Genomic DNA, 125,324 nt, shown 5'->3' on the forward strand with positions numbered 1-125,324 from the left:
TAGGGTCGGGTCGGGCCCCTGCTCCTCTCTCAGCAGCCTTGAGAGAGGGTCGGGTGATGGTGTACCGGGCAGCGTCCTGCCAATCACACCTTCCTTGGCCCCTTCTGTGTTCAGGGCGGCTCCTTAGATAGTGAGAGGCTGGGCTCGGCTGGAGGGGCAGCCCCCCAGCCCTCCGGAAACCGAGGCCTTTGCTCTCCTTCCGCAGAGAAGAGCCTCCTCCTGCCATCCCATCGCAGGCTTCCCAGGAGGCCTAAAGTCGTGTGGATTTCAGAACAGGACGCCCCTGGGTGCTGTGTGTTGCCTTCTTTACTGCCCTGTTCAGGAGAGGCACGGAGGGGTTATGTCTCGTGGGTGCAAGTCACGCCTGACCCCTGACATGTGTCCGTCCTGAAGACTTAGGAGATACTGCTGCCCTGCTCTCAGGGGCCCAGGACTGAGCTCCCTGAGCACATCGTGGGGGATGGGTGCACAGTGACAGCCTTGATAGACGTCTAGGGGCTTTAGTAGTAGAGTCTGGGGCCCGTGAGGACCTGCAGCACAGCCGTCACACCCTCAGCTCTCCCTCTCACAAAGTCCTACACCCTCCCTTCCCCTTGATCTCTCCCGAGGTGGAGCTGGGGGGTAGCTAGGGCATTTAGGTCTCAAATTGTGGAATGAAGGGTAGGGGACAAAGTCCATACTGTCAGCCGGGAGACCCAGCCCTTGGTCTCCAATCTCCCAAAAATGTGCTGTGTGACTCTGGGCCAGTCCTATCCCTCTCTGGGCCTCTGCTTCTCCCTCTGTCCAGCAGTAGGGGTGGCTGCCAGGCCTGCCCTCTTCTGGGGTTCTCTGGAGGGTGGAGGGGATGGCCCACTCACTGGCTCCACACATATTGGATAGTGTCGCGCAGCGGCAGGCTCTGGGTCTCGGGCAGCAGCAGTGCGGCCAGGCTGCTCGGCACTGGCACCGCCCCGTACACCAGCAGGGGTAGGGAGGCACCGTGTACACCCAGCAGCCGCAGCAGAGGCCCCAGGATGGCTCCCCCTCGGGCTGCCGTCTGGCCCAGGCCCACTGCGGTCATCCTGCCCGCACAGATGCACCTGTGAGGGGCCGCACTGCCTACCTGTGGCTTTGCCCTCTCACTCTGGCCCGGCCCTGCTCAGCCCAGAGAGGCGCCGTGGGTCAGGCTGGGTCGGGATGCACCTGGCCAGCCCTGAGACCACGTGAAAGAGAGATTCAAGGGGGAAGGGCCAGCCTCGCCTCACCTCGATGGTCAGTGCGTCCCGCACTGCCCTCTCCCGTTGACGGCAGCCGCCCTCTGTAGCTCCCGCAGGCCCCTCTCCAGCCTGCCCGTAAGGAGGAGCCACCGTGCTGAGCCTGCCGGCCACCTGGGGTGGGGCAGAGGGAGGGAAGTGGGAGGTGGACACTGCCTGTGGTCCCCAGGGTCTGGCCTGCATGAGCCTCACTGCCCCCCGTCCCCTTCTGCCCCGAGGAGCGGCCTCACTGGCAGCCGAGGCTCAGGGTGGCTGAGGTCGGGGGAGGCAGCACAGGGCTCCGGGGCTGCGGAAGCCGCGCCCTCGGCACCCTCCTTCCCCTGCAGGTCACCCTTTCTCCCTCCTCCCTCCTCCCTCTCTTGGGCTGGGGTTGGGGGCCCCTGTTCTTGCTTCCTGCCTCCTTCCCAACCCCCTGGCCCTTCCCCAGCCTCGCCCGGGACCCAGGGCTGGTGGGCCTGCGTGCAGTAAGGACGCCCTCAATGGCTCCAGGACCGCAGTCCTGCAAGCCCACCAGGGTCCCCCACTGTCCAGCCCTCCCCTATGTCACACGGCCCTTCTGTTTATCCCCATGGCCACACCTTCCTGCCTGAGCTGGCCCCTCCCCAGGTGCCCCTCCCTGCAAACAGGTCCACACCCACCAGGGGAGGGGCTCAGGCCTGCAGCAGGGTCCTTGGTCCTGACATCACCAGCCCCGTCCACCTGCACCCATCAGTCACCAATGCCCCTCACCTCCAGCACCCCTTGCAGGTGACCGGCCCACTGCCCTTGCCTCACTTTTGGCCCTTTCGCCCATGCCCGGTGACAGTCGCCGCCTCTTGAGTGTCAGGCAGCCTCAGGCATCCCGGTGCCCCCTCCCCGTGGCAGGGCCCAGGCTCAGGGTGGGCCTAACACTAACCTGTCTCCCACCCCCTCAACATCAAGCCCAGATCCCCTGCGCCATCCAGGCCTCGGAGCCCCCTACGTGCCCACCACCGCGCACAGGCTCCTGCCTCCAGACTCAGGTCCCCCAGCCAGACACGTTGCCCCCCTGCACCCCGCCCCCAGCAGCAGCCAGGGCGGGCCGCCTGCTCCACAGCCATGGGTCCCTGAGATCCTTGGGGGTTTGCAGAGCAGGGGAGAGAGGGGGACTCAAGCGCACATTAGAGGTAGAGTTGGCAAGACCCTGTGACCTGCGGGACTTGGAGTGCGGCAACCGTGAGGGAGAGGGAGGTGTCAGGTGTCAGGTACTCCAGTACCTGTGGGTGGGGGCCCGCCGTCAACGCTGGGGAGGCCCTGGGAGGAGCAGGGGCAAGGAGATGCTACGTTTGTGATGCCGAGACACTGGTAATGGGGACATCACGCGGGTGGCTGGAGGCCGGGGAGCGGCAGGACAGGGGAGGGGGTTGGGGGCCTGCAGTGTGTGGAGGGAGAGCAGTGGGCACAGGTGAGATCCCCGGAGAGAGAGCGTCGGTGCCCTTTTGGGCAGGGGCCGAGGGAGGGGAGCAGAGCGAGGGCGGCAGGGTCATTGGAGTGGGTTTGTGTGTGCAGACGCTTCTCAAGAAGAGAAATTGGGTTGGGAGAGAGGCAGAGGAGCTGGCGGGAGCTGAGGGGCCAGGGGGGCCCATCCTCAGATGGGTCCACATCCCCCACTGGTGCGTCAGACCCCAAGCGTGGCTTGTGATGCTGTGATGCAGGGGACTTCCTGCGGGCTCCACGTGGGCAGTGACCCTGTCCGTGCTGCTCATCGCTGTCACCCCTGCACCAGCCAGACCCCCCCATGGTGGTTCTCAGTGCAATTTGTTGACGTGATGAAGTAGTGGAGTAATGAATACATGTGGGCACGTAGCACCTGTGTGCGCCTGTCTGCCAAGGAAAGTGGGGCTCAGCCCCGCGAGTCAGCCTCAGCATCAGAGAGCCGGGAGGGGTGCCCTGGACTCTGCATCACTGACATTTGCCCTTCACCCTCTTGTTATGGGGGTCAGTCTGCCATCCCAGAAGGCCACCTGTCAGGTACGAGTGCCCCGTCTCAGAGCCGCTGCGTGAGATGTGATTGCCTCCTGCGCTGGCAAGTGACTGCAAATTAGTTGCTAAAGGCTCCATATTAAGAACTTTTCTGCTCCAGGCTGTTGGGCTGGGAGAGATTTGTGGAGCCAGCCTTCCTCGTAGTGCGGGTGCAGGTGCCCTGTCCTCCACTGGGCCTCTGCTGTGCTCCTTTCTGCGGTGGCTGCAATGGCCAAGCGACTACCAGGTGCTGGGCCTGTATATATGTGATGAGCGAGGCTCAGCCCTACCCTGAAGGGCCATCCATCCATCCACCCACCTATTCATCCATCCATCCATCCACCCATCCACCCATCCATCCACCCAACCATGCACTCATCTATCTGTCTGCCTGTCTATCTATATATCTATCTCTCCATCCATCCAACAAATATTTACTGTGCACCTGCTGTGTGCCAGGAGCTTGGTCGGGGCCATGCCGGATTCATTTCAGGTCAGTGCAGACATTACCTAGCCTCCCATGTGTCAGCCCTGTGTGGAGGAAACCAGGGCCCCCTCTGACAATTGGGTTGTGGTCCTTGTCCTCTAGCAATAATGTCAGTACGTAAGGCTGACTGTGGCTGTGTTTTGGGAGTGTGTGTGTGTGTGCGCGCGCGCGCGCGCTGGATCTTTGCATCCCATCCCCCATCTGGCCTAGTGCTGCCATGCCTGGCACGAAGGAGGGGCTCAGAAAACGTGCCTGGAGGCACACTTGCCAAGGCAGGCAATGACCGGAGAGGGGAAAGGGCCGACAGGTGATGGGAAAGAAGGCGGAGGGAGTGGAGACACGTGGGAGGAGCAGGGGAAGAAGCCCTGGGTTGAGTGGGTGAGCTGTGGCTGTACCAGGCTCCCGTGGCTCCCCTCCGGCCTCCTGCACCCCGGCCCTCTGCGCCCCGGGGGGAGGGTGGGCAGTTATCTCCTCCGAGGAGGGGGAAGGGTAGCACCCACCAGGGGTACACGAAGCAGAGGAAGAAGGGGGCGGAGCCCGCCAGCCGCAGCCGCGCCCAGTCGCGCACGCCGTAGGCCACTGCGGCCATCAGGACCTGGCCCAAGCTGAAGCCCAGGGCTTTCAAAGTCATTGCCGAGGCACGGGCTTGCGCCGATGTCCACTCCGTCACTGCAAGGAGACAAGTGGGTCAGCCTGGGAGGCTGCACGAGCAGCCCCTGCACGGCCCGGGTCGGGGGACCTACGGAGAGTGCCGGGGTTCATCATGACGCCCGCCACGGCGAAGGCCACCAGGAAGCGGAAGAGGCGGTACACGGTGAAGGTGTGGAGGAAAGCGGCTGCCGTGCCGCACATGGCCGTCGGAAAGTAGCTCCAGGTCAGCACCAGCCCGAGTCCGAACGTGCGGCACACGCACGGGGAGGGCGGCCGGGTCCGCGGTGTGCCCACCCTACGCTCGCCCGCTGAGCATAGCAGTGCTAAAGTGCCTCTCAGGGCCAGACCCACATTCTGCGTCCGTGGAGGGAGGGCTCGTGGGCAGCGCCCCCGCGGCCCAGGCAGGAGTGAAGGCACTGGGCAGGGGGTGAGCTCCCTGTCAGCAGGGGCAGCCAAGCAGCAGCGGAAGGCAGGCACGTTGCTGAGCAGGTTTTAGCAGTGAACGTTTGATGAGGGCAATGACCTTTCACGGCCGCAGAGGAGGGTCAGTGAAACAGAGGCCCGGAAAGGGGCTGAGCTTTGCTCAGCGGCACAGCTGGAGGGTGTCAGAGCGAGACCCGGGAGCAGGTATTTCCACTGCAAGCGGAGTTTTCTCCCCAGGCCAGCTGCAAGAGGCCAGTTCAGGGCCCGTCAGGGCCAGGAGTCTGGGAGCACAGGGACAGTGAGGGGAAAGGGGGCCTCACTTGTTAGAGGCTTGGCGGCACACAGCAGCTCCCACCAGGATCCCGTCCAGGTAGATGGACTGGGCCGTGGGCTTCCAGGCCTCGGAGTCACACATCAGGTCCCCCTGGTGGGAGAGGAAGAGGATCTGAGCTCAGGAGGCTGGATAGCTCAGGTGGGAGGGGCGGAGGGCGCAGAGGAGCCAGATGGGAAGGCCCAGGGCACTGGGGCCGGGCGGCCGGCCTGGTGACCTCTGGGGCTGTCACCCCTTGCCTAAGCCCCTCCATGGCTCCCTACTGCCCACAGGTCCAGGATCAAGCCCTCTCTGGCCTCACCTGCCTCCTTTGCTTTGGCCCCTTGGCAGCAGCCACGCAACGCTGGCGCCTCCCCCCGCTTTCCCGAGGCCGCGTCCCTCCCGTTCCACAGAGAGGCCCCTTCTGACTGCTGGGATGGGCCGCCTCTCCCGCTCTCCCTCATTTGCTGGATCCTGCCTCTGGGAACCCAGCGACTCTCCCCTGAGTCCCCTGAGACTCCTGGGTGGAGAGAGCTGCCCGAGTTGCAGCAGTAGGGCCGCCTGGGTATCAGACCTGCTCTAGTACCACCTGCTCTTCCACAGCCTGGGGACAGTGTCCGTCTGCAGGCTCATTCCTGCCACCAACCCCTGTAGGGCAATGTGGCCGAGGAGGAGCCAGAAGCCACCTGTGAGTGTGGAGGCCAGGGGTGGCGGGTCCCTCCTGGGACTGGGCCATTTTTGAGTCCAGCCAACTGTAATCTGTGACTTTGGCCTCTAAGGTGCTAGGACCTGGGGAGGGTCTTGGGGGAGGTGCTGCGGTCATAGACCCAGCCATCCACGTGTGGCTCCGTGGCAGCCTCGCTCCAGTTGGTGGCTGCAGGAGTTGCCAGGAGCTGCCACTGTGGTTGGCGGAAGCAGAGACACTGGTGGGGCTCGTGGTTGGGACCCGGTGGGATGGAGACGGCCAGGAGGGCCTCAGGGTCCAGGGCCCTGGGGACACTGGCCTGGGTAGTGCTGTTGTCCAGGAGGGGCGCCGAGCCACGGTGGCTGGGCATGGTGGCCGAGGAATTCTCCAGCATATTCTGAGTGGTGAGCCACATGGTGGGGACCACAAGGGCCACCATCTGGAGAACCTGGAACCTGCCCAGGCTGCCCACTCAGTCTGGGAGTTCGGAAAAGGCCATGGAGCCTGCCCAGGGGGCCAGTGGAGGTGCCCACTTCACAGAGGCCGGCCCAGGGCAGAGGGGCTGACGTGAGGGGCCTGCCTCCCCCGTGGCATCTCCTGCTCCGCCAGCCAGGCCACCTGGGGCATGGCGGTGGCGCCCGCTTCGCAGACCTGGCCCGCGGGTATCCGAGCGCCTGCTCAGCCGCCGTCACTCAGGGTGGCTCCGACGGGGACCTGAGCCTGTGAGGTGTGACCCTGAAGCCACCGGCATCTCCCCAGAGACGCAGCTGCCCCTGGATCTCTGGGAGAAGCTGAATTGGGGAAGTGGGGAAAGAGGAGGCTGAAGTCACCCAGGCTGGAGTTACTGTGTCCAGGTGACACTGTGGAAGAGGGGTTAGTAATCATTTCCTTGGTCAGTTTAACCCGGCTCTGAGGGAGGTGCAAATTCAAAGGCACGGCAGCTCCTGCCCCATGTGGGCTGGGAGGCCTTGGCTCTGCCCTGGTTGCCGTGAGGCTGCCGCCGCCCCCAGCATCCCTGCTGCCCCTTGGCCTGGCTCTGCCGGTGCTGAAGGCTGACCCAGGAGAAGCATTGCCCGGGGTCCTCTTAATCTGGGGGCTGGTACGACATCGTGCGCCGTGAGGACTTCTGTGTGTGTAGGCTGAGTCACTGGCAGACATCCAAGCACCACGCGTCCCAGCCAGTGTGACCCAGCCCTCCCCCCACGTCCCCTCGCTTGTACGTGTCCACTGTCATTGATGCTGCCCCACTTTGCGGTCACCCCCTCCTGAGTCCTTCATGGGGCTTTTAGTGTCACCAGACACCCCATGGGTTCCTCAAGTTCAGTGTTTCCCCAAGGTCTCTGCCCCCTCCCCAAATCTACTCCCAAATTCCGTGTCTTGTTTCATGCTTCCTGTTACTCACTTCCCAACCCCTCCAGTGGCCAAGCCCTACTAACTTCTCCTCCCCCACCTCTGTCTCCACAGCTGTCCCTTCCCTGGTCTTCCTGCCTCTGTTTCTGTCCCTGCAACCCATCTCCCACACTGCAAAACCCTCCTGTCAAATCCTGCTTAAAAGCCAGGGGGCACCCCCTCAGCAGCAGCTAGCCAATGTATCCCATGGCCAGGGCGGGGGTGGGGAAGCAATGCATGCTGGGGGGGAGGTCAAGAAAGATTGGACCTGAGCCAAGAGACACCCCCCCCCCCGTGGTTGCAATAGTTAATTCTCCAGGCTAAAGGGCCAGAGGCCACAAAAGGGCAAAAAATGTGTGTGCATGTATACATGAGTGCATGGATGTGTGTACACACGTGGTGCATGAATGTGTGTGCATGTGTGTGTGCATGAGTGTATAGATGTATGTGCACATATATGTACATGAGTGTGTTCAAGTGTGTGTGTGACGTGTGGCAGGTAGAGAGTGGGCAATGGAGCAGTGATGGTGACCCAGCCATTTATTCTCATGTGCTTTGGAGCATGAGGCCCACCTATTTTAAGAATATCTCCCCTCCCACTACTTCCTTTTGTCTTGCCCACTCTTCCCTTGGCCCATTCATGTAGCTCACAGGTACAACCTCCTCGCCTCCCTGGCCTCTGTACCCCAACTCACCCACTGCTTCCCACATGCACCCTGTGCTGACTCAGTGGGCTCCTGCCCTTACTCAGACAGTGCCCCTAGCCTAGAATGCTATCTCCAGGCTCACCCTTGGGCCACATCCTCCATGTACTACAAGAGCCTCCTCCTCCAGGGAGCTCTCCTTGATTATTCCTGCCTCCCCGTGGAGCTCAGAGTGGGCAGTGGAGCCCCCCTCTTCACACTGTCCTGCACCATTCTGTTATTGTCCAGCTGGCCTCAATTCCATCCAGTTCATGTTAGGCAGCGACCCTTCTTAAGAGCATCTTTGGAACCCAGGTTTGGACAGCAAACAAAGGTTCCATGAAGATGTGCTTCAGCTATTTTTAAAAACAACTTCTTTTTTTCTCCTGATAATAAAATTAATGTATGCCCCTTCCAAAAAATTCAAAACATATTGAAAGGTAAAAAGAAAACAAAGATCTCTCCTAAACTCACCAACCAGTGATCACCACTGGTAACAATTTGGTGTGAATACTTCCAGACTCTATTTTAGTCATTGTGTGTTCTGCTTCATAAGCCTGGAATGCAAACTAAGCTTAACATCTCCTTTTGTAAAGTCCAAATGAAAAGCCTCTGCCTTTTACCTAGTGATTCTAGCCTATTCACATTTATTGTGGTTATGGTCATGTTTGGCCTTTTGATGCTTTTTCTTCTTTACCATATTTTCCCTTTAAGTCTTTTCCTTTTTCCTATTTTCTGTGGAATCCATTGCTTTTTCTTGTTCTATTTTTCTTCTGTTGTGGTTTGGCAGTGACATATTTTATTTCTGTTAGCCTTATATTTGAACACACAAACTAGGAGCTCTTTTATACCATCTCCTCTCTTCAAACCTCCCACCTCCTCTTCCGTCCTCTCAATAAATGTCTTTTCTCCTTATTTCACTAAGAAAATAGAAGCCATCAGAAACCAACAATCTGAGTCTCTCACCGAAGCCAACAGGCCTCGGTGCCCCAACATTCTGCCTTCCATCCTGCCACCGTAAATGCCCTACACGTCCCCTCTCATTGTGGCCAGCTCCTCCCTGTGTGCCCTGCAGCCCACCTCTCCACCTTTTCAAGACTCCCCTTCCTCCCTGGCACCTGATTTTCCCTCCCTACGGGACAATTCCCATCAATGTACAAACATGCTGCTTTTTCCTCCAGTCCTCAAAAAAGCTCCCCTCACTTTCAACCTTGCATCTCTCTTCAGCTGCCACCCTCTTTTTCTGCTTCTGTTTACTGTACCATTCCATAAAAGGCTTGTCGACACCCATCTCCAATCTCTCTTCCCATTCTTTTTTGGATTCATCTTCATCAAGTTTTTGCCCTGTCACCCCATGGTCACCAATGATGTCCCTACAGCGAGTTCAGTGCCACTTTCTATTTTCATCTTACTTGAGCCATCACAGCCTCTGAGACTTCTCTTTTCATAAGACCCTTCTTCCCTGGGCCCCAGGGCTCGCCCGCCTCTCCTCCCCCTCCCCCGCTTCTCAATCCCTTTGACTGATTCCTCCTCTTCTCCCCACACTCTTACCCTTGAGGTCACGGGGCTCAGTACTTGGTCCTCTTCTCAGTCTCTCTCCTCTATCTTTGGGACAGTTCACCTCTTCAAGGACCTCTTGTTGGAATGCTAGACTTTAATCCAACCCCCTAAACGTAGGGGCCTGTTGAAATACAGAAGGCCCCAGATGGAGCTGCTCCTGCTGGGGGTGCCATGGCAACAAAGGAAAACTTTGATAACATGCATGCCCCTGTAAGTTCTCCGCTTGACCAGAAATGCAGTATATGCAGTCAGCCGGTCCCCAGACGACAAGCCAACCCTGGGCTTTATACTTATGCCTTGTTGCTCCTCATTCCATTCACTATGTGGTCCCAGCCAATCTGATATTTTCTACTTTTCGCATCCTGTTCTTTATTCCTTATTTTGTAAAGCTTCCTGCCTTCCCCCTCCCTCATTTTGCAGTTCTCTGAATGGAGATGGTCCACGTCATGAAGTGTTGTGGGGTTTTTTTTGAAATTTTTATCTAATTCACCATTTAAAAAAAATTTTATTGGAGTATAGTTGATTTATAGTTAATTTTATAGTTTATTGTTGTGTTAGTTTCAAGTGTACAGCATAGTGATTCAGTTATACAGATACATATACTCATTCTTTTTCAGATTCCTTTTCCCATATAGGTTATTACAGAATATAGAGTAGAGTTCCCTGTGCTATACAATAGGTCCTTGCTGGTTATCTATTTTATATGTAGTAGTATGTGTATGTTAATCCCAAGCTCCTAATTTATCTCTACCCCTGCCCACCACGTTTCCCCTTCGGTCACCACAAGTTTGTTTTCGAAATCTGTGAGTCTTTTCTGTTTTGTAAATAAGTTCATTTGTATAATTAAAAAAAATTAGATGCCACGTATGAGTGATATCATATATTTTCTTTCTCTGTCTGACTTACTTCACTTAGTATGATAATCTCTAGGTCTATCCGTGAAGTGTTAAATAAACTTTGTATCACCTCAGTTATCTTTAATCACTTTCTAATAGGCCTAACAGACGTCCGACAATTACCGAGGCCAAAGCTGAGCTCCCTGTAAACATGCTTCTCTGTGCCTTTCCTGTCTCAGCGGTCGGGGACTCCATCTTTCCAGCTGCTCAGGAAAAAACCCTGGAGCCATCCCTGTCATACTTCATATGCCATTTGCCAGGATGTCCTGTTGGCTTGACCTTAAAGCCATGCCTGGGCCATGCCCACTTCTCCCCTCCCCATCTGCTACCCCCGTGGCCCAAGCTGCTGCCGTGTTTCCCTGGATCATTGCAAGGGCCTCTTCACTGGTCTCCCTTCCTCCACCTTTGAGCCTCTGCCATCTATTCTCCACACGCACGCAGATAGAGGGATTCTGTCTTACTTCGTTAACAAAAAAAATTTATCAGTGTCAACCGAAGAAAGAAATGGAAAATTTTATTTGAGCCAAACTGAGGATTATAACCTGGGAGACAGTCTCTGAGAGAGCTCTAAGGACTGTTCTGAAGAGTTTAAGGGGGAGGCCAGTATAGACGTGATGTTGGCAAAGCGGGAACCTGCAATTGAGCACACATCTCAGGAGACGGTTGCCGTTAGTCACGAGGAACAGACATCTTAGTTAATGCTTTTCTAAATGTGAGAAGGTGCAAGAATCCGAGTTCATAAAAAATTTCTCCTGAAAATAGCTCATTAGCCAAAGGCCCGTTCTGCACGTTTTCCCAGAGCATAAAGTGTTTCATCTTGATCTTTGCCCTGCATTTTTTTTAGGGTTACTGTAGGTCAGAGACTGCAGTGGCAAACGACTGGATTCTTGTAGAACTGGATGGTAGGCAACGTTCTTTATTTCACAATCCCTTCCCTTTGGGACTTAATTTCGACCAAGGCTTAGGAGGCGCTCTGTGACCAATTTGTCCCATGGCGCTAGGAATGCTCATTCCCAGGTCAGGCGAGGATTTCATTGACAGGCCACTCAGTGTGCTATTCCTGGACTAGGCCCTGTTAACAGTAGCCAAGAGCCTCTGGGCTGCCTGTCTCATTAGTCTTTTATGGTCCAGGAAATTGTGCCCTCTTGTCACTTCTTCCCATACCTAGAGTTACACTGTTACAGTCATTGATCTTACAGAACTCGATGCTTGGTCTATTGTTTCAAGTCACCTAATCATCACTAATTCTATCAGAGGCTCAGTCATACATTGGGTAATGCAAGAGACAGTAATCTTATAAATAGACGGAATACAAGTAATATAGCCAGTAACCTTAATATGGTTGTAAGTATTTAAGCTAAGAACTTCCATTAGGTGTGGCCCAGTGTCTCCCCAGGCCATCTGACCAGTCTGTTCTGGGCTATACAGGGTGAGTGGTGGGTCATCTTGACTCCTTACAGGATTGAGAAAAGAATGTTTTCTTCTAAGGAGTTACAGAGCTGGTGCCAGAAGGAGAAAACTGGATCTTTATGGTTGAGCAGGTACCTCTGCCATTGGGGAGGTCTGGTTCACACAGAACGTGGGGGCACTATGCACACCATGGGGAGGGAGGAGGCCAGAGGGCAGAGAAAAAGTTTTATGTTAAAATTTTTCTTGTCTTGCCTTAAGATGTGAATTTTTATTTCGTCAACTTCCATCAGACTGTGTCACTGCTGTGCAGGAAACCCAGCAGTGCCTCCTCATCTCACACAGAGTGAAAGTCAAAGTCCCCTCACTGTCAGCCTCTGCTATCTCTGTAAGCTCCTCTCCTGTCCTTCCTGCATCCACGCCAGCCCCACTGGCCTCCTCCTGTTGCTCCATGTCTCTGCCTCAGGGCCTTTGCACTTGCTGTTCCTTCTTCCAGGAACCCTTTTCTCCCAGAGAGGCACACAGCTCACTTCATCCAAGTCTTTGTGAAGAAGTCTCATTCTCAGCAAGGCCCTCCCTGACCCCCCTATTTATTTATTTAAAAATTTTATTGGAGTATAGTTGATTTACAACGTTGTGTTAGTTTCTACTGTATAGCAAAGTGAATCAGTTATACATATACATATATCCACTCTTTTTTAGATTCTTTTCCTATATAGGTCATTACAGAGTATTGAATAGAATTCCCTGTGCTATACAGTGGGTCCTTACATTTATCTATTTTAGATATAGTAGTGTGTATATGTCAACCCCAATGTCCCACTTTATCCCTCACCCCCTTTCCCCCTTGGTAACCATAGGTTTGTTTTCTACATCTGTGACTCTATTTCTGTTTTGTAAATAAGTTCATTTCTGACCCCCTATTTAAATGTTAACTGCCCCCAACCTCACACTCCCCAGCCTCCTTTCCTGCTTCTCTTCTCCCCATTGCCCTTCCCGCCATCCAGCACATTTCATCTTTTACTCATGGATTCCCTTGTTGTCTGGCTTCCCACTGCTAGAATGTAAGCTCCTTGGAAGTGGGGGCCTGGTCAGTTTTGCTCACTGCTGTATCCCCTTCACCCGGAGCAAAGCCTGGCACTTAGGAGGCACTCAGCAAGTGTGGACTGAATGAATGAGCAAATACTTAAAGTGCACACTACAAACACAAACACATTCCAGAATTCATCAGAATCAACCTCCTCCTGGTGGGAGGTGTTCCACGCCAGCATCCAGCTCACTGAGCTGCTCTTTACTTGAACTCATTCTGCTCTTCAGTCCTTCAGTTGAGACTCTGATTTTCAAACTGTGGGAATTTTAATTTCAGAATTTATACTTTTCATTTCCAAATTACTATTTGGTCCTTCCTACAACTGCCTGTTCTTGTTTCCTAACTTCCACTTCTTGTTTCATGGGTGGCATCATTTCCTTGATCTCTTAGAGGATATCAAGGGTGCTTTTCTCTTACTGTTGTGGACATTCATTCTTCACTGAGCATTGATTACGCACCAGCCACTGCTCTTGGCACTGGGGATGCAGCAGAGAACAAACAAGCTAAGTACCTGCCCTTGTGCTCCGTGGAGGCCATGCCGCTGGGGGAGGGGAAGCAAACCAAAAAATAGATGAATATAATCCAATGATGAGTAGTGGTCATGCCATGGAGAGGAACAAGGTGGCATAAGGGGTAAGAGTGAGGGGGTTCCTTTAGACACGGCAGTCAGGGAAGACCTCTCTGTGGAGGTGACATTGGAAGAGACACAAATAGGTAAGGGGACAAGGCACACAGATGCCTGGGGATAGAACATCCCTGGAAGAGAGAAGAGCAAATACAAAGGCCCTGGGGTGGGTGTGTGCCTGGTGTGCTCAAGGCTTGGTAAGGAGGCCGGGGACGGAATGGAGTGAGAGTAGGATGAGGTGAGCAGTTATGGGGCCAGAGCATATAGATCCTTCTAGGGTCTTGAGGAGGGGAGCGATGTGGTCTGACATGTTTTAAAAAGATCCCTCTGGCTGCTGTGTGGAGAATGCACTGAAAAAGGAGCAGGGTAGGAGGGGGTCCTCAGGGCTGGTGTCCCCGTGAGCAAAGATGAGGGTCAGCTCTAGGACATTAGGGCAGGTGGGAGAAATGCTTAGACTCGGGGTATATTGTTTTATTTTGGGTTGGGTGTGGGTGCAGAGAGGGGAGGGAAGGTTGACCCTGTGGTCGGGCTGGTAAATGGGGGGCCATCTACTGAGATGGAGAACACTGGGGTGAAGCGAGTTTGAGGGGGTAGCGAACTGTCTGGCTTTGGATGCGATAAGACTGACCTGTCTAGGAATTGCCTGGTGGTCCAGTGCTTAGGACTTTGTGCTTCCACTGCAGGCGGCACGGGTTCGATCCCTAGTGGGGGAACTAAGATCCCGCAAGCCGCGTGGTGCGGCCAAAAAAACCGAAAAACCAAAAAGCAAAATAAACAAAACCTGACCTGTCTCTTGGAGGTCGCTATGCAGTGAGAGTTGGTATGTGGGGATAACGAGGGCTGAAAGGCATTTCAAGTCCAGGACTGGCTGAGCTCACCTAGGGAGTGACCTTTCACAGCAGGAAGATGAGGTCTGAGGCTGAGCCCTTGGTCTCCAGTGTTTAGAGGCCTGGAAGACAAGGTTCCAGTGAAAGAGAGTCTGGATCATGACCGTGGGGGTGAGCGGCGGGTGGAGGGAAGGTCAAGGAGCAGAGAGGTCAGGCAGTTGGGACGAAGGGACCAGGGGTGGTGCTGTTGCAGGAATGTGTGGCATCCCCGCTCCGGAGCCAGCCCTGGTAAATACTGGGGGTTGTGACCAGTAAGATCACGTACTTTCCGAAAATGGGCACAGGCAAGCTGTTCAACAACATGTTTCCTTTTGTCTTTTTTTATGTGTTTTTTTGGACCTGGGGATGCGCCATGGACCTTTCTGGCCAGATGGTGCAGCAGGCTTTTTGTGATTCCTCCCAGCCCCAATGTCCTGCGGTGACAGCAGCTGCCCTTGGTCCCAGGCCAGGCAGGAGAAAGGCCAGTAGGAGTGCTCACTGTCAGTGACTCAGCAAAGTCCCCGGTGGCCAGGAAGGCTGGTTGCATCCAGGCAGGCGGCTGGAGGAGGTGGCAGCCGCAGCCAGCTGAGTTTGCTTGTGCCTCCGGGACCCCCAGCACTTGGGACAGAGTATAAAGCAGCACCTGAACTCCACTGTCCTCCCTTCCCTCAAGTGCTCTGAGACCAGATGGCAATTCTGGGAGGACAGCCTCAGTCGGTCCCTCTGAAGGTGTCTGCAGGCTCCGGCTCGTCACCCTTACTCAAAGCCTCCGATGACTTCCGAGCGCTTCAGAGACAAGGCCAAGCCAGCCAGAGCCCCCCTCCCCAGCCCATCTTCAGAGCCTTCACTTTGGCGCCTCCTTCACATGGCCTGAAGTGCCCTGCACCCGTCTTCCCTTGTGAGCCATTTCTTCTATCTGAGGGCCGTTGCCACCATCCCTCCACGCTTCGTCCTCCCTGTCCCTGCCCACCTCCACCGCAGCCCCCTGCCCACGGGAGGATCCTCCAGCTCTTCCCTCTGTCGGGTAATGGGCTGCACGCTTCCCAAGGGCCCGGACTGAGTCATTGTGCCCCTCACGGTGCTCACAGCAGGACGCAGCATGAGGACCAGGGCCCAAGCAGGACGCAGGGAGGCTGTGCGGTCTTCATGGTCTTGGTTTGAATTTGGGCTCTCAGGACCTTTTTGTTTCCCTCATCTGTAAATAGAGCATCATAACCCCCACTTTGCAAGGTTGTTTTCAGGACAAGAAGCCATGGTTCTTTGGGGGTCCTCACCGTCTCCCGCTGCCAGAGTGTCCAAGTAATTAGAGCCCCCAACACATGTGATGCCTGGAATTCTAACTCCTTCTCCAGAACCTCTGAAGATCTGGTCTCCTGGGTGTTACTTTTTCCAAACGATGACGATGATGATGATGATATCTAACGGTCTCATTAATGCTCCCCCCACCAAGCTTTATTGAAATGTAATTGACAAGTAACATTGTGTAAGTTTCAGGTGTACAATGTGTTGATTCGATACTTTTATACATTGCAAAATGAGGACCACCATATATTAGCTGCTATCTCCATCCCGTCACATAGTTACCATTCCTTTTTGTGGTGAGAACGTGTAAGATCTACTCTCCTAGTAACATTCAAGCATATGATACGGTATTTTTTTTTTTTTGTGGTACGCAGGCCTCTCACTGCTGTGGCCTCTCCCATTGCGGAGCACAGGCTCCGGACGCGCAGGCTCAGCGGCCATGGCTCACGGGCCCAGCTGCTCCGCGGCATGTGGGATCTTCCCAGACTGGGGCACGAACCCGCGTCCCCTGCATCGGCAGGCGGACTCTCAACCACTGCGCCACCAGGGAAGCCCTATGATACGGTATTATTAGCTATAATCACCATGCTGTATATTAGATCCCCAAACTTGTTAATCTTATAACTGGAAGTTTGTACCCTTTAACCAACATCTTCCATTTCCCCTATGCCCCCAGCCCCTGGTAACCGCCATTCTACTCTGTTTCTCTAAGTTTTCCTTTTTTAGATTCCACATATAAGTGATATATTGAGTCTTGATATGTGTTGGGCATAATTCTAAGTCCTCTTCCTGTAATAACTCATTTAATCCTTCTGACAACGCTTTTAATTAGATATATGATTCTTATACCCATTTTTAGAGATGTGAAAACTGAAGCTCGTAGAGCTAAGTCTGGGCCGTACGGCTACTCTGTGGCAGAATCAGGACTCCAATCCAGGTCTGTCCAGCTCCAGTGTTTATGTTTTTAACTCCTGAGATTGGCTGAAGGCTTTTGGGTAGCAAAGGAGGCCACCAGGTAGCATCCTTGCCTCAGCATCCTTGCCCCTCTCCCTGGGCTCCTGCTCCGTCAGATCAGCAGCTCCTTCCCTCACATCCTCTCTTCCTTGAGCCCAAGGGCCCCCTTCCCCTAGCTCAGAACCTCCTTAGAGGGAGCCCCAAATCAATCCCTCTCATAGCCCTTCCGGGGCCGGGGAAGAGATCCATTTACTTCCTGATGCTGCCAGCTTCACCTCTTCTCCTTCTGGACCAGACTCTAGCTTTACCTTTCTGTAGCCAAAAGGCCCAATAAAAGGTTTTACCAGACAGAAAAGTAGCCTTCCCTCCAAGCTAACTTCCAGAGTCACCCGCTTCCACCTCTGGGGCACCGCGTGTGGCACCTGCCTGGTATCCAGTGGGCACTCATCAAGAGAACCCCTGCTTCCTGCCCCAGGCATCTCTCCCGAGCAGTCGCAGGCACTGGCTGCGTTGAAATGCATTTTCCTCTGGCTTCGAGGCTGCTGACCCCCGGGAGCAGGCGAGGCCGGGCCACCTGTGCGCACCCACCGCCCACGCGGAGGCCGCACAGTGGTGGAGTGGCTGCGGGCCACTGGCTCAGCAGCATCTCGGGCAGGCGGCCAAAGCTTGGGGGTAAGTATAGCATGGTTTTAATTGGCCCCCGTGTGCGGGCTGCCACAGCCCTGGTCACAGCCCCCCGTTTGTTTCGGCCTCCCAGGAGCCACCCCTCCTCCTCCCTCCCCTCCCCTTCCCCTCCCCCTTCCCCTCCTCCTCCCCGGGGTTCCTCTGGCCCATGGAACAGATCAGCTCTAAGTAGGTCAAGGAGAGCTTTGGGCAGCCGTGGCTCCGGCTCCTTCCCTTTCACGTGCCTGGCAGCTCCTGCAAGCTTAGCCTGCCTTCACCAAAGGGACTTCACTCTCCTTGCTGCGTCAAAAAGATATTTCACGTTAAAAGTCAATGGGGAGATGTTAACCAGCCAGTCGGAATAAGGCTCGTCAGAATGCGAGCCGCTCAAACAGGATGAACTTTGCCCCGCTCTGCGCAGGGTCTTGACCACAGCTGGCAGCGACCAGCTGGCACATTTTAACAAGGCTGGATGTAAACGGCTGGCCCCCCCAGCCCTTGCACGATTTCCCTGGAACCTGTGCCACGGGGCCCCTGTGCCAGGGGTCCGGACCGCCCCTGCTGGTCCCCCTGGTTCTCGGCCTTTAGGATTTCAGCATCTTTACTGAGTAAGTCATACGCTGGTTTAGCTGCATTCTTAGGAAGGCCTGGTCACTGTCTCTTTGATTTTGTGAGTTGCAGCCTTTTTTTTTTTTTTTTAAGGTTGGGGACCACTGTTTTATAAATTTATTTATTTTATTTTGTTTATTTTTGTTGTGTTGGGTCTTTGTTGCTGCGCGCGGGCTTTCTCTAGTTGCGGCGAGCGGGGGTTACTCTTCCTTGTAGTGCGCAGGCTTCTCATTGCGGTGGCTTCTCTTGTTGCGGAGCACAGGCTCTAGGTGCGAGGACTTCAGTAGTTGTGGCACATGGGCTTAGTTGCTCCGCGGCACATGGGATCTTCTTGGATGAGGGCTCGAACCTGTGTCCCCTGCATTGGCAGGCGGATTCTTAACCACTGCGCCACCAGGGAAGCCCTGTAGCCTATTGTTAAGAAGAGTAATTTTAGGTAGATGCAAGGAAAAGCTGCGGGGAGTGTAAGTGAAAGCGTGCGTGGATTTTGGCAAAATCCCTCTCATTTCACTGTAAAACACAGTGGCAGGATTTGGCCGGCAATGTGCAAACACACCGTGCAGTCAGAAGCTTTCTTTTCTGCTTCTGTGGATGAGACACGCACGGCCTGAGATCAGCGTAGCCAGTGCCGGCCGTGGTTTTAACAAACCCCTGAATTCTCCTGAAACGAGAGGCAGTGTGGTTCGACGGTTACTCACACAGATTCGGGAGCAGGCTGTCTGGATTTGAATTCCTGCTGTGCCCAATCTGTGTGGCCTTAGAAAAGGCATTAAGCCTCAGTTTCCTCCTCTGTAAAATGGGGATGATAATAGTTCTGATCTCATAAAGCTCTGTGAGGACTAAATCAGTTTATGTAGAGCACTTGTAACAGTCCCTGACGAGCAGTGAATGCCTGTTATTAATGTCACCATCCTCATCACCAACATCACCATCGTCATTTTTTTTTGACCATGAGGACACATTCAGGGAACCCCAGAGACCAACTTGAGAAGGGCTCATAGGGAGTGAGGTTCGGTCCAGGGTCCGATCAGGCAGGGATAGATGTTGTTTGAAGGACAGGCACTAAACTGTACACCATGGAGTGGGGCTGGCGTAAATCTAAGTCATTCATCTTTTCACATATAACTAACGTTGCTTGACGGTTTTAACGAAGAACTCTTATTTTTCGAGGAAGAACATCTGTAATGCAGATGTCAGGGGGATTGGACCTTTGGACTCTCTCCCCATCTGTGCTATTTGAACAAAATGAAGGAGGGTTTTGCGGGGAGGGTGAAGGTGGGCTCCTGGCTCCTGGTTACTTCCTGTCCTGCTGGAGTCGCTGTCTACCACGGGCTTATGATTTCCTATGGTTCTATCCTGGCTGGGTCTGTACCTTGGAAACTGATTGTCAGCCCCCAGCCTTTATTTACACAAACACACACACACGTGCCCACACACATATGCACCATTTGCCTAAATCCTAGAGGCTTAAGGAGACAGGGGGCATGTTTTCCGGCAGCCATGAGAACATGCCCGGGTGGAACTGGACAGCCTCGCTTGCTGGATGCCCTTGCCTCTGGGTTCGCTGGGCAGCCTCCGCCTTACCCTCTCTCAGCAGTTTTCTCCCGCCCCAGGATCATTCTGTCTTCTCTTTTGCTGCTGTTTCTCCTGCAAAAACTGGTGTCCTCAGGGTCTCACCCTGGCCCGCGTGACCTAGCCAAGGGAGTTTCCCAAGCCAAGACAGCTGTACCCCTGAGAAGTCAGTTCTCAGCTGTGAGGATGTGTGTAACTGGTGCTCCATTAGCACCTCCTCGGGGACCCAGCTGGGCACACAGCCTCAGCAGGGCCCCTGCCACCCACTGAGCCTGAAGGGACACGCATGGCTCCTGTGGGTGCCCTGCCCCCACCCTCTGTGCCAGGCCCAGGACCCCAGTGCAGCATCGCCAGGCTTTGGGTTGGGACCAGCACTGTCCCCAGCCCACATGAGACGAGGGGGAGAGTTGCACTGGGGGCCTGGGGGCTGCATCCCTCCTCTGTCCCTTGTTTCCACTTCTCTCTTGGCTTCATTCTTGCTGCAGATCTGTTTCCTCCACACAGGGGAAAGTGTGGCAGCCACCACCCCAGGACGTCAATTCTTGCTGCTCCGCCCCCAAAGAGGGCTGATTTTCCTTCTCCATTTTCCTTAGAAATGTCCCAGGAGAGGGCTTTGGTGGACCCAGTGAGGGCCCAGAGAACACGATGATGCCATGGGGAGGGAGGGGCCTGGGCGGGTAGCGAGTTCTGACATCTGTGCCAGGAAGAAGGGGGTGGGAAAGGGGGTGTTTGTGGATGGGTGGTGGGTCCACGCTCTAACTTGGGGGTTGCTCGGGGCTGTCCCCATGGACCCCAGGAAGGGTCAGGCTTTCGGCAGGTGGAGGCAAACGGCATGGAAACCCCACTGAACAACGGGGCGTTCTCTTCGGCCTCCTCACTCTCTTCTCTCCCATTCATTCATTCATTCACCCGTCATTCATTCACCCAACAAACAATTATTGGGTACCTTGAGTTGGGCCCTGGAGCAAAGCTCTGGGCATGTGGTGAGAACAAGACAGAAGCATTCCAGCCTGCAGGGTGGAGGGAGGGGGCCACATCTCTACTGCCTCCCCAATCACTAATTTCGTGAAGACAGATTCTAAGGGTGATGAAAGAAACCAAGAGGGTGTGGGGGCAACGGTGGGGGGGGCCCAGCTGACGGCCAGGATGACCTCACGGAGGAGGGAGGAGCCTCACGCCCCATGGGGAAGGGGCTGAGCATCCAGGCTGGTGAGGCTGGGAGAGGAGAGTGGCTTGTCTCCTCCAGACGCCTCTGGCCCAGATGCTGTGCCTTCAGCAACTGAGCCAACGTTGAACATTTTGGAGATTTCACAGAAACATTGTGACCTCTGACTGACTGGCACCCCTGGGCTCACAAGCTCCAGGGCGACAGTGGCTGGGTCTGGGTGGTCACGGCCCCCAACCCCCTTGGGTTCTCCACCTGCCTCGTCTCCCCAGATGTGTGAGTTCACAACCCTCACTCTCCCCGAGCGGAAAACGCGTCACCCTCTCGGTAAAACGCCACCAGGCGGTCATTCAGACACACCGCACAAAGTCTCCGCAATTCCTCTTTCAAATTCCACTCCTGACCTTTCAGCAAATAAAAAGGGCTCTTCCTGCAAATCACGCCCCCCTCTTCCCATACCACTCCCCCAGGGGGTACTGCTGGCACCCCAGGCGAGCCAGTCACCTCCTGCCCGGACCTGGTAGCCCTGAATGGGTCTCCCTGCCCCAGTCCCCCGCCTGGTCACCCATTCCCTTCTCCCAGCCAGAGCATCTTCCAGAATCAGGTCAGATCCCATCAGCCCTCCACTTAAAGCCTTGCATGGCCCCTTCTCACCAAGAGTAGAGTCAACAGTCCTCCTCACAGACACTGGCCCCAGGGACTGAGCCCTGCCACCTGCGTGACCCCAGAGCCCACTCTGTTCCCCATACTCATGCCCCTGGGCTCCACTGGCCTCCTGCCAGGCACCTGTGGCCTCAGTTGAGCTGGGAACTGTCCCCCTGCAGATTCGCTGCTGCCTGAGGTTTGCTTTCAAGCTTAATGAATGAATAAAGGGGAGAAAAGGAGCAAACCACAGGCACGATCAATCATCGGCGAGGTTGTATCTCAAACACATAACACTGTTGTCGAAAGAAGTGGCTGAAGACTACGGGGTTCCATGCTGTTGTCGCCGTTGAGGAATGTGTGAGCAGGCGGCACATTTACGAGGAAAACACGAGAATGTAGGCTAGCGGTTACCTTGCGTCACAGGTCGGGGGCCACCCAGGGGGCTGCTGAGTACTTGCAAGGCCGGATTTCTTAAATACATGAGTGTTTGATTATAATTTTTAAATTTACTTACAGTTTTCTTGAGGATAATTGACTGTACTTATTTAAGTTTTCGAAAAATGTGTGCAATTTAATGCTTTTTGACGTATCCACGCACCTGTGACACCACCTCCACAATCAAGATAATGAAGGTATCCATCACCCCAGAGATTCCCTGTTGCACCTTGGAAATCCCTCCTTCCCTCCCCTCCCCCGTCTTGGGCAACCGCTAATCTGCTTTCTGTCCCTAAAGATTAGTTTGCGTTTTCTAACATGTTGTAAAAGTACATGTCATTTGTATTTCATTGTATAGATATAGCACATTTTGTTACCTGTTCACCTGCTGACTGACATTCGGGTCGTTTCCAGATTTGGGGAGTTGCAAATGAAGCTGCTGTGAACACTCAAGCGCGTGCGCCGTCGAGGGGGCGAATCCTCCCATTGCTGTCGGTAAATAAAAACAGCGGAGTGTCTGGGTCACGTGGCTGTCAGGTGTAAGTTTTTAAGAAGCTGCCGTGCTGTTCTCCGTTCTCACCAACGCTTGGTCTTTTACATTTTTGCCCTTCTTGGGAGTGTGGTGGCATTTTGCGGCGGTTTTCGTTTGCATCTTCCTAATGGTGTAGAGCATTTTTTCATATGCTTATTTGTCTTCCCTAGTTCCTCTTTGGTGAAGCATCTGTTCAAACCTTTTGCCCTGTTTTAAAATCGGATGATCTTTTTTTTATTGTTGAGTTGTAAGTGTTCTCTATCTTTTCTAGATAGAAGTCCTCTGTCAAATATAGATTTTTCAAATGTCTTCTCCAAAGTTTGTGGCTTGCCTTTTTATTTTTGTAACAGTCTCTTTGGAAAGCAGAAGTTCTGTTTTATGAAATCCAATATATCATTTTTTTCTTCTATCGCTCATTTTTTGTGTTCTATTGAAGATATCTTTGCCAAGCCCAAGGTGGCTAAGATTTTCTCCTGTTTTCTAAACTTCTAAAAGTGTTATAATTTTAACTCTTATGTTTAGGTCTATGATACATTTAAAGTTAATTTTGGGGGACTTCCCTGGTGGCGCAGTGTTTAACAATCCGCTTGCCAATGCAGACACAAGTTTGAGCTCTGGTCCGGCAAGATCCCACGTGCCGCGGGACAACTAAGCCCTGCGCCACAACTACTGAGCCTGCGCTCTAGAGCCCGTGAGCCACGACTACTGAAGCCGGCATGTCTAGAGCCCATGCTCCACAGCAAGAGAAGCCACCGCAGTGAGAAGCCCGCGCACCACAATGAAGAGTAGCCCCTGCTCGCCGCGACTAGAGAAAGCCCGCGCGCGGCAACAAAGACCCAATGCAGCCAATAAATAAATTAAAAAAAAGTTAAAGTTCATTTTTGCATACGGTGTGAAGTAGGGTTGAGTTTCTTCTCCCCTCCTTTCTTCTTTTCCTTCCTTCCTCCCTTCTTTCCTCCCTTCCTCCCTCCTTCTTTCTTCCTTTCTCTCTCTTTCTTTCCTGCCCCTCCCTCTTTCTCTCTCCTTTTCTTTTCTTTTTTCTTTTCTCTTTTTTTCTAGGGCTATCCAACTGTTCCAGCATCCTTTGCCATAAAAGATTATCCTTTCCCGATTTAATTCATTTGGCACCTTGGCTGAGAATCAATTAATCATTTATGCATGGCTCTATCGGAATTCTTGATTCTATTATATCAAACATAAGTTGTCCAGCTCTGTTCCTCTTTTCTTTTTTAATTAATTAATTAATTTTTAAATTTTATTTTATTTTTGGCTGTGTTGGGTCTTTGTTGCTGCGTGCGGGCTTTCTCTAGTTGCGGCGAGCAGGGGTTACTCTTCGTTGCAGTGCACGGTCTTCTCATTGTGGTGGCTTCTCTTGTTGCGGAGCACGGGCTCTAGAGCACAGGCTCAGTAGTTGTGGTGCATGGGCTTAGTTGCTTCACGGCATGTGGGATCTTCCTGGACCAGGGCTCGAACCCGTGTCGCCTGCATTGGCAGGTGGATTCTTAACCACTGCACCACCAGGAAAGTCCCGAGATTCTTGTTTTCTTTTTATTTAAAATCTTTTTTTTTAATTTTTAAATTTAATTTAATTTAATTTTTATACAGCAGGTTCTTATTAGTTATCTATTTTATACATATTAGTGTATATAAGTCAATCCCAATCTCCCAGTTCATCCCACCCCACTCGCCCCCCACCCTGCCACTTTACCCCCTTGGTGTCCATACGTTTGTTCTCTACATCTGTGTCTCTATTTCTGCCTTGCAAACCGGTTCATCTGTATCACTTTTCTAGGTTCCACATATATGTGTTAATATATGATATTTGTTTTCCTCTTTCTGACTTACTTCACTCTGTGTGACAGTCTCTAGATCCATCCACGTCTCTACAAATGATCCAACTTCGTTCTTTTTTATGGCTGAGTAATATTGCATTGTATATATGTACCACGACTTCTTTATCCATTTGTCTGTCGATGGGCATTTAGGTTGCTTCCATGATCTGACTATTGTGAATAGTGCTGCAATGAACATTGGGGTGCACGTGTCTTTTTGAATTATGGTTTTCTCTGGGCATATGCCCAGTAGTGGGGTTGCTGGGTCATATGGTAATTTTATTTTTAGTTTTTTAAGGAACCTCCATACTGTTCTCCACAGTGGTTGTATCAATTTCCATTCTCACCAACAGTGCAAGAGGGTTCCCTTTTCTCCACACCCTCTCCAGCATGTGTTGTTTGTAGATTTTCTGATGATGCCCATTCTAACTGGTGTGAGGTGATACCTCATTGTAGCTTTGATTTGCATTTCTCTAAAAATTAGTGATGTTGAGCAGCTTTTCATGTTCTTCTTGGCCATCTGTATGTCTTCTTTGGAGAAATGTCTATTTAGGTCTTGTGCCCATTTTTGGATTGGGTTGTTGGTTTTTTTTACTATTGAGCTGTATAAGCTGTTTATATATTTTGGAGATTAATCCTTTATTGGTTGATTCATTTGCAAATATTTTCTCCTATTCTGAGGGTTGTCTTTTCATCTTGTTTGTAGTTTCCTTTGCTTTCAAAAGCTGTTAAGTTTCATTAGGTCCCACTTGTTTATTTTTGTTTTTATTTCCATTACTCTAGGAGGTGGATCAAAGATCTTGCTGTGATTTATGTCAAAGAGTGTTCTTCCTATGTTTTCCTCTAAGAGTTTTATAGTGTCTGGTCTTACATTTAGGTCTCTAATCCATTTTTACTTTATTTTTGTGTATGGTGTTGGGGAGTGTTCTAATTTCATTCTTTTACATGTAGCTGTCCAGCTTTCCCAGCACCACTTATTGAAGAGACTGTCTTTTCTCCATTGTATATCCTTGCCTCCTTTGTCATAGATTAGTTGACCATATGTGTGTGGGTTTATCTCTGGGCTTTCTCTCCTGTTCCATTGATCTATGTTTCTGTTTTTGTGCCAGTACCATATTGTCTTAATTACTGTAGCTTTGAAGTATAGTCTGAAGTCAGGGAGTCTGATTCCTCCAGCTCCGTTTTTTTCCCTCAACACTGCTTTGGCTACTGGGGGTCTTTTGTGTCTCCATACAAATTTTAAGATTTTTTTGCTCTAGTTCTGTAAAAAATGCCACTGGTAATTTGATAGGGATTGCATTGAATCTGTAGATTGCTTTGGGTAGTATAGTCATTTTCACAATATTGTTTCTTCCAATCCAAGAACATGGTATATCTCTCCATCTGTATCATCATTGATTTCTTTAATCAGTGTCTTATAGTTTTCTGAGTACAGGTCTTTTACCTCCTTAGGTAGGTTTATTCCTAGGTATTGTATTCTTTTTGTTGCAAAGGTGAATGGGATTGTTTCCTTAATTTCTCTTTCTGATCTTTCTTTGTTAGTGTATAGGAATGCAAGAGATTTCTGTGCATTAATTTTATATCCTGCAACTTTACCAAATTCATTGATTAGCTCTAGTAGATTTCTGGTGGCATCCTTAGGATTCTCTATGTATAGTATCATGTCATCTGCAAACAGTGAGAGTTTTACTTCTTCTTTTCCAATTTGTATTCTTTTTATTTCTTTTTCTCCTATGATTGCTGTGGCTAGGACTTCCAAAATTATGTTGAATAATAGTGGCGAGAGTGGATATCCTTGTCTTGTTTCTGATCTTAGAGGAAATGCTTTCAGTTTTTCACCATTCAGAATGATGTTTGCTGTGGGTTTGTTGTATAGGGCCTTTATTATGTTGAGGTAGGTTCCCTCTATGGCCACTTTCTGGAGAGTTTTTATCATAAATGGGTGTTGAATTTTGTCAAAAGCTTTTTCTGCATCTATTGAGATGATCATATGGTTTTTATTCTTCAGTTTTTTAATATGGTGTATCACATTGATTGATTTGCATATATTAAAGAATCCTTGCATCCCTGGGATATATCCCACTTGATCATGGTGTATTATCCTTTTAATGTGTTGTTGGATTCTGTTTGATAGTATTTTTTGAGGATTTTTGCATCTATATTCTGTAATTTTTGTTTTTTGTAGTATCTTTGTCTGGTTTTGGTATCAGGGTGATGGTGGCCTCATAGAATGAGTTTGGGAGTGTTTCTTCCTCTGCAAATTTTTGGAAGAGTTTGAGAAGGATGGGTGTTAGCTCTTCTCTAAATGTTTGATAGAATTCACCTGTGAAGCCATCTGGTCCTGGACTTTTATTTGTTGGAAGATTTTTAATCACCGTTTCAATTTCGTTACTTGTGATGGGTCTGTTCATATTTTCTATTTCTTCCTGGTTCAGTCTTGGAAGGTTATACCTTTCTAAGAATTTGTCCATTTCTTCCAGGTTGTCCATTTTATTGGCATAGAGTTGCTTGTAGAGGTCTCTTATGATACTTTGTATTTCTGTTCTAACTTCTCCTTTTTCATTTCTAATTTTATTGATTTGAGTCCTCTCCCTCTTTTTCTTGATAAGTCTGGATAAAGGTTTATCAATTTTGTTTATCTTCTCAAAGAACCAGCTTTTAGTTTTATTGATCTTTGCTATTGTTTTCTTTGTTTCTATTTCATTTATTTCCACTCTGATCTTTATGATTTCTTTGCTTCTGCTAACTTTGGGTTTTGTTTGTTCTCCTTTCTGTAGTTCCTTTAGGTGTAAGGTTAGATTGCTTATTTGAGATTTTTTCTTGTTTCTTGAGGTAGGCTTGTATAGCTATAAACTTCCCTCTTAGAACTGTTTTTGCTGCATCCTATAGGTTTTGGATCATCATGTTTTCGTTGTCATTTGTCTCTAGGTATTTTTTTATTTCTTCTTTGATTGCTTCAGTGATCTCTTGGTTATTTAGTAATGCATTGTTTAGCCTCCATGTGTTTGTGCTTTTTAAGTTTTTTTCCCTGTAATTGATTTCTAATCTCTTAGCATTGTGGTCGGAAAAGAGGCTTGCTGTGATTTCAGTTTTCTTAAATTTACCAAGACATGATTTGTGACCCAAGATGTGATTTATCCTGGAGAATGTTCCATGTGCACTTGAGAAGAAAGTGTAATCTGCTGTTTGGGGATGGAATGTCCTATAAATATCAATTAAATCTATCTGGTCTATTGTGTCATTTAAAGCTTGTATTTTCTTTTTTTTTTTTTTTTTTTTTTGCGTTACGCGGGCCTCTCACTGTTGTGGCCTCTCCCGTTGCAGAGCACAGGCTCCGGATGCGCAGGTTCAGCGGCCATGGCTCACGGGCCCAGCCACTCCGTGGCATGTGGGATCTTCCCGGACCGGGGCACGAACCAGTGTCCCCTGCATTGGCAGGCAGACTCTCAACCACTGCGCCACCAGGGAATCCCTAAAGCTTGTATTTTCTTATTAATTTTCTGCCTGGATGATCTGTCCACTGGTGTAAGTGAGGTGTTAAAGTTCCCCACTATTATTGTGTTACTGTCGATTTCCTCTTTTATAGCTGTTAGCAGTTGCCATTTGTATTGCGGTGCTCCTGTGTTGGGTGCATATATATTTACAATTGTTATAACTTCTTCTTGGATTGATCCCTTGATCATTATGTAGTGTCCTTCCTTGTCTCTTGTAACATTCTTTATTTTAAAGTCTATTTTATCTGATATGAGTATTGCTACTCCAGCTTTCTTTTGATTTTCATTTGCATGGAATATCTTTTTCCATCCCCTCACTTTCAGTCTGTATGTGTCCCTAGGTCTGAAGTGGGTCTCTTGTAGACAGCATATATATGGGTCTTTTTTTTGTAACCATTCAGCGAGCCTGTGTCTTTTGGTTGGAGCATTTAACCCATTCACGTTTAAGGTAATTATCGATATGTATGTTCCTATTACCATTTTCTTAATTGTTATGGGTTTGTTTTTGTAGGTCCTTTTCTTCTCTTGTGTTTCCCACTTAGAGAAGTTCCTTTAGCATTTGTTGTAGAGCTGGTTTGGTGGTGCTGAATTCTCTTAGCTTTTGCTTGTCTGTAAAGCTTTTGATTTCTCTGTCAAATCTGAATGAGATCCTTGCTGGGTAGAGTAATCTTGGTTGTAGCTTCTCCCTTTTCATCACTTAAAGTATATCGTACCACTCCTTTCTAGCTTGTAGAGTTTCTGTTGAGAAAACAGCTGTTAACCTTATGGGAGTTCCCTTGTATGTTATTTGTCATTTTCCCCTTGTTGCTTTCAATAATTTTTCTTTGTCTTTAATTTTTGTCAGTTTGAGTACTATGTGTCTCAGCATTTTTCTCCTTGAGTTTATCCTGCCTGGGACTCTCTGCACTTCCTGGATTTGGGAGGCTATTTCCTTTCCCATGTTAGGGAATTTTCGACTATAATCTCTTGAAATGTTTTCTCAGGTCCTTTCTCTCTCTCTTCTCCTTTTTGGACCCCTATAATGTGAATGTTGTTGTGTTTAATGTTTTCCCAGAGGTCTCTTAGGCCATCTTCATTTCTCATCATTCTTTTTGCTTTATTTTCTTCTGTGGCAGTGAATTCCACCATTCTGTCTTCTAGGTCACTTATCCGTTCTTCTGCCTCAGTTATTCTACTATTGATTCCTTCTAATGTATTTTTTATTTCAGTTATTGTATTGTTCATCTCTGTTTGTTTGTTCTTTAATTCTTCTAGGTCTTTGTTAAACATGTCTTGCATCTTCTTGATCTTGGCCTCCATTCTTTTTCCGAGGTCCTGGATCATCTTCATTATCATTATTCTGAATTCTTTTTCTGGAAGGTTGCCTATCTCCCCTTCATTTAGTTGTTTTTCTGGGGTTTTAACTTGTTCCTTCATCTGGTACATAGCCCTCTGCCTTTTCATCTTGTCTATCTTTCTGTGAATGTGGTTTTCCTTCCACAGGCTGCAGAATTGTAGTTCTTCTTGCTTCTGCTGTCTGCTCTCTCACTTTCTTCCTTTCTAATGTGAGCCCTGAACTATATAAAATTTCCTCTAATCACTGCTTTATCTTCACACCACAAATTCTGACACATGATTTAAATTTTTTTTCATCCAGCTCAAAATATTTTCTAATTTCCTTTGTGATTTCTTCTTTGACCCATGGTTATTTAGAAGTATGTTTTTCAGTTTGAACAGGTTTTCTAGATATGCCTCTGTTACTGATTTCTAATTTAATTCCATGACCATCCAAGGACATACTTTGTGTGATTTGAATCCTTTTAAATTTATTACATGTGAAGTAAGGCTGGGGACCCATAGGGGCTCGTTGGTGGGGGAGGTATGATCTTTACCGTGAGCCACCAGAGCCACAGGGAATTTGATTTGAATTGGGTTTGATTGGTCTGGTGTGCATCAGATGTGAAAGAGGGGAAATGGGATGGGGAACTGGGGTTTGAGGTTTCTCTGAGTTGTCCAAGGAGAGTGGGGAGTTGTCTAAAGCATCTGGATCTCCAGGGAAGGGTGTAACTTTGTGACAGTGCTGCAGATATCAGAGCACAGAGGGGTACAGGTGAGGGCGGGGAGCCGGGTGTTCGGGAAAGAGGCCTGGACTGGGAGTCAGGCAGGGTTAGGCGGTGTGACTCTGAGCATGTCACTTCACCTCTCTGGGCTTTAGTTTCCTTACCTTTAAAATAGGTGATCAGCCTCAATGATCCCCTCGTTTTAACAGCCTGGGCTGTTGCTTGTATAGGGAGGGTCTGCATGAATTAGGAAAAGGTGACCCCTCAAGATAGACACACAGAAGGGTGGCCCTGAAGCATAAGGCCTAAAATTAAGGCCTAATAGTCTGTGCTGCCTTGACATCTAGTGAAACCGGGAGGGTCTCTGTGGTTTATCTGCAGGTCCCCTTCCCCACTCTGCTCCTGTGGGTAAGGTCCCCCAGCCAACAACAATTCTCATGGGGGTTGGGGGGGGCCAGCACTGTTCCTGTCATCCCTGAGAGGTGGGGGTCGGCTCCCTGCCAACCTGTGGAATGATTCAAGCAAGCCAATCACACGGTCCTGTGGAACCAGGGGTCCCCCTGCCACCTTCTCGATACCACGAAGGCCACCTCCCACAGCCTTTGGTGGTTCTCTCTTCTCCTGAGTGCAACCCATGTGAGCCTGCGTGGAACACAGTGTCGACCTCCCTTGGCTGTGAGTTTACGTGATTAGTAAACTGCTGTCCGTCTTATCTGTGCAGTGTTAGGTTGGGCCTTCCCTAAAGCCACATAACCACAGGGCAGGAGGCCTCCCTCACCAATGGGGGTAAACAGGAAGTGACTAAAACAGCCCCTTGCTTGGAATGAATCCAGCCTCTATTAGGGTAAGTGGCTGAGTTGGTGCAGCCTGGGCTGGGTTTCAGCTCCATGTGCCTCGTCTGCTGGTGCCCGGGGGCAAGGCACACCTGGTTGCCTGTTCCTGGCAGCTCTGGTAGCAGCTTGTACTTGTTGGAATCTGGTCTGTGCTAAGATCTGCTTACCTTGTCACCCACCCTGGGAGGTAGATTCCATGAGTCCCATTGTACTGATGAAGACTCTGTGAGTGGCAGAGGAAAGACTGGAGCTCAGGTCTGTCTGGACCCTGCCCTATGATCCACTCTGGAAGCTGGAAGGTGAGAAACCTGCAGCACCATGTTCTGAGAAGTGAGAAGAAGTGGGTGGCTGAGTGAAGGTGTGAAGACGAATCCTGGCAGGGAAGGGAGAGAACCACTGTGTTAACCAAGTGGACCTGGGGGCAGCCAGGCTGGGCGTGTCTGTCTGCCGGGGGCGTCCTGCGATGCTGAGGTGGGTGGAGTCTGGAGGGGCAGGGGGAGCAGAAGTGAGTGGTGATGTGGCCTTCAGCCTCAGCACACAGCTGTGCTGCCAGCTCAGACACACCAAACCCTCAAGGCTGCCCAAATTGCTTCCACCCTCTGATCACAGAAGAGGCAATTCCCACCAGAGGGATCTTTGGCCCAAGGGGCTCCCGCAGGCAGAATTTCTAGAACCAGGTGGTTTCTGTAATGACCACCTCTCCTGGCTGCCCCTGACTGCTGCTGTCCTCCTAGAATAATGAAAAGGGAAAGCAGTTGTGTGCCGTGATGGCTACAGCTCTGAGGCTTGGAGGGCAGAAACGGGGGTCAAGTCTTATGGGAATGTAAGCTCTATGAGATGAGGGTTTTATTTACGGCTGTTACCCAAAGCATGGGACAGTCCCTGACATGTAGTAGATACACAACAAAAATGAATTAAGTGAAAGAGTAAATTAAGTCTTAGCTTTCCTGTCTCTTAGCTGGGTGTCTTTAGGCAACTTGCATAACCTCTCTGTGTCTCCATTTCCTTGACAGTGAAATTGGACAGAACAGCACCTTGTGCGCTTGTTGCATGGGTCAAATCAGATGCTGTATTAAAACAATAAGGGCTCACTAAGCCCCCACTGTTATCATTACTATGATCACGATCCTGGCTCTTGTTTAGCAAGGAGGGCTGCCTACGAACCCTCTCGCCCGAGACACAGCAGCCACACTTACGGAGCACGTGCTGTGGGCCAGGCACTGTCCTTCGTGCTCTCATATAATTACTCACTTAAACCCAAATACAACTCTTTGAGCTACACTGTTTTTTTTCAACACCTGTTTTACCAATGAGGAAGTGGAAACTTAGAGGTGATTCTGGCTATAAAAGAAAGTCGAGGAGCATTCCTTCATTCCTATTCTCTCAAAGAACATACATGAGAATAGCATGGCTTTTTTCCTGCAGGGCCCGAGGGAAGACACCTGATAATCTGTCTGGGCCTGGGCTCCTTTGCAGGAAGCCTTAAGGAGAACTGTTGAGGATCTCTTTTTCTTCTTGTGTCAGTTTGATGAGAGAGGGAAGACGCTTGCCTGCGTAGGCAGGGATTCAATCTTGGGCAGTCTGGTTGCAGAGCCGGGCTCTTGACCAGTACATTTTCCTGTCTAAGGTACAATCACCTTCTACCCGTGAGGCCTCAAATAAGTCACTTCATCTCTCTGAGCCTCTTGTAAACAGGGAGAGCAGTAGTATCTTCCTAGCAGGGTTGTTGTAAAGATTAAACGGTTTCAGAAACATGCTGCCCTGAGCATGGTGTCGGGAATGCTCTGGGCACTGAACAAGCCCGAGCTGCGGGTGTCGTCATGATGACCAGCCCGGCCCTGTTCCTGACCTCTCTGCCCGGGACGTCTCTGACCCTTGGGCTCTCCTGTCTCCGGGCTGTGGTGGACCTGCCACCGTATCTGCAGCCCCACACAGCTGCATCACTCCCAGGGTGGCCACGGGTCACTCACTGTCTCTCCAGGGCCTGGATGGTGTCAGGGAGTGGAAGTCCCCAGGTCTCCAGGAGGAAGAGGACAAAGAGGTGGGAAACGATGGGGATGACACCGTAGGAGGGGGACCCCCGCTGACCTGCTGAATGCAGGAAGACTTCTGCTGTCATCCTGTGGGTAGAGAGGAGGGCTGGGACCCTGTCACAACTGCCACTTCAGAGGGGCCACTTGGCTGGGTCAGGGGAGGGAAAGCTGGGCTGCTGGAGTCGCCCTCCTCAAGGGCTCTTCCAACCCCACCTCCTCCATTGAGCCCACCTAGATTTTCCCATCCAAAGGGTCTCTGCCTCCTGGGAACATCCAGAGTCCTTCACGGGAACTCTCTAGGGCCCACCCTATTCTCCCTGGTCTCAGGTAATTTGGAGGCTTGTCTCCGCTAGGCCACGGAGCTCCCAGTCAACAAAATCAATAAATGTGTGTCAAAAAAAAAAGAAAGAGTGGACAAGTGAGTGAGTGAGCACCGTGGGTGAGGCTGGGCCAGGCCTCTGGGGGCTGGGGTCCAGCCCTGCTCCTCAACTAAATCCTTGGCCACCCTAAGCCTCAGTCTACCCAACTGTCCAATGCAGGGGTGGCCTAACTCTAGACCACTGGGTTCCGAGGAGGTAACCTGGGGCTCTCTTGGGGCAGGGAGGGGACAGTGGGAGGCAAGCAGAGTCCCCACTACCCCGGGTAGCTCTTGGTCTCCTCACCAGGGCTCTTATAAGATTTCACCTGAGCAGAGAGCTGTGTGGCTCGAAGCGGTTTCCAGTCCAGAGGCCTCCCGAGGGCTCTCCGTGGGGCTGCCTCCGAGCCTGGACTCCTGGGGAGAGGCTGTTTGCGGAGGCCCTGGCTGAGCAGGTGTCTTAGGGGGAAGGACTCCAGGGCGTCTGCTCGGTTCCATATCGGCGCTGGGTCCCCCTCTCCCTCTGCTGTGTGTCCCTGGGTGCCCAGCCCCTCTCTCTACCCCCGCCATGGGCCCTCGCAGGGGGGTCCCTTTCTCGCCCGCCCCAGGCCTGGCGGCCCCTCCTGGGCCCAGCCGGCAGCCCAGCCTACCACAGTGAAGTTGGGAAGAGTTCCGGCTTGTAGACCATGATGCAGGTTAAGCTGATGCCAAAACATCCCTTTCCCAGCACAGCCAAGATCACATGCAGGGTCTGCAGATCTAGGCAGAGGAAGGGGTGAGGGTGGGGTCTGCTCGGGAGGGTCCCCAGGAGCCTGGAGCAGAGTGACTGGGTTCTCCCACAAGGCTGCTTTGGACTGAAAGCAGGTCCCGGGCAGTGTGACCCGGTGCCAGGCTGCCCGGGGCCAGGTGGTGATGCAGTGCAGGATGACATCCTGGTGGGTGGGCTGGGGGTGGGGTGCAGGGCAAGAACCCAGCCAGGTCTGGGGTGGGTGAGCCTGGGGGCAGCTGCGGGTGGCACTCGAGGGGTGACAGTGCCAGGGCTCCTTGGGCCCTGAGGGTGCTTCTTCTCTCAAAGGAGAGGGTCATGCCAGGCCCAGGCCCACAGCAGGGGCCCTGGGGTGCCCAGCTACCCAGAAGCCTTCCCACCACGCCTTCCCACCACCCCTCAGTCTGCCTGTGGGGCCCGTGCTTCCACAGGGAGCCTTAGCTGGGAAGCCAGGGTGCAGGTCGCAAGCCAATGTGGGCCTGGGCCTCACTTCCCTTCCCGCACGTGGTTGGGAAGAGTCATAAATTCTCAAGTGCTCGTCTTTGGAGTTTTTCTCAGAGCGCTGCATCTCACTCAGAGTTTGGGCTCCCGACTGGTTCTCCATCCTCACCCCGCCCCTCCCAGCGGCTGGTCCTCTCTTGCCTCCCTCCTGGCTTTGCTGTCACCACGGGACACCTGTCCCTGCCCCTCCCCCAGTCACCCACCTTGCGCAATAAAATGAGACACGGAGAGGGTTTCTGGGGCCTCACAGCCTCAGCCAGAAAGGAGAGTGAGACCAGGGCCCATCCCAGCTTCCCCAGTGCTCTGCCTCTTGCTGCTTCTTTTTTTTTTTAATACAGATTTTTTTGTATCATTAATGCACCCACATTTTATAGTATCTGCAGTATGAGGTTTTTAATTTCTTAAATATAAATTTATTTATTTATTTATTTTTTGGCTGTGTTGGGTCTTCGTTGCTGCACACGGGCTTTCTCTAGTTGCGGCATGCAGGCTTCTCATTGCGGTGGCTTCTCTTGTTGTGGAGCACGGGCTCTAGGCGCATGGGCTTCAGTAGTTGTGGCGCGCGGCTTAGTTGCTCCGCGGCATGTGAGATCTTCCTGGACGAGGGCTCGAACCCGTGTCCCCTGCATTGGTGGGCGGATTCTTAACCACTGAGCCACCAGGGAAGCCCCCTTTTGCTGCTTTTTTTGTTGGTCATGTGGGAATCTTAGCTCCCCAACCAGGGATCAAACCTGGGTCCCCGGCAGTGGAAGTGCAGAGTCCTAACCACTGGACCACCAGGGAAGTCTCCCCTCTCGCTTAGTTAACAAGAAGAAATACACTCGGCCTGGTGCCTCTCCTGCCTCACTTGGAGCCCCTCTCAGCCTCCCAGACCCTTCTTCCCCCTGCAGACTTGGCCTCTGGCTTGAAGTCTGGTCCAGGCCTGGCTTTGTCACTTGCTAATGAGGGATCTTGGGCACCTGGCTTCGTCTCTCTGAGCCTCAGTTTCCCCAGGAAAATGGGTGGGGGGCTGGTTGGGCTGTGGCAATAATGGCCTTGGGCAGAGCCAGGGCGCAGTGGCCCCTGCCCATCCTCGGGGCCGGGGGAGGGGAAAAGGCTGGTGGTGGCGCAGTGCAGTGGACAGGCCAGCAGGCGCCCGGGCCGGCAGCCCCTCAGCCTTCCCTCCCGCTGCCCTGGCTGCACCTTGTGGGACCAGCATTTTGGCCAGGATGGCGAGGCCAGCCACAGCCAGGGAGCCGGGCAGGGTTGTGTGGCGGCCAAAGAACCTGAGTTGGAGCGTGGTGGTGATCCGGCCCCGGAAGTCCGTGGCTCCAAAGAGGACCTGGAGGAAGAAGACGCTGCTCCCCAGGTTCTGCAGGAGGAGGACTAGCCCATAGTAGGAGAGGGTGAGGGACAAGCTGTGGGGCGAATCAGAAGTCAGGTCCCTGCACCATTATCTACGCCGGGGCTGCACCGGGAGGGCACCACCAGCCCCGAGCCCCGGGCAGCCTGGTGAGGGCAGGATGCACCTCCGCGGGGTCAGGTTGTCCCAGGAAAGGGTGGGGAGGGCGGTGGCCCCATCCATTCCACGTGTGGGCCTTGGGTGTCGGCCATGGTGGGCTGGACGTTGCCTCTTAGGCTCCCTCTCCGCCAACCAGCAGGAAAACATGACCCTGTCTGGGCAGATGGGGCAGTGGGTCACGCTGACCTGCCCCTTCGCCAGGCTCTAGCACCCTCTGGCTTTGTTTCCTGTTCCCAGTCGTGGCCGGGAACCATGATCTGGATCCCACTCTACTAGCCATGGACCTGGGCAAGTCTCTGCCTGGCCCTCTCTGGACGCGTTTCTTTGTCTTGAAACATGGGATTGATAATAGAATGGGGTCTCAGTGGAGGATGCTGGCCTTCCCCCTTCAGTGCCCTGGGAGTTCTGCCCCCGAGCTGGGGAGAGCATCCCATGGCTGGTCTACACGGTCCAGAGAGATGACTCAGAAGGGTCACCCCAGCTCCCAGGTCCCCAGGCTGGGGCCTGGCTGTGACGGCATCACCACGACTTCTCCCCTGCCCCTGCTGCTTCCTGCCCTCCCTGGCCCCTCTCTGCTTCCATGAGAGGTGATCCCTAGAGCCCCCTCTGTGAACTGCCTGCTCATGGACCTCCATCTCAAAGTCGGCTTCCCAGGGGACCCCCTGACACAGGCTCCTGAGTAGCTGAACTTACAGTAGCTGAATTTCTACACCTTGGAGATTGAATCTGGCTCCACAAGTGGCCATGGTGGGAAATTATCCTCCACCACTTTTCCAGTCTGTCCCCATCCCTGCTTCTCGCAGCCCTCCCCTTCAGCAGCACCTGACTGCCACCAGGCCAACAACGGTAGAGAAAAGCTGCGATTCCTGCAGAAACGCAGAGCTTCCTGAAGTTTGTGAAAGTGACTTGACAAGGGCCAGGCTGGAGCTGAAAGCGGCTGACCCGTAGGTATCTAGAGCCTTAGCCGGTAACAACTGGGTTAACAGAAATAAGAAAACCCACGAGGGTGGCCGCTTCACAGCCTGTGATTTGAATAACAAGAGTGCAGAGTGGCCCCTGGGAGAATTGAGGAAGCCTTGATGGTTTTTGAAAAGAATGGCGCTGGACATTCAGTGGCCCTGGGCACTCCTAATTTATCAGGGGGAAAAAAAAAAAAACTTAAGCAAAAAAATAAAAGAGAGAGAGAGAGAAGCATTCTCTGTCTGAGGTGTAGCACGTATTTGCCGTTATAACCCATATGTGCTTATATACGGCATAAAATAGATGTTTTCCTAATTTTGAGTTTTATTTCAAGATCAAGGCCCAATCAAACCTGACCCTCACTTTTCCATCCACTCTTCTGGAAGTCACTTAAACTGAATTTGTCTTAAGGAGCCTTTTCCTGGTCCCAGGTACCCCTGGGAGGTGGGGCCTCCTGGGGCGGGACGGGGAGTCCACGCTCAATGTGGGGCTGGAGGGTCAGAGAGCAGGACGAGGAGGTAGCTCAGCCTGGGTTCAAACGCCTGCTCTGTCATCTTGGGCAAGTTTCTTGCCTCTCCCAGCCTCTCTTTCCCCATCTGTAAAGTGGGGTATAAATGAACTTATCTGCCACCCTCTAGGAGTCCAGCTGTCAGGGTGAGTCCCAGTGATCCTTTCCAGCTGTTGCTGGTCCCTTGGCTCTGAGGACCTGGCTCTGCCTCTGCCCTGGGCTTCAGCCTGACCCTGGCACCCTGCCCAGGACCACAGCCCAGCCCTGCCGTCTAGCTGACTTCCTGCACAAGCTGGCCTCCCGATCACATCTGTACGTACTCTGTCTCCCCGACCTGCTAGGCTGCCTGTTCTGGCCAGAAATGTACCCCATGAGGCCTGCAGGGGCTCTTTCCCCACTGGACACCCCGCCCTCCTTAGCCCCGGGAGGGATGCTCAGGATGGCATACCTCGCTACCAACAATCTGCAGCTTCTCCAGAGGAGCGCGATTATACGGAACAGGTCCAGCCCTGACTGGCGGGACTTCGCGGAGGCTACGTCCTCCTCCATGCTGGACATCAGTACCTCCAGGAATGACGGGGGCAGTGAACGTTGGGGCCATGGCCCTGCCCCACCACCGTGCCGGAAATGGTGTCCGGATGGGCAGAGTGGTAGGGAGAGCCTGGCCTTGGCCTCTGGAGACTGGAGAGCCCTGGGGGAGCGGATGGCCTGAGGGCAGAAAGGGTTCTCTCTGGCCCCTAGCTGAGCTATCTTCTGCAGACCCAGTCGCCCTACTCAGAACCAAGGAGCAGGTCTTGTGTCCCAGCTCTAGTCTCTGAGCTGCAGGCTGCAGGAAGGTTTTGACAGTTACCCCGCAAAGCCCTACCATCCCTCTTCACTCCTCTTGGCTGGCATCAGTGCACGCCCCCTCCAGCCATTGGATCCTCCCAAGTACCCATCCGGTCTCTGCCTGCACCCCGGGCCTGGCCTGCCCTGTGCTCCGCTCAGTCCCGGTCAGCTCTAGCTCACCTCCTCTTGGAAGCTTTCCCTGATCCTTCTGCCCCCAGGGAGCTCTGTGTCCTCTAGCCTCTGTCTGCACATCCTCCCACACCTACTTCCTTGAAATAGGTACCTTCAGATAAGCACATCCTGTTTCCCCAAATATGCTGAGAAGCCCCGTGAGGTAAATGAGCAGTACATGTGGATTAAGGTGATGAATAATAGAGATGGTGATGTGGGTGTGCTATTGTTGATAATGGTTGTATTGTTGTTATTGGTGGTGTTGATGGTGGCTGTGGTGGAGTTGGGGATGGTGGTGATGAGGACGGCAATGATGGTGGTGAAGGTGGTGGTGATAGTAATAGTGGTGGTGTTGGTGATGCTTTGCAGAGATGTTGATGGTGATGTTAATGATGGTGTTGGTAGTGATGGTGATAATAATGGTGAAGTCAATTGTATGGTGTGCCGGTGGAGGTGATGGTGGTGGTGATGGTGGTAATAGTGATGGGGGGTCTATGCAGAGTTGTAATGCTGTTGATGATGGTGTTGGTATTAGTGGTATTATTATGATTGGTGGTGGTAATGATGGTAGTGGTGTTTGTGTAGAAATGATGACAGTGGTGGTGATTGTGGGTGTAGTGGACATGGTAATGGTGGTGATAATGGTGATGGTGATGGTGATGGAGGTGATGATGGTGATGGTTGTGGTGATAATGGTGGTGATGATGGTGATGATGATTATGGTGATAATGGTGGTGATGATGGTGATGATAATGGTGGTGGTGATGGTGGTGGTGGTGATGGAGGTGGTGATGGTGGTGGTGGTGATGGTGGTGGTGGTGATGGTGGTCGTGATGGTGGTGATAATGGTGATGGTGATGGTGATGGAGGTGATGATGGTGATGGTTGTGGTGATAATGGTGGTGATGATGGTGATGATGATTATGGTTGTGGTGATAATGGTGGTGGTGATGGTGATGATAATGGTGGTGGTTATAGTGGTGGTGGTGATGGAGGTGGTGATGGTGGTGGTGATGGTGGTGGTGATGGAGGTGGTGATGGTGGTGGTGATGGTGGTGACGGAGGTGGTGATGGTGGTGGTGGTGATGGAGGTGATGATGGTGGTGGTGGTGATGGAGGTGGTGATGGTGGTGGTAATGGTGGTGATGGAGGTGATAATAGTGGTGGTGATGGTAGTGATGGTGATGGTGGTGGTGATGATGGTGGGGTTGATGGTGATGTTATGGTGATAATGGTGTTGATGATTATGGTGATGGTGATGATAGAGATGGCAAAAGCGACAACAGTGACGGTGACATCGATGGTGTTTTGATGGTGTGGGTGTGTTGATGGAGGTGGTGCTGGAGCAGATTGGGGTGATGCTGGTGATAGTGATAAGACATTCGTGGATGTCCTTCCCTGGGTCATGTCCCACACTGTATCACAAATAGCATCTCACCTCTATAGTCAGTGTCTTTTTGGCTTCCTTGTGGCCATGTATCTTGGTCCCCTTTTTGAGTTCCTGAAGCGCTCGATCTGTTTTGCCCACCATAATCAGCCGTCGGGCGGATTCCAGCAGCCACTGGTTAAAGAAGCGGGTGCTTGGCTGGGTCTTTGTTTTCTTCGTGTAGATTGGGCACTGCCCCCAGGTCATGTGGGGAGGGGGTGGTGGGCAGCAGACCTGCCAGCTGCAACAGGAGTGGGGAGAAGGCAGCCGCTTCTCCCTCTGCACCACTAATGCCAGGCTGGGGAGTCCCTGATGGTCTCAGAATAAAGATGAGTCCCAATGCCTGGCCGCCCTCTTCACCAGCCCCCACTCCCTGGCACCCCATCTGGCTTCCCTGCTGCCAGGAGCCTGCCTGCCCAAGCCCCACATTCACCCAGCGCACAGGCTGCCTGGACATGGGGTGATTCTGGGGTCATTTCTATGGTAGAAAGCTTGCATCATGCTGCATTTAAAAAAAACACACACCTTTAAAACATCCCCAACCAGAATCAAGTGGTTTTATGAAAGTAGTAGGCTTCTTCCCAGCCTCAGGGGCAGATGGACAGGGAGAAGCATCTCCCTTTTGAAAGGGTCAGGGTTTTCCCAGCCCGCAGGAGCTCAGCCCTGTTTGCAGGGAAGCTAAGAAAAACTTCTGGAGGCAGTTTGACGAGGCGTTTACAAGAGTCAGCCTGCCTGGATTCAAATCTTGCCTCTGGCACGCAGCAAGTCACTGGCCCTCTCTGGGCCTCAGCCCCTCATCTGGAAGTGGCAGTAATAACATCATCTTGCTCATTAGAAGGAGTGTGGGTATACATCTGGTGTTACCAACAGCACCTGGATGCACCCAATCAGTGTGACTAGGGCGGCTTCATCAGTGTAACTAGGGGATGGTCTTCCTCCTTTCTTCCTGGTCCTGTTGAAACCATAAACCTCCATGTAGTCGGTGACTTTTGATCTATGATCTCTTTTATTTGCTGATGGGTCCCCAGTGCCTAAAGCCAAGTCTGGCACAGAGCAGGAGTGCAATAAATATCTGAGAATGAATGAATGAGTGCTCAGTCTTCTCTACACCCCACAGCAGACCTGCTCAACTCTGGCCCCCGGACACAAGAGAACTTATGAGGACAGGAATTTGTGTTTACTTCCCTGTATCTCTTCTTCTAGTCCCCACCCAAGCAGGTAGTTCCAGACCTCAGGGATTTTCGCAGCACTGAAAATAATAATGATAATATCTTTCCATATCCAATGCCTGACTTGGAGGTCCGCAGGCTGGGCAAGTGATGTGAGGGAGTGAAGCTGGTGGGTGTGGGGGGGCTGGTTGTCAATGTGAGGGAAGAACGGAGCCCCCAGCCTCAGGCCCGGAGGTCAGTGGGCTGGAGGGAACCACGGACCCCTGGCTGAAATGCCCACCCCGGAACTCTGAGCCCCCAGGATGTCTCTCCCCAGTGGGGTCTGCTCACATCATTCTCTTCCATGGTCTCGGAGGTCAGTGGGCTGGAGGGAACCACGGACCCCTGGCTGAAATGCCCACCCCGAACTCTGAGCCCCCAAGATGTCTCTCCCCAGTGGGGTCTGCTCACATCATTCTCTTCCATGGTCTCGGCACCTTGGGAGCTGTGGCCAGCCAGCGTGGTAGGGCCCCTCTCACCCCGGGTCCCCCTCCCGTTCAGTGATGTTCTCCCCAAGGGAAAAAGCCCCAGCTGCACTGACCAGGATATCAGGAAGATGACCAAGAAGGGCACCAACAAGACCAGCTAGAGGGCTCGCCGGTCCCACAGGGCAAAGGCCAGGCTGCCCATGGCCGTCTGGCCGATGCTGTAGGTGCATCTCAGGATCGTCACGGTGACGGCCCTCGTGCGGGTCGTGGTCCACTCCACCACTGAAAGGCGGTGCAGATGAGCAGGTGAGGGCCACGTGCAGTGGCCTTGAGCCCCCGCCTCCCCTCCCCGACAGGGCTGGGGCAGGTGATCAAGGGATCCACTGAGCGTTGTCGAGGTCAGGATGATGCCAGACAATCCCAAAGTGCTCAAAAATCGTAGACAAGGAGATTGGAGGCAACGATGGGGCTGATGCTGGCCACGTCACCTGCAGGCAGCGCCAGCTCAGAACAGGCTTCCGCCCAAACTATTTCGGGAGACAAGCACAGTGGGGGCCTGGAGAGGGGCCCTGAGGACTTGGCATAGAGGCAGGGACTTGCCGCCGGAGGGCCGAAGGAGGCTGGGGCACCTGCCGGAGCACCTGCCAGTGCAGGCAGCACCTCCTTCTCGGATCTCCTAGGACCACGTACAGAGTGCATTTGTTATAAAAATGGCAGCCGCCTTGCTCTCTGGGCCACAGTTTCTCCATCTGTAAAATGCAGGGATTCACGAGGACACGCTGAACAAGGGAGGAGCCTGGCAGGAGGCTAAGCGCACATGGCCTTGGGTGACCCAGGCGGCTCCCCCATGCCTGTGACCGGAGGGCCCTCAGCCCCAGTGAGGTCAGCTTAGCCCGAGCCACTGCCTGCATTTAGCTGAAGTATGTGTCAGTCAGACTGGAGAGATGTGGGTGAACCCTGGCCTTGCCTGTCTGAGCAGCGCCCAGAAGCAGGGACACGCGCCCCAGATCCGGGGTGAGGTCTGGAGGCTGACACCTGGCGCTGACCCCAGGCTCACCAGGTGACCCTCAGACTGATTGCGATTTGGCTCCCGGTGTGGGTGGCCCCTGGGGACGGCTAAGTGGAGGCATGGCGGCCAGTCCTCTGAAAGTGCAAACTGGACCACCTCCTGCCTCGCTGTTCAGGCTCCCCGCTACGCTCGGGATAACATAAGGCCCACAAAGAACGACCACAGTGCTGGCCCGGCCCAAGCTCTGCATGTGATGAACTCAATCATCACAACCCCGTGGGTAGGTGGCAGGGTCCCCACTCACAGGAGGAAGCCTAGAGAAGCAACAAACCTGCCTTCTAAGAAGCTGGGACACATTAGCCCCAGAGCCTGCACTGCCCAGAGTCTGGAACCATTCATGCATCCAGCGTATTATGATTGTGTGCTATATGCTGGGCACTGAGGATACAGCCCCAAGGCCCCTGCCTCCTTGGAGCTACGTTCTCCTGGGGACACACACAGTAAACGAGCTCACGAAAGCTGGGCACCGGCAGAGAGAGCCAGGAGCTGCGATGGGGTGCGTGGGCAGGACCATGGGACCTTTGTGCCTGAAGCCGGAAAGGCCTCTGAGGAGTGGCCTGGAGCTGAGGCCTGCGTGCTGGGCACGAAGCAGCCGTGGGCAGAAACCCCTAGGCGAGGCTCGGCCCCCGGCTTCAGTGGGTTCTGTGGGCTGGACGGGAGCAGCGGTGCCCCAGGAGGGGCCGGCGTGGCTCAGGGGGAGAAGCCAAGTGCTGAGCAGGGGTGTTGGGGTGCGTGGGGACTGTCCTTGGTGTGGGAGCCCAGAGGACCTCAGGCTGGGCAGCGACCAGATCCACATATAAGCCTTTGCAAAGTCACTCTGAGCTCTGCAGCAGAACGGAAGGCCCAGTAGAGGCAGGAGACCCCAGAGGAGGCCGTAGCAGGGCCAGAGAGCGCGGTGGCTTGGGCGGGGGACAGGGGGCGTGGGGCGTTGGGCTGGGGCTGTGCCCTGGAGGATGAGTGTGGGCGGTGAGGGAGGGAGCACAGGGCTGGCTCCCCGCGGGGCTGTTTTCCAGGATGGAGTCTGGTGCGGAGGGGGCTGCGCTGGGGGTGGAGAGTCAGCGGCTCAGCATTGACCGCTGTAAGTGTGAGGTGCGTCCAAGTCTGCAGTTGGGTTTACAAGCTGAGGGGATGCAACGTGGGCGTTTTCAGCACTGGACAGCGGCGCCCCACGCAGGAGGGGACCGCGGACGGAGAGCAGGTCCCGGACAGCGTTCTGATGCTCCACCTTAGGAGGGGTGTGCTGGAGGGCAGTGGAGGGGGGATGATGGGGGAGGAGAGGAGTATTTCTATTTCGTTACACTTCATGTACTTGAAGTTAAAAGAAAGAGGGGTCTGTCTATGCCCAGAAGACCATCAGCTCCCTGAGGGCAGGGGCTGTGCAGTGCTTGGCACACAGTAGGTGCTCAATAAAGTTTGGTGCAATAGCTGAAGATGAGAGCCAGTGTTCAGGGCAATTTCTCAGCTCAACCTGGCGTTGAGGTTCAGACATTGGGTTCTTGGCTCCCTGGGAACCTGGGACGCAGACCCCAGACCAGGGGAGGCCCTCTCTTAGGAAACGCGAACGCTCACTGGACATTTCTTTACCTCTGTCCCCACAATGCTCACTCTGTTGAAGGAGCTGGGAAGGGGAGAGATACTCACTGGTGGGAGAGGAGGCCCCAGGTGCTCCACCCGCCATGGCCCCCCGCCAGGTAGACGGACTGGCCTAGGGGCTTCAGGCCCTGGTGGTCACACACCAGGTCCCGCTGGAAGAGAAGGGGGGTGCATCAGCCTGGCTCAGGGGGTATGGAATAGCAGGGCCAGGGTGGCAGAGGAAGGTCCAGGACCCCCAGAGGGGATCCGGCCACCCTGCATGGGTTCCCCAGATTCCTAAGGCCAGGCGACCCAGGTGGAAGGGGGGGTGCGGGCAGCAGGGCTCAGCCTCCCACTGGCAGCCCACAGCGTGGCGCATGTGACACGGCTCTGGGTCTGATGGCGTGACGGCCGCTCCGAGTGGACAGTGGTGGGTGGCAGTTAAACCACAGGCTCGAATTCTGAGTCAGCTGATGACCGACAGGCTGGTGCCCCTGGGGGCGTTCCTGCACCTGGCAGAGCCCGTCTCCTCCAGAAATGGGGCTGTACGGATGCTTCTCTTACAGGGCATGAAGTTGAGCACTGATGGCTAAGCACGTGTCACCGTGATTTTCCTGCTGCCTGACGTGGACCAGACAGACATCGCCTGAACATTGGCCCCATCACCTCTCCCCCCAGGTCAGCCCTTCCCTTCACCGAGGCCTGGCCGCTCCGCCCACGGCTCCCTCTCCATCTCCGCCTCTCTTGCCTTCACCGAGGCCTGGCCACTCCGCCCACGGTGCCCACGGTTCCCTCTCCATCTCCGCCTCTCTTCCCTTCACTGAGGCCTGGCCGCTCCGCCCACGGTTCCCTCTTCATCTCCGCCTCTCTTCCTTTCACGGAGGCCTGGACGCTCCGCCCACGGCTCCCTCTCCGTCTCTGCCTCTCCTGCCTGAACCGCTGCAGGAGGAGCCCCCACCCCACAGGACATTCTTCACCCTGCAAAGTCACCTCTTGAAAATGCAGATCAGATCACAGCACCTCCTAGTCCCAAAGCCTCCAATGACTTTCCTTTGCACTTAAACAAAATCCAGGCCCCTTCCGCACACGTCCCGGCCATCGCCGGAACCCTCACCCTCTGTGCCAGGTTCTGCTCTTTCAACACCCAGACAAGCTCCTACTTGGACCTCTGTCCCAACTAAGCTTCCTCCCGAACTTCCTGTGACTGATTCCTTCCCTGTCTTTTAAAAAATTATTTATTTATTTATTTATTAGCTGTGTTGGGTCTTCGTTGCTGTGCACGGAACTTCTCTAGTTGCGGCGAGCGGGGGCTACTTTTCGTTGCGGTGCGTGGGCTTCGCATTGCGGTGGCTTCTCTTCTTGCGGAGCACGGGCTCTAGGCGCTCGGGCTTCAGTAGTTCTGGTGCGTGGGCTCAGTAGTTGTGGCTCACAGGCTTACTTGCTCCGAAGCATGTGGGATCTTCCTGGACCAGGGCTGGAACCCGGGTCCCTTGCATTGGCAGGTGGATTCTTAACCCCTGTGCCACTAAGTAAGTCCCTGATTCCTTCTCTTATAATCCAAGTCTCATCTTAAATGTCACCTCTTCGGAGAGCCCTTCCCTGCCTGCCTCTCCCTCCCCTACTAGCAGGAGCTGCTGTCTCCTTTGTGCTCACCTATGACGCAGGGGCCTTGAGACTCAAGGCAGGACAGAAAGTGATGGAGAAGTTCTGGTGCCTGGCTGCCCGGGTTGAATCAGATTCGAGTGTGCTTTAGCTGTGTGTCCTGGGGCAAATCACTTAACCTCTCTGGGCTTCGGTTTTGTCACTTATTAAACGGGGTCGATAATAAAACCCACCTCAAGAGGTTGTTGTGAAATTGTGATGACAGGGAAAGCATCAGAACGGTGGCTGCCACTTAAAGGGCACGAGGTATGGACTTGTTCTGCTGTTATTACTGGTTTAAATGCTGACTAATTCTGAATTCTCCAGCAGAGTGTAAGCTCCTAGAAACCTCCCTGTCCATCCTGCAACCTTAGCCTTAGATCAGAGTCCAGGCCATCCCAAGTGATCAGTACTTACGTGTTGAGGGAGTGGCATATCATTCAACAGCGGTGATGCAGTCTATCTAATCTTCCCAGTCATTGGGAGGCTGGGAAGGAAGGAAGTGGTGGAGTTGGCTGGGGCGGGTCGGGGGGAGGCCCTCACCTCGGTCACGATGGTGGAGGTAAACGTGCTGCGGTCGTAGACCCAGCCGTCCACGCGTGGCTCCGTGGCAGCCTCGCTCCAGTTGGTGGCCGTGGCGTTGGGGGTCCAGGAGCTGCCACTGTGGTTGGCAGAAGCGCAGACACTGGTGGGGCTCCTGGTTGGGGCTCAGTGGGATGGAGACGGCCAGGAGGGCCTCGGGGGTGAGGTTTCCGGGGGCCTCAGAGCCATTGTCCAGCATGTGGGCACAGCAGCAGTGGCCTAGGACAGCAGCTGAAAAGTTCTCCACAACTAATTGGATGGGCACCCAGACAGACGGGAGGAAGAAGGTGAGGACCTGCAGGGCCTGGAAGAAGCCCGCACCCCCAGCCTGCTGCAGGAGCTCAGTGAACACCATGGACAGAGATGCCGGCACCTAGAGCAGGTCTCCTGGGGGTCAGGGAGCTGGTGAGTAACCAGCCTGCTGCCCAGAACCACTAGCAAGCGCAGGATCTCCAGACCTTCTGCTTCCGCTCACCACTCGGCCCCGTGGGGGTGGGGCAGCTGTCCGGCAGCTAGTCAAGTGTGTCCCGAGATGCCCAATATACTCTGAAGAAACCCCTCCCCGCCCAACTTCTAGGAATGGCCGCTCAGACGCTCCACGGCTCTGGAGAGGAGATAAGACTCACTGGGGCATCTGGGGCACCCTGTTCTCCAACACCAAGAATAAAAGGTCAAGAAGCTTAAAAAAAAAAAAAAGACTCTATGTCGTGATGTTACTGAATTACAGCTGCGGAAGAAACATCAACCGGGCCGTGGCCTCGTTGCCACGGTTAAAGTTAAATCCCAGCAAGGAATCCTGGGGGAGAAAGGCAGGCTCAGCTACTCAGAAAGGCCTCAGCAGCTCCCCATGGGCCGCCTGATAGCATCCTTCAGTCTGAACTTTCAGAACCCTCTACATGCCCTCCTTCTAATCAGGAAACTGTTGGCCGAACTTTCACCCATCCTGGACCAATCAGTTCATTTTGCTAAAGCACAGAAGTGAGGATAAGCAGGGCCCTCTCGAGCGGGGCTCCACCACCCTGAGGCTGCAGGGAGGCCGGGGGAGGTGGGCGTGGGCGCACGGAGCTGGCAGGAGGGCCCAGGCCTGGGCTCTGTCCCTCCTTACCGTGTGCCTCCTACCAGGCAGCATGGGGAGACCAGCTCACAGACGCGCTATTTCAGGAAATTTCCATTTCAAGGTTCCAAGTTGCCTTTATTAGATTGTAAGCTCCCCCAGGTTGGAAACCAAGGCTACAATTTCCTGGCATCCCTTAGAAGGCCCTCGTGGGCCCTGGAGCTGAGCAGACTGGGGAAGTGAGTAAAGTCACCCCCCCCCCGACCCAGTGTCTGATGCCAGTCCAGCTTGGTGTGAGGAGGCGGGGAGCCCCTGCCCCAGGGCCCCACCCTGCGCTATGCCTCTTAGTAACAGCTGCTCCTGGCACCAAGGGCTTGCTGTGTGCTCAGCTCCATGCTGACCACGCTGCCTGCACTCTCTCATTCCCTCCTCATAGCAGCCCAGGAGAGAAACAGTACTGATTCCCCTAGACAAGGAAACTGAGGCTCAGAGAGGGCAGGCAGCTTGCCCAAAGTCACACAGCATAATCAGGATTCGAACCAGACACCACAGCCTGTGCTCTCTCCGAGGCCCCTGGCCAGCTGCTGTTTGGTCTCTAGCTTGTCATGTTCTAAATCCCAGCTAAAGGCTGGAATTCAGATTTTAGGTCAGAATTAGGGCCTCCCAGGTGCAAGAAGAATTGGCTGAGTCAGTTCCGGAGAGACGTGTGAAGAGCGCTGGAAGTGTGGGTGAGGTGTGGGTAGGTGTCTGGACCCTAAACTTCCCAGAAGCTCCCCAGAGTGCTTGGGGAACCCAGCCAAGATGGCGCCCAGCCAGGAAGCCGGGAGTCCGGATTCTGGGCCTGGATTTCAAAGCCCGGGCCGCTGCCTCTCGGGCAGGAACTCGTTGTGAATTTTAAAATAGCAAATAGAGAGGTGGGGAGAGAACCAGCCCAAACTAAAGCCCAGGGGGCCAGGAGAGAGGGGCTGAATGGGAGCAGCCCCTCCAAAACTATCCCAGGCCAAATGTTACGTGGAAAGAACCGTGCTTCCTGCCTAGGTTCGTGCAAACACCATCACAGGGGAAGGCCTGGACCCGTGGGCCATAACCTTGAGCAGTGACCTCCTCTCTCTGGCCCCTGGTTTCTGACCTGGGAAAGGAAGTGTTGCCGTGTTGGTGTTTCAAACCTTAGCCCGGATCAGAAACCATTGGAGTGCTGGTGAAAATGCCGTTCCCCTGTGGGCCCAGGAATTTGCATTTAAAAATAAGCCCTGAGGTGATTCTGCTGCACTAGGACCCAGGCCTCCCTTGGATAGTGGCTGGGCTAGAGGTGGCTACTGAAATCCCAGGGTCTTCGAGAGAATTCTTTTCTCCTTCTACCTCCTCCTTCCATATGCTTTAAAAAATGTTCTCTTCTTCCCTGCCATTTGCCTGTCATAGACGCCCCTAAGCTTTGCTTACAGGAGAAGGTCAAACCTCCTGGATTTGCCAGAAGGCTCCCGGAATCTCCAACTGACTTTCCGCTTCCAGACCAAGGAATTTTTTATTTGTATTTTCTCTTTTTCTGGGGCTGCGGGGGGCAGGACTGGGTGCAGCTGCTCCGCCACCTGGTGGTCATACCCGGGACTGCAGCATTCCCAGCATCACGCTCATCCTCACCCCCTGTGCCCATCCCCCAGGAATACCCAAGCAGAGGTGGGAAGAGCGGGCCTTGGGGTGGGATGCAGGCAGCCTCAGATTGTAGCCACAAAGCCCTCCAGACTGTCTCATTAAATTAATTCATGTAAAGTGAACCCCTGGTTCTCGTCGAACCAGAATTGCCCTTGGGGTTGACTTTTCTATCCAAGGGCTCTACCAATTAAAGCCAAGGCCAAGGGACTTCCCTGGTGGAGCGGTGGTTAAGAATCCACCTGCCAATGCAGGGACACGGGTTCGATCCCTGGTCCAGGAAGATCCCACGTGCCGTGGAGCAACTAAGCCCGTGTGCCACAACTAGTGAGCCTGCGCTCTAGAGCCTGCGAGCCACAACTACTGAAGCCCGCGCGCCTAGAGCCCGTGCTCCGCGACGAGAGAAGCCCCCGCAACTAGAGAAAGCCCGCACGCAGCAACGAAGACCCAACGCAACCACCACCACCACCACCCCCCGCAAAAAAAAAACGCCAAGGCCAAGCTTGGCTGCCAAATGACCTTAGGCAGTTCACTTCCCTTCTCTGAACTCCAGGGTCCCTTCTCTGAATCTCTAAGGTGGAGGCATTCCGCTTACTTATAGTGAGATTAAATGAGATAATGAATGGCCTGACAGTGGGTATTAACCACCACCATCATCACCGGCATCGCACTTGACCCCTTATTCTTCCTTTTTTTCTTTTCCAGTTGAAGTCACAGCATTTCAGATCCAGCTGGGCTCACTGGATTTTGGCCCCTCCCTGCACTCCTAGAAGATCCTAGGGTCGGCAAAAGGTGAGGGTCTTTCCTGGGTTCACACAGCAGGGCAGGAGTAGAGACTTGTATAAGTCACAGACTCATGGGGGTAATGGAAGGAAAGCCCCTTCTCTGCTGTCTTAACTCCAACACTTCCCGCCCCAGAGGAATCCACTCAAATGCTTTTTTCTATGTATTCAGGAACACATCAACATTAATAATGAGTTGTCTTTAATTGAGAAGTTGTATGTGTACATGGCAAACAACCCAATGGTCCAGAACTTTGTAAAATGACAAATAAAAGTCCTTTTCCCCCATCACCCTCACCTGCCTGGAGGCAAGTGCCACCAACAATGTTTATTCTTCTAGCAGAATCTTAGAGCATCTTCAAATATATGCATCAAGTTTTAAAAGTGTTGAATAGGTAGTCAATTCGCAAGGTTCAGAACAGAAAATGTAAGCAAGGTATACAATGAAGCGGTTTCCCACCTGCCACCTTCCACAGTCCCCACTTGCCACCTCCACCCTCAGGTAACCTTTTTAAATTTCTTGTGCATCCTTTCACCTTTGCTTCCTAAAACATAAGCAAGGGCAAATGTGCATTCTTATTTTGCTCCCTTTTATGCAAAAGGTAACTTTGCACTTTGTGTTTATTTCCCCACAGTGGTATACCTTGTGCGTCCAAGAACATCCTGATTCATTTTCACAGTTGCATAGTATTCCATTGTACGGATTAGTATTCCATTGTATGGATTTCCATAATTTACCTCACTGGTTTCCTGTCAATAGATAGTTGGATTGCAACTAATATTTTGATATTACAAAAAATGTTGCAATGAATAACTTTGCACATATACTCTTTTGAATGTGTGCTACTGTATCTGTAGAATAAAATTCCAGAAGTGGGATTATGGAGTTGAGGTGTCAGTGAGCTGGTGGCCTTGAGAGGCAGCCCCAGTGGCCTCCCCAGGGACTCCCTCATGTACACTGTCCCCAGCTTCCTAACACACTGCACTATGTCCACACTTGTGGGGTTTTGCCAATATCATGGGTGACAAGTAGTATTTCAAGGCAGCTTTATTTCATCTTTCTTTTCTTATGAGTGAGGTTGAGCATCTTTTAACATATTTAAGATATATTTGTATTTCTTTTTCCATGAACTGTTTCTTCTTGTTCTTGGTCTATTTTTTGATTACGGTCTGTGGCTTCCTTAGCAATTTCTACAAGCCCCTTTTATGTTGGGGAGGTTGGTTCTTTGCCTGTGATAGAAGTTGAGAATATTTTTAAATTTCTTTGGACTTTGTTACTGTGCTATTGTTATTGATCTTTTTGCATGTAGTTTTTTTTGTCACCAAATTTTCAATCTTTTTTTTTTTGACTTTGGGATTTTTGTGTCATAATCTGAGAGGTCTCCTCCACACTATGGTGATGAAGGAATTTTTTTCATGGTTTGCCTCTTTTTTTTTTTTTGCGGTACGCGGGCCTCTCACTGTTGTGGCCTCTCCCGTTGCGGAGCACAGGCTCCGGACGCGCAGGCTCAGCGGCCATGGCTCACGGGCCCAGCCTCTCCGCGGCAGGTGAGATCTTCCCGGACCGGGGCATGAACCCGTGTCCCCTGCATTGGCAGGCGGACTCTCAACCACTGCACCACTAGGGAAGCCCGTGGTTTGCCTCTTTAAATCAAGAAAGATTGTTGGGTTTTGTCACATGTCTTTTCAACACCTATGGGGTTGACAGGATGACTTTTCTTGTTAAATCAATGAATATGATGAATTATGTTAATAAATTTCCTGAATCATATGAATGAGTTTTCCAAAGAATGCTGAACCATCCTTTCATTCCAGCAGTGAACCTACTTAGACTAGGGCTATTATTCCTTCAATGTGCAGCTAGATTCTGCTTGTTAAGGTTTTATTTAGAGCTTTCCACGACTCTTCGCATGTGAGATTGGGCTGTGGTTTCCTCCCTTCCTTCCTCCCTTCCCACAATCTTTGTAGGTTTCGGTATCAATGTGATACTTCATTAAAAATAATTTGGCCGCGTCTTCTCACGCCCTGCCTCAGTTTACATAATGGAGGGCTTTTCCTCCATCCTCGATACGTAGGAGGGCTGAGAAACGGGAGCCTCTGGGACCGGGGAAGAGAGACGGTGGAAGAGGGTCTCAGCTGCACCTGCAGGTTCCAGGAGGTAGGATGTGACCAGACAGTCTCATATCTGAGCTTTATTTCCTCAGATGGGTCCAGGCTGCCAAGTGCTCACGTTCAGAGGTTGTGTCCTCTCCAGTGGACCCTGGTCACCACAGCCCCCTCCCCCCAAGTTTATGCTTTGACCCGATGCAAGAACCGTGATGTCTGGAAACTGCTGGAATCGTCCTGCAACCCACGGCCTTGTCCACTGGTCCTTTTCAAAGCAGGTGGCCTGAGACTGGACTTTCCCTCAGCCCCAGCTATGTGGATTCAGCCCTTGTTATTTGCCTTCTGCTCACTTCCTTTGGTTCTGTGGGGAAGGGGGCAAAGGGCTTCTTTTCTGTGCCTTCTGATGGCGCCTACTGCGGGTACCCGAGGGCTTCCTTGGCTGCAGGAGCTCGAGGGGGCCACGTGAAGCGAGTCAGAAGTTTTAGAGACATAAGGCCCCCAGAGCAGCCTCCAGCCTGGAGCTGGTGGGTCCATCCCCAGCTTGTCTGGCCCCAGTGCCACGAAGGTAGCTGGCTTGATACCATCCCCTGTGGACTTCCTTCTCTTTGCTGTCTCACTTCCCCTCCTGAGATCACCTCCAGATAAATGGTTTACACTCAGACCTTTGGAGGAACCCAACCTAAGGCAGGGGGTCCCAACCCTCTTTTGTGAGGCGTGACAGTTGGTCAACAGGGGTCCTGGGATTATGTGTGGGCACCAGGCTGATGCCTCGGTAACGCTCTGGACTACTGAGGAGGTGGGCGACTCATGAATAAAGGAGGCTCAGAGATGTCGGGTGATTCCCTCAAGCCTCACAGGGATGCCACAGGGTGGTAAGCCCCACGCCCAACCCCACCCCATACTCCTTCAGGGTGTCTGCTGCTGCGGGTTCCCCTCCGTGCATTCGCCAATAGACTAAAGGGACAGAGACTTAGAGACAGAAGGATCCTGAGATGCGTCCTCACCCCTCATCTTGCCACAGAGAAGAGCCTCAGAAACATAAAGTGCTGGCCCCGGGGTGGAGGGGTGATGGGGCCAGGATCCAGGTGTCCCCGCTCGGTTCTCTCCACACTGCCTGCAGCCGCCAGAGAATGACCGTGCAGTCACTGGTCACCCGTGCTCTTCCTGCCTGGACTGACCCACTCCCAGCTGTTATGAGACCCACTCTTGCATTTGTCTCGGAGGGCTTGGGGTTCATCTCATTACACATTGTAAGGGGCTGAATGGTGGCCCCCAAAGTGACGTGTCCACACCCTACTCTCCAGAACATGGGGATGTGACCTTATTTGGCAAAAAGGTCTTTGCAGATGTGATGAAGGATCTAGAGATGAGAACATCCTGGATTACCTTAAATCCAATGACAAGTGACCTTATAACAGACACACAGAGGAGAGGCACAGGGAGAAAAGGAGGTCACGTAAAAACAGAGGCAGAGATCGGAGTGATGTGGCCACAAGCCCAAGAGCACCTGGAGTCCCCAGAAACTGGAAGGCACACAGAGAGATGGTCCCCCAGAGCCTGCGGAGGGGCACGGCTCTGCAGACGCCTTGAACTTGGACTTCTGGCCTTCAGAACCATGAGAGAATAAATGTCTGCCGTTGTCAGCCCCCTGGTTTGTGGTGCCTGGTTACTGCACCCTAGGAAACTCAGACACACATTTATTTATTCCACTTCGTTCTTAAATTTTTTTTTTTTTTCAACCACTGCGCCACCAGGGAAGCCCGGTTCTTAAATTTTTTTCCAGCAATTTCCCTCCATCTACCAAGACTCAGATCCCAAAGGCTGTGGAAGAATTCATCATTACTTCAGCTCCACAAATACATATTAAACACCTACCAGGTGTCAGGCCCCACGTTGGGCCCTGGGGACCCAAGATGAGTCAGCAAGGAGGTATGTTCAGTAGAGAGAGAAGTAAAAAGTCATCACGACATAGTCTGATCACACAATGTCAGCAGGACCTGACACACGTTGGGACAAAGCAGAAGACATTAACTGCTGGGGAGGGGGCTCCGGAAGAACCGAGAGAGGGCACAGGTCTGAGTCAGGGAGAGGGAGGTCGGGTGGGTATTTGAGGAAGAACAGCATGTGCAAAGGTCCTGAGGCGTGGGGGTGGGGCAGGGGGTAGAGGTGGGAGGAGAGGGTCTGGGCCCCAGAAGAATGTGTAGGGATGGAGGACTACAGGACTGGAGTAGGAAGGGGCCCTGAGCACAGAGCCCACCCGCTGGCTCTGCCCCAGAGGGTGACGAGCAGCTTCAAGAAAGAGCTCCAGTTATGTTCACAGTTTTGAGAGATCTTCTTGGCCAGTGTGTGTATAGGCTTGGACAAGACGGGGCTAAAAAGAGGAAAAGCAGCAAGAGGCTTTTGCCAGGCCCCGCACCATGCCTGGGCTGAGGGTGGTGAGAGTGTAGCTTCAATAAATATTAAAGAGGTAACGATACGACCCACCCGCAGAAGGACTTGCTGGATCCAGTAACGTCCCTCCAGATAAGTTATCACCAGACACCATCCTTCTGAAGGTCTTGAGAGCACGTGCTGTTCTTCAGAATTCTGCAGTGTCTCTTTTCGGTAACGGGGCATCTTCCTGACCCGCAGAGCGAGCCTGTCTTGGTCACACGCCGGATTAACCTTTAAGCTTATTTATTAACCCCGGGTCAGCCGCTCTCCCCACACGCACATCTTCTGCCTTGAAAGGGGCCCTCGAAGCTCCGTGGTTGGGGAGGGTTTTCCCAGCTAGGTGCCAAGGGTGGCCCGCACTGTCCTGGCCCCTGGCCAATGTCACGGGCTGCTGAGTCACTCAGTCCCGAGATTACCAAGGGTTCCTGGACACCTGCCACGTGTGCTGGCTCCACACACAGGCCTCACTTTGCACTTACGGGGACCCGATGACAAACTCTGAAACCAGACACATGTGTGCCTGTAGGGCCTTGTCTGATCCAGGCTCCAACCCTGGAACAGAGCCAGAGCCCCTGATCTTCTGAAGAGGGGGGGTCTCACCTGCCCAAGCCCCCAGGCTGATGGGCACTGTCCCACCCGGGCACACCCACCCCCAGCACCTTCCCCCTGGGGTGGCATGAATTCCTGGCCAGTGAGACGCCAGGTAGGAGGGCCTGCAGCCTGGCCGGCGCAGCACCGAGACTCAGGCCTGCGTGGGCATAGCACCTCCCCGAGAGACCACAGGACTCTTCTCCTGGTGGGGTTCCCAGGGGTCTGCACATCACCCACAGTATGGCAGCAGGGGTGTCGCAGGAAGCGGTGACTTCCCTCTCCCCTTACTACGCTAAGTGTGGTCCGCGGACCAGCAGCATCACCCGGGAACTTGTAGAAATGCAGAATCTCAGGCACCACCCAGACCTCCCGGGTCAGGATCTGCATTTGTGCGCCTGTTCAAGTTCAAGGGGCGCTGCCTTAGACCGTTCTCCTCCCCCAGCCACTGCTGGGCCGACCCTTCCACCTCCTCAAAGGGACTGTCTAAGAGGGGCTTTGTTGTTATTCGCACCACTGCCTCCTCATCGACACATCATCTCTTCGGGAATGGGATCTTACCTCATCTTTAAACTGTCCAGCGCCCAAGCCTGTGCACGGGAGGCGCATGCTGGGTGTCTGCTGCGTGGAGGGACCGTTGTCAGGAAGTTTGCCGAGTGCCCCCTCGTCAACTTTATTCTCTGCCGGCACAGAGGGCAGGGCAATGGAACCTGCTGCCCCCGCCAACGCTGGGCCCATAGAGACAGACACCTGGGGACATGTGTTCCCCACCCCCCTTTCCCATTCTGCCCCCGGTGGCAAGTAGACCCCAGACTCTCCTCTGCGTTGTCAACCCAGCTACAGAGGGACCTCACCCAGTCACAGGCCCTGCAGCTATGGAGCTGCTGTTAAGGAACCTGCTGGGCGCCATCGCCCAGGGGATGCAGGGGCCCCGAGGCCCTGCTTCTCCTGGGTCTCCTGAGCTCTGTACCTGGTTTCCCGGGGTATGAAGGTGGGTGTAGGGTACAAACTAACCTGCAGAGCACTCATGTATCTCCCCCTCCCCAAATTCAGGTGGATTGAGAGAGATGACAAAAGGCAAAAGAGGAAAGGAATACACGTAAGATATAAAGACCATGGGGCAGGTGGACAAGGAGACCCCGCCCCAGGCAGAGGGACCCACCACCCCACACAGGAGGAAGAAGAGGAGCTTTTGCAGGGGTTCAATAGCACCAGGTGGGAGGCTGTGGGGGAATGGAGGAGGATTTGGGTAATTAACAGAAGGGGCATCAGCAAAGTAGTCATGCCAGCCCCCCTCCCTACCTCCCCTTAGCCACCGACTCCAGTGTTTGCCCAGGGTCAAAGCCTCAAGTACAGATAAAAGGGGTTCAGAAACTGGGGGCTAGGCCCACAGAACAAGGGCAGCACCCCAGCAATGTAAGGGTCCCACATCGGAGTGGAGCCCTTTATTCAGAAATTCATGTCCACTCACTCCACCTGGCTACGGGACTTGACTGCTAGCCCCCACCTCAAAGGACCATGGCCAGGGCTCCTGCAGTCAGAGATGTCACTCACAGCTAGGTGGCAGGAATTCCCACTTGGCCTGAGGAAAACCCCACTTCTTCAAACATGAATGGAGAACCAAGAAACACCGACACTTAGGAATCCAGTGCACTGAGAGAGATACACCAGATCAACAAACAGAAGAACCAACTCAGTAGGTAAGTGAAGTAATGCAGTAAACAGAAGAAAAATCTAAAGTAATTATAGCTTATATTGTCAGAGAAATATAAGAGGACATCTGTTTTTTAAAAAAGGAAAAGGAAAAATTCTCAGCATTTTGGAAATTTCAAACATGACTGACAAATTCTGAAACTGTCAATGAATGGGTTGAACAGTGAAGTGGATGCAGTGACCTGGGAGTTCCTGATAAGGGAATTTCCCAGAATACAGTGCAAAAGGACAAAGAGATGAAAAATACTTACAAAAAGTTACAAGTCATGGAAATTAGGCTTTTTGACATCTAATAGAGAGGTTGGAGAAAACATTGAACGTAGGATTTGAAATAATAGAAAAAAATTAGAGGGGAAAACATCTCTGAGCTGAGTGGTTTAGACCGCTGAGCAGGTATAACAAAAAAACGACACACACTTGGTGAAAGTCTAAGCTCCAAGAATAGAGTTGGGTTTACACATTAAGTTCCCACCACGACTCATGCAGTATATAGTCACCTAGGCCATTATTTCAATCACAAATCTTTACTGAGGACCTGAGCACTGTGCCAATTACAGGTATTCCCACTTCTCAAAAGTTCACTTTACGCCAGTTCACTTTTACAAAGAGTTACATCAGCACCTGTTTTCATTAATTGAAAGAAATCTGAAGAGGACTTTCACTTTTAGGGAAACAAGCGAAAATAGAGATCAGTATTTGTTCTGCAGCAAGCCCTTATAAGGGCGGTGCTGCACCCTGGGCAGTGGGAGTGGCCCTGCCAAGCTCCTCCCCCAGGAACCACACCCAGCATCTCATAGTTTCATAGGAACACTCTACTTTCGGATAGTGGGGGAAACCTGTACTATGGACGTAAAGTTGAAAAAAAAAGCTGCTGGTCTGGGGGAACAGACGTGAAGCCAGGCAGCTAGGACAGAGGTGCATCCCACAGTGGTTAAGAACATGGGGGCTCTGCAGTGCTAATCCAGCTCCACCTTTTCCCAGTTCAGTGACTTTAACCTCTCTGTGCCTCAGTTTCCTTCTCTGCAAAATGGGAATCCTAATAGCAGTTCCTGTCCCGTAGGTCGTGTTGAGGCCATAAGTAAGGCACTTAGAACAGTGACTTGCACGTAGTACAAGTGAGCACCATATATATGTTTGATAAGGACATAAAGGCAGCGATAAATGCTCATGATCAGGGATATGGAAGCGCAAAGAAGGTGGCTGACCCTCCTTGTGGGATCCTGGAGCCCTGAAGGCAAGTGGGAGTTGCTCTAAGGCGGTTTCGGGCCCAGGTCCACTTAAGCAGGTGCCGCTGCCTCTTCCCTGGGACGGGGGCCTTGCTGTCCACCTCACTCATGGAAGCACAGTGGGGCCCTGGGCTTGTCATATCCTGTCTGGGTGATGCTGGCAGGGATGGCAGTAGCACCAGTGCCTGAAGGAAGCAGCCCTGGCGCTCGGGATGCTTCACATCTCATCAGGGAGCTCTGCTCATCCACAACCTGATTTCTTTTTAGCACATCACAGTTCCTCAGCCCCAAGGCCAAGGGCCAGGGCCAATCTGTGGGCAAGGAGGGCCCTGAGAGATGAAGAAAGTGGGGGAGGTGGGCTGTTATATTCATCTGGAATCGTGGCAAGGCAGGGGGCCGTGGGGTGGGCTGCCTCTCGGACTCTCAGTGGAAACACAAAGAGAAGCAGAGCGTCCAGGGCGCAGGTGGCCAAGAGAAGAGGCTTTAGGCCAAGTGCTACCCCCAGGGCCTGTCCTCAGGGATACGGGGCGCTGGGGACGTGCTACCTCTGGGTGTTGGGGACGTGCTACCTCTGGGCAGGGTCTCCAGAGGGGGGAGGCTTGACTCTGGATCTCTGTGAGGCCCCAGGAGGAAGACAAACACTGCTTGACTTGAAAGTTCTCTTCTCCTGGAGGGTTCTGCTTCCTGCTTCTGGAAGGATGAATGCAGAAGGCAAATGCAGCTCCAGGGGCTGGGCTTGTGGTCAGGGGACATGCAGCCCAGGCTCTGAGGCTCAGGGGTAGCCCAGGGACAGGTGGGTCCCATGATGCACAGATGACCGGAGGCCCCCTGTCAGCTCCCCCACGGTGGCCTTGGGTCACTGACTGCAGCCCTCCAGGGCTTACAATGCTGGCAGACCACGACCTGGAGTCCAGGGGAAGAGCTAAACCCCCAGAGCCTGTCCCGAGACCGAGGACAGGATTTCCTGGTCCACGGGGACTCCAGCACCTCTGGGCTTTCTCTGTGACCTCCAAGGAGTTTCCTTGCCCCGTGATTTTGTCACCAGGACCTTGATCCTTTTTCCCTCTAGGGTCCCACTCACTGTCTTCCACGTCTTGGATGGTATCTGGTAGTGGAAGAAGTTTCAAGAAGGAGAAAAGACCCCAGACTGGCCATACCGGGAAGGATGCAGTAGGTGATGTGCAGGACAGCGGTAAAACGCCTCCTGTGGCCTTTAGGACCCAGGCCAGCAGACGCCTGGTCCACTCCCCTGCGGTGGGAAGTCGGAACATCCTCCAACACTCCCATCCTGGAGGGAAGCCTGCTGGTGCCCATTTTATGCTTCAGTGACCAGCGCTTCCCTAACTCTGCCCTGGAAGGACAATGACCGCCACTCTCAGCGCTGTCAGCTTTCCCTGACCAGGGGACACCAGCCAAGGGAGCAGTGACTGTAGTCTAAAGAGAGGATTTCCACCCCAAACCCTCGTGTCTCCCTCAGTCCCCAAAACACAGGGGCCCCAGTGCACCTCTGTAGTAAAGGACGATGCAGCCCCAAGAGGCTCCGAGGCAGGCGGCCACGGCAAAGACCTGGCGAAAGGCCTGCGTTTCTGCAGAGCACCCTCTGCCCTAAAAGGCCTTTGAAAAGACTGCCTGGGAATCAAATTGCTGTGCTGACATCGAGCTGCTGAGCATGAGGGCTAGGAAGCCAGGATCCCATGAGAGTTCACAGCGCTGACTCTGGAGCCAACCAAACTGGGTTCAAATCCCAGCTCTGACCGCTGGACAGTTAGCTAACCTCACCGTGCCTCAGTTTCCTCCTCTGTAAAATGGGGACAGTAGTACTGATGACATAGGGTGTGAGGATGAAATGAGATAATATTATATTAGTAAAGCACTTAGAATAGTGCATAGCCACACAGAAAAGCTATGGACATATTTAATAAAGAAATACTTGTTCCAGGTTTTCAAAATCTTCAAGGCCCAGGTTTAAGTCACCAAAAACAGCCCAAGACAAAGGCACAGTAATGACGCAGCAGGCGTTCATCATCTTGCTTCAGAGCACTGTTTTTTCAAAATTCCATCATTTAGGACTTCCCTGGTTGCTCAGTGGTTAAGAATCCGCCTGCCAGTGCAGGGGACACAGGTTCGAGCCCTGGTCCGGGAAGATCCCACATGCCGCGGAGCAACTAAGCCGGTGCACCACAACTACTGAGCCTGTGCTCTAGAGCCCGCGAGCCACAACTACTGAAGCCCCCGCGCCTAGAGCCCATGCTCCGCAACAGGAGAAACCACCGCAATGAGAAGCCCGCGCACCTCAACGAAGACCCAAGGCAGCCAAAAATAAATAAATTTATATAAAAAAACTTCTATCACTTACATGTCTTCCTGACTTCTGTCACATCCTCAGTTCCCTTGCTTATTATTAATAAACAATAAACTATTATTTATTCATGCTTTTCTTTCAGTCAACAGACTTCTAAATAATTTATCTTCTGCGGGATGTTTGTCAACTACCATAACTGGAAAACCAGTATCACTTGTCATAAACAGAAGGAAACTGTAAAAACAGATCCTGTGGAAACAAAACAAACAGTATGTTCTAGCTGGATCCCTTTGCCTGCCAAGGGCTCTGAGCTTTCTCTTTGTTTTTAAGAATAAAGCATCCGCAAGGGTTAAGGAGATTCTCCCGTCAGCCAATCGGGGGCGGAAAGAGAAGTGACCAGGGAATCAACTTCTTTCCCTGTGAAGGCACGTATTCCCCCCTCCTGGGACACCGCCTAGAATGACCCCCTGCCCCTCCGGGCGTGCGCCCGCGTCGAGGAGTGAGCATCTGGGGGCGGCGATTTCATGGTCGCCGTGGCCAGATGCGCGCGGGCGGTGACCTAGAACAGGTGAGGCGGGAGGGGAGGGGCGGCCGCAGCTCAGGGCTGGGTTTGTCTAACGTGTGCCCTCTGGCGGCTGTTGCCTTTGGGCGGGAGGAGCACGTGCGCCTGGGGTCTCGGTGGAGGATCTGCTAAAACAGCCGGGCTCCCTCCCGGGACCCGCTGGACACCCCAGGATAGGAAGTCATTGAGCGCGCATCAGGGGGTGGGGGGGTGCCCGCTCCGCCCCGTCCTCTTCCTCCGGTCACCTCGTGGCCATGGCAAGCTTGGGGCAGACCTCTGGTGCCCAGACCCCCTAGGCCTCCCTCCCGGAGACTCCTCGCCGCTCCCAGCATACGTCAACCTGGCTCTGCCCTTGGCATCACAAGCCGTCCTTTCCCTCTAAGCAGGACCGAAAGACATGAACCGCTACCGTTAGCCAGCCCGAAGAGGAGGGGGCGGGGGAACTGAGGCCCGAACGCAGCAGCCGCTGCTCAGGCGATGGCGCCCCCCAGCTCTGCGCACCCACCCGGGCGCCCGGGTAGTTGCGAGCCCGCTGGCTCCGCCCAGGAGCAGGTCCAGCGTCCGCGCGACGCAGCGGCGGGTTTGCTGGCGGCGGATTTGCAGGCGGCGCGTCCCGCCAAGCAGCGCAGGGACGCGGCCTGTCGCGCCCCACAGCCTGCAGGGCCCCGGGGGGCGGCCAGACCTGCGGGCGAGTGCCGAGAATCCGCCTGGCACGGCGGCCTCAGGGTTCCCCAGCACCACCAACCGCACAAAAAGGGAGGAGCCGCGCACCAGGCAAGCCCAGGGCACCGTGGATCGGGGGATCGCGAGAGGCTGAATGTACAAACCGACCAAGGCCAGACCACATACAAAAATAGAACACTGAGCGAGCCGCAGCAAACCAGCCCGGGGGAGCCAAACCTCAACTTCTGCAGCATCAACCCCCAAAGGCCAGAACTCGGTAGGTAACTACCAGCTGCCCTAATTTTTTCTCTGCTCCAACTTAAGACCTACCAGAGAAAGGCATATCTGCTCGCCTGGCCAATCACACGGGCGGCCTCCTTTCTAATCTGCCCACCTCCAGCTTCCCCACGCTAACAACCTCCAATCCTGGCACACCGGACGCCTCCCGTTTCCCACTATGAAGCATCTGTGGTGGGAAGCAGATGGTGTGAGACATAGCAGCAAGAGCTCGAGGGCCCCCAGGTCTGTGCCCTGGATGGTGGCCCTGGGGTCCCCCCCATGGTCCTCATCCCTGGGAGCAGACAGAGCGCTTGGGATGAACTCTACACGCACTCATTCGTTCATTCATTCATTCAACAGACATTTCCTGAGCGCCTGTTGGGTAAGGAACGGCCCGAGGACACGCCCCTAAAGCCCTGCCTCATAGGGGCTCCACTCCAGCCGAGGAAGAGAGACAGCAATCAACGCGCAAATATATTAATAGAAATGGAGGACAGAGGGTGATATAGCAGAAGGGGATCGAGCGGGGAGGGGAATTCCTGTAACTCAGGTGACGGAAAGCCTCTCTGAGGGGTAGCTGTGGCCTTCGTCCTCTTTGTTTAGGACGACTCTGGAGAACTAGGGGGCTCTACCCCTCTGCGGGCTGTGCGGCAGCCCCTCTCCCCTCCCCTAGTGCTGGCGGCCATCTCCCTGCCGCTGTCCAGGACAGCAGTGCTGTGCACGTGGCTTTGCAGCCCCCATCAGCAGCGTGCTTTGTTCCTGAGGCTCCGGAAGGACAGACGGGAAGCCAGCATCAACCCACAGGGACAAGGAGAGCATGTGAGGCTGCAGCCTTCTCTAGAACCGAGTGCTTTTGGGGACCCCAAGGTTGGCTCAGGGCTGTGAGCAGGGGCAATGCAAGACACAGCAAAATACCAGCCCGGATGTGGGTTTGAGGTCTCACTGTCTGTAAGAAAAGGAATACGGCTCAGCTTTGGAAAGAGAGAGCTGCACCCAGCTCTCTTTGTCACCGTGTGACATGGGGCCAATTATTTAACCTCTTTACTAAGCCTTACTTTCAGCACCTGGAAACTGAGATGCAAATAGTAGCCCTCTCACGGGGCTGTCGTGAGGTTTCCATGAGATAATCTATGTGAAGCCCAGAGCATAGAGCCTGGCGCCAGAAAACCCCTAATAACAGGGCCTGTGTTAACCTGGCATCCAGCAAGCCCAGGGGCTTAAGGGGTGGGCTGTGTTTGTTTCCTACGAGGAAACCGAGGCTGGAGAGCTTAACATGGCCCCATGAAGACCTGGAGCAGGGCACTGTGGGTCCTTTTCCAGCTCACTTCCCGACCTGTCCAGGGATCTGTCCTGTTCTGGATAGCAGCCCCCAAAGAAGGCTCTGGTTCCGCCTCTCCCACCTGCACTCGGCTTTCCAAGTATTTGTCTATGTGTGTATAAATATGTATTTTTTTCTTTTTTTACACAAATCGTAGCCCCTCTCCATTTCCACTACCAATAATTCTTGGAACTCATTCCATATCCGTACATACAGAGCTTCCTGATTCTTCTTTAAGCCCGAGTGATACCCCACTGTATGGATGTTTGCAGTTTATTTCCCACAGGTGAGTACATTGGTAGGTAAATTCCCAGAAGATGAGTGGCCAACTTGGAGGCGTGTGTGTTTGTCATTCTGAAGCTGTCACTGTTGTAATAGATGACCTGCCTCCCTCACCGTCAGTGGTGCCTGCTTTCACACTGTGGATCTTGGCCAGCATGATGGGGGAAACTGGTATTTCAGTGTCTTTTAACACATGTCCTGCTTACGATGAGTGAGCATCTTTCACACGTTCAACAGCCATTTGTAGCTCATTTCTGTGAATCTCATCTGCCCAGCCCTTCTCCTCCCCCAATTAGGCTGTTAGTCATTTTCTTGTTGATTTGTACATGCTCTTTATATTTTAGGGAAATTAGCCTTTGTCTGTGATGTGAGTTACAGATATTCTCCCCAGGCTGTCATTCAGAGCAGCACTTCTAACCTTTCTGCTACAGACCACACCCTGTGCTCTTCTTTTAAAAATTCCAGCATTATTGAGTTATAAGTGTTCTTTATATTTTCTGGATATAGTCCTTTGCCCAATATATGTATCGTGAATATGTAATATGTATTCTCCTCTGTGTAAACACAGACTAAAAACAAAAGACTAAAGTCTTTTCATTAAAAAAAAAAAATCCCCCAGCATCTAGCTTAGTTCTTTGCCTATCGTAGAAAATCAACAAATGTTTGACAATTAGATCAGGGATGTAAAAACATTCTTTATTCTTCATCTTCATTAAATAAAAAAGTTTAAAGCTTATTCTCACCATTTCATATTTATTTAGTTATAACTATATACTTAGACTCCTAATATATTAAAGATAATATAAAAGATAATCAAGAAATGGAAATTTAAAAGAATGAGCTAAAAATAAATACAAATGGGATTCTGACATTTCTTCCCTTACCCCGACAGATTGTCTGGTGCCTCTCCCAGAAGCATGCCGCCCACTCTGGAGATCTCTGGATCACACATTGTTTCCTGTGAACTGCAGCTTAACTGTGATGTGAATTGGTGTGGCCTCTGGGGTTGGTTGTGAAATGTTTGACTTGTTTCCCCTGATCGAACACCAGGCATCTCTGAGCTGTCACCGAAACCAGACCACACCTGCCAGGAATACGGGAAGCGGGGTGGAGATGGTGAGGTGCAGGAGGTGCCAGTCTGGGATGCAGTAGCCCTGGGCCCCCAGCAATCTGCGGCCCACCGGTAGTGATAGGCGATGATGGTCCCCCCTGTGGTTCAGGACCAGTTTGCAATCCACTCCACACGGTGAGAAAGCCCGCAGAGGAGCCTGCCTTAGGGACAGGTGGGCAAAGACAGGGACCCACAGCCAGGCCCCAGGGTGTGCTGCCTGCAGACTTACAGAGAGGCCTTGAGGTCGTTATCATGCCAGCCACACCCACTGACATGGTGCCACTGTCAAGCTTGGGAACCCTGTACCAATGACTGGGGCAGGTGCCAAGACGTTCTCCACTAAATGATGAGATGTCAGCAGCTCGCTGGGGAAGAGGATGGACTGAAACCTCCCCAGGCCCCCCACTCTGTCCAAGGATCAGCAAGGGCCACGGGGCCCCTGAGCAGAGTTGTGGCATCACGGGAAGCCACAGGCAAGGACGTGCTCGGAGCAGGTGTACCAGTTTCCTCTTGCTGCTGTGACAGTGACCACCAACGTGGTGGCTTAAAACCACGCCATGGGCTTCCCTGGCGGCGCAGTGGTTGAGAGTCCGCCTGCCGATGCGGGGGACGCGGGTTCGTGCCCCGGTCCGGGAAGATCCCACGTGCCGCGGAGCGGCTGGGCCCGTGAGCCATGGCCGCTGAGCCTCCGCGTCCGGAGCCTGTGCTCCGCGGCGGGAGAGGCCACAGCAGTGAGAAGCCCGCGTACCGCAAAAAAAACACAAAAAAACAAAAAACCCACACCATTTCTTCTCTGACAGTATGGAGTCCAGAGGTCCACAATCAGAGTCTCAATGGTCTGAAATCAAGGTGACGGCAGGGACTGCCTCCCTCCAGAGGCTCGTGGGGAGGATCTGGCTGCTCGCCTTTTCCAGTCTCCAGAGCTGCATTCCTTGCGATCGGGAGCGCAACCACCTGCTTCAGTGCTCTCATCGTCACCTCCTTTCATCAAATCTCCCTCTGCCTCTCTTACAAGGACACTTGTGATCGTATCTAGGACCCACCCGGATAATCCAGGATAATATTCCTTAATCTCAAAAACCTTAATTCCATTGCATCTGCAAAGTGTCTTTTGCCATATAAGGTAACATTTGCAGGTTCCAGAGGTTAGGACCTGGATATCTTTGGGGGGCATTATTCTGCCCACCACAGAGGGCAACGCCAAGCAGACGGGAGGCTTCGAAGACCAGAGGGTGTTGGGGATGTTCAAGCTCACTTCTCACAGAGGCTGTGAGGCACAGGGGCTGGGACTTCCAGTGACCGCCCCCCACCCAGGTCTCTGCAGTAGCCCAACGGCTGCTTTGCAGAGTATCTCCAAGTTGGGGATGGGGAGAGGAAGGAGGGAGCCTGGATGCAGGACTCACATCACCCACCCATGGGCACCACCTGCCAGACCTATTGCCCCATTGGTCCAGGATGATGGCTGGACAGGTGGCTGCCGAGTCATCCTCCCTCCAGCCTCCTTCTGGTCCCAATCCAAGTATTGTTCTGACGTTTTCGAGGACAGCTTTTGGTCAGAGAAAAGGCTTTTCAGAAATACTTTGTTTTTTAAGCCCTAATTCTTCTCTGAGCTTTTAAGTGCAATGTACAAATCTTATTCTATGAGTATATCCAGCCAATTTTAACAATCATTTTTAAGGCGAACTTTGATTAATGTTTGTAGCATTTACCTACTTAGTTAATTAAACTCCTTTAAACATTTTACGCTGCAATCGAAGTGTATTATATTCCATTTTCTAAGTTTTTCAATTATCTGACTAATAAATCTTCCCAAGTCCTTAAGTGATCCTTATCAATCAGATCCATTAAACTTATAATTATGGTGATTTTTAAATATTCAAAAACTGTTTACCAAAGTAGTAAGACTTCAACTTACAAGCACAGGTCGAAACCAATGACTCAAGAGCACATTTAAAATTAGAATCACAAGTCTGATGTTAACACTCAAATCTGCCCAATTTGCTTAGACTTTCTAAGTTCTGAAAATGCCAAAGATACAAAGTAGATTTCTGAGCTTAACACAAAAAGATAAATGCTATAGTTTTGATTTACTTCATCATCACTATACTCAATTCTAAATTTCCCTGGGTTAAAAGTGTTCCCCAAACCGATTTGGGGTTTTCTTTTCAAGCACATCCTTCTCAGCTGGATGTGGGTTCTCAACCTGCAGATGTGGGGTGAGTCAATTCTTTTTTTAAAAAATAAATTTATTTATTTTTGGCTGCGTTGGGCTTTCGTTGCTGCGCGCGGGCTTTCTCTGACTGCGGCAAGCAGGGGCTACTCTTCGTTGCCATGCACAGTCTTATTGCGGTGGCTTCTCTTGTTGCAGAGCATGGGCTCTAGGCATGCGGGCTCAGTAGTTGTGGCTCTCGGGCTTAGCTGCTCCGGGGCATGTGGGATCTTCCCAGACCAGGGCTCAAATCCGTGTGCCCTGCATTGGCAGGCAGATTCTTTTTTTTTTTTAATTAATTTTTAATTTAATTTTATTTTTGGCTGTGTTGGGTCTTTGTTGCTGCGTGCGGGCTTTCTCTAGTTGCAGTGAGAGGGGTCTACTCTCTGTTGCGGTGAGCGGGCTTCTCATTGCAGTGGCTTCTCTTGTTGCGGAGCACGGGCTCTAGGCACTCAGGCTTCATTAGTTGTGGCACGCAGGCTCAGTAGTTGTGGCTCACGGGCTCTAGAACGCAGGCTCAGGAGTTGTGGCGTACGGGCTTAGCTGCTCCACAGTCTGCGGGATCTTCCCGAACCAGGGCTCGAACCGGTGTCACCTGCATTGGCAGGCGGATTCTTAACCACTGTGCCACCAGGGAAGCCAGGGCTCGAACCGGTGTCACCTGCATTGGCAGGCGGATTCTTAACCACTGTGCCACCAGGGAAGCCAGGGCGGGTCAACTGTGACATGACCTTTCTTTCCATTTTGTGAACAGTCCACACTCTCTATCCATTTCACGGAGGAGGACATTCGGGTTCTTTTCAGTTTGGGGCTCTTGTGGATGAAGCCGCTCTGGGGGCTCATGTGGTATCTCGGTGGGATGCACACTCGTTTCTGTTGCATCTACACCAAGGGTGGACTTGCTGGGCAGAGCAGGAGCATCTCTTTAGCTTTCCTAGACACTGCCAAACACTTCTCCAAAGTCTGCACTGCCAGTCTCCCTGTTCTCAAGAGAGAAAGCCCTGAGCAGAAGGGACTCCGCTTCCCGGCCCGTTTACCCTCCATTTGCCTCGGCTTAGGGCCCCCCACAGCTCACAGATCTCTCGGTTCATTGTGTTTCTGAGTTTCCAACTGCTCCTCAAACTCCTGCCACATCACAATCTTGGGGCAGCTGTGTGCCGGACACTGTGCTGACCCAGAGGGCCCGACTGAGCCAGGCCGGGTTCTCAGCAGGAGCTCACTGGGCGGGGAGGTAGGCAAGCAACCGGCCACCAAGGATGTACTGTGGTCAGTGCCAGGACTGGTGAACATGCCCATAGGGGCACCAGGCCCACTCGGATGTATCAGAGAGGGAGGCATATACTTGGGCAGTGTCCCCAAGTATCCAGTATCCTTTCCCCTTGTGATCACATCAGCCCTTTGGGGACCACCCCTCCCCCATTCACGTGGACCAGACTGAGTCCATTTCTGTTGCGTCCACAGGATCCTGGCCAATCCCGAAGTTTTCCCAGGAAGTGACACCCAAGTTGGGTCCTGAAGGGTGAATAGGAGTTGGCAGAGGAGGGGTGGGAGGAGGGGCAGGAGGAACCACACATATGAAGGTGAAGAGGCAAGAACTGACCTGGAACAATGGGAGAAATGCAGTTCTCTCCACACTCTGGGAGGGGAAGTGAGAATCAGCACCCGGTCCTGAAGAGCGGGACTGCAAGGCTGGGGATATGGGATTTCATCCTAAAAGGTAACCCGGAGCTGTCAGCAACGTTTTAAGCTGAGCGACTTGCTCAGATTTCCACCTTGGAAAGCTTCCTCTGGCCACAATACTTGGGCCAGATGGAGGCAGGAGACCAGCCAAGAGGCAGTTGGGATGGACGGTGGCGGGGGAGGGGGGGGGGGCAGGTGGAGCGGGGGAGGGGAGAGGCCTGACAACAGGAACCAGGCTTGTAATAGGGGCGGGGCAGGCGAGACCTGTAAGAGCCCCACTCAGCCACTGGTCAGCGCTGCAGCGGGCCCCTCCCCTCCCCCCTCTTCTGTATAAAAGGAGCCTGAATTTCGACTGGGACAAGATGGTTTTTGAGACACTAGTCTGCCATCTTCTTGGTCCCTAGCTTTCCGATTAGTTCTTCCTTGCCCCAGCAACTCGTCTCCTGATTTATTGGCCTGTCGTGCAGCGAGCAGAGCGAGCTTGGGCTCAGTAACAGGTTGAGGACCTCCAGACCCACATCACAGCAGAGCTGAGCAGATAGCTGCACCCTGAGCCCAACGAGCCATGGCCTTTCTGGAAAGTTCCTAGCTCTGCCCTGCCCCCAGAGCCCTTCCTCCCTCCCTCCCCAACAGGGAGAATCAGCTGCTGCCCCTCCCCTGGGATAACAAGAAGTAACACTTGGTCCTAATCCCCAGAACCTGTAAATGATACCTTATAGGCTAGAGACTTTGCAGACGTGACTGAATTAAGGATCTTGAGATGGGGACATTATCCTGGTGGGCCTGCTGTAATCAACTGACGTGAAGGCAGAAGCAGAGAGAGACTTGAAGATGCTACATTGCTGGCTTAGAATATGGAGGGCAGCCTCTAGAAGCTGGAAGAAGCAAGGAACAGATTCTCCCCAGGAGCCTCCAGGAGGAACCCACCCTACTGGCACCTTGATTTTAGCCCAGTGAGAACCATTTCAGATTTTTGACCTCCAGAAATGTAAGATAATTTGTGTTGCTTTTAAGCCACTAAATTTGGGGTGATATGTAACAGCAGCAATAGGAAACTCATACATACACCAGGGCAACAGAAGCAGCCAGTCTCCACCAATAGGTGAGGATGGTCCTTCTCTGCCCCACCCCGCATACTCCGCCTCCTACAAGACAATGTGGAACCCTCTACCTTCTCTCTATGGGGTCAGGTGTGGGCGTGGCTGAAACAGATCCTCCAGTCCTGCTGGGGCTGGTTGGACACACCCTGCCACCCTACAGGCTGAATAATAAGCTACTGCTGGAACTTATCATTCGGGAGTTCCAGCATATGTCTGTTTTCTCCCTGCACAAATGCCCCAGTAGTATTCTCTCAGGGGGACTGTAATGCTAATAACAAAATCCAGAGGCTGCTCTGCGTGGTGACTCAAGCCCCCACTTTCACACTTAGCCCAAGGCAATGGTGGTTATTCTAAGACACTTAGGACAGTCCAGTTACCCACTTTCCCAGCATCCCTTGCAGTTAGAGGAAGCAGAACATGACTCAGCACTGTTCTGTTCATCGAACTGCTGTTCATTCATGCACAGAATCAGTATGAGTGTATTTGGTTGCAAGTACAAAACCCAACCAGCTACGTCTTAGACAGATGGGGTTTCTTTTTTTTACGTAACTGTAAATCCAGAACGAACAGCCTACCAGAAATGATGGGTGCATCATATTCAATGGGCAAGAGCAGGAGTGTCTTTAGCAATAGCGCCAGGACAAGTGGCTGCAATATGGGAAGGAAAGTTGGATCCATACCTCACACCACACAGGAAAGTAAATGGTGCATGTATTAAGTAAGAGGAAGAATAACACTCAGAAATCTAGAAGAAACGAAATATTTGTAAACAGAGAGTAACACATGTATTTGGTGGTCTGGAGGGCACAGTAGGCACGCCCCCCACATCACAGTGGTTCTTTATCCCATGTTAATATGACCCCAACCCCTACAAGAACGAACGCTCACACACCTAATCCCGGACCATCAAACTATGTGAAGCAAAAACTGATAGAATTGAAGGTAGACATAGACAGATCTACATTAATAGTTGGAGACTTCAATACCCGACTCTCAATAATGGGTAGAACCAGATGGAAGGTAAGTAAGGAAATAGAGGACTTAACACAACGAACCGACTAAACCTGATGGACATATACAGAACACTCCACCTGACAACAATGGCATACATGTTCTTCTCAAATGCACAAGGGGCATTTTCCAGAAGAGACCATATGTAAAGGGATTCTGAACCCAATTCCAATGTAAGTGGGGGGAAGGGAGGTTCTCCAGACACCAGCTGGGTGTATGACCACTCAACTCAATCCTGACACTGTCTACCTGGAGTAGCATCAGATCCCACAGATAAAGGGCTCAGTCCCACAAGACTCTTCCCGTCCCCCACTTCCCCCTTCCCCCCCCAGGTTGTCACCTGTGCTCCTGACCGACTGGCTATAGATTGGAGGTTCCAGTGACCTCCTTCTAGGACTTCCACGTTGTGACCTCATGGATTCAGCCTATTCCCTTTCCAGGGCCTGAAGGGGTGGGGAAAAGTTAACAGGTAAGTACAGATGACAGAGCTAAAGTAGAACTGAAGTCTGAGACCTGGAGCAATAGAGTCCTTTATTTATTTGTCTTTTTAAAGGAAAAAAAAGTGGGAATTCCCTGGCAGTCCAGTGGTTGGGACTCGAGCTCCCAGTGCAGGGGGCACAGGTTCAATCCCTTGTTGGGGAACTAAGATCCTGAATGCCGCTCAGTGCGCCAAAAAATAAAAATAGAAAAGATTAAATGAAGAAGAATGAAAAAAGAAAGTGTTCAAAGTGGTCCAGAGCGTGCTGACAGCAATGCTGACTCAGCCAAAGTCACAGGTCAGATAAAGGTCAGGGGTTAGGAGGCAAATACCAGTGATATGGTGAAGAAGTGATACATTGAGAGAAGGAATTTTTTTTTATATAATTTTTTAAAATAAGTTTCTTTCTTTATTTTTTAGCTGCGTTGGGTTTTTGTTGCTGGGCATGGGCTTTCTCTAGTTGCAGCGAGCAGGGGCTACTCTTCGGTGCTCAGGCTTCTCATTGTGGTGGCTTCTCTTGTTGCAGAGCATGGGGTCTAGGCACACGGGCTTCAGTAGTCATGGCACACGGGCTCAGTAGTTGTGGCTTGTGGCCTCTACAGCGCAGGTTCAGTAGTTGTGGCGCAGGGGCTTAGCTGCTCCACAGCATGTGGGATCTTCCCGGACCAGGGCTCGAACCTGTGTCCCCTGCATTGGCAGGCAGATTCTTAACCACTGCACCACCGGGGAAGTCCCGAGAGGAGGAATTTTTTAAAAATCGAATAACCAACTTGAGTTCGGGAGGGGAATAGTTGAAGCTGTCCAGTTAGTTGAATCAAGCCATTTTCGGCATAAAAAAATTTCCCTACATTGAGATTCCTTTGAGTTTATAAATTTCTCTTGGAAAATGTAAAGGATCTTTAAGGGTCAATGGTTTGGGCTATTTCCTACTTAAATTCCTCTCAGTAGCCCATCTAAAGGCAGAGACCCACTAGGATGGAACTTGATTGGGGTTGAGGAAAGTTGATCTTTGATCAGGGACGGTTCATACAGCTGGAACATTAAGGAATGAGACAAGGTGCTGGGGTTCTCAGGATGCAGGGCAGGAAATGGGGAGCAAATTTATAGGTTGGAGGTTCCAGTGACCTCCTTCTAGGACTTCCAAGTTGTGACCTCATGGATTCAGCCTATTCCCTTTCCAGGGCCTGAAGGGGTGGGGAAAAGTTAACAGGTAAGTACAGATAAGTCTTACAGGTAAATCCCAGGTGGGAGGAAAGGATTGGAAGAGGTGGTGGGAGAATGGCCCCGACCCAGGCCACTGTGGTGGACCCCCTCAGGTGGCAGTGTATACGCTTAGAAAACATTGTGACCCATATTGTCCCATTGGGTTTCTCTTTCTTTCTCCAGCTACCTCTTCGGATATAGCCAGGGTGATTTTCAATCTTAATCATCACGAACTCAGAAAATGTACCTGCGGGTCCCAGAGCACATGCGATTTGAGTGTCCACCGGTTTGATCACAGAACAATCTTTTAGGTCATTCTGACTCCAGTGATCGAACTGCCGTCTAAGTAACTCAGCAGGAGGTTGAGCCCCATCTTCCCCTGGAGCAGGCAGGTTGATGTCGTCCACAAAGACAACCCGAGAACAGAAAGAGAAGAGGTATCGGAAAATAGTAACATCTGCACACAGTGTCCTATTGGGCAAACAAGGTTCAGGCAAAGAATTAAATTACCTTCTTGTTGAGGAAGTAGGTGGGAAGTGATGGTTTCTTTTCCAATCAAGAAGACTGTCCCTTTGCATCCATGCTTTTAAGGAATAGGGAGACATTCTCATTACTAACCTTCATAGGTTAATAGTTTAGGATTCCTTAACCCTCTCACACAATTTATTTCTCAATATATCTTGTCTTTTTCCCTTGTACAACGTCAATACGTTAAAACAGATGAGAAAGGTGTGATTTCAAAATGAGCACAACTTTTGAGTGGTGAGGGTGAGAAGGGTGTTCTTTGCAGAGGAACACAGATGAGTTAGTGGACAGCTGGGCTGTTAGAAGGCCTAGATGAGCAAGCAGCCGACTCTGCTGAAGGTAAATAATTCCCCAGATGAATAATCTAAGTTTAATTCGAAGGGAACCTGCTTGCTTTCAAGGTCAAGTTGTCCAATGCAGATACAAATATGACGACCATTTTAGGAAAACTTCTAAATCAAAATCTGTGATTTAAAAAAAACAAAACAAAAACTGTATACAAAGCCGTCAAGCCCAAATAGTTGGTTTCCTTGTTCTGACCACAGCTGTGTACATGCAAAGGACCAGTGCAGTACTATGTGGACAGAAACCAAGGACAATTACCAGTCTCTCTCTCTTTTTTTTTTTTTTTTTTTGCGGTACGCGGGCCTCTCACTGTTGTGGCCTCTCCCATTGCGGAGCAACAGGCTCCGGACGCGCAGGCTCAGTGGCCATGGCTCACGGGCCCAGCCGCTCCGCGGCATGTGGGATCTTCCCGGACCGGGGCACGAACCCGCGTCCCCTGAATCGGCAGGCAGACTCTCAACCACTGCGCCACCAGGGAAGCCCCAACTATCAGTCTCTTGCCTAAAGGAGTACCCAAAACTCCCTTTCTTCTTTTGTTCCACTTTGACATGATAATATTCTGAGTTTGAGCTACTGTAGTTGGTGCCGAGAAATTAATTAGCAGAGGCTTATAGGTTTCCTTATTAAGTTAATCGAAAAGAAAATTCTATATAACAGGAAATAATAAACTGAGCCATAGTTGGAATTATGTTTTGATATTTCAAAATAAGCACTAAACATCATTGTTGACAGACTCAAATTTTTAACCTTTAAGTGTCATAAAAATGTGAAAAGAGATGGAATCCATGGAAATAACCATGTCAGTGGAGTTTCTCTATTTGCCCAGGGCATGTATGCGGCTTCTCTGATTCCCACAACCACCATGCAGAGTACAGATTCCGTCTTACCATGAGGCCACGGGACTCAGAGGTTAAGAAACTTGCCTAAGGTCTCAGAGATGGATCAGGACTTTGCCATTTATTTCTTCGCAAATTAATGTCCTTTTAAATATACCTATTGTCCTTCCATTTATATATCAAGTTATTTGAAAAGATAGATTATCAATAAAACAATGACAATTAGGCTGAAAACAGACTTATCACCAGCTACAGTGGAAGCCAGAAGACAGTGTAATAATGTTTTCTAAGTGTCATTAATGTGAAATAAAGATTTTACAAACAAAAATCGAGAGTTTACCAGCAACAGATGCCAACCAAAGGAGGTTCTAAAGGAGGTACTTCAGGAAGAAGGAAAACAATCCCATAAGGCCTGAGGGCTTCCCTGGTGGCGCAGTGGTTAAGAATCTGCCTGCCAATGCAGGGGACACGGGTTCGAGTCCTGGTCCGGGAAGATCCTACATGCTGTGGAGCAACTAAGACCGTGTACCACAACTACTGAGCCTGCGCTCTAGAGCCCGCGAGTCACAACTACTGAGCCCGTGTGCCACAACTACTGAAGCCCGCGTGCCTAGAGCCCACACTCTGCAACAAGAGAAGCCACCACAATGAGAAGCCCGCGCACCGCAACAAAGAGTAGCCCCTGCTCACCGCAACTAGAGAAAGCCGGCGCAGAAACAAAGATCCAACGCAGCCAAAAATAAAGAAATAAAGAAAAAGAAAAGAAAACGCCTAAAATGAAAAAAGAAATGGTGGGCAAATCAATTGGTAAACATGCAATGTGAGTTATCCTACGTCAATACAGACTGTGTAAAATAGTCAAGATATTATTCATTTTGAGAGACTAAAAAACAAACGAGGGTCTTCCCTGGTGGCACAGTAGTTAAGAATCCACCTGCCAATGCAGGGGACATGGGTTCGAGCCCTGGTCTGGGAAGATCCCACATGCCGCGGAGCAACTAAGCCTGTGCACCACAACTACTGAGCCTGCGTGCCACAACTACTGAAGCCCACGTGCCTAGAGCCCATGCTCCACAACAAGAGAAGCCCGCACACCACAAGGAAGAGTAGCCCCCACTTGCTGCAACTATAGAAAGCCTGTGCACAGCAACAAAGACCCAACGCAGCCAAAATTTAAATAAATAAATTAAAAAAAAAAGAAAGCACAGCACTTTTATGTAGCCACTGTAATTTTCAGTCCCACTGCAAGATGTAAGAGGATGGACTGAAGTGTGCAAAAATCATTGAAGCAAACAGGTCAATTATGAAATTATTGTCTCAGCTCCAAACCACTCTTCTCCATTTGGCTTTGTGAACCTGGGGCTGGAACTCATTAAATGTTTCTGCTTTGTCAGCAGGGTCCCTGTTAGGTTCTGCCCATAGTGGGCAAAGATGGAGGAGGAAGAAGAGACTTCTTCCTGTTTGCTTCCTGTTCTGGTGAACTTTATCCCAGCAAAGCTTCTTCAGCCCAGCAGCAGCATTTCCTGCCCACAGCAGCGGGTGAGATCCAGTTTGCAGTTGTGAAAATTAATAAACAGAAACCTCATTTGAAATGAAGTCAGGAGGCCAGAAGGGGGAACTCTCATACCCTGCCACTTGACCTCAATTGCAGACCCAACAAGAAGATTGCTACTTACCACCCAGCGGGAGGAAGGAAGAATTTCTCTTTGCCCCGCAACGGCCCAACCAATGAGAGACTGCCACACTCAGCCAATGAAAAGCCACGATACTTTGAACTTCCAGTTTCCTCCAATGGACCCTTTGTTTATAACAAAACAGCCCCTCCCAGCTCCCCCTTCTCCTCTATAAAAGAACACTTACCTGCTTTGTTCTTGGACTTTCCTGTGGTTCACAGTAAACGTACGTCCTGAGTTGCAATTCTTTACTGTTGCTGAATAAACCCATTTTGCTGGTAAATTGGCCGTTTTATTGTTTTAGGTCAACACAGTTTTTCCAACACTTGCAGACCAACTTCATCATGCCCTCACTACTCTTCAGAGACACCAGCGCAGCCAGTACCTCCCCTCAGAGGTGTGGGCCCCAGACCTGGAGGAGGGGCCCTCCCGCTGAGTTTCTAAGGGAGGGACATTATTCTGAGTTTAAAGATTCCAGCCTCTTCTCTTTGTTCCTTCAGCCCTGGGGGTGGTAGCTGCTTCCTGTGGTTGCTCACCCCCTAATACCTTAGAGTTTTCTCTTTACCTTTTTTGTTACCTAGTTAACAACTGTATACCTAGTTAAGGATTCTTTTTGTTTTTTGGCTGCATTGGGTCTTCGTTGTTGCTGGCTTTCTCCAGTTGTGGCGAGCTGGGGATACTCTTTGTTGCTGTGCAGGGGCTTCTCATTGCAGTGGCTTCTCTTGTTGCAGAACACGGGCTCTAGGCCCGGGAGCTTCGTTGCTCCACAGCATGTGGGATCTTCCTGGATCAGGGATCCAACCTGTGCCCTCTGCATCGGCAGGTGGATTCTTAACCACTGCGCCACCAGGGAAGTCCCAAGAATTCTTTATATTAAATCTTCTCTGTTCAAATAACTGGAGTGGTTTCTGTCTCCTGACTGCTCTAACTGATACAATTTTAGAAATTAAAGTTTGTATCATATAATGTTGGAAATGTAAAAAACACTCTTCTTAAGTAAAAGCACTTGAGTAAACCATGAGAGAATTATTTTACAATTTTGGAGGGGGGAAGAACTTCCAACTATAATGCAAACTTAAAAGCCATAAAATGCACACAAAAAAAGAATAAATTTGACAATATAAATTGGAACATTTCTGAGTGGGGAAAAATGACTAAGTAAAATTGAAAGACAAAGTCAAACTGGAGAAAATATGTATAATTAACATTACAGTCAAATCCTAATATATAAAGAACTGCTACAAATAAACAAGAAAGACTAACAACCAAAAGAAAAAACTTGGCAACGGAGATAATGATTCATAAAAAAAGAAATACAATAACTTAAAAAAAATAAGCTTGTTATCTAGGAATAATTTTAGATATACAGAAAAGTTGCAAAGGCAGTCCAATATTGCATTTATTTTGCTGCTCAAATAGTTCCAGTTTTGACCATTGGGAGCTTTTTCAAACGAGTTCACGCAAGAGAGAGGTGTCTCGGATGTTTGTCGAATCTACCCCTTAACCGCGGTTTTAAAAAATAATAACTAAATAAATAAACTTTTGATTCCCTCCCCAAGTAGTTTTTAAAGAGCTTAAAGAGTCCTTAAAGGTGGACTAGTGCGACCACCCACTCCTGGTTGAAGAAGTGGTGGGGGCGGTGGGGTGTGTGGGAATTCCCTGGCGCTCCAGTGGTTATGACTCGGCGCTTTCACTGCGGTGGCCCGGGGTTCAATCCCTAGTTGTCGGAGAACTAAGACCCCGCAGACTGCGAGGCACAGCCAAGGAAAAAGTAGGGCCAGAGGAAGTTTGGAGACATTAGTGCTCATGTCTCCACCTTCTCCTACCCCGCCCCCCCCCCCCCCCCCCGCTGTGGGCCCTCCAGAGGTGTCCCCACGGCGCATCCCCGTGCTCAGCTGCACCCGATGGGAAACAGCATCGGAATGATGCTCCCAGGAAGGGTCTGAGACGCTCAACATTCAAGAACACAGTTAACCAGTCCAGATGCATTGCCGGACTTGAGGAAACTGCACTCCAAGTACAGTGAGCGCAAGCTGGGGTGGAGACGTTTCCGGCAAATGGAGAGGCAGCCCCGGAAGTCTGTTTCTTCGAGGAACAGGGAATCAGAGCAGGCAGGAGGGGCTGACCCATTAACAAGTGGAGTGCACTGCAGGGGGCGCCCAAGATCACGGCCACGTGTCCACCGCTCAGCCAGGGTCCCTGCCCAGCCTGGGCACATCTGGGTCCTAGAGGGGAAACCTGAAACAGCTGTTCTTGAAATCTTCTGGGCACAGAGGGCTCAACGGCAGGGCCTAACCCCTTCTGCAGACCAGGGAGGGGGGCCTTCTCCCCCACCTGCCACTTGGAGCACTGGGAGGGCAGAAGCCAGGAGGCTGGGCCAAGGGAAGGGACTGCTTGGCCCAGCAGAGGCAGGCGCTGGTGTGCTGACTGGTGTTGGTGCCCAGCAGAAGCCAGCTAGTAGCTGCCTGGACATAAGCACAGTGGGCTATCCAGGAATATTGGGGGGGGATGCACATCGAGAGAACTCTGCAAGAGGCTGAGACCCCCAACAAGGGAGGCGCCAGAGCCCATCACAGGTTTTACCAGACCTGTGACACCAACCAGCCCCGGGCGCCCTTCGTGCCCACAGCTGGGAAGGCATGGGGTGGCACCAGCTCCACAAGCAGATGCTTCCAGCATATACAGCCCAAAGAACATCTTTGGAGCCCATCAAACCGTGTAACCAGCAATTCCAGTCTCGTGAATACACAAGGCAACTGAGACTTGCTCAAGGAATAGAGAATAAAACACTTCATGATTTACGGTACAGACAAGATTACATATAAAATGTTACTTTAGTCCTGAAGTTAAAATTTACACTCATTCTGAAAAGTACACATTTGCAAGTATTTCACTTTAGAATATTACAAAAACAATTTTCCAATGACTTAACGATTACAATTTTGAATTACAGAAGGGAAAGTGGAAGAGGCTGCTATTGGAAAATTGGAAAAAATGTCCACAGAATGGCACAAACGGCAGAGCCATGATTTTATGGGCAAAACAGATTTCTTAAAGCAATATCAAAGGGCCTGATTTGAGTAGTTACTTTGAATTTATTTATTTTTATTTATTTATTTTTGGCTGTGTTGGGTCTTTGTTGCTGCGCGCGGGCTCTCTAGTTGCGGTGAGCGGTGGCTACTCTTCGTTGCAGTGTGCGGGCTTCTCATTGTGGTGGCTTCTCTTGTTGCGGAGCACGGGCTCTAGGCGCGCAGGCTTCAGTAGTTGTGGCACGCGGGCTCAGTAGCTGTGGCGCACGGGCTTAGTTGTTCCGCGACATGTGGGATCTTCCCGGACCAGGGCTTGAACCCGAGTTCCCTGCATTGGCAGGAGGATTCTTAACCACTGTGCCACCAGGGAAGCCCTGAGAAGTTACTCTGAATATCCTAATTTCCAAGGAACTTGCCTCCTCTTTGCTGAAACACTTTGCCTCGTAAGAACACACAAGCACATAGACACTTCACAACAAACATATTACTAAGAGAATAGGTTTTTGTTTGATGCCAGTAAATCTGCCACGCCAACTGCCAGAAAACTGACAGAGCCGTTCCCACCTGGGCTGAGCAGGACACCAAACCCCACGCCGGAGCCAGGCTCACTCTCAGGGGCATGTAGGGGCTGGCACGCACATCCCTGGACGGGACGGGACAGCCAGGGCACCGTGCTGGCCCTGAGGACGCTCTCACAGGCAGGAACAATTGCTGTAAGACAGGCTCCCTCTGCTGCCTTTATACACAATGGAGGCCTCCTGCAACAGAAACAAGGGGTTCTCTCCAGAAACATCCCGACCAAGAGATGCCTCCATGGTTGAAAGAAGCTCCGGGAAACCACTCTCCCACTAACACCAAGACCAGCCACAGGGAATTCTCACTTCTGAGAGGGCAGCTGTGGTCAAGGGGGTGTCTGGTTTGGGTGTGAATTTGAGGGCTGGGAGTCAGCTTCTCTGTCTCAATAGGAACCCTTATATTTGCTGCTCAAGGTGCAAACTGCTACCTCGATTTGGAGAACAGTTTAGCCAGCCCTGATAAAACGAAGATGTACATATCCCTGTCTTCCAGTTCCCCACCTGGGTCTGTCCCCTCAAGATGGACACACACACACACACACACACACACACGGATGTTTACGTTTTTTTTTGTTGTTTTTTTTTTTAGAAGATGTTGGGGGTAGGAGTTTATTAATTTACTTATTTATTTTTGCTGTGTTGGGTCTTCGTTTCTGTGCGAGGGCTTTCTCTAGTTGCGGCGAGCGGGGGTCACTCTTCATCGCGGTGCGCGGGCCTCTCACTGTCGCGGCCTTTCTTGTTGCGGAGCACAGGCTCCAGACGCGCAGGCTCGGTAGTTGTGGCTCACGGGCCCAGTTGCTCCGCGGCATGTGGGGTCTTCCCGGACCAGGGCTCGAACCTGTGTCCCCTGCATTAGCAGGCAGATTCTCAACCACTGCACCACCAGGGAAGTTCACGTTTTAGTGAAAAACTTGGAACTATCCAGACTGCCCATCAACAGGAGAATAAGGAAGTAAGGTAAATTCAAGCGATGGAATGCTGAGCAGCCAGGTGAAGTGAACAAACTAGAGCAGCGTCCGTCAACATGGGGTAACGTCAGACACATCACGCTGAACGGAAAAACACGTTGCGGCAGGTACCATATACGCTGTCTCTACAAAATTCAAAAATGTACAAGACAATACCGTATACTGTTTATGAGGACTTTCCTATGGAGGAGAAGTTGCATCCTTCCTGGGATGGATAATACTAATGGGGGAGAGAGAACCATCCATAAGGAGAGAGATGGCAGGTAGGGACACACGTCATGTGGCAGCGTGGGGTGTCTTTAGTTAGGTGGCTGTCCCTGGACGTTCATTATATTATTCTTGCTACTTCTTTTTGCATGCTTGAAATATTTCATTAAAAAAATGACAACGGGGCTTCCCTGGTGGCGCAGTGGTTGAGAGTCTGCCTGCCGATGCGGGGGACACAGGTTCGTGCCCCGGTCCGGGAGGATCCCAAAAGGTCCCCAAATGTCCACTGGTGGACGGATGGATAAATAAAATGTGATTCTGTTAAAACATACCCAGGATTTGTGGTAATCAGGTATGGTAAGACACACAGACTCAGAAATGATTGTCATGAAGGAAGAAATCTATACTCACAGATCCCTAGAAACAGGAGGCATGAAACTCCAGACAGGGCCACTCAAGGGAGCACCAGGGTCAGTCGGAAGGCAGAAGAGAGAAGAAAAGGATGAGCGTGGCCCCGATCCTTTATTGGGGTTGTGGGAGAGAATGGGAGAGGAGGGTAGTTACCTTGAGTAAGCCTAGGGTTGGATAGTTTGAATAATTTCAGCAGGATCTGGGCTATAGAGGCGGTCCCAAGTTATCCAGCACCTGGCCCTGGGGTGATTCAGGGCAGGGAGAGAGTTTGATAAAGGGGATGGTTGGGCGTGTGGGCCCTGGCTTGGTGGTTTGTACATCAAAAGTGCCCTCACAAGGGAGTCGTCTGCTACCTCCAGGAATCAGTAAGCCCTGGGAGAGGCAGACTCTCCAGGATCAAGGCCCCCAATGCCAGAGTGTCAAGAATACAGAAGATATGAAAAGACAGCCAATGCAGTGGTAGAAACATACAATGGACTATCATTCAGCCTTAAAAAGCAAGGAAATGCTGACACGGGCTACAACATCGATGGACCTCGAAAGCGTTGTGCCAAGGGATGAGCCAGTCACAAAAGGACAAACCCTGTATGATTCCACTCATGTGAGGTCCCTAGAGTCAAGTTCATAGAAACAGGAAGTAGAATGGTGGATATCAGGGGCTGGGGAAGAGGAGAACGGGGAGCCATTGTTTAACGGGTACAGAGTTTCTGTTGGGGAAGATGAGAAAGTTCTGGAGGTGGATGGTGGTGACGGTTGCACCACTATATGAATGTATTTAATGCCACTGAATGGTTAAAATAGTAAATTTAATGTTATGTATATTTTACCCAATTAAAAAAACCCCACAAAGTCAAAAGACCTCTTTTACATACATTAATGTACATAATTCTTTCAGTTACTCTCAGCTGACTCTTTTACACGTAACTGGGATATTTTCTCAGATTACTAAAATTTTCAGACTACCCTCGAAAAAACAAAACAAAATAACAACACAGTGATTTGCAGGGCTTATTCCTAAAGGTCAGGGTGACCCATCTGATCCAGGATCCTGGCTGAGATTTTATCTCTTTTCCTCAGCAAGGAGATCTTCTGGACACCAGGTAAGGACACGCTGTCACATTTTGAGCTCCAGGGACGTGCACACACTGAAGCTTGAGCCCATTCCTCCCACCCCTGCCGGCGCATGTCAGAGCTGGGCTCTGTTCCAGGGGAGAGTGAGCTGGATCAGGCCTGGCTGCTGCCCTCAGAAGACAAAGGACACAGGGTAGATCTGCCAAGCAGTATTCCAGAAGGGCTGGATGTGCTAAGGGCTTGTGGAGCCTGTACATAGAGCACAGAGCGAATACAGAGGAGAAGTGCGGTACTTCCAGGCGGGAGGGCTGTGGAGACCGGCGAGGGGGAAGCACTTGGAAAGGCTCCCAAGATGGATGCTGGTGCCAGCACTCTGCAACGGGGACAGGGAGGCCCACTAACTGGGTCACAAAGAATCGGGGCAGAAAGGCATGCAGCCTGCTCAGGGCAGAGAATATCTCAGTGAGGGATGAAGCTGGACAAATGGCAGGCTGGAAGCAGGGGGCCCAATCCCTGGCTAAGGCCCCTGGGCTTCACTGGGGAGCTTTGGGGACCAATGCACAAGCTTCTGTGACAGGAACAGCACCGTGAGAGCGGGGCTGTGGGATCTCGTTTCCCCATCAGGCACAGAGGAAAAGGGCGGAGGGGCCAATGGCGGACAAACCCCACCAAATCACATAAACAGGTGTAAACTGACAACTGTGGCCACTGTTCCCAAAGAGGGTACAAGTTCACAGGACAGGGTATACAGGGGGCTTTGATGTGGCTGCAGAGGTCAGAGAGAGCCCCCCAAGGAAGCCATGCCGGAGCCAAGGGTTTCAGCATGAGTAGAACTCAAGTAAGTGAGGGAGTCAGGCAAGAGGATCCCAGCAGAAGGAGCAGCATGTGCCAATGCCCTGTGGCAGGGTGGAGTGTGGGGCATTCTGGGAGAAGGGGTGTGGCCAGACCAGAACGAGGGGAAGGGCGGAGAGGTAGGTGGGGTCCTTCAGTAAAAGATGCACTGTCATTTATCTGACCAGTCACCTCCGGATGGTCCCATGGCTTCAGACACCAGCCATGTCCTTATGGCTCCCAGATGTGTATCTCCAACCCAGGCGCCAAACTCACACCAACTATCTACTTGTCGTTGGCACTGGGCTGTATAATGGGCCACTCAAACTTAACAGGTCCCGTCCTCTATCCTCCCCTGGTCTTCCTCCATCTCAGTAACAGCAGCAGCATCACCTGCATGCAGGTAACCTGGGTGCCACCCTCGAGTCCACCTTTTCCTCTCCCCCCTTGCAGCGAACGCTGTCCTTGCTCACCTGATCCCCTCAGACCCTCTTTCCTGGTTGTGTGCCCCTCCCCCAGCCACTGCGGGCTTCCTTCCTGGGCTGGGTCTGCCATTTTCTCCAGCTCCTGGAGCCACTTTTGAGTATCCCTGTGATTGCACCTCTGTTGGCTCCATCTTCCTTATCCTGCTTTCCCCGCTCTCCCTCTAGCTTCTCCTGGTAGCGCTTCCTCAGTCAGTCTTTTGTACGTGAGCCCCATCTCACGATCTGCGAGAGCCCGATCTAAACACCCCTCATTCAGTCTATTACCAAATCCTGTGGTCCACCTCTACCACTTCTCTCCATCTCCCTGGCCACCCCCTAATGCAGGGAACCATCACCTCTCAGCTAAACAAGCACAGCAGCCTCCTAGCTGCTCTTCCTGAGTTCTCTGTTGTCCCCTACCCCCAACATTCTCTACCCAAATCATGTCACTGCCTGAGGAAAGCCATCACTCTCCTCTCAGATCAGCCAGGATGGTCTGTTTGGGCTCCTCTGGTACTGTGCCCTCTCTCTCTCTCACACACACACGCACACACGCACGCACGCACACACACACACACACACACACTCACCAGCCAGGGCCGGGATGAATTGCCCTGGCACTGCCATTTACTAGCTGTGTGTTCTCAGGCAAGTTGCTTACCCTCTCTGTGCCTAGGGTTGCTTGTTTGTAAAATGGGTTTATTAAAACTTTCTTCAAGAGGTGTTGGAAGGATGTAACGTACTTGACACAGTGCCTGGCTTAGAGTAAGTACTCAATAAATATAAGCCAGTTTTCATTAATTCATCAAGCAAAAATCTATTAAGCGCCTGTTGTGTGACAGGCGCTGTTTTAGATGCTGGGGATGCACCCATGAAGAAAACAGTAAAGACCCCTGCCCTCTTGGAGCTTACAGTCTAGCAGGGGGAGACAGACAGTAAACAATAATTACAGTAAATAAAGAAATGAGCTAGTATGCTGAGGATGAGGGGCACTACGGAAGAAAGACAAAGCAGAGTGCTGCAGTGGGGATTCGGGTGGTCAGAACGCAATTTTAAGACCGGTGGTCAAGGCAGGCGTCAGTACAAAGGTGGTGTGTGAGCAAAGACTTAGAGGTGAGGGCGGAAGGCACACAGATGTCTGGGAAATGCATTCGAGGCAGAGGGAAGAGCAGTGCAGAGGTCTCGGGGTAGGAGACGGTGCTGATGAAGAGCAAGGAGACAGGGAGGAAGGGGGGAAACCGTGGGGAGCGGTAGGAGATACGATTACAGAGTCTATACTCCAATCTAAAAACACTCGATAAAACAGAAACAGATGCATAATTAATGTTTTTCCTTTTTGTATATTTTCCAATTTCTTTCATGCGCATTTTAAAACCTGTTTTTAAAATCATACATTTAAAAAGTTTTGAAAGCTTGGAAAAGGAAATTTTTTTACAATAAAGAAAGCTCTAGAGTTGTGGGGAAGGAAGGAGCAAAGTTTACACCATCCTTAGACATCTTCCCTTTAGCCCTCTCAAGCATCTACCGTCTGGGACACTTGAGGCGTTAAGACAATGTGGTGCAGCCCTCTTGGTTCCTCGTGCTCCTGCTTCCCTCCCCCAACCCACAGGCAGGCTCTGGGCGCCATTTTGGATCCTCCGTCTATGGGATCAGCAGTCAAGGACCACATGACCCAAGTCCACCAATCAGAGGCTTCCCCTCCCCCCTCCTGCCCTGCACCATTTTGTGATTTATCCCTTGACTGCTGTGGCGGAGGTGGCGCGGGGGTGGGGGGAGGGAGGGGTGGTAGGGTAGCAGGGGAGGGGGGGAGGGATGGCGCAGGGCGGGGAGGGAGGTCAGATATGATGGGATTTGGCCTACATTTGAATGAGGTCACTGAATTTGGGTCTGAGTTAAAAGTTGGGAAGTTGGGGCTTCCCTGGTGGTGCAGTGGTTGAGAATCCACCTGCCAGTGCAGGGGATACGGGTTTGAGCCCTGGGCTGGGAAGATCCCACATGCTGTGGAGCAACTAAGCCCGAGCGCCACAACTACTGAGCCTGTGTTCTAGAGCCCCCGAGCCACAACTACTGAGCCCGCGTGCCACAACTACTGAAGCCCGTGCGCCTAGAGCCCGTGCTCTGCAGCAAGAGAAGCCATCGCAATGAGAAGCCCGCACACCGCAATGAAGAGTAGCCCCTGCTCGCCGCAACTAGAGAAAGCCCGCGCACAGCAACGAAGACCCAACGCAGCCAAAAATAAATTAAAAAAAAAAAAAAAAAGTTGGGAAGTTGTTTAAATTGTTCCTGTCTTCTCTGATGCATCTCCATGATGGTTTGTCACCAAAGGGGAGAACCTAAGGGGATTTCTTTCCAAGAATGCTGTATTTTGCTGGAATTTCAAAATACCTTTGTTTATTAACCAACGTGCACTTCCCATCCTCTGCATTCTGAGCCTCTCCAGCCCAGATCCCCACCCTATTCCCATTATACTCCCAACACTTTCCTCTTTGTGCAAAGACTTTTAGTACCTTTAGGCTCCCACTGAATATTATGCCACTGCCAGTGTTGGCAGGAGACCCGCAGCCTCAGGGACAAGGGTGGCTTGGGCCCCTCAATGCCCTTGGTCCTGCCCACCCCTGAGAAATAACCCTGAGGAGAGAATAGACCTTCATACAGGCACCTCCCCATCCTTCCCTCCTCAGCTCTAAATGGCCCCTGAATCCTTCTGTTTTATTCTCTCAGTGCCCACACTTGTTCTTTCGCGTTGAGGCAGGAAAGGCAGGACTGAACCCAAGGACAGTCTCCTCATGTATAGGCAGAAGGCAGAGCCACATCCTTGTTTTGCACTTAATAAGGCCATGACATGTGTAGAAATGACATCTACAACAGAAACTTTATAGCATCTGAACAAGGAACTCTGACGTGGAAACCGTGGAGCACACAGAATAGAAATGCACAGGCTGCTGATGACCCTGTACGACCTGCCACGTGTGGCACTCAACTAGTAAGGGAAACAGCTCTCAGAGCACAAGTAAGGTGGCTACAGGAGACAGATGTGCAAGACCTGGGGCTGACGCAACCTGGTGCAACCTCGGCCACACCTCAACCCTCCCCACGATGAATATTCCACCCCTAATCGAAAAGACCCCAAGCTGTTCAGAGGGCTAAAGATAAGATGAAAAACGTGCAGGATGCCGCTCGCTCATGAGGACGCCCACAGTCTTCTCTGAGTGTGGCCTTTTGCCTCAATAAACTGCTTCTTTGTTCTCTTTGCTCCTCGGCCTCAGTGTGGGTTTTTTCCCCTTTGTGTTTCTCACACAGATTCTTTTTGAACAAGTTGAACAAGAACGTCGACTTTTGATGAAGCTTTTCCAGTCTCACCATGATGGTTGATATGCTTATGTCTGTTTTCTTGTTTACTGTCTGTCTCCACACCCCACATACCCAGGCTGCCCACTCTAGGGGGCAGGACTCTGACATCTGCCCCACCGCACACTCTGGGCCACGGCAGGCACAGCTCTGGAGATGTTTTATGAATGAACGGTCATGGGCATCTTCTCTCACTGGGGAAGGTGAGGAAGTGCCTCTTCCCACCTTTAATCAAGCCCTTCCCAGCCTTTCTCTGTTCCACATCCTTCTCTAGTGAGCTGGGGTAATAGGGAAGAAACTGTGTATTCTATTACAGGTTTATCACTAAAGGGATGTTGTCTATAATCTTAAATTATACATAATGGCCCATCTCTGAGATCCCTGCCTCCCAGGTAACCAGTGTTAAGCTAAAATACCTTTGTTTAGTTCATAGGAAACATCCTGACCAGGCCCACCTGTGAGTGGCTGCAGGAAGGAAGACATTAACACATCCCCTATGGACTCTGGCTGGAACCAGGACTTTACCCCTGCCCTTTTTAGTATAAAAGAAGCCTGAATTCTAACTCAGGGAAGATGGTTCTTTGGGACAGTAGTCCTCCATCTTCTCCGTCTGCTGGCTTTCCGAATAAAGTCCCTATTCCTTGCCCCAGCAACTCGTCTCTCAATTTATTGGCCTATCGTGCGGCGAGAAGTACAAGCTTGGGCTTGGTAACACAGAGGCTGAGGTTCCCGCATCGCCAAACCCGCCAAAGCCATCCAAAGTGCCTGTTTGAAGAGAAGCCCAACGAGCACTGTTCTTTCCAAGACCGTGACCCACTTTGCTCCACAACACAAGCCACAGCCTTATAAAAGCCCCACAGAGGGGGCAAGACCCGCAGGCAGTAGGAAAAGCTGGGACCACTCACAGGGCCGGCCCAGCTCGTGCTCTAACCCAGTTCTTGATGGGCAGAACCAGAAACGTGGCGGGCAGGGAGCTCAGGGAGGCACTTTGTATGTGTCACAGTGACTGGGTGGGGTTCTGAGATGGGCAAGAATATCCTCCACCCCATCCTGCAAGGCTTCCAAATGTCCCTGGATTGGATTTTCAATCATTTAAAATCATTATAAATGTACCGTGGTTTTTAAATGTTACAGAATTATCATTTCAAAATTAATTTTTATTACAAGACCCTGTTTATACTTATTTAGCACCTAAAACCCAGCATCATTTTATATGGTTTTTTGGGGGGTTTTTTACTAAACACTTGAGTTTTCAGGACTGCAACTCTCATGTGAAATGCTGGAAAACTGTACTTGGTCGTGTTCCGATTTCACTGAGAGTTGGTCACCAGTTTGGGAGCCCATGTCAGCAGCGACAGTAACAGCACTTTTTATACTTGCATCACCAATACAGCACACCCGTGTCTGTCAGCATGTGTCGCTGCCAGGGCCACAGTGCCAGCCTCTGGGGGGCATGTGGCAACACAGGGGTAGATCGGTTACTGAGAAGAGATTGATCAGCTAAGCAAGATATGGAAAAGAATGGAAGCCTGGTTTCTCACTGTCAGACAAGGGGTTACAAATACTGAAAGGGAGAAAACTGGCAGGAACCCTGTGTGTTAGATTATCATTGGAGAGGTGAAATCGTGGTTTTCAATGCTTATGGATAGATACAGAAATGGATGTAGATACAAATGTGTGCATACGTGCATATCTTGCCTAGTTTTACCCACCGACAGGGCCTGGAAGCAATAGCGATCAGCCTGCCCAGCACGCAGAGCTCAGTTTCTCCCCTAACAGGAACCAGGGCTTCTTGGGGAAACGGCCAATTTCAAGACAGAGGCATGAAAAGTACAAGATGAGCCTGTAACACCTTTTGTGCCAGAAAATAAGGATGTGCTCAGAAATTGATGGGGATAAATCGAAAGGACAGGGGAGCCAGCTCTGAGGGGCTCCCACTGGCTCTGAGATAACTGAACCTCAAAATAAATAATGAAAATAACAGTTTAGAACCTATGGAATGAAACAGAAAAACATACAGCTAAAAATGAATGAATAAATAAATGAGGAGAAAAAAAAACTATTTACACTAAAATGCCAACTAATAGGGACTTCCCTGGTGGTCCAGTGGCTAAGACTTCACGCTCCCAGTGCAGGGGTCCCAGATTTGATCCCTGGTCGAGGATCTAGATCCCACATGCATGCCGCAATTAAGACCCAGTACAGCCAAATAAATAAAGCCAACTAATAAATGCAGAAGGAATGATGGGATTAGAAAAATTATCGTTTGACAACCATCATAGTTATTAATCATTTAACCTAGAAGTATCAATAGATGCTAAAACTGGTGGGTAAAAGTTTGAAGAGGCAGGGATACCTACAGAGCCTCAGAGTTCTTCCCCACAAAGCACATAACTACAAAAGGGAAAATGGGCACCTCTACAGTGGAGACGCCTGGCAGATACCACGTTAGTCAAGTGATCAAAGTCACAACGTCACATCACCAGTCATGGGACAAATTCAAGTCGTGTTCTCTCTGATCAGATACAAAGAGGAAAACATAACACAAGGTCTGTGATATTCCAGCCAAAAATGTATAACCTGAGTCTAATCAAAAGGAAACATTAAACAAACCCCACTGGAGGGACATTCTACAAAATAGCTGACCTCTACTCTTGGAAAGGGTCAAGGTTATGGACATTAAAGAAAGACTGAGAAACTGTCACAGACTGAAGGAGACTTAACAGACCAGACAACTAAATACAACTTGGGATCTGGCTGTAAAGGACGTTACTGGGAGATTGCCAAAGCTTGAAAGGGGGGTTCTGTTGATTAGACGGCAATAACATGTGAGTTTTAACAACCTGATTCTGATGGTGCCTTGTGGTTATGCAGGAGAATGTCCTTGTTTGCAGGTAATACACCATAAACTATCTGAGATCATGGGGCATCAGAATGGCAATGTATTCTTGAATGGTTCAGGCGGGGGAAAAAAGCTATTTGTACTATTCTTATAATTTTCTGTAAGTACAAAATCATTTCAAAATTAAAATTATCTTTAGCATTAACAAATAAGAAGGAGTGATGAGCAAAGAAATTGGTAATTATGTGGGCAAATCCAAATACTGACTATGAAACAATAATAATAATGTCTAATTTTAGAGGTTGAAAGACCAGACAATAATAGTGCATAAGTTGGATGGGTTATGTTAGGAATTAAAGCATTCTGAGGTCCCTTATTATTCAGGAGAGTGGGATGATTATGAAATTTAGATTCTGTTATAAGAATACATGTGAAAAGTCTAGGGTTACCACAAAAAGAATAAACAAATAATGAGAAAAAGGGGGAAGGCAAAAATTAATCCAAAAGAAGGGAAGAAAGAGGAGGGGGAAAGTAAGACCACAGAAAACCCCAAATAAGATGCTCACGATAGATCCAAGCAGATGGAAACAGAAAGCAAAAACAGGGCTTCCCTGGTGGCGCAGTGGTTGAGAGTCCCCCTGCCGATGCAGGGGACACGGGTTCGTGCCCCGGTCTGGGAGGATCCCACGTGCCGCGGAGCGGCTGGGCCCGTGAGCCATGGCCGCTGAGCCGGCGCGTCCGGAGCCTGTGCTCCACAACAGGAGAGGCCGCAACAGTGAGAGGCCCGTATACCGCAAAAAAAAAAAAAAAAAAAAAAAAAAAAAAGAAAGCAAAAACAAACGGTGCTATTAATATGAGAGAAGGTGGGATTTAGGTTAAAAACACTAACTAGAAAACAAGGGACATTATGTAATGATAAAAGTTACATTTATGAAGACAATGAAATCATTGTAAACCTGTGTCAGAAAACAGCATAGGGAATTTCCTGGCGGTCCAGTGGTTAGCACTTGGTGTTTTCACTGCCGTGGCCTGGGTTCCATCCCCGGTCGGGGAACTAATATCCCTGGAAGGAAGCCACACATCGTGGCCAAAAATGAAAGAAAACAGCATAGCAGCTAAATATAAACAAAAACTATTAGAAATGGTAGGAGACCTTGAGAGAGATATATATGTATGTACACATATACAGACCCATACGTTAGTATATATACATACACATATATACACATATATGCAAGTATAGCGGGAAACTTCATTATATACAATAAATACAATAAACATCTTCATTTAGTAGAAATAGATCTAGAATTTTATGTCACCTGAATGGTGACAGAACACATCCATAGAACATGTTTCTGTTTTTGTCCGTCAAGAAAGCCTTGAGAATATTTTTAAACTAGAGGCTTTAAGACCACATCTTCTAAACATGATCCAAAACGATTAGGAAAAATTAATACAGAGATGAACCAAAATGTTCACGACTTTGAAACTGAGACAAGTTCCTAGCTTACACTTAGCTCAAAAATAAAAAATAAAAAACAGTGACATCCTATCATGAAAACAAAGAAAAAGAGGACTTTTCATCCCCAAATCTATATGAATCCTCAAAAAAATGACACTCGGAGGAAAGTTTATTACTTTAAATGCTTTTGCTGTTAAAGTAGAAAGGTGGGGCTTCCCTGGCGGCACAGTGCAGGGGACATGGGTTTGAGCCCTGCTCCAGGAAGATCCCACATGCCGCAGAGCAGCTAAGCCCATGCACCACAACTACTGAGGCTGCGCTCTAGAGCCCGTGAGCCACAGCTACTGAGCTCACGTGCCACAACTACTGAAGACCGTGCTCCGCAACAAGAGAAGCCTCTGCAATAAGACACCCACGCACCACAACAAAGAGTAGCCCCCACTCGCCACAACTAGAGAAAGCCCACGCGCAGCAATGAAGACCCAGTGCAGCCAAAAATAAATTAAATAAATAAATAATTTTTTAATAAAAAATAAAAAAAGTAGAAAGATGAAGAGTAAAAGAATTAATATCTTATATTCATCGTGATAAATTAGGAAAGGAAAACAAAATTACTGAAAAGAAACAGAGAGAGGAGGAGTTCCCTGGCAGTCCAGCGGTTAGGATTCTGGGCTTTTACTGTCAGCGTCCTGGGTTCAAACCCTGGTCATGGAACTAAGATCCCACAAGCCGTGCAGCAGTCAAAAAAAAAAAAAGAAAAGAAAAGAAACCGAGAGAGGAAATTAACAAAGGTGGAAAGTGAAAAGTGCCGTTGATGGAGGGAGGGGTGGGCAGGCCACTTTGTGCAGGGCTTGAGGACGGTCCAGATATTTGCCTCCATCCTTGGGGCACAGAGAAGCCACTGAACAAGGCAATGTGATCAGAAGGTATTTCCTTAAAAATGGCTGTGGCTGCAGGGTGGAGGGTGGAGGCAGGAGGGGGTGGATAGGGACACACAAGGGTGCAGAGTGGCCCAAGCAAGTCAGAGCACACGGATGGTAGCGGAGAGGGGATGCCGGGGGCACTGACAGCCCTTCTCCAGAAAGACACACAGAGGATCGGATTCAGCAGGACTCAGGTGGGATCCTGAACATGTATTTTTCAATAAGATCCCTCGCAGGATTCCCTCAGAGACACAAATTACTAAATTTACACAAATTACTACACAGCTGTTACTAATCAGAATATAGATGGTTTTAGAAAACGGAACAGACCAGTCAGAGGAATCACAGGAACTGAGGCCCCGTGGATTTGAACAACAAGAGTGTGAGAGTGTGTGTACGTTCGTGCATGTGGGCAATAGTGTGTGTGTGTGCGTGTAGTTTCCAGGAGATGACCAAAGAGTGCAACACCCATCATGGGCCTTGGTCATTAAGCAGAAACGTAACCATCATTTTTGAAAACACACGGGTCTCTGGATGTGTTTATCAGATGCCCCAGTATCCAATAATGGTCAGTGTGAGGGCGAAGTAAGACCCCAGCATCAAAGCGCCAAGCTGAGGTGACAGGAAAGGACGAGGGACAGAGGAGACTTCTCCGTGACCCTAAAACCTGAAGGGACACAGGCTCACTCTGAGTCACGGAGAATAGGGATTTGGCCCCTACAGCTTGGGAGAAACCCTGGGGTGCATCCGTGGAACCCCCGAGTAAGGGCAGCCAACCCCAGTGGACACCAGGCGGTTGTCGGGCCATCTCGCTGAGGTCGTGCCGGGAAAGAGCTCCGCCAGTTCTTCCCCTTGACATCCGGTGGTTCCTTCCGGGGCTCTGTTTATTAACGGAAATCTCCTAAATGGCTGAAGCTGAACTGAAGTCCTAAAACCTGCAAAGCCCTTCAGCCCTGAGACCCTACTCTGGCTGGTGGCCACGAGTATCCATGGCAACCATGGTGGACCACAGAGGAGGGTGCAGACCTCACTGGAAACAAACCCAACGGGAACGTGGCTCTCTCTTGTGTGGAGCGCCCCCAAGTGGTCAATCATGGCAGAGGCGCGAGTGTCTGGGAGACCAAGATTGAGGGATTCTAGGAAAGTGGCCAAAGCTGGGTTTTTCCTGAGCACTCCGCCAAGGCGAAGTGAGTTTCCAACCCTGCAGGTCCCCTCCCTGCCCCACCTTGGCATCTGGCAGTGAGTCATTCTCTGTCTTTGTTCTTTCATCCTCTACTCGCTGGGCCCAGGGGACCCAGGGGTAAGAAGACTCATCAAGCCCCTGCCCTGGAGGAAAGTGTCTGACACCCCGGTGAGTGTGCCTAGTTCGCTGGGGTGAAACCATTCAAGTAGTCACTTTACATTTTTATCGTAAAACAAAAGCAGAGGGCTTCCGTGGTGGCGCAGTGGTTGAGAGTCCCCCTGCCGATGCAGGGGACACGGGTTCGTGCCCCGGTCCGGGAAGATCCCACATGACGCGGAGCGGCTGGGCCCGTGAGCCATGGCTGCTGAGCCTGCACGTCCGGAGCCTGTGCTCCGCAACGGGAGAGGCCACAACACTGAGAGGCCCGCGTACCGCAAAAAAAAAAAAAAAAAAAAAAAAAAAAAAGCAGAGAGTTTCTGGAGCAGCACGAACAATGCACAAGAATTTTTCTGGTAAAACAGGAGACTTTCAAGTAATTTTACACTTGGGAGGGTCATTTCCAGCTCCTTCTCCGTGTTCTGGGAAATGCACATTACTCTTCTGTGTTGAGGATGCGTCTGTGGGAACATTTGAAAAGGGTGGCACAGGCTTTAGAATCAGGAAGATCTGGGTTCAAGTCTCAGCTCAGCCTATAACCAGCCATGTGGCCCTGGGTAAGCTGCTTAATATCTCTGAGCCTGTGGCCTCATCTATAAAATGGAGCTTAGGGATTTCCCTGGCGGTCCAGTGGTTAAGACTCCACACTTCCAATGTAGGGGGTGAGGGTCCCATCCCTGGTCAGGGAACAAAACACACACACACACACACACACACACACACAATGGAGCTTATATCTACTTTCCACAAGGCAAAGAAACCTTAAACACATTCCTAAATCTCTTAGGAATTTCAGATTACAGTTGATTCTCATTATTCAAGGTAGTTATGTTCTATAAAATCACCACAAACACTGAATTATCAAAACCCAACCATTGCCTGTAGGGAAAATGAACGGTTAGGAAGTCCTGTGAGCCTCTGGTCCTGACATTTTGTCAACCCATCACTACATAACCTTGTTTTCTGCGTGTTTCTGTTCAAAAACACCTTATTTAATATACTTTGTTGACTCATTAATATTGAACTCACAGCCCACAGCAAATGCTTGAAGCTTCCCTAACACACATGTTTTCTCCCTAAGTCACATCCCAGTCTTTTCGTGCTTGGAAGCAGTAGACAGCATTTCAGCGCTACTCTCGGGGCCATTTTAAACAATAAAATCAGCAAGAAAAAGCACAAAGGTGCAAAAAACGTGACAGTACATAGACGTTGAAAAGGACACCTGTTTATAGCATGAGGGCTGAAGCCAGAAGTCAGAGGTCACCCAGTTGGGCCTCAGCTGGGAATGTGCACTTCAGGCAGCTCAGAAGTTCTCGCTGCTCTGCGCGTGTCCACAAGTGACTGGGAAAGCGCGGCAGGTATTGATTTGGGGTTGCAAATAAATCTTAGCAAGTAGGTGGATTTACAAGTACGGAATCCGCGAATAACGAGGCTCAGCCGTGTCTGCACTTGGGCGCTCCCCGCCTCCGTCAGCTGTCACCTATCTGGAGCACTGAACATTTTGCAGCTTTGGATGGGGCGGGGGGCGGGTTTGCCTGGGCTGGGACCCTCGGTGACGGCTTCTCACGGGGCTCACGCAGCAGCAAGCCTTCCCCAGGCTCACAGGAACCTTGGCAAAGCCACGATGGAACACCAAGGGCTTGATTTTTCTTCTGTCTTGCTGGGGCTTAGAGCAGGCTGCCCCAAGACATGCCACAATGGCTTATTGATTATTTTGAATTAAAGTTACTTGAGAAACAGCCAGTGGGGAAAAATGATATAAAAAACCACTCTGACCCCCACCCCGCCACTTTCCCCCTGAAAGCAAGAAATAGATCTTCCATGTGAAGGTAGCCTCCCTGTACCAGGAGGATAGAAAGCCTCCTTACCACCAGAGTTAGGGCTCGAGCTAAGAAAGCTGTACAGACTAACTTTGTTACTTCACTAGCCTGCTCCCCCCAGGCACGAGCCTCTTTGTTTTGCTAAATCTTCACCAATAATTCTTTGTCTGAAAGTGATATCGCAACAGCCTGCTTTGGTCATTTCAGGGGTCCCATTTCTATGAGACCTTTGTAAGTAAGAATTAAATTGGGTTTTTTTCCCCCTGTTGATCTGTCTTGCGTCAATTTAATTATCAGACCAGTCAAGAGAACGCAAGCGGGGTGGGGGGAGGGGGAATCTCCCCTTCCTGACAGCATGTGGATCATTTGGGTGAACTGCAATCCTAGGTCTTCCCTCTTCGATTTTCTCTCTAATGAGAAAAGCAATAAAAAGAGATCAAAGACTCTGGGGCCTGTGGTCATCCATGTTCAAGAGATAGACCAGAGATATTGGTCCCCAATCACATGGGGGCCATTGCTCCCTGATTCAGAGCAGAGAACATACCAGCTAAGCCCCCGTTCCCCACATACCCACCCCCTGCCCAGAGCCGCCTCTAAACAGCTCCCGACACCGTCCTCAGCTAATTCCTCAAAGCAGTACCAGCTACCTAATTTGTGGGATCCTGGCAAAATGAAAATGAAGGGCCCCAGTTGCAAATTATTAAGAATTTCAAAGAACATTAGACCAAGCCTGGGCCCCGCTTCAAAGCCTTAATCCCCCAGGCCCTTCTCCTGCCCAAACCCTACCATCCCGGTGGTCCTTGCTGCCCCGGCCAGCAACCCTTGTCCATTTCCCAGGGTGGCCAGCTGACTCCACCCACTGATTGCACAGGGGCGGGGCAGGGGCAGGTTCTGGGTCTCCAGCGGGAGATAAGTATCTGGTCTGGTGACCACCCCTTCCCCGCCTCCCCTCCCCACTCCTGGGCAGGACAGGTCTGTTAACTGTGTCAGGATCTGAACCTGAACAGGGGGTTGGGGGGTGCTGCTGGGGAGTGGTTAGCAGACTAGTCAGGCCCAGAGCTGTAGGAGAAGCTATGACCACAGGCACCGGGCGCCCCAAGCTGGAGGAGCTTGGCCGGGGGGAGCAGACACCCCCCACCCCATGCTGTCCCCCTGCCCTGTGACCTGCCAGTGCCCCCGCACTGACGGAGCCCACCGAGAGGACCTCGCCTTCTGCGCGTGCCTATGACAGCCCCTACCCCACTCTGTCGTGATTCTCTGTTTATGGGCTTATGCCGCCCACCTGCTGACTCCCTCCCAAGAAGGGGACCACGACTTACTCATCTTGCAGTTACCAGCTCCTGGGCCAGCACCACTGGATCGCTTTACCCGAGGGCGCCCCCCGCAGTGTTTTCAGGAGCCGGTGCGCCCCTTCCCTCCAGGCTGATCCCTTAGCACGGCTTCCTGTGATGAGCCCCAGGGGTCTTTGAGGAGGGGGAGAGAACCCTAAGCTGGATTTATGGAACTGCTGTCAGAACAGTAAGAGGGACAGAGTGACAGGGCAACAGGGAAAGGGGCCTTGGGAATAAAAATCCTGCAAAGGGGCGGGAAAAGTGCCTCTCAAGACAAATTACGACAATAAACCGTCTGGAGCCTGAGCTGTGTGGCCGGCACTGTGCTGGGTGCCTCCCCGGCCTTAACTCACTTCATCCTCGAATCCGTCTGGTGATTACCCACATTCTACGGATGAGGGCACTGAGGCTCAAAGGGGTGAATTGACTGGTCCACGATCACGATCAAGCGGCCAGTGGTAGCCAAGCCCGGACGGAACTTGTGGGTGGGGTTAGGGAGGGCCCCCAGATCCCGTGTAACCTCTCCCCTCGCTGCCGCTCGAACAGAGTGAGATCCCGTTGTCAGTCTCACCCTCGCTCCTTTCCCTTTCAGTCGGTCAAAAAAAGTAGTGATTAGACTGTTAGACTTCCCTTGACCTAGTTATGTAAATTATCGGCCTTGGTGTCTCCATCTCTAAGATGGAAATCGTGTCCTCCACCCTCCTCCCAGAGCTGTGTCCTTGACGGTGTCATTACTGATAACAGCAGCCCTCCGCCATCTCCGTTCCTCACCTCCCACCCTCTTGCCACCAGCTCTCTGCGCCTAGGACCGAAGCCCCAGCAATTCCGCAGCCCGTCGCCCCGCCCTCCCTTTCACAGGTACCCACCTCAGCTCGCCCCAGCCATCCCCCTGCACATGTGCTCATCTTCCCGCCCTCCGCCCTCCCCCCACCCCCTCCCCCCGACCCAGCCTCCCGTCCGGCTCTTGCTTCTGACTTTGCGAAACTTCAACCTAGGTTAAATCAACTTCTCCTCCCACGCCTGCGCACCTAGGAGTACCCAACCCTGGGCTGCTGTGTCCCCCCGGCCATGGGTGTCAGCCCTCCCCCCTCCTCAACTCCCTACGGCCTCTCCCACCCTCATCTCAGCTGACAGAGCTGCTTCCTCCTCCCTGAGAACCTCCGTGATCGCCCCCCTGCACACGCTGCACCTGCCCCCAAGCACCACGTGGGCTTCCCCACGTGGGGCCAGTGTCTCCCTTCTCCCCTACTTCATCCTTCCCTTGCTCTCTCGCATAATCAGAGTTTCCCTCTCCTGTCAAGACCACCAGTGATTTCCTTGTTGCTGCACCCGAGGTCAGCTCTCCCATCTCAGTTACCTGACTCTTCTGCAGCTCCTGACACGGCTGCTCATTCCTTCTGGAAATGTTCTCTCTACTTGGATCCCAGGGCTCGGCGCTGCGCCGGGGGCACCTGCTGTCTCCCACGCTGGCCCTCCCCAGCCACTAAGGGCTCACTGGCACTGAGGCTCTGCTCTCTCCACACACACACACACCCCGCCGCCCCCCCCGCCCCGTGGTCTTAGCCAGATCGACACTCCAGCCAGGATTTCTACCTTTAACTCCCTAACGTCCAGTTTTATACTAAACGCCTCCACTGGGTTGTGCGGGCAGCGTCTCAACTTAGCACGGCCAAGACCTCCCCATGTGAATGGCGGCTGCGTCCGGCCAGTGGCTCAGACCAAAATGCTTGGAGTCATCCTTGGTTCTTCCCTTTCTCTCACACTCCACGTCCACCCCCCCAGCAAACGCAGTCAGCACCACCTTAGAATAAACCCAGACTCCAGGCTCCTCTGCCCACTCCGTCCCCACCTCCCACCCTGGACCAGGCCTCCGTCATCTCACTGGCCTCCCTGTCTCCACCCTCATCCCCATGTCTAGTTGCCACCCAGCAGCCCAGTGGCCCTTTTAAAATGTATTTCTCAGGGCTGCCCCCAAGGGGATGTTTGGAAATGAGTAGGAGCCACTCTGATTGTTGCAGTGACTGTGCTCAGCATTTAGCGGCAGGGCCAGAGCAGCCCCGATGCCTGGGACAGGCTCTCTTGCTCAGACCCATGGGACCCTCAAGGCCGGTTCAGTCTCCAAGTCCTCCTGTAGGCCCCCCTGCCCTGTGACCCCATGAGGTCTCACGTCACCTCATCCAGCCTCCTCCAATAGGGCCCTTGGAGGTCGGCCTCTCCCATCTCTGAGCTGTACCCCTGTCAGGCCCTGAGGGCAGGGTGGTCAAGAAGAGGTTTCACAGCTCATCAAGCCTAGAACCTAAAAGGATCAGATGGGTGAGGTATTTGCAAAAGGGTTTCTTAGGAGAAAGCTGGAAGTCCCACCTCCCCCAAGTGGGCTGAGGGGGTAATAGCGGGCCTGCCCCCCAACTCAAGCTTGGAGAGACTGGGCCTCCCAAAGGGCTTGGTGGGGGAGCACAGTGAAGGGGTGAGAGACTGGGATGCCTCCATGGCCCATTTTACAAGCAGGGACCAGCCATATCCCAGAGTTGGTCCAGGCAGAGGGGTCAGGGGCCACTGTGAGAGAGCTGCTGGAGTCCATTGGGTCACTTAGAAGGACACACAGGCCTCATGGAGGCGGGCTGCTTAGTTCCCGGGGTCTGAGAAGGGAGTCAGTGAGCACAGGAATAAAGGAGTTCCTCCAGGAGCAAAGGGGCTGCCGATGAGGGGCCCCTGCCCTGCAGTGTCTCCACATCGCCCCTGTCAGCCCCCAGGAGAGGCAGTGTCTGTGCTCAATCTCACAGACCCCAGACTGCAGAGCTATCTTAGGACCTGCCTTTCCTGCCTCCCCCATCCTGCCCCACACCAACACCCGCAGACTCACAGCTCCACCCTGGCCCCTGCCCTGCAGCTGCGGAGGGGAAAGGAGGCCAGAGAGGAAGAGGAAGCTGTCCAGCCCTCCTCCCCTGCAGCCAGCCGTCAACCTGCAGCCAGGTCGACATGCCTTGGCTCAGATGAAGAAGTATGTGTGGGCTAATACACTGGACTGGAAACCCTGAATTTCTGGATTGAGACCCTATTTTGGACTTAGAGTGACTGTAGGACACTTCTCCCCTGAGGGTGATCAGAAAAGTCAGGATTACCCAGATTTTCATCTCTCACTGTACTGGGTTGAACAGCGTTTCCCCAAAGTTCATGTCCACCCAGAACCTCAGAATGTGAGCTTATTTGGAAATAGATCTTTGCAGAGGAAAAATTAAGATGAGGTCACACTGGATTAGAGCGAGCCCCAAATCCGATGACTGCTGTCCCTATAAGAGGAGGGAAATTTGGACACAGACACGCACAGAGGGAAGGCATGTGAAGACACAGAGACACAGGCCAGAAGGTCACGTGATGACAGAGGCAGAGATTGGAGTGATGTGTCTACAAGCCAAGGAACTCCAAGATCACCAGTAGCCACCAGAAGAGGAAGAGGCTGGGAAGGACCCTCCCTAGAGCCTTTGGAGAGAGCATGGCCCTCCTGACACCCTAATTGCAGACTTCTAGCCTCCAGAACTGTGAGAGTACAAATTGCTCTTGTTTTAAGCTGCCCAGTTCATGGCATGTTGTTACAGCAACCACAGGAAACTAATACACCCACTAAACATAAATTTGAGTAAGGCAGTGGGGGGCAAAAAGAAAGAAGCTTTCTGATGCCTGCAGGCTGACTACGTCAGCAAAACAGCCAACTACAGGCTCCTGTTTCATCTTTGAAACCTCCGAGGGCTTGCTGGGCCCACTCAGCATAAGAAAACTCCAAGTTCTCCTCCGAAGTCCGAATCGGGCCTGCCAAGTACGAAGCCAAAATCTTCAGTGTTCCTCTGCGGTGCAACCCAGCGCCTCCCAGGCTCTCCTTAAGAGCCTGTGTCGAGGGATACTCTCCACATTTGGATTCAGTTCATCCATGGTATAAATCTAAGATGCCAAGGCTTAAACAAGAGCCCTTAATTCTAATTAAAATCTCGCCAGCCACAAAGCTGCCGCGACACCGGGAAACGCCCGCCTAAGACCACGTTTTCTTATCTCAGTGGTCAGTGTGTCTCCGGCTTCCTTTTTCCCATTCATTTGTGCTGGTTTTCCGTGTATTTTGAACTCCAGATCTAGTTTGCCTGAGGTGATCAGCCCACTGCCAGACCCTTCCAAATACCCATGTGGGCTCAGATCTCCCCAAGAAACATTTAATGCAACTCACGAACACTGACAATGGACGGATAACTAACGCCCACGGCAAGGAAGCATCGCTGGCGGCCTAGCTCGTTAGGGTCCACAGTGTCAGCACCGTGTACAGATTCTTTCTAAGTCAGAAGTCTGTCTTTCAATCAAATAATTAGTGCCCAGAGCAAATGAAAATGGATTTGAATCTCACAGCTAATTTAGAAGGTCATAGCTTTTTCTATTTCAATCTTTACATGCTCTATCTCCTTTACAGATACAATGATTCCAATTCTGCGTCTACTTCTTTCTTGTTTTCTTTTATTTTCATTACGAATGTTAATAATGCCTTTTGTTTACGGCCCAGGCAACAGGTCCATCCTCATTTTGTAGATGAGGCTCGTGTGGCTACCGATTAGGAAGGCAAACTTCTAAAAACCTCTAGGCTCGCGTCTTCAATTCAAAACTTTATCCCCTGTGTTGCTTTCTCCTAAAGTTAATGAATGAAAAATTGTAATAAAAGGACCTTGAGAGTCCACTTACTGGAATCACTCTGGAAAACTGGTCAGAATCTATGAACTGGAAGATTCCTTGCATCTAAGGCTGGTAAAAAACGATCCGAGGATAATTCCTCCTCCCCCCCGAAGGAGTGGGACTCTAGAGAGAGAATCCCCTAGTGACGTCTGTCACGTCTCCCAAACCAAATTAGCAGACGCACAGCCTGTGTTTGTGACTTGCTAACTCCTGGAGGGTTCCTGGTGTAGGCTGCAAGGAACACTGCACTTACACTCAATTACCCACTCTCTGCCAGAGGCCTGGCTCTCAGGAGACAGAGAGACAGTTCACTCATTTTTATGAGCTGAATTGTGCCCCCCAAAACTCATATGTCAAAGCCCTAAACCCCAGTACAACAAAATGTGACTGTATCTGGAGATAAGGCCTTTAGAGAGCTGATTAAGGTAAAATGAGGCCATTAGGGTGGGCCCTAGTCCAATGTGCCTGATGTCCTTATACAAAGAGAAAATTTGGATGCCGGGGATGCCCACGCATAGAGGAAGATGAAGACACAGCAAGAAGGCAGCCATCTACAACCAAAGGAGAGGACCCAAGAGAAGTCCAACCTGCCAACACCTTGATCTTGCACTGCTGGCCTCCAAAACTGTGAGAAAATAAATGTCTGTTGTTTAAGCCACCCAGTCTGTGGTAATTTGTTACAGCAGCCTGAGCTGACTGATACACTCACTGCCCAAGTCATTTGACCTCCGTGACCTTAAGTTTCTGATATGCCGTAGGGATGGTTTCCTGCCCTCTACCACCTCTCAAGGTCAGTGTTGAGGCCACGGACACAAAAGTCCTTTGTAAGACACAAAGCACCAAACACCCAGAAGACTGGAGGGTATGTGCCCATGGACGCCATGTCCAAGGCTGGGGCCGGGAAAAGCTGGGGTCAGACACTCGCAAGGCACCTGCCTCTGGCTTGAAATGAACTTTCAGAAACTAATTCGTACAAAAACGTTGAACTGTGCATTGCCTTAGGCTTAACAATTCCACGTCCAGGAGAGAAGCAAACAAGTGAACTGACATAATGGAAAAAAGATGTTCATCCCAGAGTTGTTTATGGTGGCAAAAAAGAAAATTCCAGTAGGGAATCAGTTAAGGAAAAATCATATGACAGGATAATTTGCATCTGTTAAAAACCATACAGCAGGAAAAAATTATCAGCATTGAAAGATGGTGATAAGAGACTGCTGTCAGGAAAAAGAAGAAAATACCTGACAACAGAACCATATGTAAGAACCAACTGCTCTGTAAGACTCTACCTGTATCTATCTGAATACACACATAAAGAAAAAATAGAAAATACATCAAAATGCTAACAGTGGACAGGTGATTATGGATTTAGGGATGTACCTTTCTGAAGTTTTTCTATGTTCTTCAGCTTTTCTGCATTGAATAATTATTAATTTGTTTTTTTTTAAAGTAGTAACCAGTATTTTAAAATAAATATATAGGGACTTCCTTCGTGGTCCAGTGGGTAAGGCTTCGTGCTCCCAGTGCAGGGGGCCCGGGCTCAATCCCTGGTCAGGGAACTAGATCCCACATGCATGCTGCAACTGAGAGTCTGCATGCCGCAACTAAGACCCAGTGAAGCCAACAATAAATTTTAAAAAATTTAAATTGTTTCTAAAATAATAAAATAAAATAAATATATAAATGGCACCTAGAGTCCAGAAAATAAATTTAACGGTTAAATGAATGATTTTAATATGTAATAACATAGAGTGGTTTGGGCAGAAATTGAAAAGACTGATTGCATGTAGGACTAGGGTAGATGTGAGGCAAAGGATCCTCTTACAAACTGCTGGTGGGGGTGTAAAATGATATAATCTTTTTGGAAAGTAATTCAGCAAGATATATTAAAACTTTAATATGTGTACCCTTTTGTGTTATAGCATCCTTGGAAATCTATCCAATAGAAACCAAAGCAGCACTACATAGGGATATGTGGATGTAAGTGTGGACAGTGAGAATGCCTGGGATATGATGAAAGGCTGTCACACAGGGTGAGTAAAGGGCAGTAGAGCCACATCATGGACTTCTGTGCAGTCGTGAAAGGGCAAGCAATTTATACAGATGGCCTGGAGGATTCCTGTGACGCATGAAGTGAGAAAAGCAAGAGGCAGAAAAGTATATATTATGTGGTTCCAATGTAAAAATGTTAAGCACTGATTCTATTGAAAGCCCCTCTATGGTCTGTACATAGGGACTTTGTGCATGATTAAATGAGTATGGAGGGAAAGTGTTACTACTGAGTAACTGGGATAGGAGAAGGAGGGGATGTAGTGTGGGAAACTATCAAAAAATTAAAATGTAAAAGGGATCAACAATAAAAAAACAACACGTTTCCTATGATCCACCATATGCAAAATATGGGGGTGAAAAAAAATATGGGGGTGATGCATAGAAAAATGTATGAAAGGATGAGCTCCAAAAAATCAATGGTGGTAATGCCAAGGTTGTAGGTTTTTATGATTTTTACTTCCTTCTTTATATTTTTCTGTAATGTTTGATATTTTTACAAGAAGCGTGTATTTGTAGTAAAGTCATGGAAATGCAGTAAAGATCATATATTTGGGGGGAAAAAAGCAATCCCTCTGTTCCGACCTCTCTCTCCCAACAAATCTTATTTTGAACTAATTTTGAGAGTGATGCTGCAGGAGTATTTCAGAATTTGGAAGTCTTCAACGTCTCTCCATTTCTTCTTGGCCCTATTAGCTCAGGAAAAACAGGATTTATTCTTCAACTCAGCCATGTGTTCATTGATCTATTAAATAAAGCCTTTACATTGTCCCCAAACTGACACTCCTATGCCCTACATGAATTTGTGATCTAGGGCAATTTTTAGACCTCGATTTAAAAAAAACAAAAAACAAAAACTGTTCCTTGGTAATGCTATGCTCCTTAATCTGAACAAGAGCCGGCACCTTTGGTAACACACGCCTGAAGCTGGAGCAACATGGTTCTGAGATCTGACACTTAGAACAGGACAGAAGAGTGTTCAGTGCCCTGTCCCCAGGCATTTGTTCTTGACCACCAGTCCTTTTTTTTTGTGGCCCTTACTTGAGATGAGCCCTTACTTTTGCCTCCTTTGTGATTCCTAAGCCAGTGCAGGTGGTCAAACTTAGATAAGGACTGGTGGTCAGGGCTTCCCTGGTGGTGCAGTGGTTGAGAGTCCGCCTGCCGATGCAGGGGACACGGGTTCATGCCCCGGCCCAGGAAGATCCCACATGCCGTGGAGCAGCAAGGCCCGTGAGCCATGGCCGCTGAGCCTGCGCATCCGGAGCCTGTGCTCCGCAACGGGAGAGGCCACAACAGTGAGAGGCCTGCGTACCGCAAAAAAAAAAAAAAAAAAGTATTACCATTAAAATTCAGGAAAAAAATAGGAATACCCACAATCACTCCTCTTTCAACATGTACTGGAGATCCTAGCCAATTCAATAAGACACGAAAAAGAAATAAACAGTATAATAATAGAAAGCAAAGAGCCAAAACATTGTGGGTTTTTGCTGTTAATATAATTGTCTATATAGAGAATCCAGAGAATTTACAAACTTTGAAGAGTAATAAAGGTCCAGCAGGCTTGCCAGATACAAGATCAATGTAGAAGATCAATAATATCGTAGGCCCAGCAATAACCAATTAGAAAATATAACTTAAGAAGGCATCGTTCACAATAGCAAAAGCCATTATGAATTGAGATTAAAGAGAGTGATGGGTAAAACTTTTATGGAGGAAATTACAAAATATTACTGCAGAACATAAGAGACATGAGCAAATAAAGATAAGTGACACGTTCATGGATAGAAAGACAACATCATAAACATAACAATTCTTCCCAAATTAATCTATAAAGTGAATGCAATTCCAATCAAATTCTGAATGGGCCTTTTCAGGGAACTTGACAACATAATCCTAAAATGGAAATGGAATAGTGAAAGATCAAGAATAGCTAAAACAATTTTGAAGGAGAAGTAGAGGTAAGGGGAAGGATTTTCCCTACCAGGTATCAAGACTTATAAAGCTGTGATAATTAAAACAATGGGATAGTAACCCAGGGATAGACAAATACACCCAGAATGTGAACCCAGAAATCTGATATACTAAAAGCCATAAGAAAGTGGACTGACTACTTAATAAATTGTACTGGAACAAAATAAACACAGGTTCCAGCCTCATACTTCTGTGGCCACAGGGGTGCCCCACCCTTCACATTCTCAGTGCAGACCTACAAAAGTGTCCACTTACAAACACCTCTGAGACCCACAGGCTCCCATGCACCCTGCAAGAACAGCAGGCTGGAAGTGCAGGCTGAGTTAGTGCCCGAGGAATGGCGCTCAGGTGGTGATGGGCAGAGTTGAAGGATAAATACCACCACTTCCTTGCCCCTCAAGGAGGACAACCGTGAGACTGGTTCTACACCATCTCCCCAAGGTCCCCAGGGGATGCCTGTTTGTCCGCTACCCTTCCTTGGCTTCCTCCCTTCCCCTTCCCATTGCTTGCACTCAAATATTTCTCTCGGGTCAGCTCCTGGAGGAACCAAACCTAAGATAACACTAAACCAAAAAAATAAACCAGGTACCTAGAAGTCCCAAATATGAAAAGATGAAAAGCAAAGTTTTAAAACATTTATAAGAAGAAAATACAGGAGAAACTGTTTATGACCTCTGCATAGGTGAAGGATTTCTTAAACAAGATGCAAAAAGCACACCCTAAAGGAAAAGATTGATACATGTGATGACAATAGACTGTAGTATCTGTGTTTAACGAAAGACACCATAAACGAAGTGAAAAAACAAACTACCAACTAGGAAAAGATATTTGAATCGCACTTAAGGATCATGACCAGAATACATATGAACATCCTCCAAAGAATAAAGACAAAATTGGGAAAATGAACCAAGGATAGAAATAGGAAATCCACAAATATAAGTGACCAAGAGGCATTAAAATATGTTCTACTTCAATAATGCATAAGGAAATGCAAATTAAAACAATGAGATAATCATATTTTATCTACCAGATTGGCAAAGTCTTAGAAGATGGAAACTTCTAGTGGGGGGACGACAGGCTTAAACACTTGTTCTGAACAGGACTCGGTGTAACCTTTTGGGAGAACAATTTGGTGATATCTACAAACATTTGAAATGCTTATCCCCTGTGACCCAGCCATCCCACCTTGAGAAATGTATCCTACAGAAGTAATAGCATGAATATACAAAAATATATTAAAGGGTATGTTTTTCTGCATTGTTAGTAAATAGAAAAATTTTAAAGGAAACCTAAATGTCTCTCGATACAGAATCTTTAAATAAAGGCAACTATATCATTTCATCATCAGAAACAAGGGGTGAAGTTTGGTTGTATACACAATGGAATACTATTCAGCCTTAAAAAGAAAGGAAATTCTGACACCTGCTACAACACAGATAAACCTGAAAGACGTATGCTAAGTGAAACAGCCAATCACAGAAGGACAAGCGCTGTATGATTCCGCTTATAGGAAGTCCCTAGAGCAGTCAAGTTCATAGACACAGACAGCAGAATGGCGGGTGCCAGGGGCTGGGGGAGGGGTATGAGGAGTTCGTGTTTAACGGGGAAAGAGGTTCAGTTTGGGACAACGAAAATGTTCTGGGGGTAGAAGATGGTGACGGTTGCACAACAATATGACTGTACTTAATGCCACTGAACTGTACACTTATAAATGGTTAAAATGGTAAATTTTATGCCATGTATACTTTACCACCATTTTTTAAGGCAAGGGGCAGATAACACGTATTGACCTAGACAGAGGTGCTCATTTGCTCAGTAAATGCTGGGGCCGACTTCCAGTGGAAGAAACAGACAATAAATAAGTAAACAAGCATAGACATAAGATAATTTCAAGCTGTAAATATTACAGAGAAAATACAGAAAATGTAGCAGGGGTGTGTAATGGCAAGGGGACCCCCATGAGATGGAGAGCTGGTGGGGGGCTCAGTGAGAAGGGGGCATCTGACTGATGCCTGAACAGTGAGGACACTTCCTGAAACCCCCCTCTCCCCTCTCCCCTTCCAACACTCTCAGTCCCATTTCCCCTCCTCCATAAGCCAAGAGAAAGCCCTGGACTCCTATCAGGGGAGGTGAATTTTCTTTAGATGTCATGCTAGTCCACGAATGAGGGAAAGCTTTGTAAAGATACACAGGGGGTTAAAAAGAAGTGAGTCATTTAGCTGGGGTTAGTGTGCACAAGGAAGAAAGTAAAGGTAATGTTAATGGAGCAGGATTTCAGGAAGGAAATAAATACCGGGGTAGCCAGTACTGAGGAAGAGCATGACCTGAGGGTGCAGTTCTGCCCCTTAGATAATATGTCATCCCTCCACTTCTAGAACAGTCTTGGTGCAGTAATTAACACGCCCAAGACCAGGTAACAGTCCACCGCTCCACTGCACTTAAGGCTGCGGCTCAGCCCTCAGGAAGCTCGCAGTGGCACGTGTGTGTGTGTGCCCGCGTATGTGTGTCTGTATGTGTGGCAGGGGAGAGGGGGTTCTTATTCTTCATACATCAATTTTAAAGTAAGGTGAAATTCACATAATATAAAATGAACAGTTCTAAACATACCTTTCCTTGGCATTTAGCACGCTGAAAATACCACCACCTCTATCCAGCTCCAAAACTCTTCCATCACTCAAAAGAAAGCCCTGTACCCATTAAGACCGAGGCAGGGATTGGAGAACGTGTGAGTTAGTAGGGTGCATGCTACAGCTAAAGCTGGAAGGGGGTCGGGGAAGAGAAGAGGGCAGAGCAGGGGTGTGGGTTCCACCTGAGCACGGCCCTGCTCTGACCCCAGAGGGAAGGCTCTGCAAAAGACACAGCGGTCAGGCCAGTGCACCCACCGCCGGAAGCTCCGCCCACTGTCTCTTGGGAGGTGGGGCCCCCTTCCGCCGCCTCCTCCTGGGCTCACACCAGCACCCGGAGCTGATGATCTACACGCCAACCCACCTCCCCTCCTCTCAGCTGGTCACGGGGAGGCCTCTATCAGGTGGGAGCTGGCACAGGAATCTGGGCCACCTGTTCGGGCACGTTGGGACCTTAGTGAGCCCAACCCCCTTCTGCCTTAGAGGCCTGGCCTTGTGATCTGGTGGGTGACTCATCAGCTCATGATGACAAGTTATGGCAGTTGGTCACTGGATGGCCCCTGGTCAGGTGCTCGGGTCCTACCGCGGCCGGTGGCAACCAGGAGTCCTTCTCTGCTGGAGGCGGCCCGGCCTTGCTCCAGCGCCTGGGGAGCTTCCCACAGAGTGACCTTTTCTACCACAGACACCTCTAGTCCCATGGGATCTGGCAGGTCACATGTCCCAAGCATGGACGCATACTTCAGGGCAGCTCCAAACCAGCAGCATTCTGTGTCACCCAATCAACGGGCCAAAGAGTGTTGAATATGTACGTGTTCAGCAGTGCCGAGCGTGCCGGCCGCAAACCCAAGAAGGCCCACCAGGAGGTGGAAGGGACAGGATGCAATAAGCTGACCCTTACTTCAGGGGAAATGAGCCGGCATGCAGACCACTGGGCCTTTTAAAACTCAGCTTACCTCCCTCCAGCCTCCAGAGCACATACGTTCTACCAAGGGTTCCCTCACACCTACAGCTTCTCACTCTTCAAGTCTGATTAACGTGCTGCCGCTGGAGTGGACCAACGTGGCTGCCCAGATGGGCCAGTTCCTCTGGACTTTATTGTGCAGACAGCGGGAGAATGAACACAGCCCTGGGGGAAGGCCGTGAAGGCACGTGTTGGCCAGATCAGTAGCCGCGTCGCATAACCCAAAATGATATCAACCGGCTCTGGCAAAGACGCAGGTCCTTCCTAGAAGCTGCACTGGAGGCTAGGACTTGGCTGAGTCGCTGGTCGTCCACTGTTGTCTGCCATGACCTAGCTGGTTTTTGCAAGGGCCAGGTTGGTGAATTCAACAGCGGTGTGATAAAGACCCCTGTTCCTGCATCCTTTAAGTCTCTGAAGATTGCACTGCTGTCATTCCTCCAGAAATGCAATATTGCTTTGGAATTACTATCTTAGCCAGGATGGGGTGGGGAGAGGAGGATCAAGGCTATAGCAGGGGCTGCTGCTCAGAGGAACAACAAGATGGTTCTGTGGGGCTTCCCTGGTGGCGCAGTGGTTGAGAGTCCGCCTGCCGATGCAGGGGACGCAGGTTCGTGCCCCAGTCCGGGAAGATCCCACATGCCGCGGAGCGGCTGCGCCCGTGAGCCATGGCCGCTGAGCCTGCGCGTCCGGAGCCTGTGCTCCGCAACGGGAGAGGCCACAACAGTGAGAGGCCCGCGTACTGCCAAAAAAAAAAAAAAAGTTTCTGTGAACTGCCAAGCATCCCATTCATATGTTCAGGGACTGGGAAAATGACTGCCAAGTGGGTCTCTGGATACAACAGGCCCATTGTGAGACGAACCTAGGCCAGGCCTCCCTTTGTCACCTGGTCCCTGTGCATTCTTATTTTACTGTAACAGGAGGGCCCTTGGATCCCTGGGTGTCAATTTTGGACACTAGATCCAACAGCCCTCGAACGATCTAGGTGGCCCATTGTGGCAGCCGTAGAGATATGCCACTAAGCTCTCCCTTCAAGCGAGAAGCCACCACGAGGCAGGGCACTCACAGCCTCCATGCAGCACCACAGTGCTGGGGCCAAGGCCATGCGGTCCCCCGGCAGCTCTGGGTCAACAGCCACACACAGCAGGGGTAGTGGGGCCTGGCATCCTCTTCCCAGTGAAGGACTCCTGTAAAGGGCAATCTTTGGGCTCTGGCTCTGTCACAGCTGCACTGCAGCTGGGGGCTTCTCCTGCCCAACCCCCATTCCTTCCCACTCTCCTTCCACAAGCGGCAGACCCCCGCCGCAGCCTGAAAGCTTTCCCAGCGGCTCCTGCTACGTCCTTGTCCTTTCACAGGCGATGACCCCATAAACCTCTTGCACCTCTAACTCCAGCTGCCTGCTCCCAGGGGATCTGAACTGACATACACCATTTCCCCAAGTACGGTTACTAGAATGAATGGTTGAAGTTTCCTGTTACAGATTGAATTGTGTCTCCCCCCCCCAAAAAAAATGTCGAAGTCCTAACCTCCAGTACCTGTGAATGTGACCCTATTTGGAAATAGGGTCTTTACAGTTTATCAGGTAAGATGAGGCCCCCAATCCAATATGCGTGTGTCCTTATAAAAAGGGGAAATTTGGACACAGAGACAGATACGCACACATGGAGAGCATCACGCGAAGGTGAAGGCTGAGATCAGGGTGATGTATCTGCAAGCCAAGGAAACCACCAGAAGCTAAGGGAGAGGCCTGGAACTGACTCTCCCTCACAGCCTTCAGAAGCAAACAGCACTGCCAACCCTTTGATTTCTGATTTCTGGCCTCCAGAACTATGAGAAAATAAATTTCTGTTGTTTAAGCAACCCAGTTTGTGATAGTTTGTCACAGCAGTCCTAGTAGACTAATACAGTTGCTTTAGGGAAAGACTGGAGAAATCGTTGCTCTGTATGCTTGCCACGGTATTGCGGAAGTCATGGGACCGACCCCTCTTTCCGCTGGTGGATTCTGAGTTTGAGAACTGGTTCAAGTTTGGGCAAGGGATCACCACTTTCATTGGGGCATCGGACCTTGGCCTCCTGCTAATCCCTTCTTGATCACTTTCAATTATATACATTAAACAATACTCATGCTGGCTGCCCAAATATCTTGCCCCTGGAAATGTCATGTCCTATTAGCCATCTCCTGACCTCCATCTCCGGCAGGTCAGGGCCCTTGGGTACCATCCCAACCTTGCTGTCCTTTTGGGTAATTGCACCCTCCTTGCTTGTCTACAGGAAAGTGCTGGCCTCTGGTCTCTGCTCTTCCAGCATCCAATCATCCCCATTGCTACTGGGGAGCTCAGCTCTGTAGCAATATCTCCCATTCTCAGGCTTAGCCTACAGTCACCCCTGGGCTTCTCAACGCTGCTGGTGCCACCTCCCCAGTCCACTGCTTATCACACTGGTAAAGAGGGGGATCCTCCCAGGATTTAGTCAGCCAGCAGGCTTTCCAATCTACAGTAGAAGACCCATTCTAGCTTTTCTGAGCCTTTGCACACTTTCTCCCATAGTCTGCCCCAGCTGTTCCAGCATCTACTTCACTGAACGTGCACTATTACTTCTTCCAAGGTTCCGAGAACCATCTCCCAAGGGCCTTTCCAAGAGTCAAATTTTAGAGAGTCTTTCAATACTGTTAAACTCTTCAATATCCAGCTTATATTCAGCCTCCCTTGATCCGGAACGTCCAGAGTCCACTGCTAGAAATATTCTCCCAGTCTCTGCCAGCCCCTGATCACTTCTCCTGCAGCTCCATTGACGATTAATTCCTCTTGCTCCGTAGCAGTCAAAACACTCCCCTGGTCAGGGCGTGCTGAGATGTTATTGTACTTTGGGGTCTGGTGGTCAAGTGGGGAGGTGGGAGCAGATCCTGAAGAGGGTAGGCTTTGTTTTGTAGGACAGCGCCCCTTATTTAAGATTTCTGCTTAGTCTTTAAGAAATGGGGGTTGGTGGGAACTTCCCTGGTGGTCCAGAGGTAAAGAATCTGCCTTCCGATGCAGGGGATGCAGGTTCGAGCTCTGGTCGGGGAACTAAGATCCCACATGCTGCGGGGCAACTAAGCCCGTGTGCCACGACTATTGACCTCAAAGAGAGAGATAAAACCCACACATCACAGCTAGAGAGAAATCTGAACAGACTGTACACCTTAACGAAATGATTCCACATGCCTCAACAAAGATCCCCTGTGCTGCAACTAAGACCCGATGCAGCCAAAAATATAAGGAAAATAAATAAATTAAATAAATAAATATTTTTTTTAAAAAAGGGGCTTTGGGGGGGAACTTCCCTGGTGGTCCAGTGGTTAAGAATCCACCTTCCAATGCAGAGGACACAGGTTCAATCCCTGGTCCGGGAACTAAGATCCCACATGCCGCAGGGTCACTAAGCCCACGCGCCTCAAGGAAAGATCCCGCACGCCGCAACTAAGACCCGAAGCAGCCAAATAAATAAATATATTTTTTAAAAAAAAAGAAAGGAAGAGGGGGACGTCTTTATTCCAACAGGAGGGATGGGCCACTTCTGTGGGCCCAAGAGTACAGGAGGGTCTGGGGGCTTGAGGTTTTCAAGAACATCTCCCCTACAGCTCCATCTCAGGTCTCAGGATCTCCGCCGCTCCCTCCCAGGTCCCTGGCTTTGGAGGGGAGACTTCCTCGGGCTGGGAATTCAGCTCTCTCTGAAATCCTGTTACAGTTGAGTCCCGAGTCTTCCTCCAGCTGTCTGCCCTCTGGCTGCAGAAGAGGTTTCTTTAAATGCTGTCTAGGAATCCTCCTGATTTTGCTTTAAACGGGTGATCAATGGCCTAAGCTGTTGGGATTTTTTCCTTCAAAGCATCAGTGGTCCCCAGCAACAGCCTCCCCTCCCACGGTCCTCACGACTATTATTTTCCCCACTGTCTCTCAAGCACCAGGGATATTGCATAAGCCAGAACATCCCTGTCCACCTGAGTCCTGTCCCAGGTGTGACCAAGTTGAGCAGTTAGGACTGTCAGCTCTCCGCCCCCCACCAGTGACGGGGCCTCGTCACAACGGGCCAGCAAGGCACCCAGTGCAGAATCTCATCCTGGGAGTCAGCCTCCTAGGATCACTCCCGGTACAGCCTGCCTTCGGGTAGCTGGAAGCACAGCCCGAGACAGGGTTCCAGGAGCAGGGGTTTACCAGGCGGAGCTTGTCAGGACCAGCCCCTCTGGGGGTGAGGGAAGCAGGATGGCACAACTTGTACCACAGACTTCCCCCGTCTAGAGGCGAGGGGACATCCTCTCACACCCTACCTGTATCAGTTAGCCGTTGACTCTGGGCCACCCCCTGAACCTTCCAGGCACTGAGGCTCCGTCGGCTGAGGGCAATTCTCCAGGGAAGGCGGCAGGGTGCACCAGCTCCGAAAAGGGGATCTGGTCAGGACACCAACGTCTACCAGAACCTCAGCCCTCTCTTCTGCTACCTCAGGCTGAATCACTAGGCAGTCACCATTTCCTGGTCTCTGGTGGGAGTCAGTCACCCACCCAAGCTGCAGGGGATACAGATCAACCCCTCCAAGCAGCTCTGTGGGTGCCTCTCCCTATCACCTCGAGTAAGGCGGGTGGGGACCCCAAAGGTCACACTATTCTCTCTGAAGAAAGTCCCCCAAATTCCCAGTCCACCCGTGGCCCCTCAAAGTGATAAGCCGGACGGGGGTGCTTAGCTAGGAGTTCCAAAGCCAGTTAACCATGACCCCAACTTTGCAAGGATGGCAGACTTGCTGGCCTATTTTCTTAAAAGGCCGCACCAAAGGGAGCCAGAACGTCTGACCTTGACACCCCATTATCTTAGTGTGCGAGCTGCCTCTGATTCCAGCTTTCCACTCCCCACCGCTTTTCCCTGCACCGGGGCTCCCGCCACCCCCGCCACCCCAAATCATTAGAAACAGCGGTCTGAGATCCGTCCCTCGGGCCACCGCCCTGCACGGAAGCCCGGAGGAACGCAGAAGAGGAGAGCGCCACCTAGTGGATATCAGGGGAGGTGGAATCTGCAAGTGGCTGAAGGGACATGTGAGACTGCAGGGCGGTGTCCCAGGGGAGGGGGTGGCCTAGGCTGGATGGCACAGGATGGAAAGGGAGAGGATTGGTAAGGGGAGGAACCAAGGTGCTTCCTTGGGGGCGCCGTGAGCCCGCCTCTGCCCACACAAGGGAGCGGATCGGCCCACCCAGGGCACGATGTGCAGCCTCTGCCCCCGCCCTTGACTCCTGGGGGAAACTTCGTGAACATCCCAAGAAAGAGAAACTGAAAATCCATTCTGGTGTTTGCATTATTCCAAGAAAAGAGGCAACGAAAATTCAGAAAGGGGAGAAGGTGTCCCTGCTCCATAGTGGCTTGGGGGGCATCGGCCCACCCCCTCAGCAGTGAGTCAACGGCCCCCCGGAGGTGGAGATGGAAGGTCGGTCCTCCACCCTTCCCCTTCCAGACACCCCTGTGGGCAGAAAGGAGGCAGCCTGCACAGTTATAAGACAGAGGTTCTTCTAAGTACATTAAAAGGTCCGGTAGAAACTGCCCAGCTGTTAGTAGAGGTTCTGGGGGGTGGGGAGTAGTATTGAAGGTATAGCTTTCACTTCTCAATTTACACACTTCCCCAAAAATGTGTCGGGATCATGGGTGAACTCCACTTTCAGTTTTGACCTCATTTTGTGTTTTTCGAGTTAAAATGCAATTGCATAGACAACAAGGACCTACTGTATAGCACCGGGAACTATTTTCAATATTTTGTAATAACCTATAATGGAGAAGAACTAAAACCTTATATACATATATATATATATATATATATATATGTATATATATATATGTATATATATATATATATATGTATATACGGGACTGAATCACTTTGCTGTACACCTAAAACTAACACAACACTGTAAAACAACTATAACTCAATACAAAAAGTTTTTTAAAAAAAGTAATTGGATCATAAAGACACAAAGTAGCATGGCGGCCGCCTGGAGCCGGGGGCCGGGGGCCGGGGGTGGGAGTGTTTAATGGGAACACTTTCTGCTTTACAAGATGAAAAGATTTAAGGGGATGGAGGATAGTAACAGCTGCACAACAATGTGAATGTATTTAGTAACCATGGAGCTGTACACTTAAAAATGGTTAAGATGGTAAATTTTATGTTTGTTTTATCCCAATTTTAAAAAAGAGGAAAAAAAAAACAGTTGGAAACAATGGGACATGAATTGCCTCCTTAACAAGGCAGCTCCAAAGAGGTGCTGAGCAGACCAAGCCTTGCCTCAGGGGTCCGCGAGCCAGGGCCCCAAGTCCGGTTTGATGCCTCCTTGCTCATTTGTTTACGTATTGTCTACACTGCTTTCATGCTACAGCACAGATTTGAGGAACTGCAGCAGAACTCATGTGGTGCACGAAGCCTAAAACATTTACTCTCTGGCTTTTGACAGAAAAGGTTTGCTACCCCCTGCTCTAGATCCAACCGCCAAGTCACAGGAAACACAGGGGACAGAGGAACACGTTCAAAAACGCCAATGGCGTACAACCAGCAAAATCCAGACTGCAGGAAACCGTAGGACAAACCACCATCTTCTTCAACACATAATCTGCAACAGAAAATGGAGGGGGCCTATTGGTTTAGAAAGGGCTGGGCGGTTTCAGAAAATAGAAGTGTGGATGCTAAGAAAGTAAGACCTCGTTTCCCATGGTAGCAAATGAAGAGATATATCTAAAACTGAACACCAGGAATTAAAGTGAAACCACTTCACTGAGAGGCAGTGATCACACAAAAAAGAGGAAACGTCTGTAAAAAGCTGAATGTGGTTGCCTCTGGAGAGGGGGTTTCAGGAATCGGAAATGAAGCCAAGAACGAATGTTTTTTTCAACTCTAGTGATAGTATTTGACTTTAAGTATGTATAGGTTTAAACATAACACATTTAAATATAACTATTTGAATGAAATAATAACTTGAAATTTTAAAAATTTAACATACGGGTGAATATTTTTATAATCTTGGATTATAGAAGGCCTTTCTTTTTATTTATTTATTTATTTATTTATGGCCGCACTGGGTCTTCGTTGTTATGCACGGGTTTTCTCTAGTTGCAGTGAGCAAGCCTACTCTTCATTGTGGTGCTCTGGCTTCTCATTGCGGTGGCTTCTCTTGTTGCAGAGCACAGGCTCTAGGCGTGCGGGTTTCAGTAGTTGTGGCACGTGGGCTCAGTAGTTGTGGCACACAGGCTTAGCTGCTCCGTGGCATGTGGAATCTTCGTGGACCAGGGATCGAACCCGTGTCCCCCGCATTGGCAGGCAGATTCTTAACCACTGCACCACCAGGGAAGTCCTATGGAAGGCCTTTCTAAACACGGCTTGAAAATCAGAGACAACTATGGAAATGGTTGACCTATTTGCCTAAGAATCTAAAATGCCTTTATGGGAAAAGCTATTGTGTGTATAAGGTTGCAAGACAAATGACAACGAAAAAAGAGATTTGCAACAGATACAAAGGGTTAATATCACAGCTGGGTTTTGTTGTTGTTCTAAGCAACAGAAACTGACTTTAGCTGATTTAAGCAGAAGAGAGATGGATATTGAGTCCAGCACAGACTCTCTGGGAGGGCTGTCCTCCCAGACAGGAATGGCAGTTGTGCTACAGTTGGTCAGGTAATGACCCCACTTCTGTCCCCCATGCCGACAGGGCCATAGGTCGGCTGCCACTGCTGCCATCCTCTCCAGAATGAAGTCTGCACAGTTCCTGCTTCCTCCCATCACTAGCATCCAATCGCATTTCTGAGACGAGAGCATCTGAGCGGCAGGGTCTCAATCACAGGCCTGCATCCTCGCTCCAAGGGGGGCTGGAAGGCGAGCTCCTGCCCTTTACAGCTTTCAGCGCAGAAATCAAGGGATACTCCCAAGGGGCGAAGAGGAATCAGACGTCAGGTGGACAAGAATAATGACAGATGTGCACTACGATCCCTAATACATGAAAACCTTGGTAGAAAAATAGGCAAAGTCACACGAAGAGGCAATCGACAAAAAGTGAAATCAGGTCATAAATATATAAAAAGCTGTTTAAAAAAAAGAAAAGAAATAAAAAGCGGTTTAGCCTCACTAACAGTCACGGGTGGTCGCCTACTCCAAATCAATGCCCACCGTATTCCTTGCTGACGAAACCCAAATGTTGTTTGGATACCAACGCCACCTGCAAACAACTCAGGCGAGAGCGTGCGATCCAGCTCTGGTCAATGAGCTGTACCAAGAGACTTCCAGGAAAGCACGCTCCACAGCCCTGGAGCTGACACAGCCAGAGTCTACCTCTTGCTCATGCAGAGTCCAACACGGGCATTCCTGGTTGGGCTGTTCTGCTCCAGGGAGTGACTCAGAAACCTAAGATCCTTCCACTGTGTGGTTCCGCCATCCTCAACATATGCTCCCAGATCGCTGCGCCCGTACCTTCTGCTCACATTCCATTGGCCAGAACAGGTTACATGGTCCCTTGGACCCACCCATCTGCAGGGGATGCTGGGAACTGTGGTTTACTCTGTGCCGGGAAGAAAATGAGGCACGTTTAGTGAACCCCGAGCACTGTCCCTGCCACAGCTCCCTCTCTGGTCACCACTAGCCACTTGGCTCTTCCTCCCACGTGAAGGACACTCCTCGATTGGGTCTTAATCCTCCTCTTTTAACAAAGCTCTCTTTCCATTACTCTCCACGGCCTCAGGATCCTTCCGCATTAACTTCCTTGCCCAGGACTGAAGGGGTTGGGGGTCGCGCCCGCCTTGGGGACTGTACAGCATTTGCTGCTGGGGGCTTTCTGCTCTTCTTGTGGAGACCTGGGAGTACACAGCGCCCTCCCACAGCACGGCTCGGTGAGGGGTGCCACGAGCCCTTGTTCTACCCGCCAGACTCCCACCACTGCTTTGGGCGGGCATTCCCAGCTGGACAGGGCGACCTCTGCTCTCTGCGCAAAGAGGCCCTAATGAATCGGATGAGACCCGCCAGGGGGGTGCACACAGCGCACAGGAAGGAGGCATTCGAGATCTCAAAACAGACGCTCACACACGATTTCCAGAATTAACATTTAATAGAGGAAGTGAAAAAAGGAAAGGTCCTCTGAGAGCAGAAGCTGCGTTCTAGACGATGAGATGGAAGAGCTCGCTCCCAGCACAGAGCCAAGACACAAAGAAACGAAAGCACGAATAAGATCGTCAAACCAGGCACCCGAAACTGTGAGTAATAGGGTTTCTGGAAGGAGAAAAATGACAAAAGGAGATGTGCTAATTTAAGAAATAGTCAAGTGGAAGAGAGACATGAATCTTGAGATTTGAAAGGGCTGCAGGCAGGAGGGATGAATAAAAAATACACACTTCGACGCAGCTGGGTGAGACGTCTGAACTCCACAGATAAAGACAAAGTCTTTGGAGCTTCCAGACTGAAAGGCTCCTGACAGACGGAGAGGCAGGCTTCTCATCCACAAACTGGTGACAGAACACAGGAGACCAGGAAAAGAAAGACTCCTTCACCACCAACAAGGGAAACAGACCAGGACATGCTCTGACAAGTTGGAAATCGAATCGGAATGGAAGACTTAAAAGAGTAGAAAACAGAGAATACAAGAAGCAGCAGTGAGAACTAACACACCATTGTAAAGCAATTATACTCCAATAAAGATGCTTAAAAAAATTAATGAGAAAACATTGTGCCCGTCACTAGTTATCAAAGAAATATAAATTATAGGAATACAAAGACATCATTTTTAACATTATTAAAATAAAAATTTTTTAAAAACCAGCAGTGAGCACAAAGCTTCCTTACAGTTACACTGGATGATCATGTGGGAAGATCCCACATCCGCAGAGCAACCAAGCCCGTGTGCCACAACTACTGAATCTGCGCTCTAGAGCCCAAGAGCCACTACTACTGAGCCCGCGTGCTGCAACTACTGAAGCCTGCATGCCTAGAGCCCGTGCTCCACAACAAGAGAAGCCCCTGCTCACTGCAGCTAGAGAGAAAACCCCAGGAGCAGCAACGAAGACCCAACACAGCCGAAAAACAACAACAAAAAAAACCCAAAATCAAATAGTCTGAGACTGGAACAAAAGTTTCTAGATGACATCAGTAAAACCCAGACATTGTGTTGGTGGCAGCGACAAGGGAGCAAGAGAGAGGAAGTGAAGTGTCCCAGAATCCTCTTTTTGGGGGGTGTGGGCAGAGTGGGAAAGTAAAACATTAGGGGGTAGGGTATTTTTAATACTGAGCTTGGATATGGGAAGGGGAATTTGAGGTTTAAATAAGGTTATTTAGGATGGAAAGTTAACCACCAGTAGAATCCAGGAGCAGAGTGGAACTTCTAAATCGGGAGCGGAGGGGGTGCGGGAGGGCAGAAATAAGAATGCAGTTGTTCAAGCCGGTAAAAGTGAAAAAAGGAAAAAAGAAAACAACGAAGTCGAGTAATTGGAAAAGCTCCAGCATGCCAACCCCTTGGAGAGCACCTTGCTGATGGCTGGAAGGTAGAAAACAAAATGCATTTCCTAGCCTCCCTCGCAGCTCTGTTCTGCCCATCACCTTGCTTCCACCAAGCAGCTGCACCTGGGTGAGATCTGAGGACAAAAGTGAGACCAGGCCCTGCTTCTGCTTCAGGCAAACGAGGGTGATGGTGGTGGGGCTGAGGTCCCCAGGGCAGAGGCAGTGTTAAGCATGGTCTTCTGGGCTGAGTCGTGGCCAGGCTGGGTCATCCTGCAACCCACAGTCATGGTGGTGTGTCCTGACCCCCATGTCCAGCAGGGATGGTGTGGGCTGAGTCCCCAGCCTCCTGGTCATGCCGGAAATAGCTGCTCCGTCTCAGGCCAGTTGTGTTGTGGCACTCAGACAATCACTACTGAAACCTCAGCCCAAAACTAGTTCTTCCAGCTATTACAACAATTTGATAAGCATCTGGGTCCTGGTCTAAATCTCCCTCTGCTTAAACTAGGTGATTTCTGTTACTTGCAGCTGTCCTGTGACAAATACAAACATAAATATAAAATAAAATGGAAATGATTTTTAAAAACCAGATATGTCAATTGTCACAATAAAGGCGAGTGGGCTAAATTCTCCTATTAACTATGAAGTTGGGGAAGAAAGAAGGAAAGAGAGAGAAAAAGAAGAAGGGGGGAGGGGAGGGGGAGGGAGGGAGGAAAGGAGAAACAGAGAGAGAAAATCCCAAATCCCATTATATGCAACCACTTTGGAAAACCACATGGCCCTGTCTATCTACTAAAGCTAAACATATGCCTGCCTCCACAGTGGTCCAGTGGCTCCACTCCTGCATAAATACCCAAGAGAAATGCATGCATATTTCCACCCAAAGGAAAGTTCACAGCAAGGTTACTCAATATAGCCCCCAAGGTAGAAACAACCCACATGTCCATCAATGGCAGATAAGTAATGGTGTATTCATGCAGTGAACTACCGCAGAGCAAAGAAAAGAAGAACAAACTACTGTTACACCCAACAATACGGATGAACCTCACAAACATAATATTAGGAGAAAAAACCCAGACACAAAAGAGCACGTATTGTGGGATTCAATTCATATGAAGTTCAAGAACAGACAACACAAGAGCGACAGAAGTCAGAATAGTGGTTACCTCTGGCGGGGGCAGCCTTCTGGTGAGGGGTGGGGGGATGTCCTATAGCTCCATCCGGTGCTGGTTGCTCCGGTACAGATCTACGTTCAATGTGGGCAAGTTGTCTGCTGAAAATTAGTGTGTGTCATACTAGATGTTTATTATACCTCAATAAATGTTTTAATCCAGTCATATTATTTAGAAAGGAGATATATCTAAAACAAAATGAAAAGAAATACTGAAAAGAGACTAACTTGCTTGAGGAAAAAAAGAAAGCCCTAAAGAAAAGCATTTCAGGGCTTCCCTGGTGGCGCAGTGGTTGAGAGTCCACCTGCCGATGCAGGGGACACGGGTTCATGCCCCAGTCTGGGAAGATCCCACATGCCGCGGAGCGGCTGCGCCCGGGAGCCATGGCCGCTGAGCCTGCGCGTCCGGAGCCTGTGCTCTGCAACGGGAGAGGCCACAGCAGTGAGAGGCCCGCGTACCGCAAAAAAAACAAAAACAAGAAAGGCATTTCAAGATCAAATCTAGACTCCTTTCGTGCTGCTCTCTTGGACAGTGCTTCTGGCTCTGGGGGAGAAATCAGCAAGTCCTTAAGAAGAGACATCAAAGCCATCCAGATCCCTGTTCTGGGCTCCTTCCCACCACCACCCAAGGGAAAATCTACTTCTTTCACCCCTGGACAGATGATAGGACTTCTGAACTTAGACTTAAGTTCCTTGATTGAACACTGAGTAGGCACCTACTGCATGCACCACACTGCCAGGTGTGTCTTTCCCTACCCTCTCCACCCTTCTGCACAGAAAAGCTGGATCTAACGATTTGCTTGGTGTGCTTGACCCCCTGTCTCAGCGATGGCTCCCAGCAGGGTCCTGGGACCTCTTAGGAAGGGTTGTGCCCCACAGAGTCAGCCACTGCAATGAGGCACTGACCCAAACCAGACTGTGCCCATTCCATCCCATAGACTGAATTGTTGGCGCCAACCCCACCTCTTGTGTGTCACACCCTAGCTGTGGACCGGTCGTGTTTGGGGCCACTTTCCTGCTCCTTGACTTTGAGGTTGTCCGTGTGCTGTTCATTGGCCAGTGACAGCACTGACAGTCAGCCAGGTCCCGAGAGGCCTCATGTGTTCCCCTCATCCACTGGTGCCTGTGTCATAGAGATGCATGCCTGGCTAGCCCCCCAGCCGAAGGAGGATGAGAGGCACGTGGGACTGAGCTGCCCCCATGGCAGAAGCAAAGCCTGAGAAGCCACAGCCCAGCTGGATCAGCCAAGCCCAACCAATACACGAAGTCACGAGAATAAGTTGTTGTTCTAAGCCACTGAGTTTGGGGATGATTTGTTACATGGTAATAGCTGACCAATACATCCTGTCACTCAAGCACTATGTGATCAGGACCACATGAGGGCATAACAACTTTTGCAGCCATTCGGAGGAGAGTGAGATCAACATGGAAGAAGAATCAGGAAGCTTCCCAGAGACGGTAGCTCCGTATATGGGCAGCCTGCTCTGCATCGGGTACTGTGTGTAGCCTCTTGTTTATCCTCATCACTGTCTCTGCGAGGTAATGCTGTTATTCTGGCAATGCTAAGCTCCTCACTCCCACGTGACAACAGCCAGCTAGAGCTGGGTGGTCTCCTGTCCCTTCCACAGGGCCCCCTACATCCAGCTCACCACACCTCCTCCACTCCCTCATGCCTCACACGTGGCCCAGGCCACCCCTCTATAGTGCCTGCCCGGCCCTTTCCAGCAACAGAGTTTGAGACCCCTGCTCTGCCCGGTCCCTGAATCTCTACCAGCCCTGCAACGAGTCACAGTCTGTCTTTTTAGGGAGGGGACTGTTTCTTTGTTGAAAACTCACAACTCCCAGGGCCGTCCAGCCTCTCTGCAGAGAGGAACCATAGTGAAGGTGAAATGGCGGAGAGGCACCTATAGAAGACAAGAGAGCCAAGGGCAAATAGAGGGGACTCCAAGGGGAGGAAGTGAAGCCCCAGGCCTCCAGGAGAGAGACAGAAATGTCCAGAGGCCAAGAGAAGCCTTGTCTCCAGAGGTAGGCCAGCAGACACTGCCGAGGGGCTAAGGAGAGGAGAACCCAGCAAAGACCCCACCTGGGTCAGCAGGCGGGGCACCGTGACCTCTGAGAAGACTGCTTCCACGGGACACTAGGCAAGGAGCCAGGCTGAAAAGCTTTGCTTTAAAGACCAGAAACAGGTCCTGAGGACCAAAACCAGCCTCATGAAGGCCGATTGGATGAGCTTCCGGCTTTGTCCACACGCTGACTGGTGTGCACCCGGAGATACGGTACTGAAAACAGGTTCTCCATTCCTTCCAAAATGTTCCTAAAATAGGGTTGTTTCCTCTCTTTTTCCACAGGTCACTCCATTCTGCTTTTCTCCACATTCTTTGGTGCCAAAGAGACTAAGGCACGTGAATAGAGTTGGGAGATTTCCCAGAAAAAAACAACACTTTGGTTTCCATAGCTGTGGAATTGTTGCTCCCTAAATACCTGTGTCCATCATTTCTCTTCTAGACAAATCCCAGGAGAACAAGCCCAAATGCTCCCCGGACTCCTCCAGTCCCACCTCTGCCCCGGATATCTGAGCCCCTAGCAAGCAGGGGCATCTGTGGAACCGAAGGTCAGACAAGACACACTGTCCGGTCCAGTCTCTGTGCAGACCCACACTCGTATTCCAGAAGTTGTCCAGATATCCTCAACTAATAGCTCTCAGGAAATGACGCTGCAAGAAATCTCTCCTGTCCTCTCGTGGGCTATCAGTGTCCCAAGCCTTCTTTCTCTCTCTCTCTCCTCTCCTCTCCTCCCCGTCAAAAATCTCCCAAACCCACTAGATCATATCCCACCATCTCCTCTACTCTCTTTCCCACTTTCCCAATTTTGCATCGAGGGGTCCGGGAACTGACGTGGCAGGGACAAGGTTCATCTCGAAGGCCAGGAGCAGAGAAGGTGACCCAGCCAGGACAGAAGTCCCCTCAGGAGGCAGGAGGAGGGGGAAGGACCATCCAGCAACACTTACAGCCTGGAGAATTCTGCTCTTTAACAAAAATGAGCTCTCATCGCTCCAGAGCTAGTAGTCTGAGGGCTGAAGGTCCTGCCCTGGTAACACCCCACCCCAGCTGACAAGCGGTATCATTTAGGATGCCCTCAAGAAAATGGGGAAATGTAACTCAAAAGTCCAGAGGAGGGACTTCCCTGGTGGTCCAGTGGTAAAGAATCCACCTTCCAATGCAGGGGACACAGGTTCGATCCCTGGTCGGGGAACTTAGATCCCACATGCCATGATGCAACTAAGCCCCGCATGCCTCAACGGGAGAGCCCACGTGTCACAAACTACAGAGCCCATGCGCTCTGGAGTCCACACGCCACAGCTACAGAGCTCACGCACCCTGGAGCCCACATACCACAGAGAGAGAAAACCCGCACGCCGCAACTAGAGAGAAGCCCGTGCGCCACAACGAAGACCCGATGCAGCCAAAAAAAAAAAGAAGTCCAGAGGTGAGGTGTGCTCAGACAGTATCATCTAAAAGCATGCTCTATCTTTCTGCTCTGTCTTCCAAGGCATTAGCTTCATCCTACCATCAGCCGCTCTGAGGCTCCTAGGGTGGCCACCAGCAGCAGCTAGGGCTGCCTGGCTCCTGGATCCCTGGATCAGTGGGGTGCCGCTTAGCCAGCTCTCGGGGGCTGGGTTTGACGGAGCTCTGATTTGTAGCATTTGCCAATTTCTGTGGTGTAAATGCTCCCACCATGGTTGATTGCAAGCTACCAAATTGACAAGGTAGTTGGAAAGAGATGCTCACCATAGCCAGTCCTAACTGACTCCAGCATACCCTCCCTTAGATGAAAGAAAATCCCCGTTTAGACTAATCAGGGCCCACCCCTGGGCTGGGAACAAGGTCAACTCCACCCAAACAGTTTGACAGCTGCATAATGGGGGCCAGAGGAGGGCAGAGCAGGTGTTGGGAGAGGCAGCCGTGATGGACACCTCTCACCTTCCCAGGATTCCCTTCCCAACACTCCCAGCTGGCCAGCATCTTGCAGTTTCCAGCAGCCCCAGGAGCAGGGCCCATCCAGGCAGGGTGGTGGTGGGCAGTGGTTGATCCCTGGTTTGAGGAACAATGAAGCCATGAGACGGACAGACCAAAGGACCTCAGGGATAACCAGGGGCGGCAAAAGCCAACATCCCATGAAAGACCCCAGGAGCCACGGCATGGCCTTCATCACGGCTGCGTGGGACAGTCTGCCTACTCGACAATAGCGGCAGCCATTGCCCGGAGGTGCAATCACAGCCTGGCGACGTCCAGGCCAAAGGTGGCAGCCGGGACCCCTCCCTCCCAGTCTGCAAGCTCTGGGTCTCTTGGACCATCTCTGAAACCCACTGCGGGTGGAGGAAGCTGCGAGACGGGTATCCCAGCCGCCTCTGTCGGGGCTCACGATCATGTTGTCAGACAGCTCATTTTTCCTTCAAGCTGCGCCCGTGGCTTTGGGAAGCCTGTCAGCTTTGTGAGACATTCACACCCCAGCCCCGACATGGCCCCCCAGGTCCGGCACCCGCTCTGGGCTGAGACTGAGGACCTGAAGCCCCCCTCCACCGCCCGCTTCCTGGCCCAGAGCGCATGGTGGGCTTGAAGTGATCTGTCCCGCATCATCTGTGCAGAAACCTGTTTGTCTTCGCTGCCAGCAGAGCTAATTGCTGAGTTAATTGGCAATGTGTTGTTAGGTGAAAAAAAGCAAGTTATAAAACTGTATTTATAGTTTGACATTCTTGAGGAAAAAGAAAAATGTGTGTGTCTGTGAGAACGTGTGTGTGTGTGTGTGTGTGTGTGTGTGTTGCAGGAGAGTGTGTGAATATAAACGGATATAGGAGATGAGAACGGAGCGGGGGTTCTCACTGGGGGCAATTTCATTCCCCAAGGGACATTTGGCAATGTCTGGAGACATGTTTGGTTGTCGCACTGGGGGGTGAGGTGGGGAAGGTGCCACCGGCATCTAGTGGGTAGGGCCCAGAGATGCTGCTAGACATCCCGCAGTGCACAGGACAGGTCCTCAACGGAGACGTCGACGGTGCTGAGGTTGCGGGAGCCTGGTCTGGAGCAGTGGTTCCCAAAGTGGGGTCCTCAGAAAGGGCAGCATCACCTGGGAACTCGTGAGAAATGCAGATTCTTGGCGCCACCCCAGACCTACTGAAGCAAACACTCAGAGGTAGGCCCAGGAGATCCCCGTGTTTTCACAAGCCCTCCCCATGATGCTGGTACACTCTCCAGCTTGAGAACCACTGATCTGAGAAGATACAATGTTTTATCTCTGGATGGCGGGACAGTGACTTTTATGCTTTTCTTTTTCTCTGTGTTTTCTAAAATCTCTCTATTTAAGTAGGTATTGTCTTTGTGACCGGGCAAACTGCAATCTAAGGTCTTAATTAATCCACGATGCTAAGGTTTCCTTGTCAGGGGAGAAGAGAACTGGGGGTTCCAAGACCGGAATGTAAATCCTGGCTCAATCTGACAAACTAGCTGTGTCACATTGAATGAGCAGGTGCCCCGAACCTCAGCTTCCTCACCTGGGAAATGGGTGTGAGATGGTCGCTCTCTCCCAAGTTTATTGGGGGCATGAGATAAAATATCCCAAGTAAAAGCACCCAGAATTGTTCTGGGTTCGTGGGAGGTGACCCGTAAGTTCCCTGCCCCTGGGGTGGTGTGACCGGTACCGTGGCTGG

General features: G+C 51.0%; 2 protein-coding genes and 1 long non-coding RNA gene across 3 annotated transcripts; 1 reads left to right on the forward strand and 2 right to left on the reverse strand.

The window, feature by feature from the left end:
* Positions 1-250: 250 nt before the first annotated feature.
* On the reverse strand, positions 251-46,284 carry LOC137231041 (solute carrier family 22 member 11-like). Its single transcript, XM_067751549.1, is given in 12 exon segments — positions 251-314; positions 858-1,061; positions 33,419-33,527; positions 35,218-35,432; positions 37,453-37,568; positions 39,442-39,564; positions 41,175-41,347; positions 41,450-41,508; positions 41,510-41,592; positions 43,772-43,879; positions 45,891-45,992; positions 45,994-46,284. Coding segments are annotated over 12 exon segments (1,647 nt in total).
* On the reverse strand, positions 1,139-6,288 carry LOC137230419 (solute carrier family 22 member 12-like). The gene is given in 7 exon segments (XM_067749762.1): positions 1,139-1,192; positions 1,245-1,273; positions 1,276-1,367; positions 4,221-4,389; positions 4,464-4,618; positions 5,115-5,217; positions 5,889-6,288. Coding segments are annotated over 7 exon segments (1,002 nt in total).
* A 13,856-nt stretch (positions 46,285-60,140) lies between the features above and the next one.
* On the forward strand, positions 60,141-66,256 carry LOC137230038 (uncharacterized). Its single transcript, XR_010945981.1, has 4 exons — positions 60,141-60,348; positions 60,729-61,282; positions 61,645-62,888; positions 63,777-66,256. It is a non-coding gene; the product is annotated as an uncharacterized lncRNA (long non-coding RNA).
* The last annotated feature ends 59,068 nt before the right edge of the window (positions 66,257-125,324 follow it).

Source organism: Pseudorca crassidens, chromosome 9, assembly GCF_039906515.1.
Source record: "Pseudorca crassidens isolate mPseCra1 chromosome 9, mPseCra1.hap1, whole genome shotgun sequence".
Classification (NCBI taxonomy): Eukaryota; Metazoa; Chordata; class Mammalia; order Artiodactyla; family Delphinidae; genus Pseudorca; species Pseudorca crassidens.